The sequence below is a fragment of the Thermobia domestica genome, chromosome 3 (genome assembly GCF_964235325.1).
Source record: "Thermobia domestica chromosome 3, izTheDome1.hap1.1, whole genome shotgun sequence".
Taxonomy (NCBI): domain Eukaryota; kingdom Metazoa; phylum Arthropoda; class Insecta; order Zygentoma; family Lepismatidae; genus Thermobia; species Thermobia domestica.
The window spans coordinates 251,325,848-251,470,026 of record NC_137456.1 but is presented as its reverse complement, the minus strand read 5'-3'; the positions used below and the strand labels follow the sequence as shown (position 1 = coordinate 251,470,026).

At 35.0% G+C, this 144,179-nt stretch overlaps 2 protein-coding genes across 2 annotated transcripts; one reads left to right on the top strand and one right to left on the bottom strand.

The window, feature by feature from the left end:
• Positions 1 to 46,407: 46,407 nt before the first annotated feature.
• On the bottom strand, positions 46,408 to 85,628 carry LOC145681012 (uncharacterized). The gene is made up of 2 exons (XM_081752278.1): positions 85,435 to 85,628; positions 46,408 to 46,886 (listed from the first exon to the last, which is right to left on the bottom strand). The coding sequence occupies exons 1-2, from the start codon at positions 85,589 to 85,591 to the stop codon at positions 46,693 to 46,695; spliced, it is 351 nt and encodes a 116-aa protein (XP_081608404.1). The 5' UTR covers positions 85,592 to 85,628; the 3' UTR covers positions 46,408 to 46,692.
• On the top strand, positions 66,227 to 118,852 carry HisRS (histidine--tRNA ligase). Its single transcript, XM_081752277.1, has 9 exons — positions 66,227 to 66,328; positions 80,971 to 81,126; positions 89,101 to 89,394; positions 95,626 to 95,832; positions 97,863 to 98,084; positions 99,717 to 99,923; positions 102,030 to 102,324; positions 107,175 to 107,461; positions 118,220 to 118,852. The coding sequence occupies exons 2-9, from the start codon at positions 81,004 to 81,006 to the stop codon at positions 118,454 to 118,456; spliced, it is 1,872 nt and encodes a 623-aa protein (XP_081608403.1). The 5' UTR covers positions 66,227 to 66,328; positions 80,971 to 81,003; the 3' UTR covers positions 118,457 to 118,852.
• The last annotated feature ends 25,327 nt before the right edge of the window (positions 118,853 to 144,179 follow it).

Sequence of the window (144,179 nt, the reverse complement as noted above, 5' to 3'; positions counted from 1 at the left end):
CTTCATTTTTACGTTCGAATTTAGAAGCTTGTACTTTTCAAAAAAGCCAAGCAACTAACTGAAAATATATGCCCTCCTCCGGCATCTGTGTGGCAATTTAACTATCTATTAAAATACTACAGTAACATTTACGAGCGACCGAGCTCTAACCTATAATCTTAGCATTCAAACCTTTGATTTACGGTTATTTGTGATTTCACGTTTATAACAAAGACAAATATTTTTAAAAGAGTGTAGTTTAAATAAATTACTGAAATAAATATTTTTCACACAGTTTATCCTTTTAAATTATTGTTCAAAGGCCTTTGCCTTTAGTAAGCCTTCTCCGAAATACATGCAAATGAATTGTGCTGCCATCTTTGGAGCTCTTTTAAAATACACATATATGTTTCTCGACAATGAGATCTCAGAAACTACAGGCTCTAGAAAGATGACGTTTTCACTGATCGATTGCAAATTTCATGTAGATTGTCCAGTTCTAATTGAATATTTAACAAACATGGGCACTATTTCTTTATACATTTTTACGGGTACATTGGACGTGTTGAAATTTCAAAAAAATAAAATAAAACATCACATCCTAATCATTACACATTCCAACACCACACTGTTGTATATAGCGGTTGTATATGTCTCCGGCATTTGTTTCATAGCCAAATAATAATGGAAAAGGAAGGATAACCATTTCTCCAGTCTAAGATGAACTTTTGGGGAGTGTTTTTCCCAATAAGCACCATATATAACTGACATTATATTAATTTTGTATGTAATGTATTTGCTTATTGCATACTGCATGCAAGAAGAAAGAAAACACTGGTCATACATGAATTAGAAACTCCAACCGGAAGTAGGCTCAAATCTTGCAAACGGTGCGAGATATTCAGAAAAATAATCGAAAAATCTCCCCTTTCTGATACCCCTTGGCTATTTTTTAATCAATACGTCTTTAACTTGTGTCTGTAAAGAGACGTGTACAGATGTTGTAAGGAATGATAAGGCGATTTATGCTCATATGCGAATAATGCGCTGTGTAGAAAGAGCAGGTTCAGCTAGTTTCTAAAAATTCTTGAATCGAAGATTTATAATCGCCACTGATTTTCAATTTTGTCGATATTATCTTCAAATTCCACAGAAGGTGAAAGAAGAAGCTAAATTAGTAAAAGATGTTTCACCGGTTTCAGGCTTATTGCCACTGAAAAGCGACATTTCCTGAAGGATGTCTATATTATCAGGCTGAATTTCTTTAAGGAGTTAGTTTATACTTAAACTTACGTCTTCCCGAAAATTTACGAAGCAATACGAAGCAACTTACGCACAACCATGCCATGGTACATGGGGTATGTGCCATTCACATTCCTCACATTCCAGTGAAGCATGTAAAAGTACCTTTCAAGTGTCAGAAATTCCTCGAAAGGCACATACCTAGCGACACATGCTATGCATATGAAATGTATCCTCGTCGCCATAAGTGCCTTTACATCGCAGTGACGGGTATGTGACCGCGCAGTACTCCAAGGAAGGGATGGTTGTATAAGAATGTTTTATTAATTTTGAAGAGTTTTTATTTTGACTAGGGAATTAACATAGGTATAGGGAGTAAAGACAAAGATTTCAAGCATCAGTGCACGAAAAGATTCGTATTCTCAGTTTTTCTATTTATTGCTTTATATGTTAAGTTAAACACCACAATATGTATCACTGATATCGCAGATCGAATTATTTTGTAAAATCGTGTCTGTAACCTATTGTCAAAACATTCATCTCAAGACATGATGTAGAGAAAAGAGAAAGAGATAAGACATCTGTAATATATGTATAATTACTCAATAAGTAATTATAAGTAAATTAGACTCAATAAGTAATTGTAGAAATTAGTTAAAGGACACGTAAGAGAGCGAAAAGGAGGTCTAGAAGTCTGAACTTTTTAGAAACGTCCTAGATGGGTGAAAATATAGTTAAAAATTGCAAAAGGTATCATGTAATTTATCTTTCTTTTCTTATATCGTAGTATACTTTTTTCTTTCTCATCCAAACATCTCTATTCAGAATTACGAGATAAAGATGAAGAGAGAAACATTTCAATCTCAAGAATTATATCAGAAAAAAATCTTTTGACTTAGGCTAGATTCGAACTCGTAACCCTTGAATCCATAAGTCTGCGCTCTACCGATTGAGCTAACAATTGCTGTTGCAAAAGACTTATTTCTACAACTACCGGTTGCTGAATGGTGTGTATTAACGAAATTGGCCTAGATAATGGCTTCATATAGCTATTGCAATAATAATAATAATAATAATAATAATAATAATAATAATAATAATAATAATAATACTAATAATAATAATAATAATAATAATAAAGATGATGAACAGAATTTAAAAAGTCGCATTGTTAAAAGTTTAGTGTGCGAAGTTAGTCCTAATATGAGATTTTATTAATTATATATAATAAACGTAAGCGTGGTTTATTCGTGCGTGCTACTCAAACTGCGCAACTCATAAGGGTTGTACGCGTATGGTACAGTAGCCTTGCGTCCTCCAACCGTGAAGAAAGATTCGGTTTTAAACCTATGTGTGTCCTAAGAGCAAGGAGGAGATTCAAAGAAAGAAAAGTGGTTTAGAAATTATGCAAAAATAGAATATCTCACGAGGTGAGGTGATATAGAGTTCAGCGTGTCTTTCAGCTGTGACTCTATACAAGATATGAATCTACGACGTAACGTGGAACCCGAACTACACGACTCCTGCCGGGAATCGAAACCCATATCACCTCTAGCTGTATCATGGGAGACACAGGGACATGTAAAAATAATCGAAAATAAACGATATTAATGTTAAATCCATAGCTTTCGAGGTCCTAAAAATTCCTAATTGAAAGATATGAGTGTCTATTCAATAGTTTTCGGGGTCGCTGAAGTGAATAATGACACTCCCGATACCATAAAAGCCCAAGTTTTTATTCTTCGTTAGCGGCAAGTTAATTCATTTGCTCCTGCTGGAAATGGATTCGTACTATTTCATTCCGATTCAAATATGTATTCTACTGGGAAAACTAATCTCAAATATATCTTTGAAATATAAACCTATTCTTCCCTTGCAACGCCGGGTATTTCAATTAGTAAATAAATAATTTAAGAAACAATGAGTATATTTAATGGAAACAGACATATGTATTTTTGAATGTTGTATATGAATTGCTAATTCATACTTTATCTAGTAGAAAATGGTACATCCATTATATATTCTGAAGCAATAAGGAGAACTATTGGAGGTGTATTTTATTTATCTACTATCGAATTTAGTGTGGAATAATTTCAAATAATTTATTTCGGAACTATCGAGACGAGACTGAGACTGCTATTTGTCGGTTGAAAGGAGACTAATACTGTAAATAGTCTCCTATTGTCTCGTTTTGATAGCAGTCCTACTTCGGGGTTTGTTCTCTAGTAACTGGTTGCGTAGTGCACCTACAGTGTTTGAGAACTTACCCCACCTCCACTTGACGGATCGTTCTAACTAAAACTACCAGACCGTTTATGTAATTTTGCGTTTAAGTACAGGTCCTATCCTTATGTCAATTATTTTCTTGCAACAGAGAATGAAAAATGTAACAGTTATAATGTTGATCGCGCATAATCCTGTATAGATAAAAGGCACTTTATAGAGTGTCTGACTCCGTGGTGTAAATACAGTAGTTACTGGCTTGGTAAGTTCATCACTGAACGCGTTTCCGTCATATCGTGCAATGACGTCACCTTTGACACATGCTCGGGACAGGACCACAGGAGGAGTAACGCTGTTGTTTGCTTACTCGGTGCTGTTTATTCTCTTTGGAACCTGATGTGAAATTACTGCTTTCTCCTTACTTTCAGCTGTTTTTGCTATTTCTAATTTAGATGTCTATTATACTGTATTAGTGGAATTTTATTCCATCATGGAAATATATTTTATATCTTTTTAAATGTAAATAAAAAGAAAAGTCTATTTGGACAAGTTTCCCCACAACTCTAGAGGTATTGTCTTGGGTGCGCTTTTCTTTTCTTTTCCTTTAGGGCCGCGGTGGCTCAGTGACAGAGCTTTCACCTCTAGTGCTTGGGGCCTCGGGTTCGATCCCAGTCCCCGCCAATTGAACTTTGTGGCGGACGAACACCATGTGCGTCGGTTTCCTCGGGGTTCTCCTATTTCCTCCCACTCTCTTCATTTCATTCATTACTCATCATCACCATCTCCTTTAGCCTAACCGGCACAACCGTGGGACATAAAACTTAAAGATTTCATTTCATTTCTTCAACACAAATGCAATTAAAACCTGACTCTGAGAGCGCAACAATGTTATCTTGTTCGAAGGGTCAGTGATTTTGTGTCGAAGGTAATGCCACGCGAAGAGACAGGCTGCGCGTGGGCTTACATTGTCTTACGTTTAGCAACATTGCTCTTGGTCAAGTGGCCTATTGCTTATGCCTTTAGGTATTTGCCCTAAAGCCATACAGCGAGCTGTGTGCGTTCTGTTACTCCCTCCCTGCCCCTCGCGGTGTTTGCGAAAATATTATTTGCTTTTCATGCATTGGGATAAGGGGTAAGGCATAGCGTCGGACAATGGAAGGGAGTAACATATAAAATGATCGAAAACGACAAGCGATGTTAAGGGTCTTCACTACAGCGAAATTAAACTACCGCTAATTTTAGAGTTTTTCTGTAATATCTTCAAAACAAATAAAAATATTCGAAAAGCAGAAACGTGGTGAACTAGACAATATGTTTATGCATGTGATACCTTTACCACAATTCACCTATCTGTTTTGGTTATGCCGCTAATTACAGAACCCGCAAAAAATGCTAAATTTATCGACAGTTGCAAATAGAAAGCAGATAGATGAGTTGTAATGACGGTATCGCATGCAAAATAATATTGTCTAGTACACTACGTTTTTGCTTTTCGGATATCTTTATTTGTTTTGAAGATATTACAGAAAAACTCTAAAATTAGCGGTAGTTTAATTTCGCTGTAGTGAAGACCCTTAATGTAGAGTTCGTAGTTTCGAGGTCGCTGAGATGATTAGGCGTAAAGCTATCAGCTATTTTCTGTTAGTGGTTTCTTCATATACGTCTACCAAGTTAACAAACCTAGACTTATCCTTGTACAGTAGTTGGTTAGTGTGTCCTCGATGGCTATTTTTACTTTTTCCATGATCATCCCATACCATACAGTATTTTTTTATGTTTTGAAAAAGCTTGATTTTATCAATTCGTTAAACAACAATGTTTCTTTTTTTCTAACCATGTTTCTTAGTATTATCCTCTTCATTCTAACTAATTTAAATATTTTCAATAATTCAGAATTTTGACTAAAAACGTTACAATGATCAAGATTTGTATAAGAAGAGGAGCCTTCATTTCTAATCATTGTCATAAACGGAAGGGAAAACTTATAAAAAATTGAAATAACTTAGTAGACGTAGAAAATCGATAGAAATAATGAACATCAACTATTAGTTGACTGTTAGAAGTATAGTAGATATAGTTCTCAACCCAAGTAGAAGATGCACTCTTTGCTTCATGAAAATAATAAACATTTTTGAAAAATAATTACAGAAAAGTAATTTGAAGACATTTACTGAGCGAACGAAGGTTACTGGTTAGTGTTGACGCTTCGTAATTGAGAGTCTCCCGGTTCAAATTTCGATACGAGGCATCCTGACTAGTGATTTTGCAGTATCACTGGGCGAATACCAGGATACCTTTAATACATAAGCTTTGGCAAAAATTTCTTGAAATCTTTGTTCTTATGTTGTTAATGTTTCAGTGTGAAATGGCATTTTGCTGCATGGAAAATATTTTTAGTAAACAAAATATAGTAGATGAATGGTTAGTGTTAGGAACTCCTACTTGTATGTCTTAGGTTCAAATCCCGACTCTTCTTATTGATTTGTTCTTTTAGCTACGCTCATATGTTGCACTCCAGAAGTTTAATTTTGAATTAAATGTAGTCGCAGCTAGTTTAAACTGAAATTATTTTCAAAACTATTTGCTATTACATGTTTTTGTTTTACTTGCGATGTTTCAACTTTGATGTTAGATCTTAGAACCGTAATGTAACTCATTTCCCTACGTCATATCATGATGAATGTTTCCACAACAACGATAATCGGGCGGTAATACAGAATTTCATTGTTACTGCAGGGTCGGATCTTGAAGCCTGCGAACTACGCGTTCGCAGGAGGCGCCAGGTGAACACGGAGCCAAATTAGAAAAATGAATTTTGTTTTAAATGTAAATATTTATTTAAAAAAATATTATGATGAAACATTTTCCTCATATAGCTTCAAATAAATATTGTACAGACTGAGATATGGATAAAATACATCAAAAGGACAATAAAGTCGAATCTTTGCGTGGTTGGCTGTAAAACACCCTTTACAAATGAAATGGACTCGTACATCAATTGATGCCAATACCACACGCACAAGTGATGCTAGTTTGAGGAAAATTTCCACGGCACAGGATAGACCTTTTTAAAGAGGGAAAAGGGATATTTTACGAATATGAGATAAAATGAAGGTAAATTTAGCTTTCCAATAGATGTTGTATTAAGCACTATGACCGTAGAGCTAAAGACAGTGGTATTCTTTCCACAATCCCACCATATGCACAAAATACAAATATAACAGACTCTTCATTCCTTCCTCAACAATCCTTCCGACACCTTGCTAGAGAATATCATTGCCAAATATGTCTTTAAAATCCGAATGGATCAACAAACGAAAGGAATTCAACCGCAAGTATTGCTTATGGATTGGGTGGCATTATCACAGTAAAAAGAAATGTCTCCAAGGGTGCTCCTCCATCTTGTCTTAAACAGTGTCTTCGCATAGTACTTTGGTTCAATGACCTCAGTTAAGGGTTGAGAAAGATCACCGTAAATGAAATTCACATTATCAAAGTTGAAGCAAGCATGGGCGCCCAAAAGGGGACGAGGGGACCGGGCCCCACCTGGCTTACGACAAGTATAATATATATGTATAATTTCTTAAGGTTTTCTTAATACAAATAAAAATACCAAACGTAATATACCAACCAGGAAGATGACCCCTCTAAAAAATTCTTCGGGCCCCCATGCAAGCAAGTAGGCTTTTCTTGTCCATTCGCCCCGGGAGTGGAGCGAATACTAAGAAAAGACGGGCGGTACAAATGGATTTTTTAAAAATCATTTCTGAGGGAAATTTTAACTTAAGTTCTTAATGGCTCAAATCGCTGTCCACTGCTTAATGCTCACTTTGTTTAATATCTATTAGTTCATTTGTCGTTCGTCAAGATTTTCATTTCTATCCTAAGTCATTTCGTTTTTGTTTTATTTTTTAAATTTATAATGATGTGTGCTTTCACTTTTTAATAGTACTTTGTTTTTCATGTAATAATAATGAGCAACGATATAAAAACAAGTGAGCATTTTATCGAAAAAAAAAGCTACAAAACATGAAAGAAGATAAGAGGCAACCGAAGACTCTAAAAGGTTTCTTTCGCGTTCTGAACAAAATCATACAAATGTTGAGGTGGGGAGTTGTCAATACCAGTCATTGTTAACGAAGCATTTGCAGGTCGACATTCTTTTGAAACTGTAAGGTTATTTTACCTGATTGCAGTAATTTAATTGTTGAATTAAAATGTCACGATACGGTCATTTCTGTTACGGGTCTGAATTAAATTTCATGTATTTCAAAATATGTTTACACGCGGCATATAAGTATATAACTTGAAAGGATATAATCGAAAGCGATGAAAGGTCATTTGGATGACAAGTAATTTTTTTTTTTAGTACTCTCACTTTCAATCACAGCAGCATATACAGATGCTTGTTTTATTATAACAGTATAACAATAATTATTAATCCATTCTCTGTTATTAAATTTAGATGGAGCGATATTTTAAATTAGTAATAATTCTAATGCAAAGTAGAGTTTTGATTATTACTTACTTGTGTTCAGGGATGCACCGACGAGACGAATCGAGACAGGATTTTCCAGACAAAATTCGAGTCGAGACACGGTTCTTCCAATAGAGAAATATATATTTTTCGAGTCGAGACATCACTTTTACAACACATTTTCGAGACGAGACAGCTACACATCTTGTCTCGTGTGCATCCCTACAAGGTGCAGTGTTCCTTTCAGAAAAAATCTTCCGGGGGGTACACTTAGTATTCAGAGAGCCACTGCTGCTACTCTTTTATTTATTATTATATTACAGACGTGTTATTTTGATCTCCTCCCGGGGGAAAGTGGCCCCCTAAAAATATGTGTGGACGAAACACTGCACAGGTAGTCTGAGAGTCTGGATCCTTCAATTAGCACAATTTCAGGGGCAGATACACAAAATTATTTGCATTTGTAGGCTATTCCGAAAAATCTTCGAACCCGAAAGAAAAATCTTGGGTGCATCTTTGCTTGTGTTTACATTGTGTTACTGCCTGATTTCGTACGTTTATGTTGGAAAGAAACATGAAAGAATTGAATTGTTCTATAGGCCTAAAGGGCCCTGAAAAGAATTTTTGCGAAGGAACCTGATTTTAAAGTGCTGCCACGGGATCGAGGACAAATTAAATATCAATTAAGACACACACTTTTGTCATTTGTTGTGTATTGAACTAGTTTAACTAAAATTAATAAAGAATTATTTGAAATCAAGTATATCTCAAGAACGATTAAATAGACTAGCTTTGATGGCCATTGAAAATTACATTCTGAATGAAATTGATATTGATGCAATAATAAGAGATTTTGCCAAATTGAAAGTCAGAAAAGTGTCTTTATAACATGAACTTTACAGTAACAAAGAAAACGAGAAATTAAGCTAACTACCATACTTGTATCACTGGAAAACACTACTTAAATATGCTTTTAATGAAGTGTAAGAGCATATCTCTTTGTCAAAATCAAACCTGTGATAATGTTAAACTTAAAGCTCATTAGTTTTTTTCTGTTTCGACTTTTATGTTTCAACTGTATTTGTCAAAATACATCTTAGGTATACATTTTAGTTGTTTCCTGTGCTTATTTAATAAAAAAATATATAAATTATTAAAACTGGAACTTTGGTCATGATTCATCCACAATTAATTAGGTTTAATTTCGCCACTTTCCTTTAATACTCACAGGAAGACTGAATTATTATATATTGAAGAAATTTGTAATTGTAACAATTATCTGAAGAATTTTTGTCCATTACAGCATTCTATTCTTTTATTATCATTTAGGCGGGGGCGACTAAATATTGTTTATTTACACTTACAAAATGTCTACAACCGATCCTGTTACTGTTTTATATATATATATATATATATATATATATATATATATATATATATATATATATATATATAGAGAGAGAGAGAGAGAGAGAGAGAGAAAGTTTTGATTCAGAAAAAAGTACAGTTGAACGTACGATGCAACATGGGCTCCTGGAGGGATTTCAAACGAATTTAGTATACGTATACATTACCATCTGAACAATTTAACCCTAAAAATGCTTTCGATCACTGAAATAAATTCCTGCCTACGCTCCTGTAAAGCAGTAAGAATTTTAGGGACTGATCATGGGGTAATGCCTCCCTGGAGCAACGACAGTTCCCCAGAAATCACGAAAACTAATACCATAACGATTTCGATATTAATATTGTTCATATTGAGTACTTTTACATGCCACTTGCCCCCTTATTACGGATGGCTTCAGTGTCTCACCCCCACAACTATGGAGCAATTTCAACAAACTTACGTATAGCTATAAACCACCATCTGTAAAATAAATGTGCGGGTGACCTTTTTCGGGGAGGAATTCATTAGCTACTTTTCCAATGTCAATGTGGTGGCTTTTTTCTCTTTCCATGCTAAAGGTTGCCGAAGAGCTCAACTGCATTTGCACCACTGTCCTATGAATATAGATTTTAATGGCATTTACTTTACTAAGTGTTTGCTTAGGTGTTACAGGAAAAGTGAGATTCTGTTATAAATGAGTAGGGGTCTAAACAAATACGGAAAACTATTAGCAATGACACTACTCGAAATGAGTTTTCGCAATATAATGGAACAGTATTTTATTCGAATGTGAAGGAAATCATTGCATAAATTGGCCCTTCCCCTCCTTAGAAGTCTAAGCTACAATACGTATCTAATAATTTTGAATTAGAAATATATGCATCGAGTTTCATATCCTTAACTTTAAGGTCTCCTGAGTTAAGTAAATGAATAACCTTCCTGCTAACGAAAGAGTAAAGCTTTGGGCTTTAATGGTATCTGGAGTGTAATTATTAATTTCAGCAACCCCGAAAACTATTGAATACACACTCATATCTTTCAATTAAGAATTATTAAATTTTCACCCCTCCCATTAAACCTCCATGCCGATAATGCTAAACTTTGATGTGAACGATATAGAAAGTTTCATAATTCATGTACTCAAAAGCTATGGATTTAACATTAATATCGTTTATTTTTGATTATTTTTGCATGTCCCTGTGTCTCCAGGGGCGCCCATTAAGGAAGTAAGAGGGGGCGATTGCTCCCTCTAGAGGAAATTATACTTTGCAAAATCGAAAACCCAAAAATTGTTTGAATATTTACCAAAAAATTTGGAACTATATTTGAAATGTCGCTTACACTTACCCCTTTGAAAACCACAATATGGGCGCCCTTGTGTTGGCAGGAGTCGTGTGGTTCGGGTTCCACGTTAAGTCGTAGATGCACATCTTGTATAGAGTCACAGCTGAAAGACACGCTGAACTCTATATCACCTCACCTCGTGAGATATTCTATTTTTGCATAATTTCTAAACCACTTTTCTTTCTTTGAATCTTCTCCTTCCTCTTAGGACACGCATAGGTTCAAAACCGAATCTTTCTTCACGGTTGGAGGACGCAAGGCTACTGTACCATACGCGTACAACCCTTATGAGTTGCGCAGTTTGAGTAGCACGCACGAATAAACCACGCTTACGTTTATTATATATAATTAATAAAATCTCATATTAGGACTAACTTCGCACACTAAACTTTTAACAATGCGACTTTTTAAATTCTGTTCATCATCTTTATTATTATTATTATTATTATTATTATTATTATTATTATTATTATTATTATTATTATTATTATTATTATTGCAATAGCTATATGAAGCCATTATCTAGGCAAATTTCGTTAATACACACCATTCAGCAACCGGTAGTTGTAGAAATAAGTCTTTTGCAACAGCAATTGTTAGCTCAATCGGTAGAGCGCAGACTTTTGGATTCAAGGGTTACGAGTTCGAATCTAGCCTAAGTCAAAAGATTTTTTTCTGATATAATTCTTGAGATTGAAATGTTTCTCTCTTCATCTTTATCTCGTAATTCTGAATAGAAATGTTTGGATGTGAAAAAAAAAGTATACTACGATATAAGAAAAGAAAGATAAATTACATGATACCTTTTGCAATTTTTAACTATATTTTCACTCATCTAGGACGTTTCTAAAAAGTTCAGACTTCTAGACCTCCTTTTCGCTCTCTTACGTGTCCTTTAACTAATTTCTACAATTACTTATTGAGTCTAATTTATTTATAATTACTTATTGAGTAATTATACATATATTACAGATGTCTTCTCTTTCTCTTTTCTCTACATCATGTCTTGAGATGAGTGTTTTGACAATAGGTTACAGACATGATTTTACAAAATAATTCGATCTGTGATATCAGTGATACATATTGTGGTGTTTAACTTAACATATAAAGCAATAAATAGAAAAACTGAGAATACGAATCTTTTCGTGCACTGATGCTTCAAATCTTTGTCTTTACTCCCTATACCTATGTTAATTCCCTAGTCAAAATAAAAACTCTTCAAAATTAATAAAAAATTCTTATACAACCATCCCTTCCTTGGAGTACTGCGCGGTCACATACCCGTCACTGCGATGTAAAGGCACTTATGGCGACGAGGATACATTTCTGAAGTACCAGGTACGTAAACGATACATATGGTACTTAAATGGCACGTTCCTAGAATGTACCTGGTTGGGTGGGTTCTAATTATTAAATTCCAGTGTGCGTGAACTCTAAATCTAGTTACAGATGGTGATCAGAAAAATGGAAACACCTGTAGTTGGCAACACGTCAGATGTATGGGTTGGCAGTGGTGTCGTGGAGCCCGCAGCGCCGGACCGCTGGTGGTGGTGTGTTAGGTCGGTCTCCATACTACATCAGGCGCAGTGGAACAGCAGTGTCCAGTGGCTGCAGCAGACGGAGGTAGTGTAAAATGGGAGACCTCTCAGATTTTCAAAGAGGGCAAATTGTTGGTGCGCGGTTATGTGGAGTGAGTGTGACGGCAGTGGCTACTGTGTTAGGTGTGTCGCGTGGGACAGTGTCGAAGGTGATGACGGCCTACACAACACACGGGAAAACCACATCGGGGAAGCGGAACAGTGGGCGGAAGAAAATCATGAGTGACAGGTCACGCCGGGTATTAAAGCGCATTGTCACGCAGAACCGTCGTGCCACTGCGGAGTAAGTGACAGAGGAACTCAATCAGCAACTCCCCCATCCTGTTTCGACAATCACAGTCCGCCGCGAATTACATGACATGAACTTACGGGGTCGTGTTGCACGGGCTAAACCGCTCATCAGGGACCATAACGCTTTCGCACGCCGCAAATGGTGCCGCGACCATGCAACTTGGACCGTTGAGGACTGGAAACGTGTGATATGGTCGGATGAGTCATCCTTCACCCTATTCCCAACCACGGGCCGTGTTTATGTATGGAGAACGCCCAAAGAAGCTTATGATCTGCAGTGTCTCCGCCCAATTGTGAAACATGGTGGCGGCTCGGTGATGCTGTGGGCCGCCATATCATGGTTTTCATTGGGTCCTGTGGTCACACTTAGCGGACGAATCACTGCCAACGATTATGTCGCAATTTTAGGAGACCACTTGCATCCTATGGTCCGGATGTTTTTCCCGGACAATGACGCCATCTTCCAGGATGATAATGCATCCATTCACACAGCTGACGTTGTTGCAACGTGGTTTGAGGAACATCGGGATGAAGTTCAATACCTCCCCTGGCCCGCCCAATCTCCATATCTCAACATAATTGAACATCTGTGGTCCGTCTTGGAAACACGACCCCGGCGACGATTTCCACCTCCATCCTCTCTCACAGAACTGGCCGATGCCCTGCACGAGGAATGGTGTAAAATTCCACTTGCTACTATTCATGACCTCTATGCCTCCATCCCACGTCGCATCAAGGCTGTTCTGAAGGCGAAAGGTGGCCCGACACCATATTAATCTGGTAAATTGTAATTTCGTTTAGGTGTTTCCATTTTTCTGATCACCATCTGTATCTACTCCATTATTTAATTCCATTAGAATTCTTTTAAGACACAAAAAAGAAAAACTAATCATACTCTATTGAGGTAATGCACCCGCTGACTACTTCAAATAGTGACTAAAGCAGAAGCCAACACACGAGCTCCAATATTTTGCCCGGCTTTGCATGCGCTACCATGAATTCGGAAACTCGGGGTAAATGTAACAATTCTGTCAGGCGTTCCCAACCAACTGAAAGTTAAGCGAGTTACTACTTAATACTTTTAGTGTCAGATGCCGAGCATAAAGGTGGTTATTATGTAGTGTTGTGTTCTTTCTCTCTTTCTCTGTCTCTCTGTAATATTTACCTAAACTGTATAACCAAGTAAGGTGCTCTGCACACATACCGACAAAACTGTCGGTTGTAAAATAGCAAATTTCGCCTGACTTCTATACATAAAGATATGATTCTCATGAATTGCATCAGGATTGTCAGGAAACGTTTTCTTAAATTGTCAAAGTTGTTTCCTTTTTTTGCGAGAGTAAACACTCACCATTTATCACTTAAACGTCATTTCAAATGCGGTGTAGTCAAACGATCTGAGGCATTACAAGCTGATGACCGCAAGGCGAAACTCATCCTGTGTACGAGTCCTACTGAAAATCATGGGTGTTGTGTGTTGTTGTCCGTGTCGTGCCTGGTAGTAATCCAAAGTATAAGACCAAGTCAATTCGAGTAAGAAAGAATAAATAAGAAACTAAAGTACACTTAATAGTTCAATAATAATAATAATAATAATAATAATAATAATAATAATAATAATAATAATAATAATAATAATAATAATAATAATAATAATAATAATAATAATAATAATAATATAATTCAACACATCTATCTACCAATCGAATTGCTTAGATTCAATTCGTGACGTCGTGGAATTTATTTTTTCGTTTTATCCTCACTCGAATACGGCTCAGATAAACCCTGCCTTTGTCAAAAGCGTACGTACTTGGGAAAGCCTGGGGTATAAAGACAGTCGTAGCGTGTGCTGATCTCATTAAATAAATGCCGATGGGGTTGCGAAAGCGGAGAAGGGAACCTTATCACACGGTCCGTGGGTCACTCTGAAAATAGTATTTTAGGAAATCAACTATTTTTAGTTGAATCTGGATTGGAAAGTCGTTTTAATTTTTTTTTTAAAAATATATATTTTAACATTCTGATTATGATCTTAACGTGCTCAATTGATAATCCTTTTTTAATTCATTGTTATTATTATTTTATATTTTAGCATATTGTATAGAGCTACATATTGATATTATATACACAGTGGTGGATTTTGGCCCAAGAGCTAGTCGTAGCGCTCGAAGTTATTATTATTATATTTGCAGTATGCTATCTTGTTGATAGTTTGGTTGCTCGGATTGAAGTTTATGTTCTCTTTCAACATTAAGGCTATATTAGATGTGGACCTAGCTTACGTGGAATCCAAACCACATTATATCTCTCCAGGAATCAAATCCAGATCTCTCGAATCAAAGGCAGTACGCTAACTATATAGCGAGGAAAAGCAGAGCCGTAGCTATTAGGGCGAGCAGGGCAGTTGCCCCGGGCACTGATAGCAAGGGGGCGCCGAACGAGCAAGAAGAAAGAAAAAGTGTTGGAAAATCTCAAACGACGCGGCGCACCGTATTGGCGCCTTATTAAATCAATATCGTTGTCGGTTTGCAAAATAATAAATTTGTTAAAAGTTTTCTTCCTCGCTCCGCTCGCAATTCACACGTTTTAATAAGAAAAAATGAAATTAAATCTTTGAGTTTTACGTCCCACGGTTATGCCGGTTAGGCTAAAGGAGACGGTGATGATGAGTAATGAATGAAATGGTGGAATGAAGAAAGTGGAAGGAAACGGGAGAACCCCGAGGAAACCCACGCACACGGTGTTTGTCCACCACAAAGTTCACTTGGCGGGGGCTGGGAACGAACCCGGGACCCAAGCACCAGAGCTGAACGCTCTACCACTGAGCCACCGCGGCCCCACGTTTTAACAAGAGTTACAACAAGTTTTTACTTATTACTTCTATTTGTTAATGACAGTGTGATATACAAGGTGTCGAGTAATGATAGTGTACACAGAAACGATTTCAAAATCGGAGTCGGTAAAAGTCTGAGAAACATGTTCGGCGTTGTGATGGTGATGAGTTTGCCCACTTTTCTACGCAATCGGATTAATCACGATGGTGACAGTGAAAGTATGAAAATGAGAGAAGTGAAGAGATACACACAAGCTGCTGTTTGCGCGGGAATATTAAAAATGAACGTAAACAAGAGTAATAATAACATTTTCGAACTTGTAGAATAGGAGTCAGAATTTAACCCAACGAATTTCGTCTTTTTCAAAGACTGATCACTACGAGTGATTTTTCTTTATTAAATTGACATATGAAATGCTTCCAATTTGAGGGAATTTATTGGGATCATTTCTCCATCAAGTACTTGTATCGCAAGGATATTTTTTCTGTGCATACGAAGATAGAGCATACATTGTTTATAAGTTCAATGCCGCGTTCATAAAGTCTCTCGTTGACTTCTATTCTTAGCCAACTGGATCCAGTTTCTACTTTGTATTACTATTTCTGCGAGATCCCTCTTAATATTTTCCTTCCATCTGCGTCTAGGTCTTCTTAATGGGCGTTTTCCGATTGGATTTCCAGTCAAAACTTTGAAAGCGTTCCTACTTTATTCCATTCTCGCTACATGACATGCCCCCCTAAGCCTCCTAAATTTGATGACTGTATAGGAATTATGCAGTTCCTTGTTACGAAGTCTCCGCCAATGCCCATTCCCGTTCCTTTTGAGTACAAATATTCGTCTCAGGATTTTATTCTCAAAAACTTTCAGTTTGAATACTTTCCTTAAAGTAAGTGACCATGTTTCGCAACCATACAGAACAACAAGCATGACTATCGTTTTATATGCAGGTACAGTATTTTAAGCTTTAAATTCGTCGGCAGAATTCGCGACGGCAAAAGATTTTGAACTGAATAATAACACGAATTCCCTGCTTTCAGTCGACACTTAATTTCTTCGTGGATATGATTTTGGTCTGTTAATATTGGTTATAGATACTTGAAAGAATCCACTTTATCGAATATATTATTTGATACTTTGATGACGCATCCATAATTTGCAGTATTATAATCCCAGCGAACTTCCATAATAAGGCCTCTACATTTCTTTCTATTGTTCTCCTATCAGATTTACATCATCAGTATACGCCATAACTTGGTGAATACCATTTAACTCTAGGTCCTGGTTGCTATCTGTGATTTTCCTTATAGTATATTCCAGAACAAAGTTGAATAATAATATCGACAACGCATCTCCTTGTTCCAGGCCATTTTCGACGTGGAAGCTCGTGGACAAGAATTGTTTTACTCGGACTTGACTTTGGGATTAATTTAAAGATATCTTAATTACTCTAACTAGCTTTTTTCGGTATTCCAAATTCTGCAAAAATGATGTACAATGTTTCTCTCCTAATAGAATCGTAAGCCTTTCTAAAATTAATAAATGATGAATGTACGGGAGTGTTGTATTTTAATTTCTTTTCGAGTATTTGTCAAATGGTAGATAACTGGCCGATAGTTTATTGATTTCGTCTAAATCCACACTGATAATCTCCAATAATTTCATCTGCGTATGGGATTAATTTTGCTAATAGAATGTTTGAGAGGATTTTATACGATGTTGAAAGAAGAGAAATGCGTCAATAATTATTGTCATCTGCTTTGTCGCCTTTCTTGTGAATTGGAACAACGATTCTTTCTTTTCACTCTTGTGATAATTCATCCTTGTTCCAGATAAGGAGAACGAATTTGTGTATCTTGTTCCACAATTTTTCGCCTCTAGCTAAAATAAAGTCAAACGGAATTTCGTATACACTCGGAGATTTGTATTCCTTTAATTTCTTTATAGCGATTTCTGCCTCTATTCGGTTAGGCTCTTGAATATACGGTTCTGCACGAACATTAGTTTCTGGCTGCGTGTTAAGCAAATGGTCAAAGAAATATTTCCTTCTATTCAAGATGTAATCTGTATCAGTGAAAATTGTTCCGTTATCTCTCTTTAAATTATACGCACAAGATTGATAGCCTTTCTTAAATTCGATGATGTCCTTGTACATGTCTCGATTTTTTTTACTATTATCTTCAAGTTCATTAATTTTATCTTTCAATAATTCACGTTTCTTTGTTCTATACATTTTGAAAGTTTCCCACCTGATGTCAACGAATTTTGTGTAGTTCTATCGTTAGAATTTGTAGCCAATGCAGTTTCGCCTGTTTCCTTTTCTCCACCAGTTTGGTACATTCCTGGTCGAACTATGGTTTGTTTCTACTTATTTCCAAGTGCCCCATTTGTTTCCCTTGCTAAAATTTTAATGCTATCCCTAATTTGAACCCAAATATCCTAAACACTAGTATCTCAAAATCTTCTAAAAGCGAGAATCTATTAAACACTTCATTCTGGTATTCCCCTTTAGCCTGGTTCTCCTTTAATTTCTTTAAAATAAACCTCTTCGTTTTCAGATGTGGAATATTCCCTTTATTCAACGATAATCTCTCTCTTATTATCATTACTTTCGTTATGCAGACTTTCATTCCCTATAATCAGATTGAAAATATCCTCTCGTTCTACCTTCGTATTGAAATCCCCTATAGAATTTTCATATGGTATCGCGGGAATTGATTAAGTACCCGTTCTACTACTTCTTCGTAAAAATTGTCTTTTGCATCGTCATCTTTATCTTCTGTTGGGGCATGCAAATTTAAAACAATAATATCACACCACCGACCCGTAAGAGTAATAAAAGAAAGTCTATCATTAACAAATTCAACCCGTTTAATTGATGGTATTAAACGAATCGAAATTAAAATGCTATTTGTGTGGTCACATACAGAATAAAATTATAAAAGTTTACAATTATTACTAGAAATTAATGCTGTCACCTATTTCGAACATTTTAAAAGCACGTAGTTTCTAATGTATTGAAATTTCATTTCTTATGGATATTATGAAACGTTGTAAATAATTGTAAATTTTCTAACTGTTCTCCAAGTTGATTTATATGTAACAAAAGGTACTTTTGTGAAGTTTAACAAAAAGTTTAAAAAAACTATTAAAAACAGCTCTTATTTGAAAAGAATAGATAATGATCGGTTTGTCTGTTGCATTGGTCTGTCCAAGCAGCGTGAAATCGGGAAGGAGGCAAAAAGTTTGGTATGGTGAGTGAAGGAAGGGGCACCGAATTCTACTTCGCCCCGGGCGCCGAAATCTTTAGCTATGGCTCTGGAAGGGGGGGGCTCTGCCACCTTATTGAAACAGTTTTTCTTAGTAGATAAAGTTAAAATCACAGATTATAGAAAGTATGTCAATAAACTATTTATAAGGAAACAAAAATTATTTGTGGAAGTCCATGTGTTTGACTTTGCGTTTATATGGGTATAAAAGGTATAAACTCAAAGAAAATACAGTGGAGTCTCGTTAATTCGAACTTGGATAATTCGAACAGAAGTCCATTCCCCTTGAAAACTGTATTGAAAACAATAGTAAAAAGTCGTGGATAAATCGAACTTTTGAACCTATGTTTTGGATAATTCGAAGTAAATACAGTTGAAAATTTTTAATATTGGACAGATGTAAACAGGGAAATATAGTTTTAACGTGTTTTCAGTTATCCAGATGCAGCCATAGGGAAGAGTAATACAAAAGATAAATAGAAAATCTATGTAATGATAAAGATGAAGGTGAGTTGGGGAAGAAGTAAAGATAGAGAATGTGTGCCAATCTCATCTTGTTTCAGAATTGGTTGAAAATTTAAGATGAATTATTGATAAAGTCAACCAAATGTTATTAATATCGTATTCCACGCAATACATGAAATTCAAGATTTATTGACGGTACAAAAACAATCAAATTTAAGCAAATGAGGTTTACGACTTCTTAAAAGTGAGAACAGAATATTCAAATTGTTACTGGTGTTTAATTATTTGGGCTATTCAATGTGTGTTGTAATGTTGTACGTAAATATATTTTCCATTGTACACGTAGTTTGAATTACGTGGAGTCAATGTCGTTTGTTAGTTTGCGGTATTCAATCACGCAAATAATAAGCTGCTTTAAAGGTAAAGTCTACATCATATAAATATGTTTTTGATGCACAGTACTTTGGTTTCTTTGTTGTTATATATGTGAAAATGAATGTAGTTGGATAATTCGAATTTTGGATAATTCGAAGTTTTTTCGTGTCCCCTTGGACTTCGAATTAAAAAGAGTTCACTGTAATAAGAACACGCCCAGCCACTGTTATAATATAATACAATAACAAATTCGCAAATATAGTAAGTCTATATGCACCCAGTTAGGCAAATCAGAGCAAAAAAGTGAATTATTAATTACAGTTGTTATATTTACTTTATGTTAACTTGGATGGCTTCAAACATTTTTCCTATTATATATATATATATATATATATATATATATATATATATATATATATATATATATATATATATATATTATTATTATTATTATTATTATTGCTAAATATTCTTAATTTGCTGTACTAAACAAGTCAATAAACATATAACAAACGAAATCTATTTGGGGCGGAGGACAAGGAATCTTTTGGATAGTCTGGACCACTTTGTTCCATCATGGATATACCTCTGACGAAAATATGAAATGAATATTGTTTCAAGGTTAATATGAGGATTATTGCCAAAGATATTACAAATTATGCGCTGTTGTTGACATGAAACTTTTGCTTTCGAAGCCAAAATGTTATCTCTCTTTTTTTTTTTTTTAAAAAAAAACTTTAATTCATGTTTTATTTTTATTTCCATGTTTGCTGTGAAACGTTGTCGCCAAGTGAATCATGTTATTCGAATATCAGAACATAAATCCAACATACAGTGTGACACAATCTGTTTGCTTCCATTAGCTTAATAGATAAAAAGCAAAAAATCTCAAACGACTTATTTGCTACTAAAATTATTACCATTATTCACTGACTGATTTTAATGATGTAATGCTAAAAGTTTTGGCAGGTGTACTCTTTTCGACTGTTCTCAAGAATATTAAAGTATCCATTGAAAAATAAATAAATAATAAAAGATACGAGCCATCGAACTACGAGTAAATTTAATTAAATTAAATCTTAGTAATAAAATTAATCTTAATTAAATTGAAAATGAATCCCACTTATTAAACTAGAACTTGCTATACCGTCCCGGCGGGGGCTCATGTGGTTCGGATTCCACGTTAATCAGTAGCTCCACGTCTCATATAGCCTCGCTCCTGAAAGGGACGCCAAACCAAAATCAACTCAACTCAACTATTTATCTATAAAATATTAACAAAATACGTAATCAATTATAAAAGGTACGTAAACTACATATGTATTTATAAGGAAATTTTTAAAGGGTCTTCTGTGGTTGCACTACTCCATTTTTTCCCCATTTTTCCCATTTTTCAAATAATAATCATAGAAAGCCACTTTTGCGTTGTGGTTTCAGCGTGTCCATTTTCTCCACCGGGTAAACATGTTCAGTTCGAACTTACGATCGGTGTATCATTTCGTGTTCCATTTGATATCGATTCGTATCAATGACGTACTAAAGATCCCAATCACCACCGACTGTTATCATCTTGAGTCTGCAATATTTGTCTTAGTAAGAAAACAGGTTTCAGTATATTACATTTTGGCATGTATGACCAGAGTACATAACTTTCAAGGGCTATGGAGGAACGATCATTCTACTTCCGGTTCGACGACGTTGCAAATCGTAAGAGTAAGCATATTTCCATCTTTCAATATGCCTTTTCACTTGTGCAAGTTTCAATGCGATACTCGTCGAGGAGTTGGATAGCTTTCCTTGTTAGAGTGGAGAAATAGTTACCCTTCGTTTTTCATTATCATTTGACCATGAAACAAACGCCCGCGAGGTATGCAACCCCCGCATACAATTATGTGGGGTTGGAATGTATAATGGGTAGGATATGATGCCTTAGTTTTTTTCTAATTTCAACACTTACAGTGCACCCGTAAAATATGTAATAAAGAAATAATTGCCATGTTTTTTAAATATCCAATTAGAACTGGACATCTACATAAAATTTGCAATCGATCAGTGCAAACGTGATCTTTTTTGAGCCTGTAGTTTCCGAGATCTCATTGTCTAAAGGATTGGCCACAAACACATAAACGTCCACAAACGTATAATTTTAAAGAACTCCAAGGGTGGCAGCTCAATTCATTTGCAATGGTTTTGGAAAAGGCTTATTAAAATACAAAGGCTTTGAACAATAATTAAAAAAAACATAAACTTTATGAAAAAGATCTATTTAAATAATTTATTTAAAGTACACACAATTTAAAACATTTGTCTTTCTTAAACGTGAAATCACAAATAACCGTAAATCAAAGATTTGAAATCCAAAGTTATAGGTTGGAGCTCAGGCGCTTTTGTTGCTATTGTAGCATTTTAATAGGTATATGATCTATTATATCAGTGAAAGATGGTAATCGTTTTTATAGAATTCAATGTCAAGCTTCAATCTCAATATATCAGTTTGCAATTCCAGTACTGCTAGCTCTTTTATTTTTATTCCCTAATTTTCCTTCTACATCTATTAATTAAAAAAAAAACTTGTTTCCACCTTCAATGATAAGAAACTTGTTTGTGACAAAGAAAACTGTGATAATTAACTAAATGGAACAGGTGTTCACGACTGTTCGAGAATTTCGTTCTTCTATTTGATAATGATTAAGCAATTCATGCTGAGTTTTGTTTGACTGTTTGCTTTAGGACTGTCCATCTGACTTTAAACTAATGCGACCTGAACATCGTTTATGAATGTAGTATTCAAATAGAGATCAGCTTAGTAAATTTAATTAGCATAATTATAAAGTCTGTTTCCAACAAGAAATATTTATTTTCAATAGTCCTAGTTATGACAGATTTTGTCGCCCCTCGAAACTTGCCACCCGGTTCAAATACACGTGTTACACATATGGTAGAGCCGGCCCTGGTCACAGAAAGAAAGAGCTATTTTACGAAAATACTGATGGTCCACAACAAGAATAATTGGATACATAACCAAGAGAGAATTTTCACTGTTGCTTATTATAAACTAAGAAAGAGAAAGGAAGGAAGGAAGAAACCGCACACACACAGATTAGGGATATTTCTCGCGTATGGGGAAGGTTTCTTACCTAAAAGAACCTGGCATTATTAAGTATAATTTCCAGATGTCAAAAGTCAAGCGTTCCAATAGTGGAAGTTGTGAAGTTTTTTAAGATTATATTACAATACATAGTTTTACATTTTTAGGACATAAGCTTTTAGCACATCTTCAAAGCTTACAGGTTATAGAAATCCGAGCTGTAGTTGTTGCAACAACTTGGAATTTTTTTGAGTTGAGTTGATTGTAGTTTAGCGTCCCTTTCAGCAGCGAGGCTATATAAGTCGTGGACCTACTGATTAACGTGGAATCCGAACCACATGAGCTCCCGCCGGGAATCGAACCCGGGTCTCCCACGCCAAAAGCGAGGATTTTTTTTTTGAATTTTTGGATGTAGTAATTCTATGTTCAAGTGACTATTTATGGATTGAGTTAAAATCTATAAAATAGATACACTTCTGCACTGTAGTCTAATATTTATTATATTTGATTCCCAGTGGGAGCTATTCTTGCCGGTACTCTAGTGTTTCAGCAAAAATCGACCCCTCCCTTGGAATAAGTAACCGGACGTCCATAAGTATACTATGAAGAAAGAGAGAAAGGTTAATGTAAAACAAAGTCTTCGGGAAGTTAACAACAACTTAAGTAAATTGTATTAGCACAACACAAAATCCAAAGGTAACTTTTGACATCAGCTAACATGAATCTTTATATTGCTTAAAACATAGAGTTTTCAGAAATGCTTACAACTTTAAAATCATTACTGAAAGATATTTAAAGTTTAAGGGTACATAATAATATTAGGTTATTATATCTAATTAGTCATAGTGTGTACAAGGGGTGCACACACAGGTGACCATCGGGTCCTGATCTCCGTCCGAACTCAACATGCATGTTTACACTTCCTCAATAAAACTATACTTGTTTAACAGGGAAATGATTGATGTAGCATGAAAATTTAACCTTACACTTTATCTATATTCTTTCTGTTATATAAACAATCTAGTTCTATATTTTCCCCCTGAAAATATGGGTTTTAAAATTACTTATCGTCTTTTCGAGTGCAGAATAATATCCCATCAGTACTACATAGATGTAATGGTTTGCAGTATTGGAACGCGCCGCCAATTATTATTGGACACTTATGGTTGGACAGGAATTAAATATTTCTAGCTCAATTAAAATTAACTTTTATCACTTTTCTCGAGAACTACGCATGAGGACTTAAACCTCCAGCAAGTCATTTTGTGTAGATCAGTGAGATTTATCGATGCATCTATATCTTACCTTTGGAAATTATTTCTTTTCATTATACCCTATATTATTGTAAAGTGTAAGGGAGATGGAGATGATGACTTGGATAATGTTGGAATGAAGAAACTGGGGGGAAACTGACTCACACTGTTTTTGTCCACAACGAAATTTACTTGTTGCAGGTCGGGATCGAAACATGGATCCCAGTCATCATAGGTGAGCGCTCTACCACTGAGCTACAGTGACCTCCCCAATTTATCTTTATCACTGTCTTAAATATAGCTCTACACTGTGCTTTTGTTGTTATTTATTGAAGTTTAGCCTCAGTTGTTAGCACTGAAGCAATGTAAAACGTGGAACTACCCTTTAATGTGAAACCCGGACCACTCACAATGTTTTCAAATTTCAATGCTCTTCCATCTGGAATCGCAAGAGATCCAGTGCACCAAAGACATGCACTCTAGCCACTAGACCAGTGAATAGAGCTACACTGTTCTTTTATTCAGTTGCGTATTTTCAATCTAACACGAGGAAAGAAGCAAGAAAGCAGGAAGCTGTGTTGTAGAGCAAAATACTGGCAACAGTGTGCTTTTTTCCCACTTGTATCCGTGTTTGGTTGACCGATCATGGAGAAAATGACTACCACTGTGAGAATGAGAAAAATATATTCTAATCTTCACGCTTCAGGATAAAAAAGCTTAAAAAAATATATACAGCATGAAACCGAAGCAATGAAAATCACAGTTAATAAATTTGTTTATTGCTTTCCCTTTTTTCCTTCTTCAATGCGCAGAGCTTTCTGATTCAATTTTTAAGAATTTTGAAGCAATTGTAACTGCGTGTATAACCGGTAGGTAGGAGTTAGTATATCATGAGAATGAAAAGTTTTATTTTATTTTATTTTTTGTCAAATCGTTTTATCTATTATAAATCCATGTCCATTTAAATGTCATGGATTAAATTAAATGTAAATTAAATGTCCATTTAACTGAATGATTTTATTTCGTTGCTATGCTGACGTTCTTTTCAACTAAATACAGGTGAGTTTCATTTCACAGTGCAAAACTATAGTAGACTTCCAAACTATGTGAATTTATCACTCAAACTCGAACTAGTACATCTATAACTATCTGAATAGGGGAAAAAGATCAAAGATAGAACTTGATTCTCAGATGTTGAATCCATATTAAATAGCCATTACACGCTATCGCTTACTTTTTTTTTACTGAATGGACATCAACATTGAAACCGGAAAATTACACATTAATATTGACGTAGGGGGGCGTGGTGGCTCAGTGTAGAGCGTTCACCTCCGGTGCTTGGGGTTCCTGGTTGGATCCCAGCTCGCGCCGTGTGGACTTTGTGGTGGACAAACACCGTGCTCGTGCGTTTTCTCGGGGTTCTCCCGTTTCCTCCCACTTTCTTCATTCCACCATCTCACTCACCTCTCATAATCACCGTCTCCTTTAGCCTAACCGGCATAATCGTGGGACGTAAAACTTAAAGATTTCATTTCATTTTAATATTGACGTCTATCACATTTGGTTGCATTAGAGGAATAAAATCAGTGGTGAAACATATTTTTGCGATACTAAACCCATATCAAAATACTGCTTGTTGCTAGGCTATCTATTCTGTTTTACTCATTAAACGATCAATGGTCCAATATGCGATCGGAAATTGTGTATATTCACCACTTCCGGTTTGAACAGAAAGATAAAAATTGAGATAAAACTCATTCTTGGGAAGTTGAATGGGTGTCAAAAAAACTTCTTTTCTATATCTCTTGCCGCTTTAGCACTATGAAAATAAACATTGAAACCGGAAGAATTAGTAAATTTCAACCACTTTCGGTTTTCGAAGACTGTTGCAGGTGGTGATGATACGTTCTCCTGAGACCCTGAATCGATTGCAAATGACCGCTTCTCGCTATTACCATTCTTATTTTATGAACACCAACATTGAAACCGGAAACAGTTGATTTTAACCACTTCTAATTTGAATAGATGGTTATCGAAGGAGATGGAATCCATTTTGGAGACCCTAAATCGATTGGGAAAATCCCATTCTTGACGTCTCTTATGATTCTTGCTCTATGAAAATCAGTATTGAAACCGGAAGTAATAGTAAATTTCAACCATTTCTGGTTTTGGTAGATTGTTGCGGGTTGTGATGGCGTCCTATATATAGAAATGAAGAAACTAGTGATATTTTTAAAAAAAATACGCTGGCAGAAGGAGGCCCTAGAACTTACTCACATCATAGAACTTAAACAACACGAAGCACTGTTGCTATTTGTAGATTTTATCTTATTTAGTGTTTCTCTTATATTTTGGATCTTAAATTCAGTTTTTTCCTTTATTTTTTTTTGGGGGGGGGGGCAAGAGAGTGGGGCTCTAAGCTATAGCTTGTTTAGCTTATACGTAAATCCGGCACTGATCGTCACTTAACAAACACGGTAATAGATAGCGAGAAACGTCTTCTTACAAACGATTCTGGGTCTCTAGACAACATATCATGACTTTGCACAACACTCTACCAAACCAGGATATGGTTCAAATTTACTATTATTTCCCGCTTCATTGCTGATTTCCGTAGAATAAAATCGGTAAAAGATATCAAGAAGTGGCTTTTTGCAATCGATTCAGCGTCACAAGAATAGGTTCCACTTCTTTCCTTAGTCCTCTATTCAAACCGGAAGTGATTGAAATAACAGATGTTTGGTTTCAACCTTTATTACCATAGAAGAAACACAGTAAGGAATAGTGATTAATGGCTTTTTGATATGGATTCACCATCTTTGATATTATTCTATTCCAATCAGTACTAATAGATGCACCACTCTAAGTTTGAATATTGAATTCTCATAGTTTGGAAGTCTTAGTTTCACACTGTGAAACGATACTTATTTGTTTTACTCAAACTGCTGTCTAGCCCAGTGGCGAAGCATTAGCCTTCAGTACGTGTGATTTTGATAGAAGCACAACGGTATGGCGGTTCCAATCCAACTAACAAGTTACACGTCTATACGAAAATGAAATATTTATTTTGCTTGTGTTGTTTTAATTTCTCTATGTATAAAAAGTTTGGAGTGCCAAGGAGGTGGGGAGGGGATTTTGTCCCTTACGGATTTCCCTACGGTATATTTGTATATAAATCTCAACTGGCTGTTGTCTCTTGACCTTCATAGTACAGTACAAAATCTTTCATCTTTCAGTTTAATATCCCACAGATATGCCTAAGGGAGATGGATGATCATGGTAAGTGAATGATGATGGAACAATTGGTGGAATGAGAACATAGGAGCAAACGAGAGAAACTCTAGAAAACCCACGGATACGGCGTTGTCCACCATAAACTTACTTGGACGGGGATCGAACCAGGGACCCCACGTACCAGAGGTAAGCGCTCTACCAGTGAGACATCATGCCTCCTATAGTACAGTACAATACATGTGCTAAAAATAGATGGTGATGGGGAGTGGATGAGTACAGCCAATGCATCTTACGAGGGTTGCACTGAAAGTTTCGGGAATCACGTACTGGAAATAATGTAATATGTTAGATTTTGTTGTAGTTATAAACTGCCTTCTTTGTTCACTCTATATGTAAAACCGTGTATAACACGGAATCTTTGTCGTTGCAGGCCACTAATTTGAAGTGAGGTAGTCGTAATCAAAAATTGACCTGACGAGAGAGCACTCACGTGTCATGATTTATTACGATTTTTGCCAAGAGTTAACACAGCAAGAGTGTGTTCGTCGGATAACTACTACTTTTCCTGATGAAGCTCCATTCCAGACGACAATTTACAGGTTGTTTCAGGAATTCAAATGTACAGCGGCGCAAATCTGTCTTCAACATTGGGGAGGGGGGGACGGGTAAGACCGTTCCCATATATTTTTTTAAGTGATATACAAAACAATTATGAAGTTGAAAAACAATGTTGTGCAAGATCAGAGGAACAGAGTTGTCTTCAACATTGGGAGGCAGGCAGATTTGAGACTTATTCTGGGGAGACATCAATTTCATCTCACTTTCCTTTGAGGCAATCGGAGACAAATCGTTACATTTCTCCCCAAAAAACGCATTTCAAATCGGATTATTGAGGAGGACAGTCTCCACAGTTCCAAGATTGGAGGGGACATGTCCTCCTCATTCCCCCGAGATTTGCGCCAGTGTTGCTAAGATGGAAGTATTTGTGGATGTACACGATTTAGGTGCATGCTAAAGTGAGATAAATACATGCTACAGCTAAACCTCCAAATTGTTGGTTTGGACCACTAGCCCATTTAGGAAACATGGCGAGGCGATAACCACATGCCGATACGCTTTCGCAGAATTATTTTTATAAGGCCACCACGTCGCCTGGAAGAAGGACCGCCATCCAGATGATAGCACGCCTTTCTAGAACAGCCATTGCGGCTGAAAAGTGGTTTTATTACGGCAAAATGTCGGCAGGAAGGTGGGCAGCCAAGTACATGGTGGCATGTAGAAATGTGGCCCCGACATGGTGGTTCAGAGGGTGGTATCATTATAACTTTGACCAGCATGCCGACGGCGGGCGTCGCTGCTGGGCCCATTATAACAGCTAGGAGCCGGATGCTGAGACGACAACGAATTCCTTAAGGGGACAGCTCCCAACTTCAATATTGGTTCCTAGATAGTAATAATTGTGAGATAGCGAGAAACTTTCTCATCTGCATTAGGCTTTGATTTCTGATGCAACCATAACTTCTTGATCTACTTCTTAAGGTTCCTGTGCCCTCCCCCTTGTACGAGCACTTCGCCTTTTCGCCACCAGATGCTCACTTTTTCATTTAGCAATCACTGCTGGCACCTCTACTGGGAAGAACTGAAAGATCGTACCGCTCAGTTTGAATGTGTCCAGGATATCCACACTTGAAGTGGGCGGGGAGAGGAATCCAACAGTTTTTTTTTCGTGCTTCTGCAGTCAGAATCTATTTTTACAAGCCGTGTTGTTCAGCCGCAGGGCAAAACCTCAACCATTGATGGATAACATAAACCTTTTCTTTTTGCAGGTAGGAATAGAGTTTTTGTACGAAAAACGGGAATTAGGTTGCAGAGAACGTCATTCGCATCGCGTCGACAAATTTCCTTTCGTCCGTTTATCACATGAAACTCTTTCTTCTTTTTTTCGATTATTACCAGAAAATGAGATAAAAAAAACTAAATGGTTCTTTGTATACAGAAAACAAACAAACAATACTAATATTTTCTTACATATCAGTATTATATGATTTTTTTCCTGAAGTGTATTGTATTGTATTGTATTTATTTCGTCCTTTTTTTCATACATTTAGCACTGTAATACAATGCATATGAAGCGGACACGTCATTTATATATGAATACAAAAGTAAAAGAAACAATAATAGTGAAAATTACATACACTAGGTTAGTAATTAAGCCTTACTTTTTACATCTTATTACACTATACATTTTACATGACATCATTGTTAAAAATGAACTTAGCAATTATTACTTGCAGTGTATTTAGAAACCCTCCAACAAATATGTAGCCTAATGCTAAAAGCAAGTAATGACATTGATTTACTGTACATCCTGTAACGTTTCTATTTACTTAGCAGTTCATGTATTCCTCTACCGTGTAAAAGCAATGTTGTAATAAATATTTCTGGAGTTCTTTTTTTAAATTTAGCAACAGAGTCCTGAGTTTTTATTTCTTTCGGAAGTTTATTGTAAAGCATGATACCCGCGTATTTACACCCCTTTTCATATAATACTGTTCTGTGTTCTACAATAGAAAAGTTTTCTTTGTTTCTTGTATCATGATCATGTTGCTGTTCTAGTCGCGTAAGGATACCTTGTAGGTGTTTCTTTACAAATATCAATAGATTTAAAATATATAAACAGGGTACTTGAAGTATACGAAGTTTTTTAAATATTGGTTTGCAATGATCTTTTGGTTTAGCAGTTGCCATTATTCTTATTATTCGTTTCTATATCGTAAAGATTACTTTCGCCTTGTGTGTATTTCCCAAAATATAATACCATATGTTAAATTCGATTGGAATAATCCAAAGTAAATTGTTTTTAAAGTAGACTCTTAAAACATTTTTAAGAACTTTAATTGCGAAATATATTTGGTTTAATTTTTTACTAAGCTTAGTTATTTGCACATCCCAGGAAAGATTTTTATCTATCCAAATTCCTAAGAACTTAGTTGAGTTTACATATTCTATTTCATTATTTTGAATTACAGTGTTCCTAGGCTGTGCATGTTTGTTGCGCATGTGATGAAAATTGATTGCTTGTGTCTTTTCAATATTTAATTTAAGCTTATTTTCTTTAACCCACTGAGAGATTTTACAAAGGATTTCGTTTGCACTACCTTCAACAACCTCATTTGTTTTACCTTTTACTATAATATTAGCGTCATCTGCATAAAGGGATGCTTCTGCTGGAGCAATATTACTTGGTAGGTCGTTAATATATATCAAAAATAATAGCGTCCCTAATACGGATCCTTGTGGCACTCCACATGTTATTTCTTGTTTCTCTGATATGTAGTGTGTAGCTTGGTTTGTATCCCTGTTATTGTATGTAATTTCCACTACTTGCTGCCGATTTTTCAGATACGATTGAAACCATTTGGATGCAATGCCTCTTATTCCGTAATCTTGTAGCTTTGAGAGAAGATTTCTATGTGACACTAAGTCAAATGCTTTCGAAAGATCCAGAAAAAAACACCTATACATTTCTCCTTACTATCTAAACTTTTATGTACACTTTCCACGAAGTTATATATTGCGGTTTCCGTTGATTTCCCTTGTAGGAAGCCATGTTGCTCGTGTGTTATTAGATCATGTTTAAGTAAAAAGGATGCTAGTCGGACAATCATTGTGGTTTCTAAGATTTTTGAGAAAATTGAGAGAAGCGAAATAGGCCTATAATTTTCAAGCGCTGATTTGTCGCTTTTTTATATATTGGTTTTACTTTTGCAATTTTTAATATACTAGGGAATTCTCCACTTGGAAACGACATATTTATGAGGAAACACAGAGGGTCAGCAATATATTTAATGCTTTTCTTTACAATACTTGGCGGTATGCCGTCTACGCCAGCTGACCATTTACTTTTCATTTTCTTTACCACTGTTATTATTTCTGCATTAGTAGCTGGATGTAGATACATTGTATTGTTGCAAATTTTTGAGAATATTTTCGAAGTGGACAATGCTGGATCATTATTGTACGTTTGTGATAAGTTGGTGTAATAGTTATTAAATAGGTCAGCAATTATACGAGGGTCTTTTATTATGTTGCCATTTTTAATTACCTCTAAATTACCGTCATCATTACGAGTGTTTAAACTTAACTCGCTCTTCACTAGTTTCCACAACGCCTTCGACTTATTATCTGATTTTTTAATGATTGTGTCATTGTGTAATTTTTTTGCTGCTTTCAGAACCCGTTTGTATATGTTCTTGTATCTTTTGTAATATGTCTCTGTATGTGGTGATAGATTTCCTTGTGTTTTAGCTTTGTTAAGAAGTCTAATTTTTTTGCTTGCTATTCTGATCCCTTGTGTTACCCAGTGTATGATGCATGAAAAATGGACAGAATGAATTTGGACTTTTCTATTTGTCCCTATCCTTCTGAGTAGAGAGACTGCTGTGGCGCAACTAAAGGGCCTGCAGGGCCCGCAACATTGAGAGCCCAGAACAGAAAGATGGCCATTTCAGTTAAACTTTATAATGTTAAGATGTTAAAAAATTATGTGATGTTCCAACTATATCTCATTTTTACCTATGAAGTCGGTAACACCTGAGCGGTTATTTAGTAAATTAAATGCCAACAAAACTTCACTGACCGCGAAAACATTATGACCACTCGCTACTTTTTGAACGAAATCATCGGGCTGAGATAAGAGCTACAAGGCATAACACAACTGCGCGCCAAACACGACAATAATCTCACTCGATTAGTCAGTGTGGTGCTTAGTAGCGGCAGACAAAGTTTTCTTCTAGTACCGTTATGTTTTTATAATTAATTTAGAAAGTCATGTCCTCCTTTAATGTTTGCGTGTTCAGAGGGGGCATTGTATGTTATTAGGGTTTGATGACATGCTTACGTGTGTTTGGAAAGTTCCTATGTTTCTTTTTTTAGTTGTGATGACATGTCTGTATTGTTGGAAAGGTCGTGTCCTCTTTTTCGAGGTTGTATACGTGTGTGTACAGATTTTATACTGGATATTTTTAAAAATAATAATGGAAATTTGAATTAAATCTATTGGTATGATTAAATTAATAATTTGTAGTAGTGATTAAATTAATAATAATAATATTGAATATATTACTCGAACAATATGTGAGAGAATAAAAGATATTCTCCTAATAAATTTTGTTTGCTGTGCAAACTCATTATTTATTTAACCTTTCGTAATAAATTACTCAAACAATATGTGAGAGAATAAAAGATATTCTCCTAATAAATTGTTTTTTTTATATTGCTTCGCTTTACAAAGAAATCTCTTAAAAGTATATAAAATGTGGGAACTTGCAAATTATTTATATTCTCCTAATAAATTAGTCGTAGCAACTTATTTGATCGCTTGCTAAGCAAGCTGAGAACACTTGCAGTGTGAACCTACAAATAATTTCGAAAATATTTTAAAATAAGAAGCTAAGAACACTTACAGTGTGTAAAAGTTTATGTGATACGTACTGGGATCGAACCCGGGACCCTTAGCACCAGAGGTGAACCCTGTATTGTACTGAGAATAAACCCGGGACCCTTAGCACCAGAGGTGAACGCTGTATTGTACTGAGAATAAACCCGGGACCCTTAGAACCAGAGGTGAACGCTGTATTGTACTGAGAATAAACCCGGGACCCTTAGCACCGTAGATGAACGCTGTATGATGGGAGGGAAATATTTATTCATGCGGGACTTTTTTTAATTTGACGGATCGTATTTTTTTTTATTCTCTCGTAATTATTACTCGAACACTGTGTGAGCATATTCGGTGAACGTTGCAAAAGTTCGTGTACGGTACGATACACTATGCTGGTACATATATAGAGCGTGGTTTCCGTACGTCTTTTGCTGGTGAACTTAAGACATGAACTGAACTTTTCGCGTGCTTTTGGAAAACCGGTTGGGTATAAGTGATGATGTGTGCTTGCAGGGCTTGCTAAAACTTGAATTCAAATACAAAGGAAAATCGTTGACACGTTTGGTAAGCATCACAGAATATCGCCAGACTAATAGAAATAACTTTGGTGCCGCGGTAGGTGAACAAAAGAAAGGTTGCGGACGTGGAAGATAAGCATCACAGGTTGGAGACAGACTAATAGAAATAACTTTGGTACCGCAGTAGGTGAACAAAAGAAAGATTGTACACGTAGAAGATAAACATTACAGGTTGGAGACACACTAATAGAAATAATTTTGGCTAGGTGAACAAAAGACATTGTTGGCGAAAACATAACAGAAAGATTGGGGACGCGGAAGATAAACATCACAGAATACCGCCAGACTAATAAAAACAAGTTTTATGATAGTTTGTTAATAATGATTACAAAGAAAGTTTTACATTAGAATGGTAGAACATATGAGGTCATTGAACGTGAATGCAAAAGAACATTTACCTATTGAATGACGATCGTGTTGAAACCTGAAGGGATGTTAAATACGATTGCAATAGAAGATTGTTATATTAATGTAATAATGATTGAATGAATGCAAATACAACAATAGTTTGTGGCATCCGTTATTTTACATGGACGATATGTTGGTGTATGTATGGTAGATGTCTTGTTTACATGAATAATAATCGAAGTTGTAAATAACAGATTTTATTTTAAAAGCATGTAAACTATTTATTTACACGTGATTTATCTAAATCTATTCTTTACACATAGATGACAGATGATTAAATAGTACACCTTATGAACAACGTTAATGAGGGAATACCGTTGTAAAATGGGGAATGATTTTACCAAACTGAAAATACCAAATATTGATATTTTAAAAGATTATATGAGAACATGTTTTGCTATTTCTATATTTATAAAAATTCCATAGAGAATTGGAAAAGTACATGTGAAAATATTTTAATTGGCGTGTTAGGACTGTTTGAAAAATGTTTAAAGTATCACGTGATATGATGTTATCGGTAAAGTTTTCCTTATATATTGGGTATGAAGATAAGACTGGTATAGTATCATCATGGAGTCGATTCAGAGTCAAGTACGGCGAGAAATTGACTTGTGCGAAGAGTTAGATTGGGATTCTTCGGTTGACTTTGTAGAATCTCCCAGGAAAAGTTTAAAACTGCGAGAGATTTACCAAATATATTTATTGACGAGGAAACTAAGTATTTTTCTCCAGCTTCGCCAGTATCCTCAGAGATTATTATAGGAGCAGAAATTATTGATTTACGTAAGGATCCAGTATTAATCCCATCATCGCCTGTTGGAATGGCAACATCTTCATCAGTACTTCCAACATCCCCGTCATTATTAGGTGTAAGACCATCAAAAAACATTCAACCTCCATCTTTAAAGTGGACACTAGATGTTAAAGAAGAAAGAACACCATCACTTGATTCGTTTACTGAAGAAGAAGAGGAGGAAGAAAAAGAAATTATCCAATTATCTAGTGAGGAGGAAGAAAGAGCACCATCACCTGACTTATTTAGTGAAGGGGAGGAAGAAGAAATTTTGCGCTTATTTGATGAACTGGACGAGTGTAAACCCGACACACCTGATGCAAGTGTTACACCTTCACCACCACCACAAACGGAGCCCTTAGACTTATCAATGAAGAAGAAGAACGAAGAAGAAGAAAAGTGTAAGTGTACACAAGTGTTTGTGGATGAAAAGTGCATCAAAAACAGTATTTTAAATTGGAACCCTAATTGTGTGTTATTGTGTGAGGGTTGTTTTTTGACTGTCTGCAACAAATGTCTCACCGCTGCATTTTTATGGACATTGAATCTTTAGAAACCGAGACATCGTTAATTTTTATTAAAGAAAGTGTGAGAAAAGAACTTTATAATATATTTCGGAATTCACATAGAATGGATATGAATGCAAATATATTTGAAGAAGAATATTTTAAATTAATAAGAAACCCAAGTTATTTAAATGATTTAGTAGATATTCTACTATCAAAGAATAAGGAATATTAATTTGTAATTTTCATTGATTCTGTATATATATTATTTCCATAGTTGTGTGTGTGTTATTATGTTTGTACAGATATATATATATATATATATATATATATATATATATATATATATATATATATATATATATTATTTTCTATGCTTGCTTGCTTGTAAATATCCAAATAAATATATACGAATTTCATTACTTGATTTTTATTTAATAAAAAAAACTTTCCTAAATAAAAGGTATCATTGACATTTTATAAGGTGAAACTCATTTATGCTTTCTAGCGTTTACTTTTTGGAAACTCGTTTAAAATTAGTATTTGATAGCTGTTTTATATTTTTCTTGATTTTTACTAATACTTTGAAGTATTTAAAAGTTTGATGAGTATTTTACATTGAATAATTTACAAGTTTGCGATTTTTGAAAACATAGTTCCTCAAAGTTTGCGTAACAAACATACATTGAATAAGAAGAGTTTATGTAACGAAAGATTCACATAAATAAATAAGAACGAGTTTGTGCAACAATTATTTGATGGATTACGCTCTATTTTTTCAACATTGAACTTTTTAATATTTTCACAATCTATTTTAACAATGAGTTTGCACAGCAAACGATCCAATACATAAGCAGAGTTTCCATAGGAATTTAAATGTTCGCAGCGTAGCTGCTCTGAGCTTGTGCACCAAGCGAAATAATGAAAAAAAGATACGATCCGTAAAATAAGAAACTATCCAATACATAAGCAGAGTTTCCATAGAAATTTAAATGTTCGCAGCGTAGCTGGTCCAGCGAATATGCTCTGGCATACGAACTAATAAAAAATAAGAAGCGAAATAATGAAAAAAGATACGATCCGTAAAATAAGAAACGATCCATTACATAAGCAGAGTTTCCATAGGAATTTAAATGTTCGCAGCGTAGCTGCTCTAGCGAGTATGCTTTGGCATACGAACCAATAAAAAATAAGAAGCGAAATAATGAAAAAAGATACGATCCGTAAAAATAGGAAATTTTTTGTAAGTTTCGCAGCGTAGCTGCTCTTACGAGTTTCTGCAAGAATTTTTATTATTATTATTATATTCACAATCATAGATTGTTCAGAGTCCCACACAAATTTTTAATATATTCAGAATAAAAAATTAACCGACTTTGCAATGGCAAAGGAGAATATATAAAAAAAACAGAGACTGATCGAATAACGAATTTAAAAACTCAGTAATATTATAGTATGATTTATATACTTATGTTAGAAAATGCAAAAAGTTTTCACATACATGCAATATAACATGTAGAAAGTGTTTTACCTACAAGTATCATAACATGTAGAAAGTTTTCAGAGGCATGCAATATAACATGCAGAAAGTGTTTTTACAAACGCGAATCATAACATGCAGAAAATGTTTTACATACAAGTATGGTAACATGCAGAAGCTCATTTTATAAATGTGAATCGTAACATGCAGAAAATGTTTTACATACAAGTATTATAACATGCAGAAAGTTTTCAGAGGCATGCAATATAACATGCAGAAACTAATTTTACAAACGCGAATCATAACATGCAGAAAGTTTTCAGAGGCATGCAATATAACATGCAGAAACTGTTTTACATACGCGCTCATAACATGCAGAAACTAATTCTACATACAAGCATCATAACATGCAGAAAGCTTTTCACATACACGTGATATAAATGTCGAAAAGTGTTTTTCAAAAAACAAATAATTAACACCAATTTTTAAAACGTTCACAAATAAATTTGTTCAGAGTATTATAATATACGATCCGTAAAAAATATGAAGTGATTGAATAATAATAAAAAACGTAAGTTGTCAAATTAAAAATGTAACGTACAAAATTGAAAATGTAATTTTCAAAATGAAAATGTAATTTTCAAAATGAAAATGTAATTTTCAAAATGAAAATGCAACTTGTCAAAATGCATAACCGTAAACTAAAAATGTGAAAAGTTTTTTCACATGCATGCAATATAAAATGTACAAACAAATTTTATGCAGGCGAATCATAACATACGGATTTTTTTCCTTACGTATAAATTGTAAATCATATTTGAAACAGTTTACTTTTACACTGTAAGTGTTTTGAAATTTTTCGCGCTGAAGTAAAATATATAAGATGTGTAAGGAAATAAAACATGTAATATAAAATGAGAAAAATTTTATTTACAAATTTCAATAAGATATATATAGTTTACATACAGATACATTCCTTGATATATTGTTTAATACAATCTATATTTATATTAGTATATGTACAATTACATACTGGCCAGTTTATTGCGGAAAGTCTTTTATCACTTGCTTTTGTTAATTTATACACATTGTTTTTATTATTTTGTAATTGATTAACAGAAGAGTTTTTATTTTCCATTATTACTATTTCTTATGCATATTATAATGTAAATATTTTTGTAAGAATAACTCTGTAATTAACTGAATGTTATCTTTGTTTAATAAAATGTTATATAATGTCCATGTAAATTCCCAATCATCAATTTCAGTATCACAATGTACTGTTGCAAATTCTTCATATAAGTCATCAAAAGTTTGTGCGCTTACCATTGTACGCCATGTATTATAGCATAACATATTATAGTCCGAAGTAATACAATCGTGTTCTTCTATTTTGCTCCTGTTTGGAAACACCCGTAACACAAAAGTTCTCGCGGTGGTTTCCAACGCTCAATACACATTAATACACATTGTTCTTTTATAGAAAAAGAAGAACATTGATATTCGCAATTGTTGTATGTATTTAGGAAACGACATTGGTATTCACAGTCTGGATTGTTGATACACATCTTTATCGTGCTCAAGATATGATTCTCTTAAGTCAGAAATATGATAATCATTAAACGTGATTTCTTGATATGAATAATTAAATTTGTTATATGAGATGCGGAATAATGTTTACGTCTATATATTTCACATGAATCTTTAGATATTGTTTTAATATTTGATCACGTGTTGATTTTTTGATTAGGAAATTCCACACAATAGTATTTAATTCTTCATCACTTTCACTCACACATTTATGCTCAGTTTCTTTCTCACTACGATTCGCACAGCCTTCACAAAGTAGTGGTTCAGAAAGTTTATATTTTTCTAGTAACTGTTTTACACAAACTTCATTTACTTCATTAGGAGTACAACCACACTTCACAGGATTGAATATTAGAATATCATTAGAAATTGTATTTTGATTTACTACTGATACAACTTCCTCTTCAAAGGGTATTTCATTTGGGTATCTGAAATTTCGTCTATACACAGCATCGTCTATGGTAATTTCCTGTGTTGGATAAATAATCCTATATTTTTCAGCGTCTTCTTCAGGAATGTCAGGATCATTTGGATGTACAAGAATAATTTTCTTTTGTTTTTCAAGTTGAAAACGTTTTTCACGAGGTGAAATGTATTTAGATTTTACACATTCACTTTGCAATAAAGAAAGATTGGTTTCAATTTCACCTTTTCGTTTCTTATTATGAGATGAAGAACCAGAATTTGTTTTTTGCTTTTTAACTGCGGAAACAGATTGCATTTGACTGTACATTGTAACAGCGTATCACTACCTTTATATGATTTACTACAGCTATACGCATGCGTGCTTTTATATTATATTGTGACATGCGCGAAAAACAAGTACAAGTATACATACCCATCTGACATGCGCGAAAAAAAAAATAGTACAAGTATGCGCACGCATAAAATTTATATTGGCATGTTTAAATACATCGTGAAAAGAAACAGGTGTGATTATATAAAGTTTTTCATAGCATTATTATATCATTAGAACATGTATATGTAATAATAATAATAGATATGTACGTGATTTGTTAGGGATAAAATTAATATTAACAATTTCATACTTTGTAACTCATTTACTAACACTTAGTGTTTACTAAAGCAATGTTGGAACAAACGATATATATTGAAAAATAAATAAATAAATTATGATATCAGAGAAAACAAGATTGGATTTTAATTCATATGCTTACAAACTTAGTAATTCAAATAGTCTGTTTAAAGACTATGTGAATTCTTTCCTTCAAATGAAGCACGAAACTTATGATTTTTTTCTTGCTTGGTGCAAAACTAAAGAAGACAAGAATACATTAAAGAGTATCATGCCCACGAAGGCATACAGTTAGACGAAACAAATATTGGATCAAACCCGAGTCTGAGGTATATTGCTAAAATATTCCACAATTCATTTTATGGGAAATGGGGACAAAGAACGGACTTGTTGCAATTCGTGATTGTTGACACTCCGGAAAAACTTTTGACGGACTTGCTGTCAGCGCAGTACAAGGTACAAATTGTAACACCCACTGTTGATAAACACCTAATTGTTACATACATGGACATCAAGAAAAAATAAAGTGATAAGTTGGAAAGGAGATGGTAAAGACAACAATAATAATAATAATATTAATAAAGCTTTATATCCTGTTGACAATACTAGGACTTTTGCAATATTAGAAGAAGAACAATATATGCATATTTGTGCAAAGATCATACTAATGATCGTGTTTTAAATAGTGGAAATACTAAAGTTCTAATATTTTATTATTATTATTATTATTTCATTAGAAGAATATATTATTTCGATTACAGATGGCACATATTGAATTAATTAGCGAAGCTGAAGAGCTTATTGATTTACTTCACCGATTTGGATATGCTGCCCCCGAAGTGGTATATTATACCTGGAAGCGTTTGCTAGATACTTATCATTCCAAGGGTGTGCGTGTACCCAATGAAAAATATTATCAAATGTTAACAGAGTTATTAAAACATTTTAAAGAAAGACAGGATGTTATTTTGACAACCTGTGAAACCGCAACCGATATCAGTGATTTTTATCGGATAGGGTTCTTTCGAGTAGGTGAAATAAAAAAAATAGGATTGTGAAAAGTTCAAGCAGCTGATATTAGCAGGTAAAACAGCTGACTTATTTGTTAAGGACAATGCTAAACTACTACTAGGTAAGCTTATCACGACCAAGTTCTTCTAGTTCTGGGGTAACCTAAAAACTTAACTGAGTTTTCAAGAAGTACCTAAAACAATGTTTGGTATGGGTGTGCCAAATTTTTAAGATTGTAAGGAGTACATCACGAACATATGCTTACTTTTGGTTAAAGGGAACAGAGCTAACCATTAAGTGTATGCAATCAATGATCCGGAACAATATATTTATTCATTCATTGTTTCAATTTGTAATGGACAACACAATCAAAGATGATAACAAGAACACCTTTGTAGGAATAACTATCGAGAGCACTACCTCAAAGTTAAAACGATGTACATAACATGGCCCAGGAAATCGGAATTGTGCCCTGAGGCTGTCTTTTTTTTCCATAGTGGAAAATACCCTCAATAATAATGAGAAGTTCTTAATTGAAGCTGCATAGTATGCATCCCCGAAAGGGACGAGGTAACCCTTAAAGATTGGATAACTTCTTAAAAATAAATTACTTCCTATGGAAAAGGATGTGTACTGCCTCCCAAAGAGTGTAATTTTGGGAATGGCAAGTGTATAAATTGAAAAAGAACCCAAAAAGCTTGTTAAAACAAGCCAAGGATTTGTGTGATGATGCCAATGTTACTATTGAGCATCAAAATGGTTGTACTATTGATGATGTGAAAAAATTTCAACAATACCTGGCACCCAAGTACCAGATCATTGTCTTTGAAAAGAAATCAAATGACATGTAATGTATCCGGGAATAAAGGGTGGTAAGCAAATATATTTATTGTATGAAGATAATCACTACCAACTGGTAACTAGTGTCCGTAAACTTTTGGGAGCCGAAGGCTTTTGCGATTATTGTTTGCAAAAGTATAAAGCCTTCATTTATTCAGCAATATGAAGCTTGTATAAAGTCTTCATTTATTCAGCAATATGAAACATTTTTCATTAGTTTATATTGGTTTTTACACGATTTTTTAAAAAATTGTATTGTGTTAATTAGTTTTTTGTTTTGCTACATTTTCAACTCATTTACATAAATATTTGAAGAAATGTTTAGTATGATAGCACTGCACTGCACTGCACTACACAGTAACTATTTTTTCATAGATATTTACTTGAGTAAAATTTAGTTGTAACGTTCACAGAAATAATCATGGCAAATTGTACCTTTTTACAGTTTGTACATGTAATATAGCTACAGAAGAGTAACATTTTCATCCATACGTCTATTATTTCTTCTTCATATTTTAATCACAAACATTATCACTATCACTTTGGTTTTTATTCCAAATTAAAAATTTCTTAAAATCTTTCTGCAAGAATATTTCTACCAGTTGATTAACAAATGTATCATTATGAATGGCATCATCATATATATGAAAAAACTGTTCTAATTTATTAAAAGTATTGTCGTGCATTTTTTGAAACGTATACCAAATTTCATCCTGTATATCCATATCCGTAATAACACTTAGTACTTTTGTTTTCAATATATTTTTATGTAACAGAATACAGTCATGGTTTATTGCGTCTTTTAATCCACGTGCAGATCCACTGCAAAGAAGCATACTTCTTCTTTTAGATTCCCACATTTGAAAAGCATTTATTAAGCACTGAATGGTTATGTGAATATTATCGCAGAAAGAGACCCATACGTTTTCAGCATTAGACATTTTTCAGTTCGACAAAGTAAACAAATTATTTAATACTTCCCAACGTAGCTGGTCTGAGCTTGTGTGCCAATCGAAATAAAAAAAGATACAAACCAATAAATAATTAACACCGAACTTCTAATGAAGTGATCAAACTAAAATAAAAAAAACACTAGGCACAAATATCTTCATTGACCATCATACGAAGAAGAAGAAGAAATCTTTTCATCGACTACAACCAGCACTACAACCAGCATATTCTTATGTAGCTTTCTTAACTGCGGTATTTATACTTTTCACGGTGGGATGTTTGAATTAACCAATGAAAACAGGTTTGAACAAGTTTAAGGTAGACCTGAAACTCATAGTTTCCACCCCCTATTAGTTTTAGATACTATTCTTTTATGATTATGAAGTGATTCTTACATCTAAATTAACTTGAATATTTCATCTTTGCATCAGTTTTTTATAACCGACAAAGTCCCCCAGGGCCGTTTACTGCGCTTGCTTGAATTTCTATATACTGACATTGAAAGCAATAATTAGAAATCACGATACCTGAACCTCAATAGCTCCTTTGTATTTGCTTGTTTTTAATTAGCCTGTTGGATTCCAACGTATTGTGGTAATTTGACATGATCGATAAATAATGCTTTTAAATCCTTTTAAAATATACTTTTGGTTATTTTACATTTAAGACATGGTGGATTACTTCCTTCTGTGACAACTTTTAGCAACGAGTGGTACTATCTTATCTACCGAATACTCCACACTTGAAAAATTTATTACAGTTGTTATCATGAGACAATAGTTATTGAACTTTCGCTAAATATGTTTACAGATAAATTATCGCGTACAATAGGTAGGAACAAATGCTATCGAAAACTCGCCAAGTGTTAAGGGTTCTTGTAGACAATCCATGTAGTAAGTTGTGAATATATGTTAAAACTGAAGCCTACATCATGTATTTGATCAGTGCTAGAAATTCCTGTGAATTTTCATTAGGTAGGCTATATGTTAAAAGCTTAGGAAAGAAAAAAACTAACACCGACTTTGCAATGGGAAAGGAAAATGAACTGTTTCACAAACTTCTTCTTATTACTGAAGTTTCATGAAACTAAAATTTATTTGTACAAGTAATCACTGATTTATTTCCTATTTATCTGTATTCTTTTTTCATGTCGATATGACATATATTCAAAGATCATTTACTTATTCAAACAGGTTTTTTATGTCGATGCGTTAGGTTATACATCTCTATTATATTGAATTAGATTTAATCTCCCACATGACCCTCTTCCTCCTCCTCCTCTTTGCTAAGCGGATAGCGTACATGCTATCGGGGTGGCAGACCATAGTCCTGTAGGAGATCATCATCTTCACGAACAATAACTTTGTGAGATTATATATAAAATACCCCATTGCTGTTCAAAGGGGAGATCAAGTAAACTAAACTTAATCTACCACCTTTTCCTATCATTTCATTTAACCACTTGTTTTTTAACAAGAAGGCCAGTAGAAACAATTTTCAGTTCAAGTTCTTGAAAACAACCATCTTTTAGTATGTATTAATCTTACTTATTTGACACACAGTTATTCGTTAATTTTACTTATGTACTGTTCAAAACAGAAAAGATTTGTTCAAAGTTTTTTTTCAAAGATTTGATGATAAATCTATAAGTACGTTAGCCATAGTTCACTATTGTTTTCTTATTGAGACCAAACTTTTATTCTTTCATAACAGGTCAGTCCCATGATTCACATTCAATTTTAACACTTTTGAAATACAATTTCCTTGAGCATCCAATAAAATAAAATTATAAGGATTACTATGCTGACAAAGTTTCAATGTTTAGTTTTTCGGTGCTAGTTGGTTCCTACAGTTAGACTTTTCTTCATTAGGTATTCATTTGTTATTATAGGACCATGAGGGTTCAGTGATAAAGCGCTCATTTCCGCTGATTAGGATCCCTGGTTCGATTACCGTTTGCATCAATTATTTCATTTGTCATAGCGGGACCATAAGGGCTCAGTGGTAAAACGTTCATTTCCACTGCTTAGGGTCCCTGGTTCGATTACCGTTTGCATCAATTAATTCAACATTTTTTATGACAAACATTAAGATTGGATTTATTTCTTATAAAATGTGCTGAACAAACAGCGTGTTCGTGAGTTTCCTCCCGATTCCTCTTACATTCTCATTCCACCAATTTCATAACCTTTCTAAAGTGATCCGTTAGCGTAACCGACATAATCGTGGGACTCACAGATTTCATTTATTATTCAAAATAATTTCATAGTTAAGCGTACACAGATATCATAGTAAGTAAGTAAGTAATTTTTATTTCTAAGAGACAATTTGTTATTTAATCTTTACATTTATTCAGAGTTCGATTCCTTGCTGCACAAAGTAAATATTCTGATGGTATCATTAAGTATCTAAACTGAACTGAACTGAACTGAACTGAAGTTCTTCTTTGTGGATTGCTGTGGCTTAGTGGTGAAGCGCTCACCTTTGGTGCTTGGGGTCGATCCTAGGATACTCCAATTATTTGAACATTTTCATCACAAGTATCAAGTTTTGAATTATGTAATGGGTAAACACTGTGTATCTGTTGTTGCGTAATGAAATACACATATATAATTCCATGTATCCGCCAATTCCCAGTTCTAGCTGTTTTACCCACTAGGAATATAAATAGCATTAAAATTCTTTACTGCAAAATAATTCCTGAAAATAAAACAACCAGCACTGACAATTAACGTCCACACATCGAGTGAGCGCGATAGTTACGATAGAAGGGTAGAATAGGTTCGTATCAATTTCAAATTACTGCAAATCCCAATTTCAGATAACAACTAACAAACTTTATTTTATGAAGTTTTATAACAAATAACTTGAACGAAAAGTAATAAAGAAAGTCTTGCAGTGGACTAAATTAACTTTCAGATACAATAACCAATGAGAAAGTAACACACATTAACCTTTTTTTTTCAAGATTTGTTTGACACTAGAATCTTTAGATATAAAATCCCCACTTTAAACGCAATAAAGCACTGCTTATCTAACTTTAAATGATATTGAAATTCTCTACCCAATACGAATAACCAGGGTTAGCTACAGAAACTTAATTTTTAATTAAAAGCAAAAATCCAAAAGGGGTTTTATTCAAATAGCTTAACCAAGGCATGTACTGGTTACGTAAGTTGACAGAATCCAAGTTTCTTTCATTTATTTTCCTTTTCATTATTTTCTTTTTTCAAACAAGACAATAAGAAAAGTAAAATGGAAGTTTCTAATGGAAATAAGAATAATTAACATACAAACCAGAAACTGTTTCATTCATTTTCATTTCTTTCTTTTTTTTGTCTCCAAACCTGTTTTCCTTACAGAGCCTTTTTAGTGGTTAGATATTCCTTTAGTCTCCTTGCAGCCAAAATCCACTGGTTCCTATCGTATTAACTTCAAATATTAACACCTCCATTTCACAATTCCCACGATCGTGTTTTCGAACTTCACTCTAGTAATACCTATGTTAAAAATACGCCGTCCGCTAGTTAAGCAGCAGGCAGCTGGCTGCAGCGACAACTAGCGACACCGAGCGGAAAGCTCGCGCACTTCACCACAGGCACCGCCAAGGTCACTCAATTACGAGTATCTCACGAAGCTATTGCTATTTTAAAACGGAGATTTTATTAACAAATGTTTTACATATTTTTATTTTTCGACTAAACGCAACACTGTGTTTCTCAGGATCGCTTTTTATAAAGTGTCTAAGAGTTTTTATACAACAAATCATCGCAGCCTAAGTGTACGGGATTCCATTTCATTTTTTCTTTAATCCAAGTGGATGAATGGTATGCCAATTAATATACAGGTTATAGTTTGTCATTCTACACTGAAAACCTTTATTTATATTTACCTTAGATAGCTGGATATTACCGTGTTTTTCCACAAAATTTTATATAATATGCCGTGGTTCGCAAATCCACAGCTTCAAACCTAAAAGAAATACCTAGTTAATTATTCAAGGAATGAAAAACCGATTTTAATGTATGTTCCCTACCACCAACTACATTTTAGTGTTCACAGAAGAAAAAGTATTCAAATTCTCTATTTTGTTTGCATAAAATTTCTCAAAATTTGCCCGTTTTCTCCCACTCTCATCATATACTTTTTTCAAGAGCTTTTATAAAACGAAACAATGTAAATTCATTCACTCATCTTAAACGGATTTAATCAAAAAAAGTAAAATTCAGACTTTTCTTTCAGTATACTATCATTTAATAGCAACAACTAATTAGTAAACGAAAATGTTTTTGTTTTAATTCTTATTTATGAACACCAGCAAATTTCTCATTAAGCTTGTTTCACCCTACAACTATGTATATTGGTTAAAAAATAAAAGGAAAACCAACTAATTATCCTGAAAACTCAAGTACAATTTGATACTAGAGGGAAATCAAATTAGTTATGATAGCATAATTAAAATCTTTTCAATTGAAACTGATAACTAAATAGTGCAGCGTACTGAAAAGTATAAAGATTTTTTTCCTGCTTTTTTAAAAATTCTAACAACAATTCTTATTCTGAAAATATCTTTTCTATGCTTCGAAACGTTACTGATAATAAAAGGTATCTATAAGTTCAATACGACCCGGAAAGAAAAAAAGTTAGACATTTTATGACATTTGTTAGGCAGGTTTAAAAATTCAAAGGAAAGGAAACTCAAATTTACCCTTCACCCAGAAAACATAATTTATTTACATATTATTTCTTTCTACAAAAATTTTTGTTTCAGTTTTTTATTTTTTCCATTCTTTCATATTTCTCCCATGCTTTTATAAACACGTCGTCTTCCCCGTCATTTAATAAATTCAAATCATTGTCATTTACCCCCTCCCCCACTGGTGGTGATATTGGTCCCACTGACATCACTTCTTCCACCAATGCCACTTCGTCTTCCTCCACTGACATCACTTCTTCCACCAGTGATGATGTTATTGGCTCCACTTTTTCTTCCACCACTATTACTTCTTCCACCACTGGGTTGTATCTTTTTTGCTTATTTCTCCTCTGTTCCTCTCTTCTTCTTCTTTTCCTGCCTTCGGCCACATCCAATAATTGCTCCATCTTATTAAACCACTGGATGTGGCGGTACGAAGAGGAGGAGGAGGAGGAGGAGGCGCCGGAAGTACTTGCTTCTGGTTGTGCTTCCATTCTTCTGCAAAATAAAGAAAAGTGTTATTAGTACAAATTATTTTCACCAAAATGAAATCAATTATAATCTACACTAATAAAATTCTATTATTCTAATCACAAACTCAATTACATTGTTTAACTTGAACAACTTATATATAACTTTAAAGGGGTTAACTTCACAAAAATTTGACCGCTATGTAAAAAAATTATATTTGATTTCCGGTGTGGATTTTATGGTTCCAATTAGCGCTAAATTTTTTTCCAGGAGCAAAGTTTAAAGTTGTGTTTGTGTTTTAATTTTCAGTATTTTTAAAATAACACTCTTAAATCATGTCTAGTGTTCCTGTGTAGCCTAACATGCTAATAATCATGCTATTGGTACAAACTGTTCCGGCTTCAATTTCCGGTTGTGGTAAAATACTAGTTTCATATAGCCATGCTATTGAACAAAACAGCAAACTTAAAATCAATTCACTTTATGTAGGTATACGTCTCATATACCCATACTACTGAACGAAACAACAACAAACTCATCCGTTAGCATACGTCTCAAAGTTTTCAAGTTTATTTTCCAATAATTGTTAGTTAGTTAATAGGGTCATGTCTCATATATCAATGCTGCTTAACGCCTTGGTTAACTGAAATTAAGTTACTATTAATAAATCTTACAATATGTCCGTATATTTTAATAAACGGTGCTAACGAACCCGAATTCAATTTCCGGTTGTATCCTAAAAGTTTCACGTTAAGGCTGGCGCATTTTGGTAAAACTGAATCATAATTTAATTTCCAATGGTTCGACATGTTCTAACCCCTAATGCTTCTGCATTTGGTGCAAACAAAACCATGGTACCATATTCACTAAAGTTATCATCTCTACTGCAAACATATTTCCGTTCTCAAGTACAAATGTCGCATGTCATAATTTTTAATGTTATTGCCTTTCGTGCTAAGGCGTACAATTTTAATTCCCTGGCGGGCCTACCCGCATAAACAAAGTCACCTTAACACCGGGGCGCGGATTTAATTTCCGCGTGGGTCTAACACTGGCGTGCAGGTTCAAATCCCGGGCAAGCCTACGCGCATAAACAAACTCATCTTAACACTGAAATGCGGATTTAATTTCCGCGTGGACCTAACACTGGCGTGCAGGTTCAAATCCCGGGCAGGCCTACGCGCATAAAAAAACTCACCTTAACAGCGGCGTGCGGGTTCAAATCCCGGGTGCGCTTACGCGTATAAGCAAAGTTACCTTAACAGCGGCATGCGTGTTCAAATCCCGGGTGCGCTTGCACGTATAACCAACCAACCTTAAATGCTCTACACCAACAACGCTACAAAGGGTCGGAAATTAATTTTCAATAATAAGCATTATATTTAATCTCGGGTTTTATTCAATGTCAATCCAATCCAGTTAGCTATAAAATATTCCCCCCCCAACATTCAAATGTATTCTGTAATATTTGAATATATCTTTCACGCCATTTCCCTCAAAATCTGACGGACTAAATAAATTAAGTTATTTTTTTTTCACTGTATATAAATCAAATTTCCACCCGGACAAACTCAGACTCAAACAAAGTGATTTATTAAAAATAAAATATATAATTAAGTTCGCTTCATATGAGTAGTGTCTTTAGTTCAAACCTTAAATCGGTCATAAATGAACAAACGAAATGTATATCAGTTTTCTTATACATCTCTATATCAATTTTAAACTTATAAATATTCTTTCAACAAGAAACAAAAATAAGATTGTGTATGTGTTTTCAATAACCATATTAAAACAGTAAAATTACATTTCTTCTATACTTATTTTTTCTTTCTTTCTTTCTTTCTTTCTTTCTTTCTTTCTTTCTTTCTTTCATCGAATAACCCCGTACAAATCCTTATATAATTCTCTTCAATCGGTACGCCAAAATTCAGAGATAGAATTCGATATCAAAATTAATTTATTTTTATTAATTTGGCTAAAAGATGAAAATTAAAGTATTGTTTATGAATTGGCTTGCAGTCAGAAATTAGTAATCTTGCAGACAGACATATTATCACACAGTATTACATAGTGCTTATGATTGTTGTTTTAATTAAGTAACAGACACGAGTCTGCACGTGTCAACTGTATAAACAAATACTGAAGCAAGAAGAAAATGTAAACTTTGTATAAATTTATGTCCACAGCAAACACATTCTAAAAATTAGGTAAAATTGTGAAAATCGCAGACGTAAACTGTCTGGAGATTTGGTCACTGAGAGAAAATGCAGAAACTGCGGTTTCAGCACAGAGATGTATGAACTACGAAATTTGGTAAGAGAGAAACAACAAATTCGTCATAAAACAAATTGACATAAAAAGGTTATGTCAAACTGAATAGGGATCAGTTGGCTGAGATCAGTGGCTAAGGATCAGTTCTTGGAAACCCATCTGTAGATCAACACCGAGTACCAGTGGAAACCCATCCACTGTGGTTGTCATCGACTACGAACTCTGAGTCCAGGAGTTCGATTCCAGTAAAACATCGAAGGTATGTAGTAATACATCTCTGGTTATTCTCAACTGACTGAATCGCCAACAGTTTGATTAATGTGATCAAGCAATTTCATTTAACTAAACATCACAAACATAATACACCTAACTCTACTGTTTAAAAATAATAAATGTCTAATTAAAGTTTAAATGCCTAGATCATAATTACTTTATCACCTTCACATGTTAAACATAAAATCCTACATCGTAGGTTGGTGGAGATATGATCATAATTGCATTCCTGTCTATTATGGATGGTAGACAGAAGCGGCTTGTATCGTGTCAATAATTTCACTACATCCCAGCTATAAAGGCACGACACGATATCGAGTTGACAATATATATTTCTTTTTTATCCGTTAAATACTACTGATAGCATTAAATAAGTACCAAGAACCCTTCTCGCAATTGTGTTCTGTTAATAAAACAGTTTGTGAGGGCATAGCTGCTTCTTCTATCAGTAAACCACCAAACGTTCATTATGTTACAAATCCCTAAGGGGGACCCACCAACACATAAGCCCCTTCAGTTGAACATAATTATCATCATGTTATTACCTATTCAAAAAACCCGCAATTGTAGGGACTAACTAACTAATGGGAAACATGCCCTCACTTGGTAAAAACATGGTAGAAATAGCCGCACATAATTTCCTTTTGCTATAATACGATACTGTTAAAATCTATGGTGGTCTATCTGGGAGGCAAAAGCCGCACAATTGTAAAAACATGATAGGAATACCCATACATCATTTCAATTCGCTTCATTGTAATACAATACTGTTTAAATCTAAGTGAGCCCGTAACTAAGGGGAAAGGGCCCCCGTTACTTGTAGAAATATACTACGAATAGTCGTACATAATTCTCTTTTTGCTATAATATAATACTGTTAAAATCTAGGTGATCCCATAACTAAAGGGGAAAGGGCCCCCGTTACTTGTAGAAATATACTACGAATAGTCGTACATAATTCTCTTTTTGCTATAATACTGTTAAAATCTAAGTGAGCCCATAACTAAAGGTGGAGGGGCCCCCCGTTACTTGTAGAAATATGCTACAATAGTCGTACGTAATTTCCTTTTTGCTATAATACTGTTAAAATCTAAGTAAGCCCGTAACTAAAGGTGGAAGGGCCCCCGTTACTTGTAGAAATATGCTACAATAGTCGTACGTAATTTCCTTTTGCTATAATATAATACTGTTAAAATCTAGGCAATCTATCTGACAGGCAAAAGCCCCTCATTGAGGGACATGCTACAAATAGGAGTACATAATTTCCTTTTGCTTCGAGAATACACAACAAGTTTTCAAATCAAAAGACAGTGTTCAATAACCAATGTATTTAGAGGGTCCGTAAAATTTTCATCCTTTCTTTTTCTTTCTTAACATTAAAGCTATTGTATGCGCTATGTGGCTACCAACCCCGCAATAACTAACATTCAGTAATATTTACTATTAAAACACGAAAATTTAAATTATAATGTGGGGCAAAGCGCTCCTTCCCCTCCCCAAACTTAAGCTTTTTTTTTTCTTTCTTTCTGCAAATACTAGTCTTAGTTCAAACATTTGCGTTCCTAAAAGATTATCAGCTATATTACCAAAGCGTACTTCTATGATATCTATTGGCAAAATGATCTTACTTAAGCAGTTCAAGCCCCCTCTGTACAACGTACATATATATTAGGTATAACTGATTTTAAAGTGATCATGTTTCAGTACACAATCGGTGTAACAGTTAAAAAATAGTAACAATTGAATCGAACATATTGTAATTAAGCACAGTATAATTAAACAAATAAAAATCTACAAGTAAATGGTTCGTCTTTAGCCCTTGATAAATCATATTGGCGGTTCTTAAGGGAAGCTCCGAGTAATTTATTAGGAGAGTATAAATAATTAGTACACTCACATATTATTCGAACATGTTATTTTTTACGAGCTTCTAATGAAGCGAAAGAATGAAAAAAATACGAACCATTAAAAATATGTAGTCCTACAATAATAATAATAATAATAATAATAATAATAATAATAATAATAATAATAATAATAATAATAATAATAATAACTCTTGTCATGACTACAAAATTGTCGTAGGTTTATTTCCCGACAATGTAATTAGTCCCAAGTTCAATTTCTCAAAAGCAACTCGTGTAGTTTATCAATAATTATTCAAAAAACTTCCATTATAATTAAGTGAATAATACAAGTCAATTTAGCATTTAAAAAAGTTCTCACCTTAAAAAATCAAAGTTCGTTCTGTTAGAATCAGCAACGAAAAAACTTCAATAAAAACACAAGAATAAAGTTTTTCAATACGCACTATGACAGTATGTAAGGAACAATAATAATAAACTTTTATTTCAATAGTATTTATGAGGATTTCAATGTGTCCCTCCCCCAAACATCATCTTTTCATCAGGTTTTCAAACCGTTTTCATTAATTATAAATAAAGTCATCATGTCCGCTAACATCGTTTATTCAGTATTCCACCAGGAAATCTAAAAATTTCTTATTTACAAGTTCATCAACCGTTGGAGAAATCTCAACAGGAAATGACCTTTCAAGGAAAAGCTACCATTTTTTTCCTCATTCAGAACAGGGTATCGACATTGGTCCCTGTAGCGATGTGCGGTTCTCAACTAATTAAGGAAATGCTTACATGTAAAACTTTCACATTGCCGAAATCAGATATTGCCACAAAAATACATTTACGTGTTTGTCCAAAACATCTTGTAAAAGGGAAGAAACATTAAATTTCTATCTGTCTTCTTCATCACTGCAGATAAGTTTCGCAGTGACAATCATAGTTAATGGAAAAATATTTCAGTATGTCGCCAGTCAGACTTCTCACGGGCAAGGGGAAAGCGTCTAAAGATATTTCAGTACATATTGACAAGCGGAAATAAAATTAAAAAGTGCATTGACACTCTATGTATGTCACCACTCAAAGTTCTAACGTAAGCAAAGGGAAAACACGTATACCCGGAAGTGCTGCCATTTACAAAAATAAAACTCTGTTCATTCTAAGATCGCCTGTGAGAGACGGAAGAACAATTCAGTCACTCCATATTTCAAAGTTAAAACATGGCTGTAAACACGGAGTTAGCTATAAGCAATAAACAAGTCAATAAAACGATGAATATTAACAAAATAAATAAATAAATAAACTATTCAAATCATACACACACACACACACTTCCTATCTCCCAATATGTTTTTTTTTCTCCAATTTACATGTGAGAATTGCAATAATTCTCTCATACAGCGTTCACCTCCGGAGCTTGGGGTCCTGGTGCTAAGAGTCCCAGGTTCATTCTCAGTACAATACAACGTTCACCCCTGGTGCTAAGGGTCCCGGGTTTATTCTCAGTACAATACAGCGTTCACCTCTGGTGCTAAGGGTCCGGGTTTATTCTCAGTACAATACAGCGTTCACCTCTGGTGCTAAGGGTCCCGGGTTCGATCCCAGTACGTATCACATAAACTTTTACACACTGTAAGTGTTCTCAGCTTCTTATTTTAAAATATTTTCGAAATTTATTTATTTGTAGGTTCACACTGCAAGTGTTCTCAGCTTCTTATTTTAAAATATTTTCGAAATTATTTGTAGGTTCACACTGCAAGTGTTCTCAGCTTGCTTAGCAAGCGATCAAATAAGTTGCTACGACTAATTTATTAGGAGAATATAAATAATTTGCAAGTTCCCACTTTCTATATACTTTTAAGAGCTTTCTTTGTAAAGCGAAGCAATATAAAAAAAAACAATTTATTAGGAGAATATCTTTTATTCTCTCACATATTGTTCGAGTAATTTATTACGAAAGGTTAAATAAATAATGAGTTTGCACAGCAAACAAAATTTATTACGAGAATATCTTTTATCCTCTCACATATTGTTCGAGTAATATATTCAATATTATTATTATTAATTTAATCACTACTACAAATTATTAATTTAATCATATCAATAGATTTAATTCAAATTTCCATTATTATTTTTAAAAATATCCAGTATAAAATCTGTACACACACGTATACAACCTCGAAAAAGAGGACACGACCTTTCCAACAATACAGACATGTCATCACAACTAAAAAAAGAAACAGGAACTTTCCAAACACACGTAAGCATGTCATCAAACCCTAATAACATACACGCCCCCTCTGACAACGCAAACATTAAAGGAGGACATGACTTTCTAAATTAATTATAAAAACATAACGGTACTAGAAGAAAACTTTGTCTGCCGCTACTGTGCTTGTGCCTTGAATGGGGAAGGATGACGATATATCAGGGTGACTAAATGGCTTGGAGCTTCATTTTGGAAACAGCGCGACTTGTCGAGTTTTCGCGATCTTATGTATTTCAAAGATGGGAAAAGGACAGTGAAACCAGCATCGAACCAAACAACAAAAAGTGGGACGACCACGCCTCATTAAAAATGTCGGATGTCGTAGAATCTCAAAGTTGGTGCAGCAGAATAGACGAAAACTCTAGCACAATATAATAATAATAATAATAATAATAATAATAATAATAATAATAATAATAATAATTATTATTATTATTATTATTATTATTATTATTATTATTATTATTATTATTATTATTATTTGCATTTTTTTGGATATGAGCAAGTTGTGACACTAAATAGAACATAGAAAATCAAAACTGTTCTCTGTTAATTTTACGTGACTCATGAATTTGGAAAGAGGGGGTCCGTGTAACATTTTTGCGGGAAGGCCTATTCGTCCTTACGCTACTGAGAGAATGTAAGGTAAAATAATAACACCAATATATATATATATATATATATATATATATATATATATATATATATATATATATATATATATATATATATATATATATATATAACTCCTGGCGCAACAGTCCCTTGTGATCTGAGTCTGCAGCGGGCTTGTGTTAGTGGTAAGCACAAATACACCCAACGTCGCCGGCTGTCTAGATTGAAGTCCGCTATCTTTTGGTTTCCCAACTTTTCTCTCGATATTTGGTCGACACAGAAATGTTTGAGTGCCACATCGGGAGCACTTTCGCTAATCATTTCGTAAAATTCAGGTTAGGGTGGTACTGAATTATTTTTGGAATATGCCATTTCTCATAACGTAAAGTTCAAAAGTATTGTGACATAATTAAAAACTCATTATCAACCACGTATTCTTGCCTCTAATATCTCTAAAAGTTTTCAAGTTATGTGTGAAAAATGGTTGAAACACTTGAAGTTTAGTAACTTGAAGAAGATAGTGGACTTATACATAAATGATTAGAATTGCTCCAATTTTTATTTTTATTCTTTTTTCTCGTAAAGAAATACAAAATCATAATTTCAACCATTTTGGTACATTTTTCATAATTTGAAGCGCGAACAGCCGTTTTCTTTCCTTACGTTTTGAACTTGGGATTTACATTCTCCTTGTCACTTATCGTGAAAGTCATATAATGACAATTTTTGTCATTTCATCTCTCAAGATCTGTTAAATTTGACATTTATTGAATGATATCGGTTTTGTAATACGAATAAATTTTTCGCAATAAAGTGCGTATAGTGGTCGTAAGAAATGACAAAAGCTACCACTGACCTTTATAGTTTGACTCATGCTTTTTCGATCATGGTATTTCCCTTAAATTTTGTAAAGGACAGTATCATTTTAATTATCTTAACCTAATTTCCTAAAGCATCTCATTCGTACGCTAAAAAAGATTTCTATTTTTTATGTATAAGAATTCAGAGAATGCGAATTTATTCAAAATTCCTTTTACAATTAAAGTCGCCTAAACAGATATTCCTTCGAGATTTCTGTATTTTGAAAACAAATTCACGATTTCAGTTCTTTATATTTACTTGTTTCCATGTTTTTTGTATCAATGCTGTATGATCAGTTCCCAGAATTATTTTAGTTCCCCGGTAAATCCATTTATAAAAGCTCCAAATACTGCTACAATTTTAATGTGGTATCAGGAGAATCTGAATATCTCATTCTTTTGTTACTCTCTATATATTCATCTACTACGTAAACAAACATCAGTGAAAGAAAGAGGTTGAGAGCTAACATGTGCTCCGTTAGGAACGTTGTCATTCCTTTCATTGATATATCTAGAAAGTCTAGTGTTGCCACGAGAAGAAACGAGACAAGACGAGACGTCTCGCCTAGAAAAGATGTACCTGTCTCGTCTCGTATCGAATGGTTCTGTCTCGTCTCGTGGCAACACCAGAAAGGCTGAGGCCCACAGAAAGAGCTGTTATACCAAGTGGTTAAAATTACAACTTTTAACCAAGTTTGGTTAACAGAGCACAACACACAACACGACTGCAATCTTCCAGCAACGACTGCTTAGTTTCGACTGGACCCGTAATTACTTCGATAACAACATTTGTCAATACCGTCAGTACAGTCGACAGGCAAGATTTCCCCATTTATTCTGATATCCTTTTTTCAGAACCCCTGGCGCCACTTCAACAAATAAGGAGGCCTATGTAACTTTCCCATTTAAAAAATGGTTTATCTTCGAATAACATCATAAAAGGATAAAAAAAGATAAATTTTATTGTCAAATCAGAATCTTTTCAAAACTCAGTATCGAGAAAGGCTGAAACGTTTTTGTCTTGGTTCGGAACGAGAAAGACCATGAAACAATAGTTAGTTACTGATAAAATTGCCACTTCTACGCGTACTTGTACTTCTATAACAGGGTTTTTATACGTAGATATCTCCACCAGCCCCCGGAATAAAATATTCTGAAACACTGATCTCAATGAACGTTTTACATTGTATTTGAATCTGGAGCACTATCACAAAATAATTAAACTTGAATCGATTGAAAAATGAAAGTGAAAGCTGTTTGTAATAATCATTTTTAAAAAATGCTTTAGGTATTCCCTGTTCTTTGTAGGATTTGAAACATTGAATCATTTGGACCATTTGAAATAATAAAAGATGGTATACATTTCGAAGGCAAATAATTTATTCCGAGTTAATAATTTTTAAGCAAATTCAGAAACTATGTTTGTATTTTTCGAGACACGAGACGATACATTTCACGAAACGTTTCGTATTGTATCGTGTCTCGCTTCAAAGAGCCCTGTCTCGTCTCGCAACACTAAGAGAGTCTTACGCATTCTCTTTCCAAGAAAATGAGCTAGAAACTTGAAAAGCACATTCAGTCAATTGCTATAGAATATACTATGGGCATAGCCACTGATGTGTAGAAGTTGACACAAGCGGAATTTGTTTTTGGCGAGTTGGAGCCGTGGGGCTCTATTAATTGGATTGGAAACATTGATTCAAAAATATTTTACATTTAGCATACATACATATACACACATATATATACGTACACACACATACACACACGTACATGTGTGTTACATATAGAGGAACTGTACCAAACCCGGGCCCGGGTCCATAAAGCGGGCCCCCTAAATTGCTGCTCCGGGTATTGGCGTAGAATGCTAGAAATGAGCTGAATTTTAGTTTACCGTTACTGTTGCATGCTGCGCTAGTTCCTGTGTTGATCAGTTAATCCTTTGTTCTGCAATCAACATCTGACGAGTTTTCATGCAGTGGAAAGTTTTGAAGCTCCGACGAGCAAGCATTGTTTTCCATAGTTAGTAAAGAGGTAAGTGAGCCAACTATTTATTTATTTAATCTTAATGGTAAGAGGTATGTTCTATGTAATTAGCTAGTAATTTAGACGTAGGAGTGACAAATTATTTGCAGCGAAAGTAAAAACATGTATGGTCGTAAAGTGGGCCCCCTTGTCAATCCTAAAGCGAGCCCCTACTATGTTGTGCAAAAGTAAAAGATATGTTTCATACCAAATTCTCATAATTGGTGCAATTTATTTACAATTTTCAAGAGGACCAAAATGTCCAAAACAAAGCCGAAACTAATAACACAATATCGTGGTCGAGGGCATGGTAGTGTCAAGTCATTATCAAGATCCTATGATCCAGGAAAGTAAAAGACACAGCTGAAGGTGAGAGGAAGAGCCAAGGAAGACGATTCTGATTGTGGCTTAATCTCTGATAAAAGGAAACATCAACAATATTCTCAACTTTAAACGTTCCACCTGGGAAAACATCGTTCACGGATGACGATGCCACATGCATGTTCTGCACTGAAAATTTTTCGAGTGATACGAGAGTTGAACTCTGGGTCCATTGTGTCATGTGCTCTTAGTGGGCCCATGTAGATTGTGAGGAGACTGACAAAGTCAATTATATTTGTGACTTTTGCCAGTAGAAATCTTAACTTTATGAAACATTTCATTTATCACGTTTAATTTGGAAGTTTTGGTTCTGAAGTTTGAGGATTTTGTTTTTAAAATGCCAAATAAGTAGGTTGGAGAAAGAGAGATGTTTAGATTTATTATTTCTACCAGTAGAATATTGAATATTTCAGTTTTGAAACTTTCAGTCTTCAAGTTTAGTCTATATGAAAGATTGTTCTGGAGTTTAAAAAAGAAAAAAAAGACATTTTGATTTGCTATTTCCGCCAGTTAAATGTGGAATATTTAAGTTTAGACATTTTCAGTTTATAAGTTTAATCTATTTGAAAGGTTCTGCTGGAGTTAAGAAAAAGACTTTCAGATTGCATTCTGGCCACTAGAATGTGGAATATTTAAGTTTTAAGTTCAATTTTAATGTGTTCTTTACTTTTTGGAATTTGTTTCAATTTCTTCCAATAAAGTCTTTTAAACATTCAAATTTCATTTTATTTCAAGCCCCAGTGTTTAGGATGTTGTTTTAGCTTAAATACGTAACTCATTTAAAGTAATACAGGTTTTCGCTTTGGGTAATTTATCTAAATTTAAAGGGGCCCGGTTTTGGAACAGTTTTTTCGAATGCCGAAAATGCAGTCCATATGAAAATCCATTTTTTCTCAACCCATTTTTTCCTTGATTGTGATGGGAAGAAACAAGCAAAGCAATTACATATCATATTATTTTCATCCTGAATAGCATTTTTTTCTGATCCATATTTTCTGAGATATATGGAAAAAACAAAATGGGGGCCCACTTTTGGTACAGTTCCTCTACTTTAATTAATGTGTGGACCTAAGGACAAAGTCCGGTTCGCCCGCCCAAAAACCGCCTCTGGGAGGTGGGTTGGAAGCGTACCCCTGAAACATAGAATTATGCTAATCGTAATCTTCTGAGATAGACTACCCCCCGAGGAATAAGTAAATAAATAAATAAATAAATAAAAATAGTTTCTTAATGTTTATCTTCCGTATACGAGTAATTGAAAAATTTTAGTGTCTCAACAATGAGAGCCATATACAGGTGATCCTGCGTTCCTGGCGGAACTTCCCTAGTTGCGGACAAAATTTCACACCATACCCTCTTTCGGCTCTCTCCCCCACGGTAGCTTTAAGAATTTTTATCTATTATCTACTCCCTTGGAATAACTGTTGCTCTGTATTTTCACGGGCTTGCAACCGTCAGAATGAATATCTTGGTTGCTTTCCCAGCTACCCATTCAGCATGCAATATATACATGCAATAACAATCAAATCCCACACAAACTACTCTACCCATCAAATATTTTAATATGGAAAGTTCTTTTACGCAACGTATTTCGTTTGTTTAAAATGGAATAGACCTAAATACAACTTTTTAAAAATGTTCTTCTGGAAATTCGATAGCGAGATCGCTCACATCAAAAATTGAGAGAATTAGTGCTCTGACAATCTGGTAGAAATACAACATGCCATATATACACATTACTGTGATTACATTGCTATTTATTCAATGATTATTTTGCTTAGAGCTTTCTTACTCTCCAGGGTACTCTTCAACGGTATACAATTAGTCTTCACTTATGTCGCGAAAAAAATATTCAGCTTGCAAATTTATTTCGAAAACTTCTTATTCCCTAATACATGTTTATTCTCTCAATTTGTACGTACAACCAACATACTTACACAGAATCTCAACAGAGTTCAAATGTGAGGTGTCTGCTGTGAAACACAGGTCAGTAATATGGGAGGAGCTTTTAGAGTGCAATTCTAAGAACACTGTGGGCTTTTAGAGTGTAATTCTAGGAACGCTGTAGGGGGCTGTCCCGCTCCACCTGAGAAAAAAGAAAAGAAAGAAAAAAGAAAAGAAATCTGGCGGCACACAACTAATTCACACTGGTTACAAAGCAGGCACAAGAGCTCCTTGGTGGCTAAGTGGTTAGCGTACGCGCCTTTGGCGTGGGAGACCCGGGTTCGATTCCCGGCGGGAGATCATGTGGTTCGGATTCCACGTTAATCTGTAGGTCCACGTCTCATATAGCCTCGCTGCTGAACGGGACGTTAAACTCAAACTCAACTCAAAGCAGGCACAACAAAGTTCTGAATGAAATATGTTTATTTTTTTGCACAATTCCATTTTCCGAAAAATAACATTTACCGATGACTTGTTAGCCCCTCTACCACAGCCAACATGAAAACAAATTCAATCAGAATTTGGCCAGCTCGTTTGATCACGAATAATTATCGTTTGATCTCAATGCATAATGACGTATTACACACAATTTGGCTAGGGCTTGTTAGCTCTTGATAATCGACATGTACCATTCCATAGATATTTCAATCGTAAATAGGTAAGCAAAGTTTCGTTAGTTTCTGGTAGAAAGTATGACAGATAAAGTTGATTGTTTATTTAACAATGATGGCCTCTAACAATGAAACTAATAACAACAACTGAAATCGACAAGTACCATTTCATAGATATCTCAGTGGTAATCCGATGGGTGTGCCAAGTTTGGTCAGTTTCTGGTACAAAATATAGCAAAGTTGATTCTTTGTTTAAAGATGGTGGCCTTCAACAATGAAACTAACAACAATATGTGAAATCAACACGTACCATTCCTTAGATATTTCAATCTTAAATGGGTGTGCAAAGTTTGGTTAGTTTGTGGTAGAAAGTATGTAAGATAAAGTTGACTGTATATTTAATAATGGAGAAATCCAACGATTGTGTATTTAACAATGATGGCCTTCAACAATGAAACTAACAACAATATGTGGAATGCACACATACCATTCCCTAGATATTTTAATCTTAAATGGGTGTGCAAAGTTTGGTCAGTTTCTGGTAGAAAGTATGGCAGATAAAGTTGATTGTTCATTTAACAATGGTGGCCTCTAACAATGAAAGTAACAACAAAAAGTGAAATAAACACATACCATTCCATAGATATCTCAATCGTAAATGAGTGTGCCAAGTTTGGTTAGTTTCTGGTAGAAAATATGGCAGATAAAGTTGATTGTATATTTAATAATGGAGAAATCCAACGATTGTGTATTTAACAATGGTGGCCTTCAACAATGAAACTAACAACAATATGTGAAATCGACACGTACTATTCCCTAGATATTTCAATCTTAAATGGGTGTGCCAAGTTTGGTCAGCTTCTGGTAGAAAGTGTGGCACATAAAGTTGATTTTTTATTTAACAATGGTGGCCTCTAACAATGAAACTAACAAAAATAAGTGAAATCGACACGTACCGTTCCACAGATATCTCAATCGTAAATGAGTGCGCCAAATTTGGTTAGTATGTGGTTGAAAGAGTGTAAGATAAAGTTGATTGTTTATTTAACAAAGGATAAATCCAACGATTGTTTATTAAACAATGGTGGCCTTCAACAATGAAAGAACAACAACATGTGAAATCGACACATACCATTTCATAGATATCTCAATCGTTTATGAGTGTGCGAAGTTTGGTAAGTTTGTGGTAGAAAGTACGGCAGATAAAGTTGATCGTTTATTTGACAATGTAGAAATCCAACGATTGTGTAATTAACAATGGTGGTCTTCAACAATGAAACTAACAACAATATGACAAATCGATACATATCTTTTCCCAGATATTTCAATCTTAAATGGGTGTGCAAGAGTTGGACAGTTTCTGGTAGAACGTATGGCAGATAAAGTTGATTGTTTATTTAACAATGGTGGCCTCTACAATGAAACTATCAACAATAAGTGAAATCGACACGTACCGTTCCATAGATATCTCAATCGTAAATGAGTGCGCCAAATTTGATTAGTTTGTCGTAGAAAGAGTGTAAGATAAAGTTGATTGTTTATTTAACAATTTAGAAATCCAACGATTGTTTATTTAATAATGGTAGCCTTCAACAGTGAAATAACAACAATATGTGAAATCGACACATACCGGTACCATTCCATAGATATCTCAATCGTTCATGAGTGTGCAAAGTTTGCTTAGTTTGTGGTAGAAAGTACTGCAGATAAAGTTGATTGTATATTTAACACTGGATAAATCCAACGAATGTTTATTTAACAATGGTGCTCTTCAACAATGAAGGTAACAACAATATGAGAAAACGACACATATCTTTCCCTAGATATTTCAATCTTAAATGTGTGTGGAAGATTTGGCCAGTTTCTGGTGGGAAGTATGGCAGATAAAGTTGATTGTTCATTTAAGAATGGCGGCCTCTAACAATGAAAGTAACAACAATAGGTGAAATCAACACCTACCATTCCATAAATATCTCAATCGTAAATGAGTGTGCCAAGCTTGGTTAATTTGTGATAGAAAGTATGGCAGATAAAGTTGATTGTTTATTTAACAATTTAGAAATCCAACGATTGTTTGTTTAACAATGGTGGCCTCGAACAATGAAACTAACAACAATATGTGAAATCGACTGGTAGCATTCAGTAGATATTTCTCTGCTAATCCGATGAGTGTGCCAAGTTTGGTCAGTTTGTGGTAGAAAGTGTGGCAGATAAAGTTGATTGTTTATTTAACAATGGTGGCCTTCAACAATGAAACTAACAACAATATGCGGAATCCACACGTACCATTCCCTAAATATTTCAATCTTAAATGGGTGTGCAAAGTTTGGTCAGTTTCTGGTAGAAAGTACGGCAGATAAAATTGATTGTTTACTTAACAATGGTGGCCTCTAACAATGAAACTAATAACAATATGTGAAATCGACACGTGCCATTCCCTAGATTTTGTAACGTCCATTAACCAGATTATATCCGTTTTTGCTTAATTTTTGAATTGTTTATTTTATTTTTGATTATTTTAATTTTATTAGTTGCATATGTTAACATTGGTGACCGTGGCGCCATCTATCGTTTTAGACACAAACTATTTGGACGTTATGAATAACCTTAAGGTTTTAGCATTGAATTCAAATAGTTTAGAGATGCACAACGTGAAACGAAAATCATTTGATTACCACTGAACATCATTTGTACTATTTAAAATTGTTATACAGCAATAACCTTTATTTAAATTGAGAATTTGTGTTAGAAAATTTTCATACCTTGAAATTTTTAACAGTTTATTATTATTATTATTATTATTATTATTATTAGAAAAGGAGTTTATAAATTAACAATGACAAATCTTTTTCTTTTTTTTAAAAAAAAACAACAATCAAAGTGTTGCTAAGAGTTAAGTTTTTCTTATTCGTGTGGCAAAATTCAGTGAGTGTGTTCAGGTATTTTATTCCTCTATTTCCCCAATTTTTTTGCTAGTAGCGTTAAGGTTAAAAACGTTATTAGGAATGAGGTAACAGCATATATACAAGAACTAGCATGAATGTTAAATCAATATACTAGTTTGTAACTTGGCTGTTAAGATTACTTAGGGTAGAGGGAAGGGGAACAGCGCCCTGGAATAAATCCCTCTATGAAAAGGAAGCTTCGACGGTTGTTTACCTTAATGGTATCTTCCTCATGGTCCTTTCCCCTTTGTAATTTGCAGGTCATGGGCGCTGAGGGCCTATAGACAATCAACTGGCATCTTTCCAGGCGGCAAATTCCCAAAAGATGCCTGGATGTTTATGTAAATGTAACAGTTATCTTCATATTTCTCAAACATTAGTATTTTAAAACATGTAGATACTATTTAATTGCACTGAATTATTATTATTATTATTATTATTATTATTATTATTATTATTATTATTATTATTATTATTATTATTATATGTTAAAATCCAAAGTTGGAGCAAAGCAGCTTTTATTTATTTATTTATTTATTTATTTATTTAGTTTTGTTTGTTTTAAGCAATTTATTCCTTCAGCAACTTCTGTTCTTCATAGATTCATGCAATCCATAAAATACTAAATCGAAAGTATACATTTCTGAGTTTTAAATGAAGTTCTGTTTTGTCTGAAACTGTGTTTCCTTTTGTCACAGACAGCGGCGCAAATCTGTCTTCAACATTGTTGAGGACGGCTAAGATCGTTCCCATAATCTCTCTCTTTCTCTCTCTCTCTCTCTTTCCCTCCCTTTTTGTTTTTTTAAAGCGATGTTCGAAATATTTATGAAGTTGAAAAACAATGCTGTGGAGGGTCAGGGGAGCAAAGTTGTTTTCAACATTTGGAAGCTAGCAGATTTGAGGCTTATTCTTGGAAGGCCATCAATTTCATGTTACTTACCTTTGTGACAATCGGACACAAGTCATCAGGGCGGTAGCCAGCTCGAAAATGTAGAGGGGACCCGGTAGAAGTTAAGGGGGCCGATACAAGTATATTATAGTTCATCACCATAGTTCATTTGCAAGCCTACCGTGAAAATTTTAGGAGGTGAGCGGTAAAAATTTAAGGGGGGCCTTAAACCCCCCCCCCTTGATACGGGCCTGCAAGTCATCTCATTTCTCTCCAAAAACACATTTCAAATCGGATTATTGGGGGACAGTCCCCCCAGTTCAAAGATTAGAGGGGACATGTCTCCCTCATCCCCCCTGGATTTGCGCCAGTGTAGATGTGGTCGGTCAGCCTGAGTGATGAGGATCGTGCAGACCGTCCATCGACAGCCATTGTGCCCAAAAAACATTGAAGCTGTTTGTGATAATTAATTAACACTGATCGACATGTGATTTATCGCTAAATTCAGGGGAACTTAGGTTGGTATACGCCAAATACAAACAATATTGCATAATCATTTCGGCGTGAAAAAACTTTGCGTTCGTTGGATTCCACACAAATGAACTAAGCACAAAAGGACGCCCGTGTGAAGTAGTGCAAAGCTATGACGAAATGGTTCAAGTCTGGATCATCTAATTTGGTGATTAACATCGTAAACAGATGATGAAACGATGAAACGTGGGTTTATGTATATGAACCGAAAACAAAGTGACAATTATGCTGTATGGGTGTTGAACCTAAACCAACCAAAGTTGTTTGTGCACAGTGTCTCCAAACAAATGATTACATCTTTTTTCTTTTTTCTTTTTCTTCTTTTCTTTCTTTTTTTGTTTGAAATCAGTTCATATTGTAACTGTTCCTCTGGAGAATTGTAGAACGGTCAATGCAGAATGTTACACAACCATATGGCTATCACAAGGTGACCGGACTTCCCGTCTTAACGGGATAAGCTTTTTTAAGCAAAAATGACCCAGTGTCTCGTAAGTACGTATTATTCAAAATATAAATGCTTATGGTAAATTCTACACTCTTCCGTACCAACACTCATTGGGAAGGTTCAGCCATGTCTGGAACTTCTGAATGTTCAAATGGGAATTGAGTGTTCTGTGGTACTAGCGGGAATTGAGTGGTAATTCTCAATGTTGAAGTAGTTAAAAGTATTGTTGAGTAGTACTTAAGTTAGAAACGCTGTCTTATTCTTACGTGTATTTTGTAAACTGAAAACAGTGCTGAGACCCAAAATACAATCTAAAAGTTACCCCTCCCCGTCACCGATTCATATGAGTCCCGTTTTTGCAAGTAAAAATTCTGGTCTATCAGAAGCACTGAATGTGAACAGACAGTCCAACCCCAACCGCCGAATCATTCTGCATCACAACAATGCCTGCTCGCACACAGCAGCTGCCAGAAATGATTTTTCTGGACCAGCAAAACGTTGAAGTCAGCTTATTCCCCTGATTTAGCCCCCAATGATTTCTGTTTGTCCTCAACCAACAATCAAGAACATGTTGCATGGAAAGCGCTTTTGCACTCTAGAAGAAGCCATTGAGGCACACAAACTGTATGTTTCACAGGTAATAACTTCGGAGTGGCGTAACTGTTTCAAGATGTAGTTCTATCGCATGAAACAATGCATTGCTGCACAGGGGGAGTACATTGAAAAGCAATATAAAAAAAAATGCTGTACTTTGATGTTCTTGCGTTCTATCATCTTCCCGAAACTTTCAGTGCAACCCTCGTAACAATGAACTCAATGTTTGATAAATAACTGTTAGACCAAAACACATACTGTACTCATTGTTATTGTAGAGTAAATTCTCTTTCTTAGCGTTCGGTTAACCCTTAAATTCTGTTAATTGGGATTTGGTGGAACAGGATTGTAGTGTATTGTATATTATTATGCGTATTCTTCTTTATCTAGTAGTTTTATCAACTACGTTTAAAAATGTCAAATATGTTTAAAAATTCAATTGTATGGAGTATCTATCATTGAAAATATTAATTTATTAATTAAATGTGCTCGTCAACTGTTGGAAATAACATATTGTACAACAGATTTTAACTTCTCATTCTCTGCAACAAAATTCTGACTTCGCTACGATATGTCAATGACTTCGTTAAAAATAAGTAAAATTAAAAAAAAAAAAAAAGGAACTTTTATTATTCAAGCCCAGAACCTTTCACTATATACGTTTGCTCCCAGTACCATAACGCTAATTAGATGAAAAAGATATTTGAAGTCTTTCATTATTGAGAAGCCATTATAAAACACTAATGATCACGCATCATTAGAACATTGTTTCCTTTTTATTACCAGTGCAAATCCAAAAGAATAAAAACAAATTACATGCTGTAAGGGATGATTCAGAAACTTGGCAACAACGTTTTAATCGTGACAGTTGAGTTCTGTTGCCTTACTTTCATTGAATTTAGTTCTTTTCTCTTTGGTTGGAGCCAGTTCCTCTTGCAATACGGTTATCTACAGCTGCACGTAAGTTGCACTTTTCAATTATGAGTTCTTTTATACTTAGTTTTAGTGCAATAGTTATCGTCATAGTAGTGTTAGAAAATCTTAATTGTCTTCTATCATCACGTCATCTTCCCATTGATTATTATGTATGTTTGTGTAATACATTGACAGGTTTATATACTGTATATTCAAGTTCGCTTTCTTGTTCCACTTTCTTCAGAATGTGCTCTACTTTTCCTGAAGACGATTTCCAGCTGTGTGTAATGTTATATAGCGTGACTTTTTTTTTTTTTTTTTTAATTTTTAATAACTGAAGTTGATTTTGTACTTGTCTGTCTTTCTGAATCAAGTTTAACGATAACTTTCTTTAAATATTATATTATGTGTATTTTTAATGAAAAGTAATGTACGATTTCTATCCAATTTTTGTAAATTGGTCGTTTCAAATCTAATTTTTCGATAACTGACTACAATCTCAAACTTGCAGAATATTCACGACTATTTCTTTCGGGAATATCTAATTATTTCCATGGGCGTCCGAAGGGGAAAGGAAGGAAAACGAAACGCAGTCTCATCTTCTTGGCACTTTACAACAGTTTACTTTAGATACAATTTTTACTACACAAAATTTCATGAGTAAAATAACTAGCTAAGCACTTCATTCCTCCTGTTCAATGTAAAATTTGCATTGATTTGGACAAAATTGTCCCTTTCCAGGGTATGAAAAAAAAAGTATAATAAATTAGAAACCAATTACATTGACGAAGGGATATTTCTTTCAACCTCCGAGGACCACATGAGGCTACGGAATGGGGATATTGGACATTGCCATCCCCCAGACTGAAAGGCACATATTGTCGTTCAATTATTGTGGAGTAGCGAACGTGAAAATATATTCTGATTTCTCCAGGCGAAACAGCGTAACACAGAATGCAATTCATTGTCGAATGACCAAGCTGGATTTAATGTTTTGTCACCCCTAGACCGAAAGACATTTGCAACTCTTCACCTCAACGCACAAAATTTAAATTGAGTTTCTTTTTAATTTATATAATATTTGCATACCTTTATTTCAACGTTTTTGTAAGAATTTTAATGAATTTTTATTTTGAATTTGCCGCGAAGAAAAACTTGAATTGTTACAAATTTAAGTTAGTTTTTTAAATAAAGTTACAGATAATGATGAGGTATTATTATTATTATTATTATTACTTTCGAGCGACGATAAAGGAGAAGAAAGTTTGGTTATCGTGAAAATAAAGACCGTTATATGAATCGAGTAAAAGAAAAGCACTAAAAAGGAAGAAAATAATAAAAGCACTATAAAGCAGACAATCTATATATTAAAATGCTAGGTTTATACTGTATGTTTGTGGTCAAGAAAAGTTCCTTTTTTTATGTTTGTGGACGTTTACATGTTTGTAGCCAATTCCTTTCACAATGGTATTTCAGAAACCACAAACTCTACAACGATGCCGTTTTCTCTGATCGATTGCAAATTTTGCATAGATTGTTCAGTTCTAATTGAATATTTTTTTTTTAAAAAAAGCCATTATTTCTTTATTACATATTTTAGGGGTACATTGGAAGTATTGAAATTTTAAAAAGTAAAGCATCATATCCTACGAGTTATACATTCCAACAGCACACATTTGTATACGGTGTTAGTATGTTTCTCTGGGGTTTGTTTCATGTACAAATTATAACGAGAAACGAAGGATAAACCAGTTCTCTAGTCTAAGATAAATCTTTATTGTTTGGAATGTTTTGGCCAATGCACACTATATATCACTGACATTATAATTAATTGTGTGTGTGTAATGCATTTGCTTATTACGTACTGCATGCAAGAAGAAAGAAAACACTGATCATACATGAATTAGAAACTCCAACCGGAAGTAGGCTCAAATCTTGCAAACGGTAAGAGATATTGAAAAAATAATCGAAACATCTCCCCTTTACGTTACTCCTTTCCGGACGTCCTTCCCTTGTATCTGTAAAGGGGCATGTAGGCTGCAGGTGTGAGGAATAACAAGGAGATTGATGCTCGTATGTGAATGATACGCTGTGTAGAGAGTGAAGGTTCAGCTAATAATAATAATAAAGCTATTAAAAGTAAGAAATAATTTATTACAATTATCTTTAAAACAATTTTTGAGTTCGTGTCAAGCCTAAATAATGCCTAATATAAAATGATTTCGATGGTTTATGACAGCAAAAATATACAGATAATTGTAATACATTATTTTCTTGCATCTAAGTGTTTCATTCTTATTGCCTGCTTTTTTTTTTTTTTTTTTTTTTTTAGAGCTTTTATTAGTTTCTACCTTTTAGTGTTTGTTTAAAGTCTGTTCACACTAATATATATATCTTCTGTTTGTAATGCGTTTCCAAAGTTGTTTTAAATTTGGCTTAAAGCAGCAAATACAAACGTTTAAAGTTGATTTTAAAAGTTTTATTTGCTGCTTTTTATTGCATTTTTGAAGTCAGTTATTTATGTTTTAAGTTTTTTCTATTTTTCGTTACCCCAGTAGTTTAGATAGATACCTAAACTAAGTTCACTAACTTCTTACAAAATGGATCTCTCTATGAAACATGCGTAATACGGTAATTAATTATCAAAAAATGATTTTTTTTATTATACTAAGAACCTTCCTTACGAATACATTAGCGTAAACAGCATCAAAATATCACGGAGTCTAGAACGGTAGTTAGTTTTGCACACGAGATGGCGTTCGAAATATGGCTTACAGCGAGCCTGTTGTAACGTTATTTGACAGTTGATAGTTGAAGCTAGTATATATACAGACAGGCCCGTAGCCAGCCCAAAAATGTAGGGAGCGGTAGAACTTAGGGGGCAATCCAAACATATAGTTCATTTGCAAGCCTACCGTGAAAATTTTAAGGGGGCAGTAAAAATTTAGGGGGTGCGGTCCCCATGCTGATCGTGGCAGAGATGGAGTGGGTCAAGTGGGTCAAGTTTTCTGAGTGGGTCAGTGGGCCGTGGGACAACAGCATGTGACCCTCTGTGACCCACCACCCACCATGACCCACTGTGACCCACCACTCACCATGATCCACTGCGACCTACCACCCACCGTGACCCACTGCGACCCACCACCACCATGACCCACTGCGACCCACGGACTCAGTATGATCTACCGACCCACTCTGCTCACTGCATTGTAGACAGTATCTTCTGAAGACTGGTAAATTTGTCTTCGTTTTACTTTCAAGACCTTCATTTCCCTTCCTTTTCCATTTGTTACTGTCTACTTACCAGAGGTGAGTATATCTAACCAAGTGAAAAATGAACTTCAAGCACTTTTGGATATTGATATTTTTAATTGTAATAATAGCAATAGGACTTATACTACTACTTGGCTTTCGAGACCTGTGAGTTTTTAGAGGAGCTAACTACTGGAAAAGAAACATTTTTGAATTACTGTAATATATAAATCATTATATAAAAAATTGAATAACTGTGTGTGCCTGATCATTACGGTCAAATTGCAAAGTCAAATGAAATTACTTTTGGTATATAGTTAGGCCTTAATCCAAACTGGGATGTTATATTGCTTTCATTATAATGCATAATATCCTAAGGAGGTAGTGAGGATCCGAATTTTTGAAAAAAAAAAAATGAGTATCTCGCAAACCGTTAAACTTACGGAGCTGAAATTCAGTGTATTAACTCTTTATTGAAAATAAACAGAATGTGTCCTAGCATTTTTTAAAATTCTCCTTTACGGGAGGGGGAACTTTCTCTATATGGAAAATTGGTAGTGAGTTGGTTTGTAAAAATGATCGAAAACAATCGATGTTATTTAAGAAAAAAAAACAAAAAATACAGTGCTTGGCTTCATATATCCATTGCTTTCTACTATAATAATTGCTGAAGCTTATGTTTATTATATGGAGCGCTTACAGCACAGGGCAATCAACCCATAAAGTTGTGACTAAAATAGGCATAAAATTTGTACTGTAAGCTTTATTACGCGGAAATTTTAAGTTTGGATTGTACGCAAAATTATATGAAAAATTTTACACTTTTTTTCCTCTTTACGTTGGTCTTCTTACATTGATTTGGAACTTTAGAATTTCATCCTTTTTTCCACTGAAAAGTATCGATAATTCGACATTATGATAATTTAATTGAAATTCATCGTAATTTGGCACATGGCAAACAGCAGTGTGGTAATTGAAGGGGAACAAGAAGGGAAATTCCCATTCACCTCGGAACACTTTCCATGAACCTCGTTCCCTTTCGCTTTCTAGAGGGGGGGAGGGAACTTGGTAATGGCATCAAACCTTCATGTGTAATTACAAAAATTAAATTTATAAATAAATAAGAAGTCATCAGTTTATCAGGCTTTAATTAATAATTTATTCACAAGCTTCCCTATCGAAGGCGTGGTAGATGAAGTTTCTGTTCTCCATGAATCGACATTGCCAACTGACATGGTCGATATGGAAAAGATGTTGTATGGAGATAGAGGGAGATACTTCTTGCTGAGTATTTCAAAACTGACCAAGAAAAATCGTTATCAGACTTAAGTCTAACAAGCAGATTGTCGATGAGGAGTTGCAGAAATCGGGTAGAAGTAATATCAATTTCCACGACAGAGTGCGAACGGGGATTTCCCCTTATGAAGTTACAGATGACTGATATAGACTAAGAAATAGACTAAGACTAAGAAATAGACTAAGTGCTCAAACATTGTCTAACTTGTTGTTCATCAATGTTAATGGCCCACCGCTAGACAAACTCGAATAGAGGAGCTAGTTATTTCTTGGCTGAAGGATGGACATCATTCCGCTGCGGATGATTTACCACGAAAAAATTACCAGCAGGAAATAAACCCGATTTCAGATTTGTTTTAAGGTGGAAAATTACGAGTTATGGAAAATGTATACTTGTATTACTAATGGCTTATTTGTGTTATTCAACTTTGTACCTAATTTTTAGTAAGTCTCTTCTTTGCTTTAGGTAAACTACTTTGAATAAATATTCATAATAATTGCAATTATGCATATTTGTAACTTAAATTTAACGTGGTGTTTTAGTGATTACACAAGTTACAATTATGAGCATACATTATGGAGATGCTCTCACATAGGGTGCCCGAGCACCTTTATACACTACGAAAAACTGATTTTTCAAGTCTTTTGTGAGAAAAATACTGTGAACTGCGAAACCATAACCTTTTCCATATTGTACAGGGGTATTTTCCTGCGAATAGAAGTTTCTTTTGGAATGCGTTCAGAAATTAACACTTGCAAGAATACTCTCTTAGTACAAGTATATTTTAGGCATACACTAATTTCCCCCCACCTCGAAGTGCTTCAATTTCCTCACTGATAAACACTGTACCATTTGATATTGTAAAGGTCAGATCTACCGTTATTGTAACAGAGTGGTGCTTGAGCGATTGACTAGAAATTCAAACTCCGATTAGTGACAATTTCAGTCTTGTTTTATTACAAGTGTAAACTCTTTAGTCAGTACAGAAGAGGCCGTGGATCGTGTTCAGAGTTGATGACGATGGATTTTCTTGAATCTCGACTCGACTCGACTCGTGCGCATCCCTATTGAAGAAATTTGTATTATTTATGGCCATAATACATAATGAAAAGTAACAACCAAAACATGGTTCATTTGCTTTCATTCTGAAAATTTCCATGTCCAAGATGCTTCTTGCAATGGGCGACCAATTGCAGAAAAAGTGGATTATATTCTGGCAGAAGTTGAGCAAGACCTTCATGTAAGCAGACATGACATTACCAAAAGCTACACAACCATCATTAAACAGTTGTAAACCATTTGAAGAAAGCTGACTACAAAAGATTCTTAACTCCTTGGTTATATGAAACACACCTTTCTTTATTGATTAACCGGTTGCATCATATCTCAGGATCATAACATTGCAGGAATTAACTTCATTTTTAAAATACTTATTTTTTTCAAATAGCCTATTTTATACGTAAGAATCTGAATTTTTAATAGTTCATTCAATTAGTGAAAACCACATCGAAATATAGCATTTCTCGATATAATCGCTAACAACCCTACAAACATACGTACATACAGGTGAAACTGAGGATTTCATTTTTACTATTATTATTAAGTTGGTTAACAATTGAATTCCAGATCACAATGGATTTACACCTACACGTTTCATGGCCCCATACCGAAAAGGTAAGTTTTCGGTGACCGCGGTTCGTACCAACATAAATGTATTCAATCACCTAGAAATCATATTGGGGGGTCGTTGGACAAATCCGCTCCAAATTTTAAACTTAAAGTTTTTATAAGATTATTTATGGTGAGGGGCTGGGATTTTTTTCCTAGTTCTACGTTACTGAAGGGTAATAAAATGATATTTTTTCTTTCGAAAACGGTTCTAACAATTTTGATTATATTTCATACATATTTCATCAGTAACCCAGTAGTGTGGTATAGGTCAATTATCTAGAAAGTTCAGAAGGCGTAGTTTACACTTGGGTGACTGCTATTAGGACGTTTCTCAAAACCGACACGCGATTTTATTCACATTTCTTAAATAAATTTTTCATTAATAACCTGACAATATAGCGAAACTCGTCCTGAGAAAACCTGTTGGGGTGAGTTTTTTTCTGGACAATTTTCTCAAAAACGACTGACTTTTTTTTTCATATTTCATAAATAAACATTTCATTAACAACTTCTCAACATTGCACATTACATTTGTACTTTAAAAAAAAAAAAAAAAAACACAAGGGATACTTTTGAGGGTGAATTTCTTTTCGGACATTTCCCTCGACAACAACTCAGATGATTTTGTTCATATTTCATTAATAACTCTATAATGTTGCGTAAATCAGTTCTTATGGAAATACTCCTGGAGGTGTGATTAGAATATATTTTGTTTTTATTCAATATGGTTTTCCCAAGTATGACTCTGTGATTTTGCTTATATTTCATAAACTAATATTTCACTAATAACCCTAGCATATGCCATAAGTCATTTCTCATGATTAAAAAAAATCTATAAGAGTTAATTTAGTTTGGAATCTTCCTCAAAACTACACGACTCCTTGTGGATTTTTTTCATGAGCTTACTTCGGACTAAATTTTCCACAAACTCCTTATAATTTCGTCCGTATTTAGGCAATTCGTTCGTATTTCAGTAATAGCTGCAGCATAACATGATTTACTTTAAGAAATTGAAGCGAGAAAGTTAGTGTGGCGACCAGGGGTAAAAGTGAGAGGGAACGCGAGGGGACGACGTCCTCCCACCTCTAAAAATATGTACGGCGTTCCCCAGTTCCTAAAAAATTACAATGATCAATGGTAGGCATGGGGACGACGTGACGTCATGACCTTATCCACCGTTCCCCTACCTTTTTAGATCCACTTCTACCCCTGGTAGCGTATCTTCTATTACAACTTGCGCTAGTGTAATAGTAAAAGCATTCGTTTTGAATTTCGTCCTTAATGGTGTGACTATTCAAAAAATATTACTAAGACGAATAGAATAATGGTTTTTATTATTGAAATTTTTGTTTCTTGTAGAAACAGTAATACGAAATAACTGCTACAAAAATAAAGAATGAAATGAAAATTTTCAGTTTTACGTTCCATGATTATGCCGGCGAGGCTAGAGGAGACGGTCATGGTGAGAAATGAACGAATTGGTAGAATAAATAATGTGGAAGGAAATGGGAGAACCCGAGAAAACCCAAGTACGCGGAGTTTGTCCAGCACAAAGTCCACTTGGCGCGAGCTGGGATCGAACCATAGACCCCACGCACCAGAGGTGAACGCTCTACGACTGAGCCACCGCGTTAAAAAAAAAAAAAAAACTTTTCCAATATTACTTTTTCATTATTTACACTAAAATTATGAAAGTAAATGAAAGAGGGGAAAGGGTACTATGAAACATTATAAGAAAATATTATTATTAGATTTATAATTTTGCATTTTTTTCGTCTTGCATGTTATATTGTTCTCCAACGACCTACCTACCTGTAGTGATGCAATACCATTAAGCGTGACTTCTGCTGAACGCTCGTTCTTGAAATAAAAGCTTATAAAGAACTATTTGAGAAGTAGTACCTCACAACAAAGGTTAACAAATGTTGCTATATTAAACGTAGAACGAAAACAAACTTCAAGATTGAACATAGACAAGACTGTTTCAGATTTTGCTGATGCTAAAGATGGGAGGGAAAACTTTTCGAAACGACTTTAAATTTTTGTTGTATTGTATGGTACTTTGTGTGTTTGAATAATTGAATCCATTAGAATAAGTTTATTTTAAAATTGTACTATGGTACTACCTAGCCCAACCTGTTTATTATCTTCGATTCCATTTGTTACTTTTCTGTTTACCTTCATGGATCCCCTAAGGTTGATCAAGAACTCGATTATAATCGTTTCACAACTTAAATATTATATTCCAAATAAATATGATTATTATTATTTATATGTTATTCTGTCGTTAGTATATAAATTAAATTAGAATAAAATATTGGATATTTTGTACTTCAAAATATTGGGAGTACGCGTCCCCCTCATGGCCCCCGCCAGAGACGCCCGTGCTTCAATCGCTATTCAAACTCTTTTCTCGTAAAATCTTGGTTGTCTTCTAACGGAGGTGCTGTTTCCATAGAAGTAAAGGAAAAGTCGTGAAATCGCTCAACAGCCGCCACTGTTCTATTCATCTTTAAAGTTACAGGATAGATATTTAATTTGAAACAAGAAGTGTCAAATTTTCTTTACGTATTCTCTTATCAATAGCCTTCAGTCTGTAGTTGTTTAGAAAACTTGAAGGAAGGACACAAAAAATGTGCTGAGTCATTATTCTTCATCCTTGCTATCACTGGTATAAAATAGGGCACGTGGTGGTAATATAATATGTCTGTCGGTGAAAAAAGATACTTGTTGATACTGTTTAAGCACGTGAGTCATGTGTTAAAATAATGTATCTTCCTGCTTCTTGTCCGGCAAAAGTAGTTTTCTTGGATATTTACAGGGAAATCATGTTCTCATGAAAATCAATCGTAGCTAATAACCTTTTTAGCCGATCTTAACCAAAAAGAGGAGGAATGCACGATTTTTCCATTATACAGAAATAGTGTGAAAACGATGTTTGGTATATTTTAAAAGTTATCAAAGCTACATATTTTAAGTTAATGATTTTATTAGATATCCTTTTAATCGCTGTTTCATGGATTCAACACTAGGTGGTAAATAATCTCGTCCCCAGATGAAAATCGTGATCCGATATAGTAGAGAGGCTGCTTTCGTAATTTTGTAGCCACTGTTAAAGGTAATGTATTCTGTTCAATGGTTAAATTAACGTTTTCGTGGCGATCCCTGTAAGTCATCCATACAGTCGGTCGGTAAGTCATCCATATTCGTAATTTGTTGTATAATGTGTTCCGAATTGTTGTTCCCTGATTCTGTGCTGCGTGTGTTGAAATTGTGAAGTTCTCATCCATGGGCAACTTATCAACTATGCGTTTCTAGCTGTTTCCAACAGGTTGAAGTACCGTGTCCTCGTTTTCGGCAAATGGTACAGACTAAAATTTCACCCTCTTTGTACATTTGTCTGTCGATCCCCTGCTTTTTTTCTGAAACTGGCTCCTTTCTCAAAATGCTTGTTTCCCTTATTATTTCACTGCGATCTACCTCTATTTTGGTTGCATATGGTTGATTGTGTAAGTATCAGGGATTATTTGGACATTTTGTTGGCAAGGAAAGAAAAATCATTCTAGGTAGGATTTTTCTGTTGTTGGGGTCTTCATTAGAGATGAAGTTCGTTTTGCTGCAGCTGTTGTGACGTGAAGGACCTCTCGGAAGTGCTGAAGGATTATGTTGATAGGTATAATTTTGATTGAGCACAGCTGGTTGTGTGTGTGAAGGAAAAAATATTGTGATTGTTGCTGTGAGTAGTTAGGTACAGCAGTAGGAGCCTAAATTTGTTGTTATTGGAGCATTGCGGGTTGCATCTATGAAGGAAAAGGTAAGTGTTGGTGTTGACTCAATTGTACTGGAAATATAGGATGTTTAGCTAGTAAATGGGATGAAGTATTAGGAACGGTGTTGGCCGTATAATGCGTGGAGAGTTTGAGAAACTTCCACGTAGTCCCTTTTCCGCATTAAGTCCTGAGATGGTTCTAATGCATCAAGCGTTGCTTGAAGAGCCTCCACTGTAGTAAATGTCTCCAATGCTATTTTCTGAAGAAAATTGCATTGCAACCCTAAGGTGAGATAATGATTTTTTTATTGTTCTGAAGCATTCGATGCGAGCACGTATTTTCCTGAGAAAATAGGCTTCAATCGGTTCGTCCTGACGCTGTTGAACTTGGAAAAGTTATAACATTAATTTTGCCTTTAAATTTTCATATTTTTCATATGTCAGAGTGTTGTTCTGGTTTTGATTCTTCAGCTGAAGCACAAGATCTAGGGCCGTGTCCTACAGATACATTCGGAGTACTTCTTTTTTCTTAGAGGCTAACCAGGATTGGAGATTTGCTATATGATCGTTTAGCATAAAAAAATCGGTCGGGATCTTCTGTAATATGCCCAGAGTGTTTGGTCAAATGTGGCATATTAAAAGATATCTGTGATGCACCCTCCGTAATTTCGTCGTCAAATCCGTCGCTATCCGCCTCAGGTATAAGTGTTTGCTTTCCTGTCCTTATTTCTGGTATATACTTGTAAGAAAAATCCTACTTCTGGCTTGTTTTCTATTCCTATATAGAGAAATTTATAGAAAAAACGAGAGAAGAAGGTAGAAAGAAAAAAGATGGTACTTTTACTAACGCAAAAATGTGTGTGTTGACAGTTAAAGTCCGAGTTAGGTAATAAAAAGAACGTTTCCTAGTGAGGTCTCCTATCCTTGTGCTCAGTGACAGAGAACTGAAATCGTCCTAACCAGCATGTAATATTCTGTAATAGAATCAATAACCTACATGGAATTTTAACCCTTCACCCTTTTATTAAAATGTCTTATAATTATTGCACAAAGTTTCAATAAGTTTTTCTCTAAGCCTTTAAATACTCTAAGTAAATGTTTTCAGTGTAGAATAATTTCCTTCGGCATACGATATTGCCTCGGGTAGATAGGGTGTTGTCCTAGCCCAAAGCGGTCTCAGACGGGGTAGGTAACTCAGTAGCCCAAGACGATCTCAGGAGCAGGTACTAAAGGTTTACACTCCGTAGCCCATAGCAGCCTCGGAATACTGATAATTTCTTAGTCCCGTCCTCCTCTTTTATAGCCATCCTTTGGAGGGAAAACCTGTGGAGGGGTTTTCGGATATCTTCGTGGTTCTCCGGAAACCTCTTCGTCTTTTCCTGAAAATGTGGTTTGCAAGTATCATCTGTCACTATTTGTTAACAAATCGTAAAAACACGTGTTTATGGTAAAAACATGTGGCTTGTAGTATGTTTGGGTGTATGGATAATTGCAATATACAGGGTGTGGCACGTAAAACCGGCCCGTAAAGTGAACACATAAAATGAAATGTAATGTATTGAATATGATTAACTACAACACATAAATGAAATGTAATGTATTGAATATGACTACTCACCTTCACAGCAGCCTTCACAGCAGGTGCTGAAAGTGTCCTCCGCCCACTTCAACACACATGTGAGCACGAGTGAGGAGATTCATATATACCCTTGTCAGTTCTTGTGTTGTAATGCTATTGGTGACATCCTGGATCCTGGTCTTGAGTTCTTCAATTGTGTGTGGATTTGTTTCGTATACTCTTCCCTTTAACAGTCCTCATAAGCAAAAGTCACACGTGGACAAGTCTGGTGACCGAGGCCACAAGCCTTTGCTGATTGTCCTCTCTGGTGTAAACATCTCATGCACAAGGGACAATGATGCAGCTGATGTGTGGCATGTTGCACCGTTCTCCTGAAAGTAACATAACTGACGCTCCTCTTCGGTCAAGTGTGTATAAAACTCCTCCAGGATTCCCATATACACGTCACTGTTCACTGTCGTCTCAAAGAATATGGGCCCAATAACGCGTGTGGCGGAAATGGCACACCAAACACCAATCTTCTCATCATGCAAGGATACCTGGTGGATTGCGTGTGGATTTTCTGTCGACCAATACCGGTTGTTTTGGGAATTTACGTACCCAGACAGGTGGAACCACGCCTCGTCACTCATGATGAGCTATAGTGGATCCAAGAAACCACTGGCAACATTGCTCAACAGCCATGAACAGAAATGCACCCTCTTCTGCAGGTCAGGCTCCTTCAGTTCTTGCACAACACTTATCCGGTACGGTTTTAACTTCAGTCCCCTTAAAACACGCCTGCAACTTCTCTCACTCGCATGAACCTGTTGACTCAATCTCCTGGTTGACTTTCGAGGACTTCTTGTCATTATCTCCTCCACCTGCATCTTTAATTCAGGTGTGCAGACAGATGGTCGTCTGTTCCTGGGAGCATTTTGAACCGATCCTGTACGCCGCCATTTTTCAATCAATTCCTGAATGGTGCTTTTTGCTGGCACAGAACGTCCTGGAAATTTCTCCCGAAACAAATTCTTTGTTTTCACAAAAGATCCAGTGAGAATGAACCCTTCAACAATGGCAACACGCTCGGGTATCGAATACGGCATTATCACACACTGACACTCACCCGGCTTAACACAACGAGGCCTTTTTCTCAACTGGTTTCGACAAGTTTCACTGGCTGCGGCTGCACGTGACTGCTGCAGGTCACGTAAGTCGACCCGACCTCGACACGCCATCTCTTGGTAGATTATTTAAGTGTTGCCAAAAACACAATATACCAGAATATTACGACGGGCCGGTTTTACGTGCCGAACCCTGTACAATGAAAATAACACTTCCTGTTAAAAAGACAAATAGGTAATACTAAATTAAACAAAATAGTATGGGTGCTAAAAACACAAAATGTGCATGAAAGAACAAAAAGTAGTTTTTGAAATGCGCAAAAGCACTATAGGGTGCGTGGAAACGTAAGTACAGGCACTTATGAGATTAATTGGAGTGACTAACCGTCCTGTTTATCCTGAGTGACCCATTTTCAGGAAATCATCCAGTGTTCCGAGATAAATGCAAATAGGATGCAAAATATCTATTAAAAAAATGAGAAAGAAAAAGAATACAGTTTTGGCTCATACTTTAGTCAATCCATTCTAAGTAATCAAGTATATGCCGCTCGACCATCATAAAAAAATCTAATTTTTTCATGAATGTTTATCCTATATGAGGGTACTTCGAAATCACAATTAATTATTATTATTATTTTTACAACATCCCATGGCAACGCAGCGGCTGCCGCCATTTTGCGTTTTCCCGATTTTAGACGTTTTCGATGTTGTTAGTATCTTAGAACGAATTTGTCCTACCAAATTGAAAATTGCTGGACGTCTCAAGTTTAAAGAAGTTGGCCATCACTAGTATAGAGAATTACACACGAAAATGCTGAAAACCCGGGTTTTTTAATTAACAATTTACTGTAGGAAAATTCCCGGACCCCTTATCCGACTGAGCGGTAATTCAAACTCCCGGAAATCCGACCCCCACAGCAGACAACTCCTAGATCCGCCCTGTTCAAAACAAGATATTTATATGCATCGAGGCAAGACAACACACACATATAAGAAAAAAAAATAATTATTGCATATCGAAATGTAAACAATGTAAACTAGGAGCTCCTTCGTGGCTAAGCGGTTAGCGTACGCGCCTTTGGCGTGGGAGTCCCGGGTTCGATTCCCGGCGGGAGCTCATGTGGTTCTGATTCCACGTTAATCAGTAGGTCCACGTCTCATATGGCCTCGCTGCTGAACGGGACGTTAAACTTAAAATCAACTCAACAATGTAAACTAGATGAATTTCTTTGAAGACTCTTCATTTTAAAAACAAACGTAGGAAAATGATAACAAAAGTGTGTGGGTTGTTAACTTAGAAATTATTCTATATAAAAAAATAACATCTTTTACTTGCACAGCTATTCGTCAATTAATATATTTAAAAATGGATTTATTAAAAGTAGTTAGCATCTACTCTCCAGTAACGATATACTTGATCACTGAAAAACTAGAGGCGGTATTTACTCACTTCAACGACTGCCAGAGGGTTAAATCAATCAAAATCTTTAGTTCCATAATTATGGCCTGCTAGCTACAGGAATGGGATGTTGATGACTGCAAATAAAGGATTACGGTCAGACAATTGATAAAATTAATATAATGCGAGGAAAGACTTTAGATAAAATATATAGAGCGTGTGTTTGCAGTACATCGGGAAGTATCTGCATTTTCATTCTGTTTCGGTAGAGTGGTGACTTTTGTGTTTTCTTCAATGACTTCAAAGCACTTATTAAAACTCAGTTTTTCTAATGAAAAAAGAAAGAAAGAAAAATAAAAATGAAAACATGCAAGATTGCAGTTACGCATGGTTTATGATCATTTCGTGAGCAAAATTTCCTTTCACTCGCACTTGCGCCGTCATTTTGCAAGAGATGTAGCACCACAATATTCAATTGCAATACTTTGTTAGTTACACGAAAAATTCTTAAAGCATATAGACACTTGGGCCATTTAATCAATAATAAAATATTAAAATTAAATATCTGGGATTGTAAGTAAACTTAGTGTTCATTTAACTTTTCTTGTTTGCAGAGAATACACAAGTGTGACTTAAATTTGACGTGGATGGTGACAAACCACATGGATGGCAATATGGGAGACCATAGCAGACAGAAATTAGTCGAACTAATCAAGGAACAAGGGGAAATTGTAAGAAAACTGAAAGCTAGTAAAGCAGATAAAGATTCTGTAAGTATTTGTAGTTTTAAGTACATATTAGTTGAAGTGTAGATTATTTTTATTTAATATTAGTACGAATGTTGTCGGGTTATTACTCAATACAGTGTTAAATTGACCAGGTCACACAAATAATTTGTATTTAATATTGTAAACGTTAAATTAGGTTCAACAAATTATTCTTTGCAACCTATGTTTGAAAGGAAAAATGAAGAAAGAGAAGGAAATGCAACTTAATTGAAATGCTTCTCTCTCCTCCATAAGCATGCGTGTCTTACTTCCTGCGTGGACAGCTTTCTCCGGTAGCAAAGCATGGGATGATGAAATTCACTGACCAGTTACAGTTGGGAGATGAGCGCCGAGAACAGTAGATGTATCGTGCAGTTGTGTCCGAACATTTGAGTGGAATCCTTGAATATTTTGAATGTCTTGTCGGTGGTAGAACATCGAGTGTTATTACAGCTTAGAACTTACATTTATTTTGTAACTTCACTTATATTATTTGTTGTGTTGCTCGAAAGAAGTGCAAGGCAAGTGCAAATTGATAGTGAGAAGAGTGAGATACTGTATCCCAAAACAAGGGATGGTGTTGCCAAGTACTGATCTAGATCGTGAATACTTAAAGAAGATGAAATATAGAGCAATTGTTGAGCATGGTTTGAGGATTCAGAGATTGAAGAAAGAAAACTTAAAGAACTCATGTAGAGATCAGGTTAGTGGGATGAGTTCGAAGTCTGTGCAGGTTTTCCTTGTACGTAATGCATAATCACTGGCTATAATGTAAAGGTTTCCTTTGGAAGTATAATCAGAAATACAGGTTAAACACATTGTATCAGTCCAGCGGATAGTTATAAGAGTAGGTTAGGTTAGTACAGTTAAGTTTTCGGCACTTATTCTGTTAAGCTCCGCCAGCTTTTCAACATGACAGTAGTTAATTAACCCTCATAAGTTGGGTTAATTACTTTCACTTAATACATAAGTATGGCCTGATGTGGGTTATCAGAGCTTGACAATGACTGCACTTTGAGCAAAACATTCGTAGGAACCTATTACGAACCTAACTTAAGCTAACCTAACGTAACCGAACTGAACCGTACCGTACCTATTACGTACAAGTAATAGTGATTCTGTTCCTTCTACAATGTTCTATGATGTACTATGACAAAATCAATTGTTCTGCTCGAAGTGCACTCTTACCTTCCATTGTCTTGGTGAGATGTAATTTATTTTTCTTCATCGTGCTGCACTGATTTTCAATTAGTGGTGAGTGTTTCATTATTATTTTTCCCTTCTTTGACTTATTTCACTTTTTCCCTTCTTACGTTAGTTTTATAGAAATGGTTTGATTATTTATTGTTGTTTTGCATGTTTTTACTGGTACTTGAGCGCGGGGTTTGGGGGGTGGTAGAGAATATCATTTAGATCTCAAAATTGATAGTCACCGTTTCACCTGAATTGATTTCTCGGAAGACTTTAGCGTCAGTTCTCAAGGGTATTGCCCTTGTACGCAGCAGTTGAAGAGTAAATTCTTGGTGAGTATGGTAGACCATTTGGTTAGCAATCGTAATCCATTATCATCGTTATAATAAGTGTTAGTTTGCTGGTGTGAAGTTAGATTACGATTGCGTATTAGGTGGTCTACAAAACTTGTCCCGAATTTATTTTATGATTGCTTCGATTGATGGGATCATTTTTGGGAATCGATCTCTGAACTGTTCGAAGGAATCGATTCAGGTGAATCGGTTCCAATGAATGTTCAGCACAAAGTGCATTCTTATCGATATTTTTTCTTTTAAAACATCGGTAGTTTCTATCAGGGTTGGAAAAAACAGTTTTTTTAAGAAAAAGAACAAACCATGCGTTTAAAACATAAAAAAGGTGTTCAAAATGTTTTAAACATGTTTTATAACACTCACCAAAAAATTAAAAAAAAAACGTTTTAAACATTTTGAACAGCTTAAAACATGATTTTAAACAGTTCAAAATCGTGTAATAATGTATTTATTAAGAATTTTTTGCTCTTGCAACCGATCTTTTCATTTATTTTATTCTCGTTAACACTAGACTGTCGGGTACAGAATATTTCAGTATAGATTAATAATTCCCAACTTATTTCATATCACGACCCCCTTTTATTACACCCTCTCGCCAGTGACTCTTGTAAGTACTTTCTTGGTTGTAATAAGCTTCTTAGGTAGATTTTAAAATCTACCTACTATGGAGATTTCACACAATCTATCAATATACATGGCAAAACAAAAGTCCTCCCCATCCTTGTATATTGAGAACGGGTTGAGGGAAAATGATGAAACTTGGAAGTGGTCTGACACATCATATGGTGCTATCAAGTATCATGGCTGACATCTTTGGTTGGTATACGAAATTTCAAATACAAAGGGATTCATATTACATGTTTTAAGGCTAGAATTTCACCAGAAATACGGTTGTGTGGCTATTTTAGCCCTAAAGCAAGTCATTTCGGAATAACCGCGTCTGAAAGTTTTCTACTTATGCTTTTAGGGGCTAAACTCGAATTTCTTGGAGACGGATGTGATTTTTGTTGCAAAATTTCATTACTATTGTAGAACACTGATTAAAATAAAATTCTTTTAAAATAATATATTTTCGAAAAGTAATATTTGAAGCACACTTCATGTTGTGCTAACTTTAAAATATTTTTTGCAAGCCTATGTAATTCTTTGTTTTTGAGTCAATAATTTATTGAAGAAAAGTAATATTTGGGGCGTTAGAGCACAATGGATCCAAATGCATTTTCAGTAAAGTTCAGTTTTGCTCAGCAATTGAGTTCTATTTCAAAACGTAATATCTTCGCAGTCAAGAGTCCAAAACAGATATAACTAAATCCATGCGAAGGGTGTGGGATAGTTTCATGACAGTCGCTAGACAGGAGGGCAACCGCTCCACTCCCACCCTGGATTGTAGATTTTGGGGGCAGTAAGGGAGCTTCAGAAATCTTTTGATAAGCAAAGTCCAACAGAGCAAGCTTGAGGTCCTTACACCGAATAAATATGGTGAACATACAGATGATTAAAACTGAAAAGTTGCTTAGGCCCAATTTCCAGTATTTTAAACAGGCCCGAAACTCAAAACTAGAGCCACCTTGAAATCCTGGAATCCTTGGGCCAAAATATACAAGATAATAATATAGACCTATAGCTCCTTAAGGCCTATGGAAATGGATTATAACTGCACCATATTTATTCGGTGTAAGGACTTCAGTTTTTTTTATGTTGGACTTTGCTCTGCAAAAGGTTTTTAAATCGGCATTACTGCCCCCAAAATCTTAAATTCAAGGTAAGGAGTGGATGACCTCTAAAAGAACACCCCTCTCTAGTGGCAATTATATAAAATTCTAGATTGCATCTTCTCATGTAGTTTTTCTTTCTTGCATCTCGGATTCGTGGTTGTGAAAATATGACGTTTTACGTTGGTGTATTCTTTTGGCCACATCCTGCATTTATTTAACATAATTATGCATCATTGACTATGGCATTCGGAGCTTGACTTGTTAATCATTCCAACGCTGCAGCGTACACAATATAATGTTAATATTTTCAATTTATGAGCAAGGAGGGGGAAATTAGCCGTCCTGTTCCACCGTTCCATCAACGCCCTTAGCGGTTGTCCTATGAAACTAGTCCACACCCTTTCACGTGTTTTTTGTTTAATTTATTTCGTACCCTTGGCTACGAAGATACTACGTTTGCTGAGCGAAAGTGAACCTTTTTGAAAATGGACTTGGATCCCTTGTGCTCTGAAGTCCCGTATCTAAAAATATCTTATAAAATCTGAGTTGGAGCCAAATTTATCCTGCAACCCAAGTTTGTTCGAAACGCATAAAATTTGTTTAGTTTGATTTATTACAGTCTTGCATCAGTAGCAAAGCTATATGAGACAGGGCTTTTTGTTTAAAGTGGAATCCGAACCACTAATTTTGGAATTTTACGTCGGATCGCAGTCAAAATCTATACAGCATATTCCGACGTCTCGTGCCTCTGCCCTCAAAATTTAATGTAACAGGTCAAAGATTGCGCCCTGTAGCGTGGTGCATACATACAGACAGACGAACAAATTGAGATCAAATTGTCCTAGACACTGATGTTAAAATAGGTATCACGCTTTTAATGGTTAGTTACGCGGGCGACTGCCATACCTTGCACTTTCTCGCCTGGTCCCTTCATACAAGCTATGCCAAGGTGTAAACTTTTCAAGAAAATTTAAAACAGGTGGGAGAGAGGATGAAATAAAATTTTCATAATATAATGTAAAAGATATTGTTGATACAAAATTAATTCTTACCTGAAGTTTCCAATTGCATCTCAACCATATCACTAACGTTAGAATCATCAGAAGCAATTTTCGGATCAACACTTTTACCTTTTGTGTGCGTTTCCAGTTTTTTCACAGCATTGCATTTTTCATAATGATTCTTCATTCTTTGAACTAAACCAACCATTTCTTTCTTACACGTTTTGCAACGAGCTCGTATGGTCGTTTTCTTATCTGATGGAGTTTGAACTACTTTAACAAATTTGCTCCAAATGACGTCCTTTATTCTTTCCGTAAAACTCATGTTAAACAATTCCAAGTTGTACGGAGACTTAAGAACCAACATGCGCTGTATCAACGAATGTCTGCGATATTTTAATTTCAGAACCGCAATTCAGCAAATAATCTTTTCTTTGTTTTCTGAATACAACATAAAAATTTGTTTCCATTGTAATTATTTTATTTATTTTTTTAATATCAGTTCTACAAGCAGTCCAACCTTTGACTACGACACTTTCTCGTAAGTTAACTGATAAGGATTTCAACAATACAATAAACTTTAAAAATAAGGGGAAAAAAAGAGACAAATTGTATATCACCACATTGACCTGCTGTAGCCACGAGAAATCAAAGCATTCTCATGGCAGAAAATAGTTTTCTGAATGCGAAGCCAATTTTGACAGTTTTCTTTCTCTGGAAGATTTTCTTACAAAAATAAAATAAAAGTAAAGTAAAAATAAACATATGTTTAAAACAAGTCTTAAAATATACGTGTTTAAAACAAAATGTTTAAAACGTATACAAAATTTGTTTTAAACAAAACGACCCTGGTTTCTATTCACGTTAAGTAAGGTTAGGTTTGTTTCGGTTAGGTTAGATTATATTAGTGTAGCGGTCCAGCATAATTTTCGAACAAAAAAAAAAAAAAAAAAAAAAGATAAAATTCCGTTTATTTCTATTATATTAGGGTAGTTCAGATTAGATATGGTTAAGTTATGTTAGGTCTAAGTACTTGCCTCTTCCATTTCTCCAGTAAATTTTGTATTTTTTACGTACTTCTGGACCTCTTTTGCTAAACATTTACCAAAAAGTGCACCGCTGTCTGTAATGTTAATACGATTTTTATGCTGTATTTGTGGAAACGCCAGTAAGGTACTAACCGCTTAGTATATTACTGCCCTTGTCTGTCAACGTTGTGTGTTTAGAATGAAACTTCTACTTTCTCGATTACTCCATTGTCAGAATAGATAAAAAAATTCAGTGTTATAAAACAAAAGTGATAAATGAATTAAATAACTGCTATTTTACACCATACCAGTTACCCTATAATTGCTAATTGAATGATATACAAGCAGTGACAAAAATGCATTACTAGACTGAGAATTGAACGCGGGTCTCTGGCTTACTGTGCCAATATGTTAACTCCAATTGTACCATATCCACTTCCTCTATCGTTCTTGTAGGCACAGTGTTGTCCAAGTAAGCAGGTGTTATGGTGCAGAGCATGTAGTCTGGGTGGCTGAGCACCAACTTCAAGTAATAAAGCATAACTTTTCAGTAAGACGACGGGTATCGTAGTGGTTAATGCATCGGCGTTCTAGGGCGGTGATCGGGCGTCGATTCTTGACCCAGTTGTGCATTTTTTCACTGTTCGTATAAAATAGAATAAGTGTTTCCAAATGTTGCAAAACAGATAGAAAAATTATGATTAATATAAGTTTTATATTAAATTACACTTGCACTATAATATGTTTTATATTAAATTACACTTGCACTAATGCATTCGTTCAAAAATCCACGTCGAGCTGGATCGTCATCTTTCTTCACCTCTTTTTTTTGCGAAATATAAGTATTGGTCGTGTCTAGATACAGTAAGTCTGCTTTTAAGCAGGTCAGTATTTCACGTAAGAATGTATTTTCTGCGCATTGTGTCTGAGACTTGTAATGGTTTAATTTAGTTGAGTCACGAGGATCACTTTATATAGATCATAATTTCAATATTTTCTACAACTCTTTAAGGGGTGAAGGCAGCTATCAATGATCATTTATCGACCAACGAGCATATTTGTTCCAAAAAAAGTAGTGTTCCTATTGTCTAAAATGAAGACTCACTATTTATAACCAGAGAACGGAAATTGCGTTAGGTTAGTTTAACTTACCACATGGAGTAAAAAGTCCCGGGACTAGCAATGAATAATAATAATTATAAGAAAGACAAAAATCGATTATATTCTTCAAAATAGTTTTCTTCAAATTCATTCAGTTTCCTTGTCGCTTTCATGGATGTGTAAACCGGTGGTAGAGCGCTTTTTTCTTCGTCAAATGTGACTTTCTTCTCCTCCCCCCCCCTTGATTTTGTCGTTCAAACAGTCCAGTAATACTGCCTAATATTCTTCTGTAACTTTTCCTATATAAAGATAGTCTTATGTGTGCCACATGCATACCAAACAATGATGCCCAACGCCTTTAGAGCTGAATGTCACGTCTTTGGTCGGCTTTCGCGCGGTTCCAGCCACTCTGCAGCCTGCTTATTCAGGTGTATTGTGATATGGATTCATGTTTCATCCGCTGTTACGCAAGAACTTTGGATTACGCTGATCTCGTACAGAGCAATTGTTCATGTAAATCAAACAATTCTTGCAGTGTCTGCGTAACTTTTCTCTGGAGGATCCATATCACAATACCGATGTGAAATAATTTAAATAGAACACATTGTTTGAAATACTAGATTAATATTTAATTTTAATACGATACTATTCCTCATATAGGCTGAATTGGCCGTGCAACACGAAGTGTTCGTGTTTGGCTTATGATCTGATTTATGTATTTTTCATTCGGAGTTAACCGTTAACACATTGAATTGAATAATGATGTAACACCAGATCTATTATAAAATTACAAGAACTTCCCTTTCTGTAGTCCCTGAATTCACACGCACAAAACATGTATGCTGTACCAGTTGACCACCTCGAATTGATGTAAAGTCGAAGAGGATTAAAAAAAAAAAAAAAAAAAAAAAAAAAAAAAAAAAAAAAAAAAAAAAAAAAAACTCGCCTGTGGTTTGGTATTACCGTATGAGTAGTTTCTTCTATCGCCTACTTTTTCCCTAACGTAACCACTTAGATTAAATTGCATCCTAATATTTGTGTGATTACTTTTTTTCTGAGAACATCCTTTCTTTTACTTTGGCTGCTATCAGTCTATACTTCAAAACATGTTAGTATTCTTGTGTACTAACAATCACAACACGCTGTTCTTAAAAGTTGTTGATATTCTTCTGTACTAATAATCACTTAAAAACGTGGTATTCAAAGATCCGGAGGAGTGTCCAACATTCGTACTAATTAGCATTTTAAAAGTGAATTTTAATTTCTGTTAATGTGATAATTACGAATGTATTTAAATTGCTATGCATATGTAATTCAGTGAGAAGTGGAAGTTGATACAATCACGTTTTAACAGAAAGGTTGAGTCAGTCTGCTAGCGTATCTTTAGTATTACGTTATGTTGGATTAAATAGATAATATTAATCAAAATTAATAATGAAAGTACATTTTTGATATCTGGAATACTTCCTAAGATTGAAAGGAATTCAGTATACTGTGTCTTAATTTATTAAGGTCAATTGGGTACGAATATATGTCAATTTGACACAATTGGAAGGGTGTATCGCCTGATGTGCTCCTTTTTTACCAGGGAAAGGGCTTAGTAACATTCAAGAATCTTCGGTCAGAGAAAGAGTTGGCAGCCCTCGATGACTATTTAAGTAATTTGAGTTATCTTGATGGCTACGCTCCAACCCAGGTGGATCGGGTGGTTTTCGATGCCCTGCAGAATTACCCATGTGACAGTAGTAAGCCTCATGTGTCTCGGTGGTATCGACACATTGCAAGTTTTACTGCAGAAGAAAGGAGTCGTTTTCCAGGCGTATATAAAAATTTGGCGTCTCTTCATTTTAATCAGTGCGAGGGAAACAATATAGACAAGAAGGTGAGAGGGTTGCTCTAATCATATTGTATTATTTTTCAATTGTTAAAGAAGACGAGGCGTAGATACCATTGACAAACAAGATTTAATGGTAAATTTCTGAATCGTATTGATGTATATATTGAAAATTTGCAACAGAATATACTCCTTATGTACTTGCAGCGAACAATTTTGATTTCGCTATCTTAAATACTTAATGACTGTGACTGAAATTGGAACACTCCTTATGCCGTAAATTTAGGAGGAGTACATACTGGTTAACCTTGTAACTATTGTAATTTAGTTTTGAGATATTTACGGCAGGGAAATATTTCTTTTTCACTAGCATGCGAGGTAATATTAACAACTTCTCGGATTAACCCGAATTATTACGTTTACAGATAATCTGTAAAAATGGGTACACTTGAATTATTTTGGGCAATATTTTTTCTTACCTTCTATTTTGAATTAACCCAAAATATTTCTTCGTGATATAAATCATTGCACAGAGCGGCTCGTTGCACTCGATTGAAACGTATTGATTTGTAGTTTGTTGATTTAACACCAGTAAGGGTTGTTATTGTTTTAGCGTGCCATTCTTCGGTGTTTTTGCAGCCAGGGAGCTTAGCGTTACTTTCACGCAGTGTATTAAATTGTACTTTCGTCTTGTTTCTGCTCAGTAACAAATGTCTAAAGATCGTTACCAAAGATAGCAGATTTTTGGAGCGCGTATTTTATTTTTTACTGTGCCTGAAATAACTCGGGATAATCCAGAAGTAATTTTCTCGGCTGCTGTAACGCTAAATTTAGCTCTGAAAGAAAATTAGAGTTGTTCTTGAAATGATATATTTATGGTAGATTCAAAATAGGCCTATGAAATAAAAACAAGAAATAAGACTTCCGAAGAATTTTTTGGATTAAAAATTGACCGTTAAGTGGTGTAAGCGTTTGTAGTAATTACATCAACTAGTATTTTCCGTGAATCAATATACGGTTTCTATTTTAATGTGTTTGCTGGTAATTTAACATTCTACATTAATACGAAAACTTCTGCAACTTAGCTTTAGATCGTATCACACTGCAGAAGTAAAATAAAGTGGAGAACGTGGGGGGAAAGGGGAAACAGTGGCTTTGTGCTAGAGCGCTCACCTTGTAGGTGGAATTTCTGGTTCGATCCCAGCAATGAGAGTTTGTGATGGACAGCATCATTGTGTCCATGGGTTCTCTCGGCGTTTCCCCGTTTTCTCACATTCACATTTCACCACCGTTCCCTTTAACCTAAGGAACATAACTGGAACGTTGAATTTTTTAAATGATCCTCCAGCATTATGGTGATTTAGAAATTTCTGTACAACTTGGTTTTACTGTATAAATATCTTAGTTTGCGTTCCATTGTTCGTGAGAGACATAATATTATAGATGTGTGGAAGTTGGATATATTCTTACTGATGTTTTTCGAAATCTTCCTAAGTTCAATCCAGTGCAAAATTCTTTGTCTGTATTCGGAATATCATATATGTGAAATGAACTAAGCAGTAACTTATTCGGAAGTTGAAGTCATCATTGAAGCGTCCATTCTTATTTCACTACTTCAATATACTTAAACTGCATCTGATATTACCAGTGATGTCAGGTGTAAGCACGAAATAGTAGAATGCTTTCAATTTTGCACATTTTCACTTTTGGATTTGAAAGTTAAATTTGATTCTTGTATTTAGGGCGCTTCTAGAAAGTGGCTTCTATCATACTGAATCCACATATTTTGTAGATGCCAGGGGAAGTTATATGAGACAGCTTCTTATAAGTACCTATATAATGCAATCATTAATTTCTTGAGAAGTTGTTTATATTTAAATTTTGTACGCTGCACTGAGGTAATCCAGATAGAATCTAGTAAATGTGCCCAATACATTTCGTCATCGCGTCGAACACACTTGTAAAATGTGCAATCCATGGAGTCGTATGAATACCTGTGGAGATATGTAAATATATGTCTCCATGATGCATTAGTGAATTTCCTTGGCGCGCATGTTTTTGGAGTAAACAAACTCCTGAAAGTAATCCCGTAGAAAGAGATCCGATTAAGTGAAGTCGAGTGATGTGGATGGGCATCAATACAGTGATCATGGAGTTACCTACAGTCATTGACAGATCTCTTGTCCGTAGTATGGCGGTGCCCCATCATGCTGGAAATAACGGCGGAAGAAGTTACACCATTTTTGTATATATATATATATATATATATATATATATATATATATGTGTGTGTGTGTGTGTCGTACAAAGTAGCGCGAATAAGTGAGTGTTGCGCTTCTCGCTGAACTGCGGCAAAAGATATCAGAACGGTTATGGACGCTTCATCGGTAGCCATTTTGAACGGATATTGTCAGGCTTTCCGCCACATTACCTGTTTCATGAAACGTTCCCATCAAAAATGCGAGTGTGCCATGGGAAATTAGAGCCCTTGTCTATTGTTCGTGAACTCTTCAGATGTCTTTCTCTGCCACGAGGATAATCTCAGTTCTCTTGCATTGTCAGGGCCATCGTCCGTTCCTGCAATGAATAGAAATGGTATTCATTCTTTAAGTATAAATAACTTTTGCAATGTTACAGCTATCAATAAACTAAAGCATTACATTTATTAGAATTTGTCGTGTTACTTGATGTTTCCTTCCTGTTTACAGAATGTCACATCGGTTCAGTATTGCGAATTTTAAGATGAGGTCCGTTATCTGGAAATAACTATAAATTTAGATTATCTAACAGTTTACGCAGGCGAAGTTGGAATCTGTATAACTTTGTGTTTCAGAAAGAAATGGGTGATCTGAATTTTAATCACTTGGTACATTAAGTCGAAAGTTTATATTAATATCATGTCAGTGTTTATAATGTAGTACAAGCATAAATATAGACTTGCACAAATTGTTATATTCTCTGAAATTCCACTTTCTTTTGTTGATCTGCAGGAATTCTGTTGACGATATGTGCATGTATTTTAGAACAAGTGAATGCAGTATATGTAGAAATACAGTGTGTTCCTCAACATATTCACAAAGCATTGCAGTGTGTGTCTGTCCTTGATAATCAAAAAATAATTTAAATTTTACTAGGAATTGTTGAAAAGTTATAAGATCAGTTTGCTCTGAATCTCCGAAATTAATAATTTGGGTACGTTACGACAAAGTAAATTGGGATACACAGAGTTGTTTGTAACAACAACAACAACAATAATAATAAAACGTTCATTTTATGTACTTGCGAAGCGTTTCTGTACTGGGGAAGGAGAAAATATATTGATGCTGGCCTTAGTAAACTGCCAGTTCTTTTTCCCGCGAATTTGATCGATTACTTCTATTAACTTCTTGATATAAGCATCTTGTGTAAGCATTAATTTGTCCCTATTTTATTTTAACGGTAAGAATATACTATGCAAATATGGTTGAATATGGCGTGGAACATGCTGTATTTTCAAGTCACGTTAGCTTGGATTTCCATCGTTCGTTTGAGTAGTGTATTTCTTTTTTGTTTGCTTTTTTGGATGGGAAAGAAACACGGTTGCTGAAAGAAGATTTTTCTCTTTACATAATTGTCTTCGTGGTGACCACCAACGATGCTGTCGTATCGTAAATTGCTTCTCCATCGTCTGCCATGGATGCTACTAACTGGTCATTACTCTGCATTACCATATCGAATGATTTCCTTCGCTGGAACCCAGGTTAGTTACTCTTTGATATGCTTACTTTAAATGATTATATATCAGCGATCTCCATATACGATATAGTGTAGTTCTGTTTTTAATACATTCTAGGAAATAGGTACTTTATTTTTAGATTTGTAAAATAAATAAATAAAATAAAAAATAACAGTGCTGTATTTATAATATGCTAAGGATGAGTTACATTTGCTTTGATTCGTTACAAACGGTTAATTTAAATACTGCAAAGACGAGTTAATTACGATTGGGGTTGAAAATGTTATTTCGCTAGTTAATAAAAAAATATAACTGCTGGCTAAATTGCATTTTAATTGCACTAAACTGTTTCAGCAATCGGTAAGAGTGCACTTTATGCCGAACATGCACTGGAACGATTCACCTAAACCGATTCCTCGGAACAGTTCAGAGATCAGTTCCCAAAAATAATTCCATGAATCGAAGCAATCGAAAAGTAAATTCTGGACAAGTTTTGCAGACCACCTAATAAGCAATCGTAACCTAACTTCACACCAGCAAACTAAGATATATCATGGCAATGATAATAGATTACGATTGCTAACTAAATGATCTACCACACTCACCAGAATTACTCTTCAATTACTACGTACAAGGGCAATATACTTGAGAACTGACGCTGAAGTCTTCCGAGAAATCAATGCAGGTGAAACAGTGACTATGAATTTTGAGATCTAAATTGGGGGCTACCGTCCCCCAAATCCCCCGCTCATGTACCACAAAAATATCCAAAACAACAATAAATAATCAAACCACTACTATAAATATAACGTAATAAGGAAAAAAATTACTGCGAAAAAATAAATTAACACTCACCACTAAATATAAATCAATCCAGCATGCCGAAAAAAAAAAAAAAAAAAAAAGATACATTTCACCAACCAGCAGCAAACTATCCAGTTCTGACTACGGTGCATTCGACCCACATTAAATTTACGTCTACCGAACAAACTCTCGTCCACTTCAACTCCTATTCCAGGACCTCCGATAAGGTCACTAGAATTTTTAACGATTGTTTCAAGATACATTTTACAGAAACACAACCAATCCGAAACAGTGTGCCTACTACGCTTCGAGGAAATTTCAGAACATTCGCTGATAATGAAATCAATTAGTAACATTACAAACAAAAAAATATGATAAAAATTCTTCTCAATGTTAATCAATCCACACAATATTCCGAAACGATAGGAATTCACTTCAGTATCACAAACATATTTCAACAACAACAACAAATATATATATCTGAAACTCACTTGAGAATATCAGAAACGAAACGACATCCAAACTGACTTAACATCACACTTCACCAACGCAACACACAAGTTCAATCGTACAACATTCGAACATGAGTTACGAATACATAACAACTAATCAGCGACTTCAACACAAAAAACCAACCACAGCACAGGAGGCAACATCAGTGCCACCAACTGCTAAAACGCCGATTCCGTACCTGTTACAAATAACAGTGATTCCATTCCTCCAATGCCACAACCTGAGACAAAATCACTTGCTCGGCATAAAGTCCACTCTAGCCCAGCAATCTCTGTTGCCTTCGTCAGTAGCTCTGGAAAACTCACATGAAAGTTTTTTTTTTTTTTCTCAGAATTTCAATTTGTATTTTTCTCTTGTGTCCAGCTAAAAAATGATGAAGTTTATATTCTCCTTAGTATAAATTATTTGTACTCCAACAACTCATAGTGGTAAAGAATTGATTGAATTGATGAGAAGGTAGAAAGGACTTTGTGCTCTGAACAACTGACGAGTCATGCTGTTCTGCAAAGCTGATATTAGTTGGAATCTTCGCGTCAGAGGTGGAGACTTTTACCACTGAGCCTCCGTACCTCAATTTTTGTTTTCCACCGGCAGTCTAGGGGCTTCATCTCTAGTTGGTGTTTTTGTACCGAACTTATAACTAATGTAGAACGAGCTAGGGTATGTTACATTATAATACATGAAGTTCTCGTCATAATTTTACGCACATATTATACTAGACAAACTTCCATAGTTGCTGGCCATATAACTTTGATTGTTGAAAATAAAATTTGCATAATCTTTTAATGTATTATATTTAATAATAAAATCTGTTCTATTATCTCAAAAGAACAACCTGCATACTGTAATTACTATTAGCTGCTATAACGATAGTCATTCATTAACACTGTAGTTGCATAAGCTAATAACTTAGGGATCTAATTTCTGTGTGTTGATTCAAACTAAGATACCTTATCTTAATACATTAATAATTGTTAAAACTTATTAAACATTAAAAGAGAAAATATATTGGAAAAACAAACTTCCGCAAAAAGGTCGAGGATTAATGTAAAACTACATTTTATGTAGTACTTCTACATTAACTGAAAATGGATTTTGTGCACTTTTAGTTCAATTATCTGGAACAGAAATTTGTATTATAGTACTTAGTGTTGGAATAAAGTATGTATAAGAAAGTGTTAAATTTTCTCGTGTGTGATACATTATTGAGCTACAGTAGATAACAGAATCAATTTCTTCTTTTATAGATTAATGAAGAAGTGAGCAAACTTCTGGAATTGAAGGCACAGCTTGGCGAAGATGGCCCCCATAAATTTACTCTTAAAACACCAAAGGGAACACGAGACTATGGACCAGAGCAAATGGCGCTTCGGGAAGGAGTGTTGCAAAAGATAATTGCTTGCTTCAAGAGACATGGGGCAGAAACAATTGATACTCCCGTGTTTGAACTTAAGGTAAGTAGGGAGTATTATAATAGTGCCATTTTATAACCATATAATTGTCTTCTATAAAGGTAACCAAGAAAGTTCTGTCGCTTTTTGTGGAGGTCAGTGTTCCATTGGCTCTCACACCCTGAGTTGAATGCGAATGGAGATAAGGCAAAGGTCAGTTGATGGTGTGGGTATATCCTACATACTACCTGGTTATGACACTACAGTTGTACTGTAAGTTACAGTACTCTTATTTTTGACTAAATGTGGGCTTAGTTTTGTCTCTCCTTCATTACTTGATATTTGCATAGGTAGATCCACAATCCTGAATAGTTAAATGAGAACGTATGAAGTGTATCTGGTTTGGCGCAGATACAGAAGAATGTGACAAAACTCATCAAATGGACTGAAAGGAGGCAATCGTGGTCCATTGTCCGTAATTTCAAACACTTAAGTCTTCAGTGGCTAATATCCACAATTACATTACGAAAGAAAGAGGAACGATTTAACATTGCACTTTTAATTAAGCAAAGCACACTATCCCTGAAAAAAATAACGGTACACTGTAAGTAAAAATTATAGTACAGAAAACTTAACGTTTTTAATTTAGAATCGTGAACTTTAAAACTGAATTATCTCTACATTTTGTCTGCTGCTTTGGAAATCAGTTAAATCGACGTCTGTAAAACCGAGAGATGAGTATTGTTAAAGTTCATTAGTTCAATGAGTATTTTCTATTCATTAATATTGATAGTAAATCGAAATGTACCCATGAAAGGCTCTGCTCGCTAGATTTGCACACTTTCTATTCAGTTTCTACTTGTAACAGAATTAGTTCGTAGCGATCCATTTTTCAGTACTTAATTCCGACAGCTTTGCAATTATTTTTACAGCTCTCTCCGCTGGTTAATGTCCAGCGTGCATACCTTTGGTACACGAGATCTTAGGTCGATTCCCGTGGGAGAACATCAAACGAACTACACTGATTCAGGTTCCACTTTAAGCTGTGGATCTCGTTCTGTGTACCGTCGCTGGTGACAAAGGATGAAAAAACAAGTTAATCCAGCATTTGTTTAGCACGGGAGCACCAACTTATGTTTATTAATTGACATACCAATTACAGAACCTTAAGACCTGCCAGCGAAAGAACAAACCTCGGAATATTTCTTTTCTAGCAGTGCTTTGAGACATTTATGTTGTAATGAAATTGAGTGTGAATTTAATCCACATTAGCGCCATATGGAAATTTAAAGTGCTATATATTCTATAGACCGAGTATCGTATGGCGGAAGTAGTAGCATACATCGTTCTCTCGGCTGCTGATGTTTAATGTTTTTAAACTGTATTAGCATATTCCTCTCCGTATGTGTAGAATAACGAAGGTTGTTAATGTAATAATTAATTTTCAAGAAAATGTATTGTTTATTCCTTAAGAAAGAAGAAGCAACTCTGATAGTTTGTTTTTCAGACAGACAGCTGTATTTTTAAGTTTAATATAAAGTTACATTTTTTCACAATGTTAGTGTGTATAGTAGAATATTGACATAAAAAATTTGATCTTAACGTTGATACTCCACGTGTCAAGTAGATGTTTATCTACTTAAACTGCCAGAGACATTTCTTGAAATGATGTTCCTGGGCTTGTTGGGTATTTCTTGTTTTTTATTTAACCTAACTTCCCTTTCAGTTCTTTAATAATAATAATAATAATAATAATGCTGCGTACACTAATATTTACGGAAGCTAAATAATGTAAAATTTGTGTGTACCGTATGTTTGTAGCAAAAAAATACTTCTAGTAGAGTATTTGTATAAATAAATTGACTGAACACGCACAGTTGTATGAGGCTCAACAAATAAGCAAAATACATACATATGATTATATTTTTCACGTTAAAACATTAAGCGTACACGGTATGCGGAAGGTCACGTTCCGAATTCTTGTCTTTCCAACATTTTTTTTTTTCGTTCTGATATACCGATTGTTTATGATATTTGTAGTGCTTATAAAGTATATTCATATGTATCTAAGAGTAATCCTTCTTACTTTCTAGGAAGTTCTGACGGGAAAGTATGGTGAAGATTCGAAGCTAATTTATGATTTGGCAGATCAAGGTGGGGAGATTCTTTCTCTCCGATATGATCTTACAGTTCCTTTTGCACGGTACTTAGCAATGAATAAAATAAGCAACATCAAAAGATATCATATAGCCAAAGTGTATCGACGAGACAACCCTGCAATGACCCGAGGACGATATAGGGAATTCTATCAGTGTGTAAGTAGAAGTTTTCTTCCGTGTGTAAATTCAGTGCCCTTCCACTTCCATGTAGATAGGTTTATTGATATGTATGTAGTTTCAATGATTTTGGTACTTTACTCTTCTGCACACTGTTACAGATTACTTTCAAAATCATCTGAAACACATCAAAGTATTTTAGTTTCATTTTTGACAGCATTAATACAGGATTGAGTCATAAGCGTTTCAATTATTGGTATACTTGTATCGTTTGCGGCATTTGTCACGTGATCGAAGCAATTTAGCTGTCGAAGGTGTTCGCTAACACAGGTATAGATTATGATAGTTTGTGCTGTGCTGCGAGAGGTTGTGCAGTGTTACACTCAATGTGATTTGACAGCCTAAAATATGAAGATGCAACAAAGTCTGACAAAGTCTGATAAAGTTTGTTCTACGGAAGATTAAGGGACAATTTTGACCGAAGCTAAACATCCAAGAAATTTCGATCGAATTGAAAGAACCTCTCCGATTAACCAAAGTGAGATAGGCCGAAAACTATAGATTCCGGGGCCGTGCGCCAGGCTATAGAGTCAAATCCAACAGCTAACACTCGAAGGTTATCAGGCATGGATGGTGTCTTACAGTCCAGTGTGGTTTATAGTCATTAGATCTTTGCAGAAACGTCCAGTATGAAGTTGTGCCCCACAAATGACTTAGTTTACGCACAGAGGCGAATAAATATGTGCAAGAAATTCCTCGAAAATTCATGATCTGCTTTCCTGAGAGTAACGTGCAACGATAAAGTGAATATTTTTTCCGAAATCCCAAGGTGCATAAAATGGTTAAACAAGGTCACGTACTGAGATATGCCACCAAACATTGGGCATTAGCAGCACATACTCTGCCTGTGATGAAATTGTGAAGGGATAAGTCACTACGAATTCATTACAGAAGTCGAACCATTAGCACCTGTCAAGCTGTACTCCGGACATTCGGAGCGGATGTATATCATTGCGTGCCAAAAATATCCAGAATTGTTGAACAGAAAACGAGCCCATTTGAGAAAGACAGCGCAAAACTTCATAACTCTCGAACAACCCAGTTTCCCACCTCGCTGGTCTACTTTTTTGTACGATTTCCGTTATGGGAGCATCGAACGCAGTACAAACGTTCAGTTCCCAATTTAAACTGTTAGTCTTGTCCTACATAGCTTCGCCTGCTTTCAAAGTACGTAAATACAAATAATAAATCATAAGAATGAACCATTAAAATGAATTCCAGGAACTTGAGGGAATTGAACAAATGCCACACCCTCCAATGGTCGTAACTTCCCACTCTCAGATTATTTCTTGTTCAGAACCATGGTTCACTACCTTCGAAATATTGCAAAACTTTTGACTCATTCATGTATCAACGAAAGTGCAGAAGAAGCAACCATAGAATGAATATTAGTGATGGAAGTTTTCAAGTTTAAAAATTACTCATGTCTTTTCTTCTTTATAATTAGTCTTACCACATATTTCCTAACTCAGTTATAAATGAATATCTTTTCCAATAATCGAAAATTTAGTTGTACATTCTTTACAAAAGAAGAGTAAAGTGAGTAGTTTCTGTGCTGTATCTTGTTTTTGGTTACAATTACAAAGTGGTGTTATATACTCTGTTTTTTAGGACTTTGATATTGCTGGCCAATATGATCCGATGATACCTGATGCCGAGTGCGTACGAGTTGTAGCAGAAATCTTGACTGCGTTAGAACTAGGGGACTTCGTAATTAAAGTTAATCATCGGCAGCTGTTGGACGGGTTGTTCGAAGTCTGTGGTGTTCCACCGGAAAAGTTCAGAACTATATGCTCTGCCGTGGACAAGTTAGATAAGGTATGTATGCATGTATATAATATTTTTATAACAGTAGAAAGATATCATTGTTATCTCGTCTAATCATCGGCAGCTGTTGGACGGGTTGTTCGAAGTCTGTGGTGTTCCACCGGAAAAGTTCAGAACTATATGCTCTGCCGTGGACAAGTTAGATAAGGTATGTATGCATGTATATAATATTTTTATAACAGTAGAAAGATATCATTGTTATCTCGTCGTTACTAACACCCTGAATCTGAGTTTTCTAAAGCTAATGTAGCAAACTGAACAGCGCAAGAACAGTGTTCTGTATAAGAGTAAGAACATATGAACATAAAGCGTATACATATTAACATTAAGTAATATATCTAAACCAATTTAGCAATGGTTTCAAACTTTAAAGCAGCCATTTCTTAAAACTAATGTTTTGGACTTAATTACTTCTGGCAGAACGTTGACGAGATGTTATAGATTTTGCTGGATGCGTGTTTTAATTTTACGTACACAACAGGAAGTGAATGGTTTTTGTAATAGTCAAATTCTCAAATCAAAGGAACATTACTAGATGTTCTAACGGATATCTGAATAGTAGCCATTATTGTTAATTTTTTTTAAGTGGTAGGAATTTTGATTTTCAATCCACCTTTTAACTCTTGTTTGTAAATTTACAGAGAGCCATCCTGTCCTCTACTGCCATATAGCAACTCCACATAATGCTTCGAGACAAAACAATCATACATGTAATCTACATTAGTTTCGCCATCAGCTTTTAACTTATCAAAGAACCTCAGTGCATAAGCTAGGAATGATTCGTACAAATCATTACGTCTTACTTATAGGTGTACCCCAAAATACCTGTTTAACTAATAAGAATCCAGTGACCCAGATGTCAAACATTTTGTCATCTGCAAGAGTGCTATATACACTAACACACGGAAGGGAAGGAGGATATGTATACATTTTGCTTTATAAATTATAGGATTCATAAGTATCGAAACGACTGGAAACATGTATGTACGTAGTTGAGGATTTAGAAAGCGAAGCTGTGTTTGAGAGTAAGGAAGTTAGCACAGAATTTTACAGCTTATTGAAAGGTACAGGGTTTCATTGAACCGTTACTCGTAAGTGTCATAGCAATGTGAGAACATATAATAAACCACTCTTCGGCTTTGTTGCTTGAAATGGTTTGAAGAAAGGGGAAAAAAAAAAATCCTTTTAAATTAGAACAATATGTGTTTGCTTTGAAAGAACAATAATTTATGTAGAAAGATGTTGTAACTGGGAATGCGTTATTTTCCATTGAAATAGGATTAAAGATTTAAAAGTTTATATAGTGAATGAATATTCGGGTAGTATGTAAGAGATTTGCGTAACGTAGTTGTTGTGATAGAACTTTATGAGCAATACCAGGATTGAGAACTGAGATATTTGCCGAGGGATAGTGTTATGAAATAAGTGGTCGTTCAGCTGCACACGAGGGGAGTAAGATTAAAAAGTGTGTATTTATTTAATTCAAGTGGAGTTTAAGATTTCACTTCAGCACTATAACTACATGAGACAGAATCTTCTGTCTAAAATGGAATTCTAACTATTACTAGGGCTTTTATCAAAAGGAAGCACTCGCACTTTGGAATCAAACCCAGGTTCACTTGCGTTAGCCACTTGCCTTCAGAGAAGCAAATGAGCGTTTATTATTGTAAAAATTGAGCTCTTGTAAAGTATTATATGTTATCGGTAAGAGTAATGTGGACATCTATCTTAACGGCAACCGTTCGCGAACATAGTTCATTTCAAGAAAGATGGCAATGTGAGGATGAAGGATATTGGTGTTAAATAGAAACTGTTGATTTGTTTTGGTTTTATACTCAATACGAAGAATTGCAGGAACGGGGCATCTCAAGAAGAGGAGCTAACGTTTGATATGGGAGATCACATTAAACCTGTGCTCCGTGAATTTCTCAGTTTGTTTGATTTGTTCCTCTTTCATTCTTCAGGGCACACTCACGAGACGTTAAAGATTTCAGTACCGAGCATTGATAGCAATTTTTGGTACTTTTTATTTGTTTTTGAAAGTATAACAAAAGAAATGAAATAGAAGCACTTACATGTACGCGTTTTATATTTCAGACTTTCTGGGATGACGTACGCGCAGAAATGGTTGATGAAAAAGGCCTGGCTCCAGAAGTAGCTGACAAGATTGGACAATATGTGTGTTTGAATGGAAAAGCTGAATTGGTGCAGCAATTACTGGAAGATCCTTTGTTAAGGAAATCAGAAGTTGCAAAGCAAGGATTAGAGTCCATGAAACTGTTCCTCAGATATTGTGATCTATATGGGCTAACAGAGAAAGTTTCTTTTGATCTTAGTTTGGCAAGAGGCTTGGACTATTATACTGGTGTAATTTACGAGGCAGTTTTATTAAGTAAGTGACTTTTTTATTTATATTTATTTAATATTGTAATATAGTAGCTGTTGATTTTGAGCTGTTAATTTTGAGCTTGTTAAATAGTTTTCATAGATGTACGAAATACAAGTTTCTTTTAAATATGAAAGGAAAATTTGTGTTAGAAAGTGTGATACAGTAAGGGTCTGCAAGTTCCATCATTGTGGAAATAAAAAATGTAAATATTATTGCAGCGTTTCGAATTTGAAGTGTTAGTAACAAAAGAAAAGGGGAATTATGCCTATCTGCCCATCTCTTATTTGATAATTAGAAAATGTATTTTTCCTGAATTTAGGGGAGAGGAGATATGTAAATTTAAAAAAGAAAGAAAAGTTTAGTATATTAATACATGGAGAAATATTTAGCTCATATTTATGGATACTGCACGGGGACGAGTAATGTACTTATATTTGATACAATTCATTTCTTGTTACTTCATGAAGAAGAAAGCACGACCCTTGGCATTAAGTGTGAAAGTGGCATCCTTTGAGAAAATTTATTTAGGGGCATCACTATAATATTCTTTCTGGGGTGACTGAATCCTACTTTGAAAACTGCTGTATACAGATTTTCTTGATTGGTCTGTGGGACGAATGGATAGATAGTGGTCAGTGCATCGACACAAGTAAACCAGAGAGGGTAGTTTGGTCCCAACCCAGTCGTACATATTCGTGAAATTCGGGGTTCAGGGTAGAAGCCAGTTTTCAAATTCATGAGAGAGATTGAGAAGATTCTTTACTTTGCGAAAACTTAACTTGGTACCGTCTGTAGAATGTTCATTTTGAGGAATCTGAACAATTTTGATGGAATAGAAATATATCTATATATTACACCCCGCACGCTTGAGAAAGATATTTAGTTATAATTGTAGGTATTAGAAGGGAATTTATGTAGCTCTTGAGTTTCATAGAACTGACTAGGATCAGCTTTTATGTAGTAAAACTGATTTAGAGAAAGCTATATTCTTCCTTAATGTTATTATATTAATTAATGTAATATGTTTATTTTTTTATGGACTCGCCTTTCAAATATTTCACATTGAAGCGCAGGTATCCTAATGTTTCACTATTGAAATGTCAGGAAAGTTATAAAGGATTAAAGTGTATGTTTGGAGTATGTTTATGTTCGAACTTTACATTTACTAACTTCATGTTAACCAATTCAATTTTCAATTTAACGAAGTAATGAAAACTTTACTTTACTTGCATTTGTTAGTTGTACGGAAAGAACTATTAGGTATGGTGTGTTCAGAAGCCATAACTAGGACGCGTGTGCGGTAACCTAGTCTGCATCTCGTACTATGCACGGCATCCTATGGTTTTTTGAATCTGACCCTTCGACGCGCATAGATATTACTTCCGAAAATAAGCTTACTTGGATTATGCACTAATATTTTTTTGTGCAATTTGTTGTATTAATGCATAAGCGATTATTTGAGCTCTTAGTTGTTAATAGTACAGCGAGTTGTTAGCAGTACAGAAACCCAGTGAGATTTCATCGGAATGCAATGTGTGGATCAAAGTGTAGGTATATACAAAAACGTAGTGTTGTATGCGACCAAAGGAAGTACACTGTATCTTTGATTGAAACCTGTTTCTTTTAATATTAGTATACAAACAGTATTTTTAGCATATATACACAATCTGCATTTATTCCAATTGTACAGTTTTATCACGCATTATAGAAGTTTCATATATTTCTATAGTAACAATTGAGTTACCATAAATATATAAGAATGTTGTATACATTTGTGATTATTATGTAGTTGTTGGTAAGGCGTAAAATTATGTATTTTTCAGTTAGTATAGCTTTAAAAAACAATGACTAAAAACATAAAAGACTGCTCGCTTGTCAGGCATTAGATATGCTAGTCTTAGCGGTATATCGCTCATATCTGGTGCAACGGTTCCCTGGTTCGATATCAGGCCATATGGGTTTGCAGCGGACAATTTTGTGTTCGTGTGTTTTCTCGGGTTTTCCCTGTTTCGCCCCACATTTTCATTCCACCAATTCTTTTATAATCGTTCACTTCCTTTAATCAGTTAGCCTAAAGAGCGGTAAACGTCCAAGAGCACTCATCGGCTATTTCTTTGACCACCTAATTCATTGAAGCGGTTTGGGTACAAAACCTCGCGGCCTAAAACCTCGTGGTTCAAAATCTTTCCAGGCCAAAATATCGCCTTCCAAAACCTCGCGTCCCAAAATGTCGCCATACCCTAAATCTCGCCAAAACCTCGCGGTCCTGATGTCTGGACTCAGAATCTCGCCTGGTCTAAACTACGCGGGACGTAATCTTGCCTAGGAAGAAATGTCGTCAGTATAAAACCTCGTCATGACGATTTCTTCGATTTAGAATGCTCTATATATTGCTATAGGTATATATTTTGTAATAACACATAATTGCATTAAAATAATGACTAAAAAATATTCCAACGCGTGCTTTGAGAATCTGTATATATAAAAATGAAAATAAGTATGTTTTTGACATCATACCTCTTGAACCACCCGACCGGTCTCAATCAAATTTTCAGTATAGATGGGGTTAAGCCTGGGATGGTTTTTATTTCACTTTGACGGTGACCTTAGGAAATTCTAACAAAATCGAATAATATTTATGAAAGTATGAAATAATATCTGAGTTTTTACGTCCCTCGATTATGTCCTGTAGGTTAAAGGAGACATAGGTGATCAGGATGAAGGAAATGATGGAATGAAGAAAGTGGGGAAAAGACGGGAATACCCCAAGAAAACCCCCACACACGATGTTTTGTATCTTAATTTTAAGGAGATTTCATCCCGCGAGGTTTTGGACGGCGAGATTTTGGCTCAGGTTTTGGGCGGCGAAGTTTTGGTCACGCTAGATTTTGGGCGGCGATGTTTCGGCCGCGAGATTTTATCCGTATCCTCATTGAAGCCTGGTATATATTTAAAAAAAAAAAAAAAAAAAAAAAGCCAACTACATTGGGATTTTTCTTATAATCCTTGAGTAAGTGTTTAACTAAATTCATCTTGCATTCCTTAATGTGGATATTAGACTTTCAAAACAGGTCTTGACACTGACGTTCACAGCAAACGTACGAATGGTGCAGAATAACTCCACTTAGAGTTTTCAACCCCACCACGTTGAACGTTCCATACTCTGTGCTTTATTGCCCTATATTCGTTACTATTCTGCCTCACCACCATACCACTATAAAGATAACAAGCATTTCATTTTTTCAGTGGTTATGGTTTTTCAATGTCATTTATAACATATCCTTGAATATGCTCGGTGTCCGGTTTTTGTTTCTTTCAGAGGGACTAGAATTCCTCTTTCGATCCACTTCAACAGTTACCATAAGGGTATATTATGGGCTTCGGTATCCTTGCATTGGAATCATATTCTTTCTCCGTAGTAATTAGTCCTTTATTAAAAGGCCAAAATCTGGATTACCATACTCATTTTTATGATTAGAAAGCTTTAAAAGAATATGAGCAGCCAAAATTTTCTGAATCAATCAACGAAGCTTTTTATTTGCTTATTTTTGTAATTTTCTGTTATACTCGGCTTTGCTTGTGAAACAATTGATGTTGAATAATCCGTAATTACGATACAAAACATTTACAGATGTTTGAGTTTTTTAATTCATAATCATTCTCTATATGAATCAAATGTTAGTTTAAGTTTACACTTATTTTTATTTATTGATAAACGTATTTCCCTAAGAAAGAAAGAATTGTACATTAAAGCGGCTGTAAAGGAACGATTATTCACGTATACGTATTTTTATATTTTGAAAACTTTTTCCTTTTTTCCTATATATTACTTATTAATCATGTTGTTTATTACTAATACAAAATTTATTATTTTTTAACAAAAAATAGGTTCTTTCTAATAGTTGTACATATATAATTTTCTCTTCTTATTGTTCACTCTCCCTTTACTCTTACCAACCAACCAACCCATTCCATTAGTTTCATCTGTAAAATCCAATATGGTGCTCAAATAGACATATTACAGTTACTGTTCTGTGTCTTATGTTTTCTTCGTGTTACTATCCTCGAAACGTTTAGCGACAGTTTGTCAATCATAAGTAGTGTTTGTCCACTATGGAACATGGCAAGAATAAGACTTGATTAGCTTTTGAGTAGAGAACGCTTGAGTACATTACGGGAAAATGGTCTTTGTGATTTGTTGCCAAATAAATATCAACTAAGGGTGTCTGTTCACCTATCCCACCTCCGTTTCGTGACAGGCTTAAGAACTGTATGCGAAGCTAAAGACTCACCTTTTTTGACTTCGGCACTCGTGAAAAGTGATGATGTAAATTTACTTCCTCAGGTTACTCCAGGAACCCGGTTGAAAGAAATGGGGTAATTTTTCGCCTTGCATTGAAATCAGGGTAGAACGAGAAAAATTCCTCGATCCATCGGGGATCGAGCTTGGATCGCTCAATTGACAAGTAGGCGTGTCACCCAGTGTCTTTGGAAGTTATATCATCTTTGGAAGTTTCCAATGGATGAACCGAGTTTTAAATAGATTTTTAACTCAGTGGTGCATGTATAGTTGAATCCTGGGGAGTGAACTTTTTATTTTTTTTTTTAAGTAATAGATCTCTAGCGACGAATGGTTATAATGTTAAGAACAGAAATAAACGACTATAATAATAATAAAAAAAAACGATGTATTAATAATATGTAAGTATTTGTGAACGTAAAATGTGTGCAGAAAGGGGTGTGCAGGAAGTACACTGACGATTGTAGAAAATGCTTTCTTCTTACTGTATAAAAGGATAGTGAGTAATTATGGCATTATTTAATTGTAATATAACTATATTTTAACTTTTCAGGTCAGGCGAAGAATGAACAAGGCGAACCAGTTGGTGTTGGCAGTGTAGCTGGAGGTGGAAGGTATGACAATCTGGTCGGAATGTTCGACTCCAAAGGGAAAAATGTACCTTGTGTTGGCGTGAGCATTGGCGTGGAACGAATATTCTCCATAATGGAAGCAAAAGCAAGCATAGAAGAGAAGAAAATACGTACAACCGAAGTACAAGCTTTTGTTGCATCCGCACAAAAGAATCTTGTGGAAGAGAGGATGAAACTTTGTAAGGAGCTGTGGGATGCCAATATTAAGGTGAGGGTGCTTTTTCGTGTTGTAAAGAAAAAGTGCTATTTCTCCACTTGCAGTAACTACCATATGTAAAATTCAAAGACATTTCTCGATATTCTGGACTAAGCGGTTAGCGTACGCGCCTTTGGCGTGGAAGACCCGGGTTCTATTCCCAGCCGGAGCTCATGTGGTTCGGATTCCACGTTAATCAGTAGGTCCGCGTCTCATATAGCCTCGCTGCTGAAAGGGACGCTCTGGAACTTTGCAGGTGATTTTATTTTTTCTTGGTAAAAATGTGACAAAAACTAACCTTATTTGTTATTAAAATAACACTGAAGATTGTATCAGTCACTAACAAATACTAGTAAACCCCTTTTTTGTTACCTATGGGTCATTCCATGTCAACTCACCTAGAGCAATGTGCTTCAGAATCTCAGATTTTCTTCAAAAATTTTTCGTACATAACTACCAATGGAATTATGCTCCCCCCCACCCTCGATTTTTTGGATGAGAAATGGACCGGGGAAAATTTAAAAAAAAATGTGAATTTGGCGCCAACTTCACTTTCCGGTACTCAACACCATGGAACTAAAGTTACCATAACTTACTTATTTTTCAAGTTATTGGGCTCATCCAGATGTCAAATGAAAGCTTAATTTGTGCTCTGTCAGCTGATCCTAAAAAAATCGTGCAAAAGGTTACACTGTCGAACATTAATGAGCATACAAATCAAATTTTAGGTTTTTTTACAAATTGTGCCATTGCTCAAAAGTTACAACTATGAAACTTTTGAAACTTTTTTAGTAAATTCATCTTAACACGTACATGGTATGGTTAAAAAATAAAGAGGGTGTTGTTTGTATTTTTGTAATTATTATTTTTGTACCTCAGACTGCAATTCATGAATCGCTCTGGGCCTTCTATATTCCACTGGCCAGAAAATCAAAACTTTTGTTGCGTATCTTTTGAAATATCATCTAGGAAATTCCTGTTCGATCAACTTACAAGCTAGTAAGCCTGGACTTAAGCAATTGAAAGCAAAATTACAAAAGACATCTTATCATCAGTAAAAACAATGAGCTGTGAAATATAGGACACAACATTTTGTATATAAATCTGTGTAATTCTGAGAAGTATTACCAGTATGTATGTTTATTGTTTCCATCTATGTACACTAGTCTATTATTTCTTACTTTTGTTGATAGGTTTTGTAATATTCACTCAACCCCTTACATTGCTAGGCCTAGTCTTATATTTTTCATACACAAAACCACAAAATTATTACCAAAAAAGCCACCCTTTTGTTATTTAACCATATCAAGTAAATGCAAACTAATCCTATAAAAAGTTACAACAGTTGTCACTTCAGACTAGGGATGGCCAAAATCATCCGGATTTCGGAAAAAATACGGAATTCGGAAAAATTCTAGAATTTTTCCGAATTCTGAAATTTTCCCGATTTTACTTTCCGTAATGCGGAAATTAAAAATTCCGAAATTGGCCATCCCTACTTCAGAGGAATGGCATAACCTGTTAACAACACTAAAACTGTACATTTAAATAATTGCAAAACTACCAAACACATCCTTTTTATTTTTTAACCATATGATGTATGTGCTAAAATAATTCTATAAAAAGAGCTTCAAAAGTTTCATAGTTGTAACTTATGAGCAATGACACCATTTGTAATAAAAATCCAAAACTGTAAATTTCCGTACGTGTAACATAAAAAAGAATTACAAAAATACCAAAAACACCCTTGTCATGTTTTTTAGCCATATCATGTATGTGCTAAAATGATTTCATAAAAAAAGTTTAAAAAGTTTCATAGTTGTAACTTACAAGCAGTGATACAGTTTGTAACAAAACCTACAACTATATTTCCGTAAGTGTAAAAATTAAAAAAGCATTTTTTAACTATACTATGTACATGTTAAGATGAATTTATTTAAAAAGTTCCAAAGTTTCATAGTTGTAACTTGAGCAATGGCACAATTTGTAAAAAACCCTAAAATTTGATTTGTATGCCCATTAATGTTCGACATTGTAACCTTCCGCAAGGTTTTTTAGGATCTACTGAAAGTGCAAAAATTAAGCTTTGATTTGACACCTGGATGAACCCAATAACTTGAAAAGTAAGGAAGTTATGGTAATTTTAGTTTCATGGTCCTAAGTGCCGGAAAATGAAATTGGCGCCAAATTCACATTTTTGAAAAAATTCTCCCCGGCCCATTTCTCATCCAAAACATAGGAAAAAGTTAATTAAGCATAATTTCATTGGTATTTAGGTATGAAAAACATTTAAAGAAAATCTGAGACATTAAAGGTAAAACATACGGTCATGTTTTAAAATTAGGTGATTTGATATGGAATGGACCCCTAGACTGCAGTTAACGAAAATTCAGGGTTTAATACCATTCTTAAAACAATCCAAAATAAGATACAGACGAGCGAAGTGGGTACCGCATTTTTCTGCATACTTATTTTCTGCATTCAGTTTTGAGGAAGGAATACTTTCACTGCATATTATGAAGATTTTTCAGAATATTGTAATATTTTAACAAGAAACAAATGTAAAGTTAATAATGCTTAACTAAATGTGGAATCGCACGGACGTCTAGAATGTGCATAGCGCATGTGCGTCCATACATACTGTAAAATGGAAAATAGAACGATTGTATACAAACTGCATTTACTGAGTTACTGATCTGTACATAATTGGAATTCTGTTGTGTACCGTAAGTAAATAAAAAATCAGACAACACAGAGTCAAGAATACTGAAATTGAAATAATCAGAATCTTTATCGAAATGTAAGATGCATTTCATTTTTAGACTTAATTCTCAAAGGAAAAAAGTGTTATAAGCTACGAAATACAGTTATTTATTTATAGAATAGGTTTTCATTTTATATTATCAATAACATTTATTATATTAACAGTAACAACAAATTAATTAACAGTAGTAAATGTTACAATAGACTTACATTAATAATAGAAAATACATTACATTAAATACAAGTACTGTGAAAAGACGGCACCAATAACAAAGGAAAATTACACGTATTGTCAGCCTCATTGAATGTAACAGCTGACTCGCTTTAACACGTGATACTGGTTCTTGTAGAGATCAGTAAAATGCCTAGCTTTCAGACCTCGTGTCAAGGCGGCATCAAATTTAATGAAATTGAATAAAATATATGCTCTAAAAGAAACAAAGTGATGCTTTCAATTATCGTTCTAGTTTCATTATCCGTGACCATGAGGGGCAAGAATTATAAGCACTTTATCATATCCTATTAGTATTAAAATGGGATTTAAGAAAGAATCCTTGTGTCATGAGTTCGGTGGAATGTAGCAGTTTAACTTGAGACTTGTGAGATCTCATAGCTGAAATGTTACTCATGATATTTTCGCCTTACCTGCATTAGCCGTGAAACGTCAGCTGCACTGAAACCTGTAGTAAAATATTCTGAATTTTCGTTTTAAAATTTCTGATGCACAGGTATTGGATAATTCTGAAAACCTAGATATTAAGATAGATGGTAAATTCTTCGTGAATTATCAGTTCGTAGTTTTGACAGTTTACCAGCTAAGTAGCATCATGACATAATTTTAAAAATACGTTTTTATTAATCTCTTTTTATTATTGTTAATTTGCTTGTCTCGAGATCCTCTATGATTTTAATCTCAAATGACTTATATTGAGCCCTTCGTGGCTAAGTGTACGCTAACGACTTTGGCGTGGGAGACTCGGGTTCGATTGCCGGCGGGAGCTCATGTGGTTCGGATTCCACGTTAATAAATCCCGTCTCATATAGCCTCGCTGCTGAAAGAGATGTTAAACTCAAAATCAACTCAACTTAGATGGCTTATAATTGGTATTTGTATGATTTTACAGTCACACATTAAACTTACAAAAGACGTGATATACTTACCTAGTATCGTGTTGCATCACCTTTTGATATCACAACTGCCGTAACAGGTGGTCGGGAGCACTCGTCTCTGATGTGAACGGTCCCTGTTCGATCCAAGCCAGTCTGTGGTAAAGAATATCTTTCGATATTTTTTCCCAGGTTACTTCATCTTTCCACTTCCTTATTACACTATTCTACCATAATAATGCAGGTATATTTTATAATCTTCTTTAATGTAGTGCATATCTTTGATATAGTCTGCATAATAGTGCATATAATTAACCAGGAAGAAGTTTTGAAAATGAGTTCAGAAATACTAAATGTCTTGTTACATCCATTTTATAACTAATTAAAATTACAGACATTCCCATGACGCGTTTAGAAATTATAATTATCATTGTACTTACAAGTTTATGTAGTTCCTAAAAACTACTTGCATTTCCAAGCTTTCGACTCTCTCTAGGGTCTTTTGTCACGGGGAATAAAAATAGGAAAATAATAATAATAATAATAATAATAATAATAATAATAATAATAATAATGTCAGGAGAGTAAAAGGAACGGACTTAACAGAGTAGAGCAGTGCTACAGCACTTTGTCCAAACGTAGATCACACGTTAGTACTAATATGGACATTTAGGATGGAAACGTAGGTTGCAGTATGACGAAGTTAATTGCCCATTCTTTTGTTCATTGGTGAAGGATTGCCAACTCATATTATTTTTATTTTATTTTTATTATTATATCAAAGCTTTACATTAAATTACTGGTTTCTATTCATCACTTAACCATTTCCTATCTAAATTTGATTTTTCTTTTATGAATAAAGAAGTTTTCAAAAACTTGTCTTCCTACTTTATTTTTAGCCCCAAATAAAATTTTTGAATCTTCTATCCTTTGCTGAGAGTTCTTTTAAGTGTTTTGACAAATCTGACATCAGACTTCACGTTTTAGCATCCCTAACGTGTTCCTTCACACAGATCTTGAAGTTTCATCTAGTCTTGCCTATGTAACTCTCAAAAGCAACTACATATTACTTCATAGATACCCGTTATTGGAACCCGTATAATAGCTCTTGTTTTTCTCTGATGTTTGAAGGGACTTCAAAGCTATACAGAAACCTTACTTTAGTGTTGTCAGTCCGGAAAAAGTAGGTAGTCCTACTCATTTCAGGTCATTAACTTCGGTTTCAGGTCTGTCGAAATATGGATTCTTTCTAACTTGGTTGTATCAATTTAATAATAACACTAGTTAACAAATTTAAACTTTTTGTTTGTTAGATGAGAAAAATCACCTGATCTTAAATGAGCTTTTTGCGCTGAATTCGAATATGCACTCGGTTCCTCTCCATCACGTACAGTTTTCCCGTAACAGAGGGATTTTCGGGAAATTCCCTCAAAAATTTCCTTTTTCAGGTATTTTATTCCTCTAGCTCCTGTCCCCTTACATATAGTAACATAGAAATTATACCTAAGTATACCTTGATTTATATTTAATAAACCCTAAAAGTTTCGTAAAAATCGCTTTGTTCTTTCTAGAGAAATAAATATATTTGTATGTATACTGTGTGCACTGTTTATTGCACCTGATAGTAATGCTTTCAGATCTCCTGAGTTGGGGTAAAAACGATTTGCTTTATTACTACAAACACAGACATAAAAATGAATATTTACAATAGTCAACAACACACTTGTATTGCTCTTTGTAAATACTTCCAACGTATATTTTTTTAAACGTACAGTATATGTATATCTTAATACATATATATATACAATTCTCCAAGTTTTTTTCGTTTTGTTCATGAAATGGTTATCAATATTTGTTATCAAATGTAACAGAATGCAAAAGAAAGAAAGAATGGAATACAGACTCATTGTTGACAACAATGAACTAATGCAGTCTGAATTTTCCACTACGGTATCGTTTCCCCCCTCCCCCCGCGCATTTCTTTCTTTCTTGTGTTCTTGACACCTGGTGAGGGAGTTTTGTACATTTTTATATTGACGTGTGGTTTAACACTACTTCACTTTCAAAGTTGTCTTTGCTGCTAAGAGTGCTTTCATGTTTGATCTTAACGGCATTATACCCAACTAAGACCAGAAGTTTAGTTTGTGATCAGTACAATGGCGTCAAGAGGACGGCGTTCGTGTGTTAACTCACCAAATAGTTTTTGTTATGTGTGTGGCCAGTTTGTAGTTAAAGGACAGTGTAGATCCATTACGCCATCGGTGAAACTAGCATATTATATATATTTAGGATGTCGTGTGGGAGATCAGGACAAAACTTGGGCACCCAACATAATTTGTGCGTCGTGCTACGTCACTTTACTTGCATGGGCCAAAGGGAAACGGAGGTTCATGAAATTTGCTGTACCAATGGTGTGGAGAGAACCCACCAACCATCTGGATGATTGTTATTTTTGTCTCACAGTAGTTAAGGGACATTCTAAAAAAAGCAAATACACAATAAGTTAACCCAACGTTAAATCCGCAATTAGACCTATTCCGCACGGGGATGAACTTCCACTTCCCGAGCCCCCTACCAACTGGGAAGAGATATGGCCAAAAGACTCTGATGATGATCATGACCTTGATGAACCATCGACATCAACATGTACATCCAAGGATCCAACGTTCATCCCTGACTGTGTTCGCGAGCCACATTTCATCCGGCAATGTGAACTTAATGACCTAGTCCGTGATTTGCACCTGACAAAACAAGAGGCGGAACTTCTGGGATCAAGGCTCCAGCAGTGGAACTTATTGGATGCAGAAACGAACATATCAGTGTACAGGAAAAGGCATGTTCAATTTTCAAGCTATTTCTCAATGCAAGATAATGTGTACGTATGTACGGATATAATTGGGTTGATGGCGGAGCTAGGAATTCCTTACGTTCCAGAAGAATGGAGGTTATTTATCGACGCGTCAAAGGTCAGCCTTAAAGCTGTCCTTTTACATAATGGAAATAAAAAACCTTCTATACCACTTGCGCACTCAGTGAAGATTAAGGAATCCTATGACACCATGTCAACTTTGCTAAATCTTATAAATTACAAGGACCATTGTTGGCAAATATGTTGTGATCTCAAGGTAGTTGGTATTTTATTAGGACTGCAGTGCGGTTACACGAAGTACCAATGTTTTTTATGTTTATGGGATAGCCGAGCTGATGACAAACATTATGAAGTGAAGGAATGGGAACCTAGAGTGAATTACGTACCTGGAGAATGCAACGTCAAATACGCTCCTTTGGTAGATCCTAATAAGATATTACTACCGCCACTTCATATCAAGTTAGGACTTATGAAAAACTTTGTCAAAGCCATGGACACATCTGGTGAAGGTTTCAAGTATTTGCGAGATAAGTTCCCTAACCTGAGTGATGCTAAGATTTCAGCGGGAATGTTTATTGGTCCCCAAATTAGGAAATTAATGCTTGATGATAGCTTTGACAGCAAGTTAAACAGTGCTGAGCTAGCTGCCTGGACAGCATTTAAGTGTGTTGTGCGCAACTTTCTGGGCAATAACAAAGCTGAGAGTTACACAGAAATCGTACAGGACATGATACAGAAATACAAAGAGTTGGGTTGTAGGATGTCTTTAAAAATCCACTTTTTGCACTCCCACCTCAGCTTCTTTCCTGCTAACCTAGGTGCTCTCAGCGACGAACAGGGGGAAAGATTCCACCAAGATATAATGGCAATGGAGAAAAGGTACCAGGGACGATGGGATCCTTCAATGATGGGGGACTATTGTTGGGGTCTTGTTAGAGAATGCAACATTTCTTACAAAAGAAGGAAGTAGTGTACGTTTTTGTAACCCAATGGAAGTTTCATATATTGTGATAGTTTTGATTGTCTTTTCATGACCTTTTGGTACATTTGTATTATTGTTTATTGTAAATTGTCACACTTGTAAATTATATTGTATTATATTTTATATATGTGTTTGTGGTAATAAAGCAAAACGTTTTACCTCAACTTAAGAGATCTGAAAGCATTACTATAAGGTGCAATAAACAGTACACACAGTATACATACAAACATATTTATTTCTCTAGAAAGAATAAAGCGATTATTACGAAACTTGGAGGGTTTGTTAAATATGAATCAAAGTATACTTAGGTGTAATTTCTATGTTAGTATATGCAAGGGGACAAGATCTTGGGGTGTAAAATAAACGAAAAGGGAAATTTTTGAGGGATTTTCCCGAAAATCCCTCTGTTACGGGAAAATCGTACGTGATGGAGAAAAACCGAGTGCATATTCGAATTCAGCGCAAAAAGTTCCTTTAAGAACAGGTATTTCCTTTTATGTAACAAAACCTTTGTTAACTAGTGTAATTGAACTAGATATCAATTCGTACTGGCAAGCTTCAGCAGTTCCATTATTAATAAATTGGTATAATCAGGTTATAAGGAATTGACCTGAAATAGGTGGGACTACCTGTTTTTCCGAGATTGACAACAGCACCAAAGAAGATTTTTATAGAGCACAGTTACCATATAGCATTGTAGCTCTCTCCCCTATATATATATATATATATATATATATATATAACTTAAAAGTCACGTTAATTCAAGATATATTACACGGATACAGAAATTAGGTGTCTGTGAAATAAAATGAAATTGCCATGAAAGTTAGTTACATAGGCAAGACTAAAAGAAACTCAAAAGTTCGTGTGAAAGAACACGTTAGGGATGTTATTTCGGAAAGTCTGGTGTCAAGTCTGCCGAAACATTTAAAAGAAACTCAACACAGGATAGAAGATTCAAAGATTTTATTTGGGTCTTAAAATGAAGTAGAAAGACTCATATTAAATTAAATAAATAAATAAATAAATAAAATAAAATAAAAATAAAACAAAAATATAAAAAAAGTGGGAATTAGCAATTTCAAAATTTGTAAAACTTTAGCATAGTAGTAAAAATACCAACATGAATTGGTAACTTTCCACTTAACCCCGCCATGTTGCAACCCGTGTTTCCATCATTTGACTTATGATTTTAGTTTGGAGAAAGTGCTCTAGCACTGTTCTACCCTGGTAAGTCTGTCCCTTTAATTTTTTTTAATGTTACTTTTCTTTCTCCTGTTTTTTATTCTTTGTGACCAAGACTCCAGGATAGGGCCAAAGCTCGGAGGTACAAGCGATATCCGGGAATCGCATAAACCAGTTAGTAGAATGGTAATTAACTGCTTTTGTCCGCTTGAAATTAATACGGTCTGTAGTTTCCATATTTCCACTCAAATTTTTAATTTGTGGAGAAAAAAGCTTCAATATTCAGGACATACAACGTTGATGTAGATTTTGAAATAGATAATGAGAGAACGAGTAGCAATAAGTTGTGGCTTATGGTCTAAGGAATCCATTACAATTTATTTAATTTTTATATTTAATAGATTTGAATGTAACGTCCTTTTTATTACCGAGGTTCTATGTGACGTGGAGTTTCCTAACGTCCAATCCGAATTATACATAATATAGATAGTGGACAAAATGGTGGAAAAATCTACAAATAGAAACATTTAGTACTAATATGGTATTAAGCCACCTAACTTCAGTTTTCTAAAATAATTCCCTGATGCTCGATGATGTTGAGATCTGGAAATTAGAAGACTAAAGAGGAATCTGACCCTTGCAGTAAGTTCAGCATACCACGTTTAGACAGGGCCAGCGGTATGGATGGGGCATTACCATTTTGGAATATTGCGTTACCATTCGGAAATGACGTTTACACCAGTGGTTGATGTGCTTACCCAAGGTAGTTCGTTTAATCTATTGTGACTCAACCACGTAACTTGTAAAGGACCTACCTAATACCGTGACATGGTGTCATTAGTCATCATCATGCTTTATAGTCCGACGAAGAGCGAAGACAGTCTACATCGTATGCTTGACGCAGTGTTACACCACACAAATACGCTACCAATAATGAAGAAAGGGGTAAAGTTTAACTCGTCGTGCCAAATAATGAGTTCGTTGAAAGTTCTTCAACCGTTATTAATCACAAACGTGTATTAAAATTACGTTTGATCTTGTCTCTTAAACCAATACTTAGGTAAGACCAATCAGTATTCTTTAGACAGCTCCAATTAAGTATTAAGCGTATTTCTTAGATTCTTTTTACCTTTAATGGTTCAACTTACTTTTTTTTTTTTTTTTTTTTCTGTTTAGACTCCGTACTGTAATAATAGTCTCTCATAAACCTTTATATCAATGATTAGTCACTTCTTGCTCATCTTTAACCTAACCGAACAATTTCTTCATTTTATTATATCATCCATTCAACTCAACTGTTTTTAGGTTATTACTTCTTACTTCTAGGCACTTTCTTCCCAACTTAGTATTTAAAATATAAATCCCTTAACGCAGCTTTCATATTTTATGGTCGTTACACATAGAATTATGGCTTAGTATGAAGAATTGCTGGTTCGAACCGTGCCATGCCGTTTTTTCGTCCTTTCTTTCTGGTTTTTAAGTCAAGTGGAATGCAGAAGCAGCGTCTTTACTTTATGTACAAGTAAATGCATTAACCAATAACTAGGTTTCAAATGCGTACAGATGATAACGTTTTACGTTATTTACTTAGTTTCTGCAGCCCATTTTTTTCACATGTTACATACAATTGTCTTCATTTCACTTTATCTTGATGCACCTGTATTTATCACCCGTCTCCATCGAAGTGCAAAAACGTAAACTTTTTTTTTTTTTAATTTAAAAGTAGCAGTTAAGAATAATTTAAGGAAATAAGAAAAATATGTTATGTGCTGTTGTTGAGTGTTTGCCATAATAATATGCTCATTTTTGTTTATCGATCTTTCAAAACTGACAAATCATGTAACAGTTATTAATTTTCTTCCAGGTCGAGCAGTCGTACAAGAAAAACCCAAAGTTATTAGCTCAGTTACAGTACTGCGAAGAATCGGGAATACCTCTTGTAGTGATAGTAGGTGAAAGTGAACTTACACAGGGTATAGTGAAACTTCGAGATGTAACAACACGAGAAGAAACTAATGTTCCTCGTGAGAAACTAGCGGAAGAAATACGAAATCGCTTGAAACAGTTGAACAGTAGTGCAATTCCAAATCATATATCATAGGGCGCAGTGAAGCTTAAATAATGTACTGAGACTTTATAACTCATTATCATAAGTGTTCAATATGTTGTAAATGATGACTGATCAGTATTTTGTGAACGTCTGGAATGGAAGATTGTGTGATCTTAATTTAAAAAGCAGTGTAATTTTTGGTTCACTATAAAGAGCATGAATATTTCAATGCAAAGTAAAACTCAGGAACGAAACCTGGACCAGTGAAATGGTGTAATTTATTCCATAGTCTTGTACGAGATTACGTGAATTGTGATCCTACTCTGAAATATTCCCAGAAGTGATGTCTTGTTACCCTAATTTAAAAGAAAATAAAACCTCTCTATTTAAATGAGCAATATAATTGTTTATGAATACAGTTAAATAAATAAATTATTATTATTATAATTTTCAGTTTGCCTTGATAATGGCCAAAATAAATGATTTGATACCGCAAAGTAAACAGAATAATTACCTTTTGCAAACATTCTTGATTATAAGATTGTCCAATCAACTTCGTTACATTTGAGTCATTGTTCGTCAAGAGGGGGCCAAGGGTCCAGCTCGACTGTTTCACAAGTTACTGGTTATGTGCCAGATGTGAGTTGAATATCTTGTTTGGTTGCATGTATACGGCTTTTCAAAGAGAAGCCACTCAACTTCGCTCTGCATATGAAGCTGCAAATGTATTAGGTTTGCCCAGCATCTGGTCTTTTGGATAGTTGTGGAAAACATTTGACGTTGATAAGAGTATTTACTAATTAGTCGTCGTTGCATACTTCAGTATAGAAATATCTCGTGCATATCAAAAAAAAGTGTGTAGTTCAGGGAGGGGGGAGCTCACATTGATTACACCGTAACTACTTTGTGAATTCACCAATTCAATCAAACCTAGGGAGGCATGATTCGCACCTATGACATCGATGTGTGGATAAATTCAGTTGTTGCCACTGTGCTACTAGATCCAAAAATATGCACTTGCAAAGTTGGTCAAAATTTCGTAGATGAAAACTTTTGGGTATCTGTAGAGTTAATATCTCAACTGTATTATTTTTTTCCCCCAGTCTTATTTTTTGTTTTGCCACGGTTGGAAAACCCCTGCTTCAAATTTGGAAGCTATATAGTTTAACTTAGCTAGGAACTAATCCTAGCCCCAGACCCTCTCACACCTTATATTTCAGTTTTTGCTTCTGTCCTTCGCATAGCAAGAATAGGTTTATGGTATTATTTGCGCAATATTTAAACACCTTTCCCCCTTAGAATAATCATTTCATCAAAGGGAAATGATAAGAACCCATGTCGGCTGTCTTAGCTGTGTTCAAAAATTCATTTCAAGTGGTGCACCTATTTTCCCTGGTTGTGAGACTGACAACCTCGAAGTCATTTTTAAATATTGAGAGAGAGAGAGAGAGAGAGAGAAAATAGAAATTGCCCCCTCCTCTTGTTAAAACGCTGTGGCATATGCCCACTTGTTTCGAATGAGGAGTTTATATACCAAAATTCATATCCGTAGCATGTCTAGATAATCATATTATAAAGATTGTAACCTCGCCCTTTTTTCTCCTCTTCTAAGGGAAATATTAAGAAACGGTGAAACATGTGTCTAATTATTTTAAATAAGTCTTCCAAATACCGAATTTAATGTCTTAAAAAAAAAAAAAAATCGTCGTTCTGTAATAATTGTAATCCCTGTCCCCTTCTGCTTCTCGCTTCTTTTCTTACCTTCTAGTGCAGATATCAGAAAACACTGAAGCATGTGTTTTAATTATTTTAAATGAGAAGTTTATATGTCAAACTTCATGTTCCTAACCTTTAGAAATTTCGAGATATGGACATTTTAAGATAATTGCCAACCTTCTTCCCCGTCAAATTTTCAAAAAATTCCTCCTTAATGGTATAGTTCTGCTCACGTAAACCTAGACTGTGTTCCAAAGACTAAGACCTAGAAAATGACCCTAGATCCTTACGGATTCCCTTTAGATCTGAGTTTATCTGTATTTTTGCCACAATCACAGGTGGAAATTGAAGATTAATATTGCAGTATTACGGTAATTTTAAAGTTTCAAATTTGATACAGTATTTAAGTTTTTAATCTAAAACTATTTAAAGAGCGATGGAAGTAAGGGAAATATCAACTACGAATAGACCATAATGATTTAACCATCTGCATCACGCCATTTGTTAACTGTGTCACTGCCAATTCGAGTGTCCCTAAAAACATCGATATTATAGGGTAAAAAGCAAGAATATTTGAAATAACTTGCTATTTTCTGATGCAACATGTGATTCATCTTACTTATTCATGTTTTGTGTAGGAAGTTAAGAGGAAACTGGCCTAGTGTGTAAAACGTCTGGAGATTTCAAGAATTGAAGTAAAATCACATTTACTTGCAATATAAGTATTACAGCCTTCGTGCCACAGTTAAGATGTTAGAATATAATTACACTGAAACTAAACCAAGCGCATAAGGCGAGGTACTTTTCTTTTTTCTTTTTTTTTAACCTGGGCTGTTAAAACGATATTATTTTTAAGAAAAATTGATAGACTTTCTGTATTTTATTTTCTGTAACTTCAGCAGGTAACTTTGTAATTAGTATTCAAAATAATCGTACAAACACAAAGAGAAGAACCTTTAAAAGTATGACTCTTTATTTAAAAAAAAATAATAATTTATTTATTACTTCTCTCTGGAATGTGGGCCCCCTTGACTTCGTTATTGATAAACATCATGGGTGTGGGTGTTTTCAGAGTTCTCTTATTTCTCCTAGGTTCTTCATCCCATCATTATCATCCATCTCATCATCACAGTCTCCATTAGCCTTGGTGCATAATAGTGGAATGTTAAGACTTCGCTAAGCTCACTTCCACTTTCTTGAATTTTAGTGAATAATTTGAAGACAATAAATACCAAAAATGTAGAAAGTAAGCCACGTAATATCTAAGAAACATTGTTATAGGAAATAACAACGACGTTATAATTGTTGGGTGCCCGAATTTGTACACCATACAGAGGATCTTGAAAACAATGATTAGTTCATATAATATAGTTTTGTAGAACAGGGTTCTTACAAATCTGGAAAACAGGAAAAATGAAACAAAGGTCAAATGTCAGGGAAGATGGCGCTTAACCTGGAAATCAGGGAAAATTGGAGATTTTTCTCAGGAAATGAAACTATTATCCGTCTTACCTATTTGTTAAGATAGGCCAATAATTTAGTCAGTATTTGTTGAAAGAAGCACTATCAATAAATGAGTTTCGTTGAGTTTTAGGAGTTGTATTTATAGTATGTAAACTTTACTTCATATATCGTTGTACCCAACATTATTTCTAATATTAAGAATGTAATTTATGAAGATAGTTTGATTTGTTACAGTTCACGTTATAAATGGTTTCATTTCTTTCTGTTGGGAACATAATAGTGTAGAAGTACTATTAAGTAAATAAGGGTAATTTACTGCTGCTCAATGCTTTTTCACACCGTAAACATTTGTTTAGAATATATGATAAAATTTAATGCCGATGTCCAATGAAGAAGACTGAAGGCAAAGTCTAGAAGTTAAAAGTAATCTGAAAGGCCAAAGAATGTAGATATAGGATTCGGGCAGAAAAAAATTCATTGGGAAGCTTATAGATGTCAAGGAGGTAGACAAGTACCGTTTCTTCAGTGATTGTCAAAAATTTTTGATAGGCACTACTGAAAAAATACTCGAAAAATGTCTTTTTTAGATATCCTCTTACTTGTACCATTTCATGCCTTGATCCTAAGGTTTCCTTGCATAAACCTAAACTTGCCCTGGGTAAGGATGACGAAGTGCTTGGAAATACTCCATCAGTCGTTTCGTCTCAATGATGTTAAAGCAGAGCTAGTTCAGCAAGAGTTTAATTTTTTTTCCCCCAACAATCTAAAAGTGTGTTGGCGTCTTATTTTAATTCAGATGGAAGCAAAACAAATCTTGATGAGTTTTATAAATCAGTTCTAAGTGGCAAAAGTGAATTCAAACACTTATGAAGTCTTGTGAAAATGACATGGATTATTTTACATGGAAATACAACTATAGAGTTTGGTATTTCTATTAACAAAAATTTATTGATAGAAAATTTGCAAGAGGCTTCTTCAGTAGCCCAACGACAACTGGTAGATTGGCCTACATAGGTGAAATTAGATGTCTCAATGCTTCAGATCCAAAACTCTTAACTTCTGTAAAAGGTGCAAGAACAAGATACAATTCGGCTTAGGAAGAAAAGAGAAAATGGAAGGTCTCAGGCAGTATTTGGCTAAGGTAAAAGAACTAGAATAAAAGAGATGACTTAAGAAAAACAACGATTGGAATCAGAAGAAATTGAAAGTGAGATCAAAATTTTAAAGTAGTCAATCTAAGTAACCGAAACAAGTAGGCATAGCTATTATTGTTAAAAGTTTTTAAGTAGTGTTCCTACTTATTTAATATCATTTAAGTTCTTTTTGGATCAAAAGATCCAATATATTTCAGGCAAAAATTTTCTTGTAGGTCTTATATCTGGAGAATTACATGTAGTGTAGCCAAGCCCAAACTATCACTTAGCTCAGTATGATTTGCTTATTCCGTAAAAAATAAGAAAACTCGATTTAGGGTCAGTTCAAAAATTTTGTGGCCCCTGATCCAAAAAATTCAGTATATTTCATTCAATCAAAAATTTGCTTGTACAAGTTATATCTCGAGAACTACGTATAGTGTAGCCAACTCAGACTATCACTTAACTCAGTATGATACGCCTATTCCGTTAAAAAAAGGAAAAATAAACTCAATTTGGGGGCCGTTCAAAAATTTTGTAGCTCCTGATCCAAAGACTAATGATCGGCCAAGATCGCAATCTTTTGATGGATTGTTTGGATCATTCCTAAAATTCTTGTTACCTTTTAATATGTTGTATATGTATAACATAATAAATTTATGTTTTATTGTGATAACAATTAGGATCTATTGCAATAACTAAAAAAAAATCGGTACAAGAAAATAGAGGTTAGTCAATTGGCATGGGCAGCTGTAATGTTCGCTCCCCATAACTTTCATTATGTTAAACTTTCAAATGTTTTTGCGTCTGAGTGGGAAAAATTCACAATTTGCATTCTCATAGTTACATAATATACATTTACACATTATTTTGAAAAGTTTCTCGTTTTATTTTCTCATTTTATTGAATTCGAAGAAATATTGAATTACATTAAAGTATTGTTTTTTCGTTTGTTTACTAAATGTTTAGGAACGCGTCTTATTTTCTTCGAAATTAATAGAAGCAGTTTGTTGACTTTTTTTTTAAGAATTCTGAAGTTACAGCTGGTCATTGGGGTGAAAGGTGGCCAATTTCTTAGTTTTTTTTTTTTAATTTTAAAGAAATTTAACGTTAACGTGTAATATTATTTGAAGATGTCGTATAAAGTTTCCTCACTAGCTCAAAATAGCAATTCTTTGGTTAGCTGATGTTGGTTTGCTTGCCTACTATTATTAGCTTTTTATATGGATCTGCCTACTGTATAGTGTTGCAAATGGAAACTTGCTGATCTTTTGCAGTACAGGTTCAGAATCACTGGCCAAGTCTTTATTTAGCTTTTACAAACATTCATTATCAGTACACCATTATCTTATTAAATGTGGCGGATCAGGGAAAATGGTTGGTTTTGTACCTGGAAATCAGGGAAAATGATAAAAGTAATTTTGTATTAGAACCCTGTAGATGCTATTTGTTTCACTCTACTTTTTTGTTATAATTTGTTGATAATTTTGAAATGAAATGAAATCTTTTTGAGTTTTACGTTATGGCATCTAGGCTAAAGGAAACGGTGATAATGAGAAAATGAAAATGATGGGATGAAGAAAGTGGGAGAAAACGGGAGAACTCCGAGAAAACACGCACATGGTGTTTGTTTACCACAAAGCCCACTTGAGGCAAGGGACGCCACGTATTAGAAGTGAACAATCTACCACTGAGCCACGCAGCCCCTAATATTGGTAGTTTTTAATATTCTTTAAGTTCTTCACTAAAATAAAAAGAAAGTTGGGATGAGCTTAAGGAAGAGCTTTAAACTAAACAAAAATCTCTTCTCTTTTTTTAAATTAGACAAAACCAGTTGAGAATGCTCGAAGAGCATTACCAGAACGAAGTTAAAAAGAATTAATATTTTCGAAATTTATGTTAATTGTATACTAAATTTATTTGATTAAATTCAATAGAAATACATTTACATACTTGGAACCTCCGTATTAGAGATCTATTGTATTAGCTATATTGAGCTGTCAATTTTTATAACCGTATATATACCGAAAAAGCAGGTATAACCAGTGGCTACCGGTTAGTTACTATTAGTACCAAAATGTTCAGCATTCTCTTAGGTATTGATCAACACCAATATCACCTCTCTATGACTTACAGTTCCCGAGATATGGCTCCTTAAATCTCCCGAAATCGGAACTTTTTTGGCCAATATCTCCAGAAATGTAAGAGGGACGAGAAAAATTCCATCACTTTTTTCAGATAGTTCCTGATGCTCTAGCGAATGGGAGGCTCCAAATTTAAAAAACTCGCAAATAATATACACACACATGTAAAGACATAAAGAATTCAGTAACGAAGTTCTTAAGTTTGTTGAAAATATAGTCTAAATTTCATAACAATTCTATGCTTTTCCAGGAAAAGACATTTTAGTTTTTAAAGTGCAAGAATAATGCTGATGTTTCATTATGTGAAAGTATCCCTTGCGCATTTTTAAAATTAGTTGTCTCCGACGAATAGAAGGATTCTAAAAGCGTTCCTTCTTAGAATGTCAGTAAGTGATATTTATGTATATTTACGTCACTTGACGATTCATAATCATCCCACTCGCGCCAGTAAAAATAAATAAGAAATTTTACACCTTTGCTTCTCGTTTCTTTTCTTTCTTGAAGTAAATAATGTTGAACTAAAATCCACAATTCCATTCATGTTCTACTTAACAGTTACTCTTGTTTAATTGTCTCCGACTGATGTATTTATATCATATTTTTCTTTACATTGCACAGCTAATGCAATGCATGTTTCTGTTAGAATTCAAAAGATATTTTCAACCTTGGGATCATCAGAAGCAGTGTTCGAAGCGGAATAAAAGCAGAGGCGGTATATTTGCGATTTTCACTCGACATACCGGCCATTCAAATGTTGAAATTCAGTGAGGGTATGTTGCCTAAAAGACTGCATTTTTTATTTACATAATGACTGAAAATCATTGGAGAGCTCTGTAGTTACAGGGAGGCGACATGGAGAGCCTTTGATTCCCTGCCAACAACTTTCTGAGAAAAAATATCCCCTTGTGTTATGTTATAGAGAATTATACACGAAAATCCTCAAAAACCGAGTTTTTATATTAACAATTTCCTGCGGAAAAACTCCCGGCCCGCTCACTCGACTGAGAAGTATTCCAAACCCCCGAAAGATCCATCCCCACAGTAGACAATCCCTAAATCCGCCCATGCTCAAAAGACGACATTTATATCCATTAAGGCAAGAAGACATAAACATACATAAGAAAGAAACAACTCAGTATGCCACATCAAAATATAAACTAGGGAACTTCTTTGAAGACACCTTATTTTAAAGGCAAAAAGTAGGTAAAAGATAACAAAAATGTCGGTGTTGTCACCCTAAAAATTATTTCTGCATAAGAAATAAAATCTTTTTACGTGCTAAGCTATTCGTCAATAATTGTGGATAAAAATGGATTTATTAAAGGTATTTAGCATGTACTCTCCAGTGACGGTATGTCTTGATCACTGGAAAACCAAAGGCGGTATGCCTTCATCAATGAAAAACCAGAGGTGGTATGGCATATCACCGCATACCGTCTCACTTCGACCACTGATTGGAAGGTAAGATTCTAGCATTCTTTCATGAATTAAAATTCTTTTTGTCTTGAAATCATCTGACATGATACCTGCACTATCGCAAGACTATTATCTATCATAACATGAATTTGCATATACAGTGAAACCTGTCTATGTTGGCCACCATCGGTTCCATCGAAAAGTGGCCAACTTAGACAGGTGGCCAACTTACAGAAAATAAGTGTGATTTGTGTATTTTGAGAATAGGATTTCTAGTATTACTTGATAGTAAAATTTTAATAAGCAGTGGCACGACAGCTACTTATAAATAATGTATATAGAGTAATCATAAAAATATACAGTACTAGAAAATATTACTATAGTATGCAAGAGCGCCGATTTCTCTTTAAATTGGGGGGGGGGAGGCATTCAGATGCAGAAGGTATATATATGAAGATTTTAAGACAAATTGCACTCAACTTATACCAAATATTGTATACTCATAAATAAAATAAGGGCCACATGAGCTTTGTGGGGCCCGGGCCCGCTCGGTTCCCCCAGGATCGGTGCTCTTGATAGTATGTTTAATATATATGCATATCTTTCTCTTCCTGAAAACTAGTCTGGTACATTGGATTATTCGGATTGAAAACACAATAACACAAACAACCATGAAATAGAAGTGTATGTACGCAGTTCATTGAAATTGATATTATAGCACACTGAGTTATTCAGATTAAAAAGAAGAAAAGCTAAGTTATAAATTGAGAAATTCATATGCAATTTATATGACTTCTTTTCAGTTGTTACTGAATGGTGGTTCATTCTAGACATATTTGCTTTATTCTTTTTGGCAGATATGAACATTCTAATTTTGTAGTTAACTACTTCTTGATAAGGACCTACAAGCGTTTTCCTCGGAGCAAAGTATGTTTTGAGGGAATTCATATCTCAAAACCCCCGCTACCTTTCGACAAGCCGTCAGGCGCCAATTGACATGTTTGACTTTAACCTTGAAAATTTTCCGGAATTACTAAAACTCCCCACTGATGATAGGAGCCGATATAGCTAATGGCTTTACCAAAACAGACAGGGTAAACAAATACGTACAACCATTTCCTGGATTCCTGTACGTGCTTTTCTTATTCACATCTTCCTTCACCACCCTTTTATGAGGGTAGTGTTCTGGCCATTGACCTCCAAGAACAAATCGTGCGAATCTATGTTTCTTTGTGTCCAGTCACAAATACAGAACATCTGCCTCTCATATGGGAATTCGAAAGAGTTAAGAAAAATAACAAAACTGTATTTTTCGTGGCCAAGATACGCAGGTAAATTTACCATTATCATCATAGGGTAAACATTGCTTCAGTGTGGCCAACTTCCAAGATAGACAGGTGACCAACTTATAGAGTAGTAAGTAACGAATCTCTTATGCGAAAATGCAGGTTCGAAACGAACTAGGCCAAGATAAGCAGGTGGCCAACTTAGAGAGGTGGCCAAGTTGACAGGTTTCACTGTATATGGAGTAAGGAAAATTCGAATTGCACACATCACTCATGGTCCTTCTACATTAACTAAGGAAGGAAAGAATAACAATCAGTGATAAAAGTTTAGCGATAAACTGCATGGAAAATAAGACAATTATAAAACCCAAGTTCAGTGGTTCGAATCTTCGCAACGATCTGGGAACATTTACATGTAAAACTGTGGTGAAGAAAGAGCATTAAGAGTTGAGAGTGTTAGAAAAAAATCGTCTCATAATATAATCTACACCAAGAAACATTTGCTTTATGGCAAAAGAATCGTCTCTATCGGGAACAAATAAATTTGAGTAGTTCTGGGTTTGGCTGCTTTAAGCAGTATCGAGTGAAATTAACAGCAATGTGCTGTAGATAGAGTTGTTAACTGTCGAATAAAAAGCACGGTAAATCACAAAGAGTGTCTGCACAACAAATGGAAAGAAGTTTGTTTTGTGGTTTTGCTTTCTAATTTTCAACTTTGTAATTTGCTTAATGAAGATACATTTTTACTTTCGAGCGACGATAGGAGACAAGAAAAAATTGTGATCGTGAAAAGGTCGAATTCAGATTTCAACAAATTTACACGTTTCATGACCTCTACAATACGAGAAAGTAATCTTTGAATGTCTGTAAATCTGTTCACTCGCCTACAGGCCGTAGCGCCGTACCGTTCACCGTATCCTCACAAAATTTTATACTTCAGGTTTTTAAAAGATTCTTCAGTTCATTTTTCCAAATTTTCTTTCTACCGTTAAAATTGAGAGTAGTTTATTAAAGAGTGAAAAAAATATAAATGGATTTTCTCGAAAATGGCTCTAACGATTTTGTTTTTATTTTATATATCAATATTTCATTAACGATCTTATACCGAATCACTTCTGAGAAAAATCTTTGAAGCGTGATTTATTCTTGGGGCGAGCTTTTTCGAGTTATTTTCTTAAAACATCTGAGGCGATTTTATTCCTTATTTCTTAAATATACTTTTCACTAATAACTATAATATATAAATTACTTTTTACATAAATACCTATAAGCGGTAATGTTCCCTTGGGGTAAATTTTCTTCGGGCGAAGGTTTCCGAAAACGACATTTAATTTTGTTAGTATTCCACACACACACACACACACACACACACACACACACACACACACACCCCTGTTTGTCTACCCTACAAAAGGCGTATGCGAGCTGGGCCATAGGAAAACCGAGTATGCACTCATATCTGCTTTATTAATGGAGCTATTTTCATGATACGCTCCCAAAAGTTGCGTCATCGATAAAGCTACATTTCCAGAAGCACCAGAATGCAGTATCTCGACCATGACTGGTTACGTACAAGTGAGCACCCAAACCAACTGGGCATTTGCAAAACGAGTAAATGTAACAAACGAAGACACTAACAAACAAACAAAGATATTGTGTGTAAAATGTGTGAAATGCGAGTTCAGTGAGTAAATTTGAGCAATGCAATTAGAGCAATTCCTTTAAACACTAGTTAACTTTGTAACAAATGAAACACATGGATTAATGCTGTTGACTTTCTTGGGTCCTCCAATTTCCTTCCACATTTCCCTTCCACCAATTATTTCATAATCATTCACTATCATTAATCACACGTCTATTATAAGCTATAGAGTATAACTAAGGGATGTAAAACTAGAAATTTCATTTCATTTCGAATGGAATAGCGCATTGATTCCATCCCCCGGAAAAGTTTTTTTGTGGTGGACAACATCGTTTCCATGGGTTTTCTCGGAGTACTCCCATTTCCTTCCACATTCTCATTCCACTAATTCTTCCATCATCATTCACTTGCCTTAGTCATCGTCTCCCTTAACCTAACGGTCACAATCGTGGGATGTTAAACTGTAAGATTTTATTTCATTTTGAAATGGAATGGCGAGACTAAAGTAGGGTTACATCTGTTTGTATGTTTGATGAAGGTTATTGTTTCTTTCTGCACCGAGGCTGTATGAGACGGAGACCTATAGTTCAAGGTTGAATCCGAACCACTATAATAGTTCAGATTTTATAATTGCTTCCATGAGACAATGTGACCAAAGAGGCACGTGCCAACTACAAAGCCAGCGGGAGAACAATATTGTATGCCTACAAGAAACACCGAAACAAGATACATTATTCATACCAGGTGGGAGACCCGGGTTCCCGGCGAGAGCTCATGTGATTCGGATTCCATTTTAATCAGTAGGTCTCGTCTCATATAGCCTCGCTGCTGATAGGAACGTTAAACGAAAAATCAACTTCACTCAACTATTCTTACCATCGAATTTAATATTTTTGTTATAACGTCGAAAATGAAGTACTAAACGGCAAGAATACTGGAAAACAAGATAGAATATAAAACACTAAAACGAAACAGGCAGTAAGTTTAAAATTGACAAGGGAGGGATTTTAAAATGTTAAGACATTATCATGTTACTTGCACTAACACTTAGCAACAACACACAAATATACTATTATACTATTGAACTAATATACTATTAGTTCATATACTATGACTAATATACTATTGAACGTCGTAATCTTGTATCACTTAAAGTTTCTGTTGCTCTGGAATATTATAATATATATGTCTAATCGAATCAATTTATCTATTTTACTATTTTATCCGTAGTAACTATGAAACAAACAATGGCATATGCTAATACGCAATGTTCTCAATTTTAACGCGAATGATTAGCAATAATCTGTGCCTTCACTTTTTTGACAACTTTTTTTTTATCCGTCTGTCTTCACATATTTACAGTACTCTTACAGATTTTTTTTACTTCGATCTCTCCATGAATTCCATATATTTGCTCCCATGGGATTCAACTGTTAATTTAATGAGAGAATAGCGAGATCATTGGAATCCAAAATTAGTGACCAACAAAACTTGATCCCTGGCTTCTACATGTGCACCATTGTTCTCTCGGCTTTCTGTCCTACCGGCTTGCTTCAAAGACTCACTGCCCTTACGAACTATTGCGAAACTCAAATGCTACTGAATGATTCATATAAGCATTATATAACTATCTATGAGATTTCGTAGTTGACTTCCCAACTTCAGGGAACAAAACCTAATTGCAACATTCTATTCATTATTATAATAGTAACAGTAATAATAATAATATTAATGTGTAACTCTGTTACTGCTCAACTACTGACATTTGCGCTAGCCACTTGATAGATATATACTTTCAGTTAAGTTGATTTTGAGTTTAACATCCCTTTAAGCAGCGAAGCTATATGAAACGGAACCTACTGATTAACGTCGAATCCGAACAACATGAGCTCCCGCCTAGAATCGAACCCGGTCACCCACTCCAAAGGCGAGCACGATAACCGCTTAGCCACGAAGAAGCTCATAGACATATTTGCTTTCGGTGTAGATTTCATTTCTCTATTGCAAAATAACTCAATTCGTTATATATTGGCGCACTGTATTTGTATATACATAAATGTACTACCTCAGTCTCTTGCATCATTACAGGATAAAATTAATGTGAAATTTGTAGTACCTAGACAAAATCCTATTTTTTCAATATAATCCTCCTGCTCCGCCATTACATACTTCAATGTCACCACCACAACTAGAGAAAGATCAGAAGTCTAACCTCAACGTCGTAGAATCTCCACACCAGCAGAAAATTCCTGTTTAAAACTATTTTTCTTCCCTGACCAATAAAATGGCAGAGCCCTATTTAATAGTTGCAGAAACCAGTTTGTATAACCAAAATAGAAAGAGCAATTAAGGGAATAAGTGACGAAACAAAAAAACTATTAGAACGGGGTGAAGTATAGAGGAAAACAGGGGACACCACGAAAACTCCAACAAAATCCACAACAGAAGATCAAATACTGGACTTCGCAATATGCAGAAAGCGTAGGTACTGTGATTCTACCTATTTTAAACGTCCAAAAAGCGAATAGGGCCAAGCGTTGTTCAGGAGTCAAAGATCAAGCAATTCTAATGACAGAACAAAGCCTATAAATAGTCACTAAATTACGCAGACGAACAGTGCTATTGGAAACCGGATCCCACATTTTCATCTGGCCTTTCGAATATTTACTTCCTGATGTTCAATTAATACCACATAAAACAGCGGTTAAAGCGATATGAAATAAAACATTACCTTGAAATATGTAGCAATGGTATCATTCAAAGTTAGGAAACGACATTCATTACTTTCGTATGAGGAAGAAATCATGTATTCCAGTTATTTTTAGTTTAGACTTGCTTAAACGCTTATCTTACAATCGATTTAACAAAGAATCTTATATCTCTATTTAAAAATCATAAGAAGCCAACATTACCAGAAAAGGACCAGGAAAACATTTTATCACAACACACCACTCATATACTTAGACAAAGACAAGCTTGCTCTTTTATCGACAAACGCATTGCGTTAGTTCAACTTTTGCACGCATTTATTCCGGTAATAGCAAAAAAGACAGATTGAAGATTATTCATCTTTCTTCGTATCGTTTCTCTACGACTTCCTTGACAAGGTAAACAACATGACTTAATTTCCAATCCAAATAATTATCCTGTAACTTTAAGGAAAAATACGTCAGTGGTGGACCTTGTGGCATGCCAGGATTAATCTTTTCCAGCAATGAAAGCGTACAAAATAGAAGAAAATAAAAATTGTACAGGAAAAGAGGAGGTTGTCATTTCTTTGAAGAATAGATAAAATTTTTCAAAATTGATGTTTTTGATATTAATCGTAATCTAGACCAGTCGCAGAAACAGGCCATTCATGAGTTATTATACAAATATAAAAATGTTTTTATACACTCTGGACGGAATTGGACATTATAGGGGCTACAATCACAAAATAAGAATCCCTAAATCGGCAGTGTTCTCCAAATCTTGCTCCATCCGAAAAACCGCTGGTACATGATCTTCAAGGTCAATCACACAAGAAAATCTTACAAAATTCTCATATGCGTGATGGGTCATTAAACTACCACGCAAGCTCTCTTAATTGCAACTAGGATGATTTTACATTGATTAACGAATAAGATCTTTTGCCGATGACATCGTGCTGGTAGGTTACAGTCTTCAACAATAGCTATCGGAATTTTATTTTAAAAATTAAAAAAGTTTTGTACTTCACCTAAGACAAATTTATTTTACTCACAGCTGAATGCTTTCGGATATTTAGTATCAGGCAATTCTATTAAAATCTTTGCAAGAAAGCCAAAAATACAGAATTCAAGATTCCACCAAAAGTGAATTTTGCAAAGGTTTACGGGTTTATGTTCCTACTTACTGGCACGTATCAAGGATTTTGCCATGAAAATAGAACCTTTTTAACAAATGTTTCCACAACAATATTTGTACTTTTCAAATAATCTTGTGGATTATGTTCCTGGTGTGGAGGCTGTAAGGTTCCGTACCTCAGGTGTAAGCAAATACTATAAAGCATACTTCATTAACGAGCACGTGTTTTCTATTCAAAACATAATCACCAACAGACGGTGGAAGGAGGATACCAGAAAGACGCAAAGTTGGTTCCGAAGGGAATCGAAGATGGCCAACCCTCTCCTCACGAACTTTCTTTCAGAGGACAGCCATAAAAGAAGACCTCAAGTGGAGAGAAGAATAAGTGCCAGTGCTGATCGCTAACCTTCTTAAACTATTCCTGAAATCGTTTTGTGTTAAGGAGATTTCCTTAAATCCAACTTCTGAAGCCGTAATAGGCAAAGGAATATTTCTATAACTACCTGCACCGGAGCACGTATAAGCAGAGAGATACAACTATACTATCTTCTAAAACTACGATAGGTAAGAAAGATATCCTTTAAATCACCACCCTAGGCCGCTGTAGGATAGAAGATTTTACCTTTTAATCTTAAGCTACTTATCACCATCGACTTCGGTAGAGGCAAAAGCATTACAGCTAAGCCGCATGGTGTTGCTACTGTCGTTGTAACCATAACACCGATCTGAAAATAAGCTATCAATTATTTATTTCAAACTAATTTACGGCTTTAAACTTGTTCCAGAGGCATATTGAAACGGGTGTCGCATGGATATTGCTCTCAATAGATTTGCGTGCACCGGAATATATTCACTGAACTATCGGATATTTACAAACCCGACTATCTGTTCGCAAACTTAAATTGGTGTTGCAAGATGATACACTAGACCTACCTGTGAAGACCCACAATGTTCAACTTCATTAGGGGTGGAGGAAAAAGGGGGATACTTCTTGTTTTTTGTCTGCAGCGAATCCATGTTCTCCACATATGACCGAGAAATCGGAATCTTCTCGTCCATTAACTAGTAAAGAGCTCTCCATTAGTGAACAGTTATAATCATTGACAGAAAATCGCAAGTGGCGTTTAGCGTTCGGCCTGGGTAGAGTTCGATACCATATAAGAGGCAAATTGAAAGAAAAAGTGACTTCAGCAAACGAAATAGCAAAGTAACAAGAAGCTAATGAACCACCACACGGACAACCAGAAAATATTAACAGCAAAGCCCCATTAAATGTATAATTTGTGGTGAAACGTTCAATGAAGGCTGGGTGTAGTGTGAATCCTGCGATGGCTGGGTTCATGAAACCACCTCAATTGAATCAACGGATATCCATTACACATGTTACCACTGTTAGCTTCGTGGGTAGGATTTCTTGTTGTTCCTTCTAGGTGTAAATATCATGTTTTTCAAACATGTTACGTATTCGTTAGTGCTCGCAAATATTCCAAATATGTGAAATTTAGCGATCTGTATTGCCATTTGTTTATTTCATTATTTTAGCATTTATGTCAATATGTTCAGTTTGTTAATAAAGTTCACATTCCATATTTCAGGTTTATTTCGAGGTAATTTTACATCTTTTTACCAAGAGGCAGTTCAATGTTTTAAAATGTCCGGGGCTACCTTCTTTCCCCTAAAGATGTGAACTAATATTCACATGTTTATATTTCCAGGTTTACTTTCGGAAAATGCTTAGCACTCTTGAGTTAGGTACTAATTTGTGCAAAACAAAAAGTTGGACACCAGTCAAGTCCCCTCCTGAAATTGGTGGAGGCAGTGCTCCCTTACACCACCCTTCCGCCTTGTTACGGCACTACGAATTTTATGAATACTGATGCAGGGACGACCATGTTTTCAATGATTTTGTATCCATTCAGCACAGGTTGCTAGTATAGAACAGATAATTAGGCCCAAATGAAGATCAATAATACAGTGAGACCAGCTAGATTCACTTCTTCCACTCTTGAATAAAATTCACAAAACATGGTTACTTCCCTTTGCAGTATTGCTACATGATTTGCTATATTTATGCGATGTGCATTGTTAAATCAGTGTACAAAAGCATTTTTCTCGCTACAAGTTAATGTCGCAAAAGACCAACCAAAGATACAAATATCTACCAGGACAAACTATATAAAATCAATAGATTTCGTTCTGAAACAATCACAGGAAAATATGGATGTTATCAATATGGTTGTTTAGCATGTGGAAAACATTTTAGATATCAATGTTCAGCTAGGAGCGCACAATGTAGGGATTGCAACGAATATAATCATTTTGCACACTATTGTCCAAAAGGTATACAAATAGGTACATAAGAAGAATCAATGAGTTGTCTGATGAAGATATTCAGAAGGAAGACAAGATCTTCATCCTTACTGAATTACAGAAGAATTAGATGACAGAAGCAAATACGAATGTAGAAGATGAACGAAATTTTAGTTCAGTGGAGATTTTATGTTAAGCTCCATTCAGGTAGCCAATACAGAGAAGAAAATATGTTCACTAGTAATTAATCGAATTTAATTGGTAAAACGAAATTCAGGGGTTAAACACGAGAATCTTGAACCAGAAAATCGATAACAGAGGAATCAGGTCTGTAGACACACCGACACACCGACAAACAGGTAGTAGAAATGGAATACCTTAGTATGAGTCAGGGAATACGTACAAGGTCAACAATAATAGAAGAAAGAATACAAATAATAGAAGTCCAAAACAAATATGGTAAACAGGTGAGAACAGAAAATAAAGTTACGAAAGAAAGAAACAGAAGAAAACAATACAGAAATGTAGATAGTAAAATAATAAGAATGTGTAAAAATAAAAGAGAAGGCGAAGATATAAAGGGATTAGTCAAGAAAAAAGATGTAGAGGATAAGTATAAAGAAATGATACAAAAAGATGATGGATGGAAGTCTGAAGAATTAAAGCAAACCGTTGAGACACAGGTGAAAAAGAGAGTCAGAAAGAAAAGGAATGCGTACAAGTTTACTTTTGGCGCACCACTAGAAACAATTGTTAAAACTTATAATTCTTTTACTAATTTCCTTCTTATTATCCCCTAAAAGGTTTCCCTTGGCGACATGAAAATGTCTCACTTGGCATAGATAAAATACAGGGATGAATAATTAAATATTATAGTGCAAAAACTCAAACCAACCTGCCTTAGGTGGCCATTAAAACACGAATGCTATCCACTCGGGTCAGGGAAGAATAAAGCTGGTGGGTCCGTACGCTAGCGCGGGAGTGCGTCCGAAAGGAACAAGTCTGTCAGCAGTCGGGGATATGTGCGCAAGCCAAGATGAAAAGGAATGGGTTTTGTCAATGGTACGAATTTCAATAGCACTTGTAATTTTTTTTCCAGTAACGTTGCACTTGAACATATAAAATACAGGTTTTTTACATTGTGCAAAAATATGCTGCCAGTGGAAAATAACATCTAATAGTGCCATCTTTTATATACACTCACTTATTATATCCGGCGTAAATCACTTGTGATCATTTTATACTAGAACACTACACTTGTAAACCTATAATACAAAGTATTACTTTGTATTTCATTCTGTCGCCATTTGTTCCTTATAAACATGCCTATCCATACAAAGAATTGAATTTTACATGTAAATAGTTCAAAGTGTCGTGCGCCAAAGCTACACCTGCACATAAGAATGAGATACAGGTGAAGACGGGGGTTAAGAGGGAAAGAAGCTGCAAAAAGGAGTGAAAAGGGAGAAATTTTTGTATGATGGTTATTAGTAGCGAAAAATACATTAATGAAGTGCCATCTGACAAAGTAGAAGAAGAGAAGAAAACGGAAAAAAAGTTCTGATATAAAACAGTTGAATATTTGTTGTTTGTAGTTGAAAGATAAAGTGTTGAATGTTTGTTGATTTCGGCTTCTATTGCCTATTATTTCGTGTGCTTGAGGGAACTCAAACAATGTTTTCGAATATCGTAGCTTTTGATATGTTAATAGTATTGAGTGAAGTCTGGAGAATTATCGCGAGGCTGCGCGGCTATATGATCAACGGTTTCTCAATCGTGCTGGGCAGTCGAGGAAATCGTTTCGTCTTGCACTTGGTGTGCAGAGGACTGGGCATGTCCCTTCTCAACACAAAAGACGTCAGCAGATCAGGCGCCGTGTTTAGGATAAACGGTCTCCCGGCATCCTTGCTGCAGTCCATGTGGTTCCCCAAATCTCGAAAACACGATTCGCCAGGGATGCTGCGATAAGCAACATGACGGTTTGGAGGATTCTGCTCAACAACGTGCTCCATTTTGACCATGTTCATCTGAATCAGGAACTCCGAGAACAAGAGTTACATATCCGTCTAGTTTTGTCAGTGGATGAGTGCCAGGAAACCCATGTTTCCACCGGGACATTCTGTGGACGGATGTCGCAACCTTCAAGAGTAATGGAGATGTCAGCATACACAACGCACACTACTGGTCCAGTTTGAATCCTTTTTTTTTTTGAAGTGTCTACGTGCACTACGAACAGAGAAAAATGCCTGTGCCGGTGGACTGATAGTAGCAATTCAACTTCAAATAACAGACGTAGATCCCAAACCGCAGAATTTAACGATAAGTGTTTCCCGTTAAAGTTGTTTCTATTTCAATAATACTTCCAAAGAAATCGAAATTGATACCAATTTCCATTTGAAATTTTGGAGTTGACCACCGTGGATGTATCCCCGCTACGCCAATTGATATAGAAGCATCACCATTGATTCTTCACGTACGATTTGGTCATTCAGTTTTTTGTTGTTGTTTGAAGTGTCTGCGTGTACTACGAACAGAGGAAAATGACTGAGATGGCAATTGGTCTGAAGTGGCAATTCAACAAATAACATAAGTAGATACCGAACCGTAGAATATGACGAAAAGTGTTTCCCGTAAAAGTTGTTTCTTTATCAGTAATACTTTCAAAGAAGTCGAAATTGATACCAGTTTCCATTAAAAATTTTGGAGTTAATCCCTTTGATGCATTCCCGCTACGCCACTGGATATGGGAGTATCACCATTTTATTCTTCAGATACGATTTAGTCATTCATTTTCTGTTTGAAGTGTCTCCGTGCACTATGAACAGAAAAATGAGTTTACCTGGTTGTCTGATAGTAGCAATACAACAAATAATAGACGTAGATCCGAAACCGTAGAATTTAACGAAAAGTGTTTCGCGTAAAAGTTAATTCTTTTTCAATATTACTTCTAAAAAATCGAAATTGATACCATTTTCCATTAAAAAATTTTGGTGTTGACCCTCTTGGTGTATTCCCGCTACGCCACTGGATATGGAAGTATCACCATTTGATTCTTCATGTACCATTTGGTCATTCATTTTTTGTTTCCAGCGTCTACGTCACTAGAAGCTGAGAAAAATGTCTAAGACTGGTGGTCTGATACACCCTCTTCCCCTCCCTACATTGGACCGTCAAACTAAAATGATAAAAGTCATCCCAGGTCCGAACTTCATCCATGTTGAAAATTTGAATGAGATCGGTTTGGTGATTCCAAAGTTATGAGGTTTTACTAGTATATACCCGCTTCGCTGAGTGAAATGAAAATTTAAATGCACAATTCCGTGTCTCATGTGTTCTGTACCCGTGAAATATGCTGTTTTCGTTTTTAATGGCATCGAATTAAACGACATCGGAAAGATTATTGATCACCTCGGCGATCCCGAATACCACGTATTCGACGCTAATATTAATCATTTTTGATCATTTCATTATCTCCCAAGCTACGGGGCTGAGTTTGGTTTCAAACGGGATCGGAAGTGTCATTCTTCATCTCAGTGACCCTAAAAACTACGGATCAGACACTAGTGTCGGATAATTTTGAACATTTATATATATATATATATATATATATATATATATATATATATATATATATATATATATATATATATATATATATAGCATCCTCTTCTTTCATGTTGTGCGGCACGGCATTGGATGTGTTACCGGTCATCTCAGTGACCCAGGAAACTATGGATTCGACACTAATATGGGTTATTTTTTATTTCCCTCTCCCCCTCTCAGAAGACGCGCGGCTGAATTTGGAATTAACACCATACGAAGTGTCATTGTTCATCTCGGCGATCCCAGAAACTATAGATTCAACACTAATTTCGAATCATTATATCCCCCTTCCCCTTGTTGCGGCCTATGTCATCGGAAGTATCACTGTCCATCTGAGCGACCCCAAAAATGTGGATTGAGCACTAATATCTGTCATTTCGACCATTTTTAAACGTTTTACTCCCCCTCAACCAAGTTGAAGGTTTGAATCTGAATTTAAACGGGATCGAAAGTATCACTGCTAATCTAAGCGACCCAGAAAACTATAAATTCTACTGATAGTGGATATATTCGACCATTTTTAATATATCTCTTTCTCCCCCTTCTTCAACTTGTGGAGCTGATTTTGGATTTAAACCGGATCGGAAATGTCTCTGTTCATCATAATGATCCCGAAAACTATGGATTAGACACTAATATTGGTCATTTTCAATCATTATTATATACAACTCCTCCTCCCCTCAACCGTGCTGCGGCACACGGCGTCAAAATTGTCACTGTTAATCTCAGCAAATCCTAAAACTATGGATTCGACACTAATATTAGCCATTTCCGATATTTTTTTATGTTTATTCCCCTTCCCTACGTTGCAACTTCCCCCTCCTCAACTATCAGGGCTGAACTTGGATTGTTACAGCATCAGAAGTGTCACTGTTTCTCTCATCGATCCCGAAATCTATGGATTCAACACTAATATTGGTCATTTTGATCATTTTTAAATTTCTCCTCCTTCCCCCTCCCCTACGTTGCATCGTCAAAGTGAGTAGCCTTAATCCCTGCCCGAAAACTCATGTATGTTGAAAATTTGATTGAGATCGGTCGGATGGTTCAAGAGTGATAGTCACAAAGGCAGTCATTTTTATTTTTTACATATATCTCCCCCTCCCTCTCCCCTATGGTGGCTCGTCATAGTGAAACGATAAAAAACACCCAAGGTCTGACACTGAAACATGTTGAAAATTTGATCGAGATTGGTTGGGTGGTTCAAAAGTTACTAGTTTTATTAGTTTTTATTCATACGTTCCCCTCCTTTCCCTCTTCCCTAGGATCTACCGTTAAAGTGAAATTACAAAAATGTTTCCACATCCGAACCTTATGCATGTTGAAAATTTGATTGAGATTGGTCGGGTGATTCAAGAGTGATGAAGTCACAAAGACAGTCATTTTTATTTTTTTTACATATATCTCCCCCTCCCCCTCCTCTATACTGGCTCGTCATAGTGAAACGATAAAAAGCACCCAAGGCTCGACCATCATACATGTTGAAAATTTGATCGAGATTGGTTGTGTGGTTCAAAAGTTATTAATTTTATTAATTTTTATTCATGTCCCCCTCCCCACCCCTTCCCTAGAATCTACCGTTAAAGTGAAATTACAAAAATATTTCCAGATCCGAATCTCATGTATGTTGAAACTCTGAATGAAATCGGTCCGATAGTTCAAGATTTATTAAGTTACAAAAATAGTCACTTTCAGTCTTATATAAATTGATTTTTATATACCTCCCCCTCCTTCTCCTCCCATACGTTGCTCAGTCAATTTAAAATTATAGAAACAATCCCAGGCCTAAACCTCATCTATGTTGAAAATTTGATCAAGATCGGTTGAGTGGTTCGGGAGTTATTAAGTTTTATTTATTTTATACCCCTCCCCCTCCCCCCTCACTTTTACCATCCAAGTGAATAGCCTAAAACCAGCCCGGCCTTGAACCTCATCCATGTTACAAATTTGATCGAGATCGATCAAGCGGTTCAGCAGATTTAAAGTCATAAACATAGTGATTTTCAATTTTATATATATAGATATATTTTTATATACACACGTCTCCCTCCCCTCTCCCTCTCCTCAGCTCTAGTAAAAAAAGAAGCATTTTAGGCATAGGGTTATTTTTAAGTAATATTCATATCCGAGTTCTTACTGTGAAAAATTCCTTGCTATAGTTGCTATCTTTCTTTAACGTTTCAACAAATACTTGATTGGCAACAATGGTGAACGCAGCCGTTGGGAGTTTGAATTGCTCTAGTTCCTGCTTGGAATACACACGTAGATGGCACTGCGTCGGAATACACACCGATCGAGAAACGAAATTTTTCAGTCTGAGCACACACTTTACACACACAAACCGGCTGTATCCGTATAAACGAGCGGAGTCAAAAGAACTCGCGGGGGGACCCCTATAATGGTCCTGCACGCGTTAAAAGTAAAAAACTTTTCGAGCAACCACTAAAAAATGCTCGCTTTGCAAAAATTGCTCAGAGTGCTGCTCTGTAGCCGATCGACCTACAAAGATTGGCGGGTTCACCAACGCACACACACACACACACACACACACACACACACACACACACACACACACACACACACACACACACACATACACACACACACACACACAAGTTTCATTAATAATCGCAGCATAACATAATTTAAAGTATTGGAGCGAGAAAGTTTAGTGCGGTGCCTCGTACCTTCTATTTAAATATTTTAGTATCCATAGAAATATTTGGATTTTAAGTAAGCTGCAACTCAAATAAGCTGATATAGTATAGGGGAGGGCAGGGCTAGTAGTGACAGGGGCAAGTAGTGACAAAGCAGATATATTCTCTTCTGTGAGGCAGGAACGATGAGTGATACCACTGCAAGTTGCAGAGTTTGGTACAGAGTAATCGAGGTGAAGTTGGAATCAACACATCGTCACGTGTTGATACTACAGTAAATTTAGGGTTTTTAGTGCACAAAAGTAAAATTTAGGGAATCCTTTGGAACAGTGTCAGTTCAAGCTTATGGTGAGGTAAGTAAAATTTGTTATTATATCTTTAGGCAATAGTGTTTCCTACATTAGTTCATATGATATGTTGAAAGAAACATGTTTTAGTTCGTCACACTGTGAAACAAAGAAAGGGGTAATGGGGCTAGTTGTGACATGTGACATGGGGCATGTTGTGACATTGTCACAACTTACCCCACCTGTGAACTTATGTTCGATTTTTGTTTTATTTTCAGAGATAGTTCGTAATTATAAACGGAAAACAGAGAGAGCTAAATCAACTGTAGAGGACTGAAAAAACTGCGAAGGAAGTTTAATCAGGTGCATGCAGGTTACGTAAAGCACAAAAAATCTTCCATGTGACTAGAATGCCCCTGCTTAGATATATGAAGAACAACAACAACCGAAATGATGCTGTCACTTTGAGATACGTATGGTTTTCTCAGAATCTGATGACAAATAGTTGTGTGATTATGCACTGTCAGCTTCCAAGATATTTTATGAGATTGGTCCTCGTGAACTAAGAAGTTTATACAAGAAAAATTAAATAAAGAAAAATAATTAAAAGTAAGGAGTTTAAAAGACTATTTGAAATTGCGGGCACTGGAAAAGAACAACACAGAAGAAATCCTGTATTAGATAACTCCGAGTCTTCTGAAGATGATGATTGTTTATGCTTAGTGCGTTTTAAACCCTTCACCAAATCAGCACATGAAAATGAATGGCTTCAATGCTTGGATTGTAAAAAGCGGGCTCATGTGAACTGCACAAATAACGATCCCTATTATGTTTGCCTTAATGCCAGTCTGATGGTTAAATTGACAGTTTGCCCAAAATCAGTGTGTATATACGGAATTGTTTTTAAAGATAAGATTTCATAATAAATGTCCTTGAGTTATTATTTTTTGAAGCTTATGTTATTCACACAATGCATAAAAATTCTGCATTTTAACTTTTATACTAAATTGTGGTTGTATCTAGTTTTTCTTTTAAAAGTAAATATTCAACCTTTGAAGAATAGTCAGTTTACACTGTAAGATCCACTTTATTGGGGTGTTCTTTGGAAAGTATTCATTGGTTTACATTATGTGAAAAAAACAAATTTTCTTTCAGTAAATAGTATATTACAGTGGCATGTACTAATGCCAATGTTTAATAAATGTTGTCACTTTTTTACCTGCCCCATGTGTGTCACTACCTGCTCCGTAGAGAGGGCATATTGTGCCAAATGATATGCTTGTGTATGAAAATAATTTACTGTAAAACGATTATGTCAATCCCGAGATTTTTATGTTAGGCGGATACCAGAAGATCTAAGCTTTAGTAAGCAAGCGTTACTATTTTAGAAATAAATTTTGTTAAGAAGTTACAATGTTGTAAGTAAAAATTGTCACAACTTGCCCCGCTCTCCCCTGCAATACTTCTACTGTGAAAACTACTAATGTAAATTATTTATACAATCTTTATATCTCATGTTAGTACCGGAAGATATAGGAGTAAGAGAAATGTCGCTAAATATATTTTTGAAAGGTAATCGATCATTATTTTGTAAATTTTGAGAAAAAAAACTATTGTGATAAACATTATTCAATTTAACGCGCTTTTAGTTCATAGTATCAGATAGAAGTATTCGAATTCCAAACTTCTTTAAGTATTCACTATATTGCCCTCTAGAAAAAGCACTACAGCAAAGAATAATTCTATTTGTTTCTATGAAAACCAAGTAATTAAAGGAAGGGGATAGTTGGGATACAGAAATTGAATTGTGATATAAGAAGTTAGTCCGCCAGGTGGTAGGCCAAGCATAAGATACCCAGTATTATGTTTATTTCGTATAACTTAATACATAAGTCTATTCAATGTCTCATCGTCTACTGCTTCAGGAAACATTTTCAAAATCTAAGATATCCAGAAAAATAATTTAATTACGCAAGAAAGTAGTACAACAAAATTTAGTAGCAGAAAGTATAACAAAATTTAATATGACTACGGGAACAGCTTATCTGGTGATGAGAATATGGTGGGTGGATCAGAAAGCACTCCTTGCAACACTAAGCATATACCATGTTTAGATGCAACTACATTGGTGGCAAAATCTCGTTCAATTTATTGTCGACTCAGTCAGTGCTGCTTATGGAACATACAGAGTGGCCTAGAAGTAGGTATATAGCCCTGCGTTGTACATGTATGTCATTTTATTTATTTAAATAATTAATTTACTTGCTAAGGTCGGAGTATCGTTGAAGATT

Coding starts and splice junctions, on each gene's coding strand:
- HisRS (XM_081752277.1), top strand. CDS start 81,004: ATGGTGACAAACCACATGGATGGCAATATGGGAGACCATAGCAGACAG. Junction 98,085..99,716: donor ATAGGGAATTCTATCAGTGT/GTAAGTAGAAGT, acceptor TCTGTTTTTTAG/GACTTTGATATTGCTGGCCA. Junction 99,924..102,029: donor CCGTGGACAAGTTAGATAAG/GTATGTATGCAT, acceptor TTTATATTTCAG/ACTTTCTGGGATGACGTACG.
- LOC145681012 (XM_081752278.1), bottom strand. CDS start 85,591: ATGGTTGGTTTAGTTCAAAGAATGAAGAATCATTATGAAAAATGCAAT. Junction 46,887..85,434: donor GATGCAATTGGAAACTTCAG/GTAAGAATTAAT, acceptor TTTATTTTGCAG/AAGAATGGAAGCACAACCAG.